Below are 142704 nucleotides of genomic sequence, written 5' to 3' on the forward strand. Positions count from 1 at the left end.
CATCTGCCTGGAGGTGACAGCATCCCCTCCCACATATGCCCCCTAGGCACAACTATGACAACATAACCAACAAAAACGGGTCACAACTCCTGCAGCTCTGTCGCACGCTGGGTATGTACATAGTCAACGGTAGGCTTCTAGGGGATGGTAGGTACACCTATAGCTCATCTCTTGGCAGTAGTACTGAGACTACTTTATCACTGACCTCAACCCAGAATCTCTCAGAGCGTTCACAGTCAGTCCACTAACACCCCTATCAGACCACAGCAAAATCACAGTCTACTTAAACAGAGCAATACTCAACCACGAGGCATCAAAGCCAAAGGAACTGAGTAACATTAAGAAATGCTATAGGTGGAAGGAATGCAGTTTGGAAACCTACCAAAAACAAGAGGCAACAAACAAATTCAATCCCTTTTAGACAATTTCCTGGGAGTAAAACGTTCCACTGTAATAGTGAAGGTGTAAACTTGGCAGAGAAAATCTTAACAGATATTTGACCTCTCAGCTTCCCTATCAAATCTAAAAATCTCGAAGAAAATTAACAATAATGACAAAGATGAGGAAGAAAGAGAAACCTGTCCAACCAAAAACATAGAGACCCGGAAAACCTGATGGTGAATCACTAAAACAATACAGATACGGAAAAGAGGATGTCAGAAATCAGCTCAATGCAATTGAAGAAATAGACTCTAACCACTTCTGGGAGAAAACACTAAACAAACAACAACACGAAGAATTATCTATCCAAAATGGAGATGTCTGGGTAAAACCACTTCTCCAATCTTTTGGTTCTATAACAAAGAGAGCAAAAACATATACATGATCAACTACAGATCTTAGAATCAACTATTAAAGAGATTCTCCAATTACAGAGGGTGAGAGGGAGATAGAGAGGGAGAGGGAAAACCACAATACAGCAGCACAATTAAACAGAAACAAATTATGAGAAAGCTCAAATATAATTATTTGACACACTGAAAATAATTAACAAAACAACGGAGCAAATTTGAACCCTATCTGTCCCCAAACAGAGAATACACAGTGGCAGAATACCTGACCACTATGACTGACCCAAAATCCTTGACTATGTACAGAGCATAGCTCTGCTATTAAGGGAGGCTGCCAATGGCAGACCTGGCTAACGAGAGAAGACAGGCTATGTGCACACTGCCCACAAAATTATGGGGAAACTGAGCTGCACTTCCTAACCTCCTGACAAATGTATGACCACATTAAAGACACATATTTCCCACAGACCCACAAATAATTTGAAAACAAATCAAACATGGATAAACCCATATCTCCCATATCTGTTAGGCAAAATAGTGCAGTGTGCCATCACAGCTGCAAGATTTGTGGCCCGTTGCCATGACAATAGGACAACCTGTGGAGCACAAACAACATTGGAAATACAACCTATATTTTGTCTGTTTATTTATCTTCCCCTACTATTCATAACACAACACTATGTCTTTATCTTTTTGAAACCTCCCTAATCCAATAAAACCCTGACAAATTTAATTGAGAAAGAGCAAGAGAGAGAGAGAGAGAGAGAGAGAGAGGAGTGCTATAAGTGAATCACAATATAAAGACTGATGGCATGACACCACATGAAAAAATGTCCCATCCCATGTGGGATTTTTCGGCTGCATACAAAGCAATATTTGTGGACGTGTCATGAGTTAGATAAATAAAGCAGGAGGAAGAGGCAGCATTGGTTCAAAACATTCCAGATGTCCATTCAGGAGCCCTGACCAGGTTATCAGTGGAGTGAGGGAAAAGTGTGACCCCTTGAACCTTCCATGAACTTCCATAACCCAGATTCCCCCTGGCTGCAGGTTGGATCTGAGAAGAGCCCTGCCACCGGTGAATGAAGAGAGGGAAGAGCGGGAAGAGAGGGAGGATAGGGTGTTGTCTAAATTCACTAATTAAAGCCAGAGTTGAGTCCCTAACCCCCATCCTCCCACAAGAAGAAGCAATGATACCCCCCCCCACACACACACAGCGGACCCTCGGTAGCATTTGCACCGGGGAATTCTAATAAAGGAATATAATATTTAGACCAGAGAATCAATGATTGTGGTACGACACAGGCGGAAAGTGAATTATCAGTCAAAGAGCAATGGAATTTGTGTGCAAATCAAGGTCAAATGTTCTCCTGTACGCCTCAGTGTGATAACAATCTAACCTACTGTACCATGAAGACCATCAAATTGAATAGGAAGGGACTGTTTCCCAGATCTATTTCAGTGGGTCAGAGTCAGACACATAGCTGTCTTATGTATAAGACATTAGGGAGTCATCCTCCTGCTGAACAACTCCAAGCTCCAAGCTGCTCCTTCAGTTGAACCCTTGGTGACCCAACTCCATGCAGTACTCTGTATGCGGTTCAGATACATCTATCAGGACCACTGGACACGAGTCAGTGTCTTATACCGTACATACCCGCCCCACTGAAGCTTTGATCTCAGGAGATATGCTATGCTAAACCTATTTGAACAATTACTGCCAATTTTGACTTCAGCGCCACTCAAGGGCAGAGAGAAAACCGAGAGGCAAGAAAATGTAACTGGTAGAGAGAAAGAGAGACAAAAAGAAAGAGAGAGATGAGAGGGGAGGAAGCCCCAGGACAGCAACACAATTAGACCCAAATTATGAGAAAGCAAAAAGATAACACTGAAAAGAATCAACCAAAAAAACGGAGCAAAATGGAATGACTTCAAATGGCCATTCCCTGTTTGACCCTCTAGGCTCTGTATGATTGATGTTGGGAGCTCAGCGTGGAGTATACTCACCGCTCTCCGTCTCCAAATGTACATGGAGAACGCCAGCGTGCTGCTGCTATACTCTAACTGTGATCTATTTTTTAAAACACACTCCAGAGGTGGCCGGGAAAGGTTTTTAATTCATGGAATACTGTAAATTAATCAATAACCGAACAGCATCAGTCATTGATGATGAGGTCTAAGACATGATTAATTGATTGATGGGTTAGATTTGCGCAGATATCTTGCTGTGATGGAACCCTGCATGGTTTGAAGTGCAGATAGTGTTGCATACTTCCTTAACGAAGTCTCATCTCTATGAAACTTCCATTCGTGTCATCAGTTCTTCAGGTCAGCTAAACTTAATCTCTCCATTTCATCAGATTTCTTTTTCAGTTGACTTTTTTCATAACTAGACTACTGGTCAAAAGTTTTAGTACACCTACTCATTCAAGGGTTTTCATTTATATTTTATATTTTCTACATTGTAGAATAATAGTGAAGACGTCAAAACTATGAAATAACCAAGAAAAAGTGTTAAATGAATCCAAATATATTTTATATTTGAGATTCTTCAAATAGCCACCATTTGCCTCTATGACAGCTTTGCACACTCTTGACATTCTCTCAACCAGCTTCACCTGGAATGCTTTTTCCAACAGTCTTGAAGGAGTTCCCACATATGCTGAGCACTTGTTGGCTGCTTTTCCTTCACTCTGCGGTCCGACTCATTCCAAACTATCTCAATTTGGTTGAGGTCGGAGGATTGTGGAGGCCAGGTCCTCTGATGCAGTACTCCATCACTCTCCTTCTTGGTAAAATATCCCTTACACAGCCTAGAGGTGTGTTGGCTCATTGTCCTGTTGAAAAACAAATTATAGTCCCACTAAGCACAAACCAGATTGGATGGCGTATTGCTGTGGTTACCATGGTAGGTAAGTGTGCCTTGAATTCTAAATAAATCACAGACAGTGTCAACAGAAAGCACCCCCACAACATCACACCTCCTCCTCCAAGCTTTACAGTGGGAAATACACATGCAGAGATCATCTGTTCACCCACACGCGTCTCACAAAGACACGGTGGTAGAAACCAAAAATCTCCAATTTGGACTCCAGACCAAAGGACAAATTTCCACCGGTCTAATGCTTGTGTTTCTTGGCCCAAGCAAGTCTCTTCTTATTATTGGTGTCTTTTAGTAGTGGTTTCTTTGCAGCAATTCGACCATGAAAAGATCAAAGCCTGATTCACGCAGTCTCCTCTGAACAGTTGATGTTGAGATGTGTCTGTTACTTGAACTATGTGAAGCATTTATTTGGGCTGCAATTTCTGAGGCTGGTAACTAATGAACTTATCCCCTGCAGCAGAGGTAACTCTAGGTCTTCAATTGCTGTGTCGCGGTCCTCATGAGAGCCAGTTTCATCATAGCGCTTGATGGTTTTTGCGACTGCATTTGAAGAAACGTTCAAAGTTCTTGAAATGTTCCGTTTTGACTGAACTCCATGTCTTAAAGTAATGGACTGTTATTTCTCTTTGCTTATTTGAACTGTTCTTGCCATAATAAGGACTTGGTCTTTTACCAAATAGGGCTGTATACCACCCCTACCTTGCCACAACACAACTGATTGGCTCAAACGTATTAAGAAGCAAAGAAATTCCACAAATTCGATTTTAAGAAGGCACACCTGTTATTTGAAATGCATTCCAGGTGACTACCTCATGAAGCTTGTTGAGAGAATGCCAAGAGTGTGCAAAGCTGTCGTCAAGGCAAAGTGTGGCTATTTGAAGAATCTCAAATATAAAATATATTTTGATTTGTTTAACAATTTTTTGGTTACTACATGATTCCATATGTGTTATTTCATAGTTTTGATGTCTTCACTATTATTCTACTATGTAGAAAATAGTCAAAAAAAATAAAAAAAACCCTTGAATGAGAAGGTGTTCTAAAACGTTTGACCAGTAGTGTACGTATTGTTGTGGTTGAATGAGCCGGTTGGAATTAAAATATACTGCTTGAACAGTGCACAAGAGAAACTATTGGCAAGCTCTGACATACTGTACATTGTTCAATAGATGGAGAATAAGAGCACCTCTTCCTAGCTGCCCACTGTACTGAGGCTAGGAAACACTGTCACCACCGATAAATCTACGATATTCGAGAATTTCAATAAGCATTTTTCTACGGCTGGCCATGCTTTCAACCTGGCTACCCCTACCCCGGTCAACAGCTCTGCACCCCCCACAGCAACTTGCCCAAGCCTCCCCCGTTTCTCCTTCACCCAAATCCAGATAGCTGATGTTCTGAAAGAGCTGAAAAATCTGGACCCCTACAAATTAGCTGGGCTAGACAATCTGGACCCTCTCTTTCTAAAAAGTATCCACTGCAATTGTTGCAACCCCTATTTCTAGCCTGTTCAACCTCTCTTTCGTATCATCTGAGATCCCTAAAGATTGGAAAGCTGCTGCGGTCATCCTCCTCTTCAAAGGGGGAGACACTCTAGACCCAAACTGTTACAGACTTATATATATCCTACCCTGCCTTTCTAAAGTCTTCGAAAGCCAAGTTAACAAACAGATCACCGACCATTTCGAATCCCACCGTATCTTCTCCGCTATGCAATCTGGTTTCCGAACGGGTCATGGGTGCACCTCAGCTACGCTCAAGGTCCTAAACAATATCATAACCGCCATCGATAAAAGACAATACTGTGCCACTGTCTTCGTCGACCTGGCCAAGGCTTTCGACTCTGTCAATCACTGCATTCTAATCGGCAGACTCAACAGCCTTGGTTTCTGAAATGACTGCCTCACCTAGTTTGCCAACTACTTCTCAGATAGAGTTCAGTGTGTCAAATCGGAGGGCCTGATGTCCGGACCTCTGGCAGTCTCTATAGGGGTGCCACAGGGTTCAATTCAAGGGCCGACTCTTTTCTTTGTATACATCAATGATGTCGCTCTTGCTGCTGGTGATTCTCTTGTCCACCTCTACGCAGACGACACCATTCTGTATACTTCTGTCCCTTCTTTGGACACTGTGTTAAAAGCCCTCCAGACGAGCTTCAATGCCATTCAACACTCCTTCCGTGGCCTCCAACTGATCTTAAATGCAAGTCAAACTAAATGCATGCTCTTCAACCGATCGCTGCCGGCACCCGCCCACCCGACTAGCATCACTACTCTGGACGGTTCTGACTTAGAATATGTGGACAACTACAAATACCTAGATGTCTGGTTAGACTGTAACCTCTCCTTCCAGACTCACATTAAGCATTTCTAATCCAAAATTAAATCTAGAATCTGCTTCCTATTTCGCAACAAAGCATCCTTCACTCATGCTGCCAAACATACCCTCGTAAAACTGACTATCCTACTGATCCTCGACTTCGGCGATGTCATTTACAAAATAGCCTTCAACACTCTACTCAGCAAATTGGATGTAGTCTATCACAGTGCCATCCGTTTTGTCACCAAAGCCCCATATACTACCCACCACTGTGACCTGTATGCTCTCGTTGGCTGGCCCTTGTTTCATATTAATCGCCAAACCCACTGGCTCCAGGTCATCTATAAGTCTTTGCTAGATAAAGCTCCGCCTTATCTCAGCTCACTGGTCACCATAGCAGCACCCACCCGTAGCACGCGCTCCAGCAGGTATATTTCACTGGTCATTCCCAAAGCCAATTCCTCCTTTGGCCGTCTTTCCTTCCAGGTCGCAGTTGAAAATGAGAACTTGTTCTCAACTGGCCTACCTGGTTAAATAAAGGTGAAATATATATATACTTTTAAAAATGTATCTTTATGTAACTAGGCAAGTCAGTTAAGAACAAATTCTTATTTTCAATGATGGCCTAGGAACAGTGGATTAACTGACAGATTTTTACCTTGTCAGCTCGGGATTTGATCTTGCAACCTTTCAGTTACTAGTCCAACGCTCTAACCTTTAGGCTACCTGCCGCCCCAGTGTAGAGACAAAGGCACTCTCACCAACATTTCCCATCAATGTTTCAAGATTTAGCAGCAAGATATTCATTCTCACTCCCTGGTAATAATCAACAGACACAGGATGGCAAAACGGAGAGGCCACCTACTTAGGTTCTGTAGCAGCCACAGCGTAGTGTTAAGTATAACACACGGTTGCCAGTAAAGCAGAGCAAAAACAGAGCTTCCTGAAGACACCCATCACACAGAACTGGAGTCTGCATCACAAATGGGGCCTGGTAAAAAGTAGTGCACTATATAGGGAATAGTGGTGTAGCAGTTAGATATCATTATAAGAACACACAGCATTAGATTTTCTGGTGAATAAAACCCAATTAGATTGACCGTCCACAGCGTGAATCAGCATGCGTGTGTCCCTAGATACGGTGTTTTATGCAGGTCCCAATGACTGTATCTGTATAGTCATTCACAACAGATTACAAAGACTGTATCTGTATAGTCATTCATAACAGATGGAGATTGGGGTTAAGGTCTATAATGTGTTCATATAGGAGAGAGAACAGTGGTAGTCTTTAGGCTAGTAGGGCTCATTGAGAAACTGCAGTGACAGTTGAGGTATAAACACACACATGTCCGCCCGCACGCACGCCCGCACGCTCTCTCTCCCACACACACACACCACACACACACACACACACACACACACACACACACACACACACACACACACACACACACACACACACACACACACACACACACACACACACACACACACACACACACACACACACACACACACACACACACACACACACACACACAGAGCTCTCTCTTTTTCAACGCAGCTTGCTTTCAGCCCTGAGTCAAAAACATTCCCATATGGTTTGCTGCATAGATTCAGAGGGATGGTATAAATACATAGCTGTACTTGCGGACCCCGGGGGTTATGTTCTGCTGGTCTCTCTGAGGGGAATGGAGGGAGGAGGGGAAGGGTAGTACGGTATGGCTTTCTCTGCTCTGGAAGCCTTGATTGAAAAACAGAATGTAGGAGAAAGAGAGAGAGAGAGAGCAACAGCGAATCCATATGCTGGATGGAAAACATCAAGGCATTTCCTCCCTATAAGCTCTCCCAACTCAGTGGACCACCATCTCTACAGAAAACAAACAGTCATTATATTACACACACATTACAAAACAGCAAGAGTCATGAAAACCATGTAGGAAAAATCAATACCCACACAAAAGAAAATACTATCTACAACTTAAACTGGTTCTTTGGATGTCCCTTTCCACAGAGGGTTCTACATGGAACCCGAAATAGTTCGACCTGGAACCAAAAAGGGTTCTCCTATGGGGACAGCTGAAGAACCCCTTTGAAACCCTTTTTCTTCTAAGAATGTAGGACTACTACTATGTAGCTACATAAGTGAAACATCATATGGTTACATCATATAGGCTATGTGCTGCTATCTCATGATAATCACTGTTGTGGGTGGGAAGATATCCAATCAATAGGAAAATATGAAAAATGATTAGGAATAAGGAGAGGCTAATGTTTTTATTAACATGAATACATTACCATACAATAGGGTACAATTGTCACGCCTGCTCCCGCTCCCCCTCCCTGGTGCTTAAAAGCCCCAGGCTCCCCAGTATTACGCACTCCTGCCACCATCATTACGCACACCTGCCCCCCGTCATGCTCATCAGCGTTCATTGGACTCACCTGGACTCAATCACCTCTGTCATTACCTCCCCCTTTTCTGTCTGGTTCCCCGCTCTGTTCCCGATTGTCATTTGTCGTTGTTTACCCACGTGCTGACGCTGTTCCTGTTTTGTTACCTGTCTGTTCCTGAATAATGTTGAATCCCCGTACCTGCTCCTCATCTCCAGCGTCGGTCATTACAACAATAGCAGCCCATTAGCTTGACTCTATCAGTGGCATGCAAGGCCATCTCTAACACCATCCCAAAAAACTACCTGACATCCACCAAGAATTACATTATAAGGACATGTTTGTTTTGAAAAACTCAACAACTTAAAATTATATTTGATGAATGAGCCATGGGCAAAATTCTAAAACATACTTAATCGAGATACAAGTCATAAGTAAAATGTTCTTGGCTGCCCAACAGTTTTCGCAGTCCACATACCAAGATGATTTACCAGAAAATTTGGGCTCCACTCTGAAATAAACAATACCATAAATATTACAATTATTGCTCTACTTTGTCAGAGGCCTGGCTTACGAGTTTAACCCTGGACACTATCCTGACAAACAGAATGAGATATAGGGCATGCAAAAGTACATCAACTACTTCATGTAGGTCTAAGAAGCTTTAAAGAGTAGGATAGGTGGTCTAATGTTCTTTTTCAACTTCTAATGTTTTGAATGTCTCCTAAATTATCTATAGCCCGCTCCCAACATAGAATTAAAAAAAATGTATATTCTAAACCATTTTTATATTTTAATTGACTATCAAAAAAGGTATACAACAAAAAAAAAGATAATCCACTGTATCGCTGAAGATAGCATAAAACTCCACCCTTTTCACTTCACTCCAATCAATGGCGAGATGGGAGAGAAAACAAATCATTCAATTGGTGGAGAAAGTGTGGTTTCAAGGCGCCCCTGAAAATACGCATGTGTGGGCACCAAGAAACCGATCAAACTCTGTAGTGTGTGGGGGAATCAATCTTGCAAGTTTCTCTAGAAAGAAGATCACGGTTTTAGCGTTGTGGGAAGAAATAGTTTGACGAGTAGTATACTTTTGGAAGAGATTTGCCTTTTTACTACAGACTTTGAGCCTGGTTAATCGTAGTGCATAGCCTACCAATGCGCTTCGAGCTGAACATTGGCTGAGTTGTAAACGCGAGATGGAAAACCATGAGGTTTTGCAGACTTCAATTTTGCTTCAACCTATAATGTGATGTAAGGAAGATTTGTGGATATCTGGAAGAAATTAGTCAACGCATTCCATTTTCAAGTCATACGTTTGTTTCCAATACGAAGAACCAGGTCAGTAAAGAAACGAACTGCAAAAAAAAAATACTCTATTGGAATTTCACAGGTTTTCAGTGGTTTGATTGGAATAAATAAATCCCTCACCAGCAATCCTCCATTTTCTTGGAGAGTTCTGTGAACACTGGATTAAGGAATGTGGGGAGAGCGACCAAGGGCATTTTCAAGCATTTAACTTTGTTTTAACTTTAGGCTCCTCTCCCTTTTTATATAGACGGGAGAAGAGAGGACATTTCAACCTTTTGTGGACTGAAATTGATTTGGGCTTTTTGCAGCTCCGGGGTAATATTCTAAGACACTTTTTTTGTTCTGAACACAGGGGCTGCTATCATGGCGGTAAGGAGAACCTGTGAGTGGATTTGGATAACGGGGTGCGCGCTGGTGACTGTTTGTCTAATGCTGGAGCCGTGTACCGGTCAGTATCATGGCGAGAAAGGAATTTCTATACCAGAACACGGTTTTTGTCAGCCAATTTCCATCCCCCTCTGCACGGACATTGCCTATAATCAAACCATCATGCCGAATCTTTTGGGACACGCAAACCAGGAGGATGCGGGGCTGGAGGTCCATCAGTTTTACCCGCTCGTAAAAGTCCAGTGTTCCATGGACCTGAAGTTTTTCTTGTGTTCCATGTACGCACCGGTGTGCACAGTTCTAGAACAGGCCATCCCCCCATGCCGATCACTGTGCGAGCGCGCACGCCAGGGCTGCGAGGCGCTCATGAACAAGTTCGGGTTTCAATGGCCAGAGAGACTCCGTTGTGAGAACTTCCCCGTCCACGGCGCTGGGGAGATCTGTGTGGGTCAAAACACTTCAGACACGGACATCCCTACCACGGACCCCACTCCAAACCTGCCTGAGCTCATGACCCTACCCCCAAACATCGGTCGCCCTGCTGCCCAGCCCTTCTCCTGTCCCCTACAACTTCAGGTCCCAACCTACCTCAACTACAAATTCCTGGGGGTGAAAGACTGTGGTGCCCCATGCGAGTCCACCAAGCCCAACGGACTCATGTATTTCCGCGAGGAGGAACTGAAATTCGGCAAACTCTGGGTGGGTATCTGGTCTATCTTGTGTTGTGTGAGTACACTGTTCACTGTGCTCACATACTTGGTAGACATGCGGAGGTTTCGCTACCCGGAGAGGCCCATCATCTTCCTCTCAGGCTGCTACTTTATGGTGGCGGTGGCCTACACAGCAGGCTTCTTCCTGGAGGATAAAGTGGTCTGCATAGACAAGTTTAAAGAGGACGGTTACAAGACGGTGGCCCAGGGCACCAAGAAAGAGGGCTGCACCATCCTCTTCATGATTCTCTACTTTTTTGGCATGGCTAGCTCCATATGGTGGGTCATCCTGTCCCTCACCTGGTTCCTGTCTGCTGGTATGAAGTGGGGTCACGAGGCCATCGAGGCCAACTCTCAATACTTCCACCTAGCGGCTTGGGCGGTGCCGGCTGTCAAAACCATCACTATCCTGGCCATGGGGCAGGTGGATGGGGACCTTCTCACAGGGGTGTGCTACGTCGGCATCTACAGCGTGGATTCATTACGAGGGTTTGTCCTGGCCCCCCTGTTCGTCTACCTCTTCATCGGAACCTCGTTCCTCCTGGCCGGGTTCGTGTCTCTGTTCCGCATCAGAACCATCATGAAGCACGACGGCACCAAGACGGAGAAACTAGAGAAGCTGATGGTGAGAATCGGCGTGTTCAGCGTCCTGTACACCGTCCCCGCCACCATCGTCATCGCCTGTTACTTCTACGAGCAGGCCTTCCGCGACCAATGGGAGAAGACCTGGCACATGCAGACGTGTAAGCGCTTCGCGGTGCCGTGTCCGGCCAACAACTTTGCCCCGATGACCCCGGACTTCACGGTGTTCATGATCAAGTACCTGATGACTATGATCGTGGGCATCACGTCCGGGTTCTGGATCTGGTCAGGGAAAACATTACAGAGTTGGTGCAGGTTTTACAAACGGCTCAGTAACCGCAACCAAGGAGAGACGACCGTATGAACTTTGTGGAAGTTTAATGTGGAGGAGTTGTGTGTTTAAAAAAAATATATATTTTTGATGAAACCGACTGAGCATATCCCTTCCCATCTCCTATTGGACGTAGGACATTTGAACTCTGAAAAAAGTACTTTTACTTTGAGAATGTCCCTCCTGACGACCCTATGAGCCATTGACTGAACATTTGTTCATTATTTGAAGGGTTTTAAATCTTCAGTAACCCCCCCCCCCATGACATTTTAAAACATTCTATAATCTCATTTAAACGTGACAGTTAAACCACAATGTGCCACCCAGTGATGTAACGGCAGCAACAAAGAAAGTCTGTTTTGCCATGACTTTTCAATGTTTTCAACTATTTTGTATTATGTCGTGAGTTTCTCATCCAAGGAGAAACGAGGGATACAGGGCTAATGTCTGACGAGACCAATGTATGTTAAGTATTGCAAGGAATTGCAAAGGTTTTTGGAATATGTGCATTTCATTCCTTGCTTCTGTACTTTTTAAATTGATGTTTTTGTTAACGTGTGGCTGATGTTACTTTTACGCTAACTTGCAGACATCTGAGAACATTCATCTTGGCACAGAGAGAAATGTCTAACACACACCTTTAAAAAAAAAAGTTGTATTCTGCTTGTGTATAGTGTTTATGTCCCAAATGGCACCCTATTCCCTATATAGTGCACTGCTTTTGACCAGAGCCCTAGGGGACCTGGTCAAAAGTAGTGAACTACATAGGGAATAGGGTGCCATTTGAGATGTTTAGCTGTAAGATGTCGCTATTAAATTGCCACATTTTGTAAATATTCACCCTTTTTCAAAAGAACATATGTATTTATAAGAATTATAATCTTGCTGTTTCTACTTGATGTTTCTTAATGCAATATGGCTTGTATCTTGTACAGTTTCACAGAATAAAACGATGACGTTTTTAACCTGCGGTCACTTGAACGTCATTGGTGTTCCTTTTTGGATGTTTTTAAGCATACGTTTTTGAAAGTCTAAAAGAAATCCTTGAACGAGGCAATGTAAAACCAGCGTGATTGTGATGCCTTCCTAAAATGTATCCAATGGGTAGGATGAAGGGGTACACTTTAAACGAAGGCCTAGATATAGAGATTCTGTTTCTAACGTGGTTTGGAATATCAACAATTCCACACCTGACGTCCTCAATTACTTTTAACATCTGCTTGTACAATACTCCCTATAAAGGCTGTAGTGTGGACACATTACCCTGTTATACAGCATGTTGCTATTTAGTTTCTCTGGTCGTCTCCTGTTCTAACCTCCAGGTCTAACTTCTACTCACTCTGCTTGGCTGTGGAATAGTATCTCTCCAATGGTGTCAGGTCAATATATCAGAGCCATTGATTCAAGATGGTATTTCTGTAGGAAAAATAACTAGCATGATGAGTTCAGGGGGGATTTGCCCCGAAAGCTTACGAACAGGAAATCGACACACTGCCTTGAGCAGTTCTCCTTTTTGGCTTCTCTTGTCTTGAGTTCACCTCTCCTTCCCTTTTGTTTTGGTTGTGTGTCCTAAGTAGGGTGGAGTGTAACAGAATGTTATTTTAGACATTGAGCGTTATCTGTTCTATATCTATTACGTGTTGTGTTCAACTGGAGTGTCAGTAGGCCTAAAATAATGACCCGAACGTGCATTTGTATCGTATTACTGTTGCATTTGTGCAACGGAAACGAGAGTACCTAATCCAACAAGCAGACATGATTTTGTTGAACAATATAAATATTTGGGGAAAAATCTTATTTGCTTAAACTGTTGCAAAGACCAGCATGATATTGCCATCCAATCAAGGACAGATGCCTGCAGTCAACGTAATCTGATTGAAAGAGTATGGAATTTTTGCACGTTAACCTGGCAAACCAACAAGCTAATTATAGGTCATTATCTCTTGCTGTGTTTCACATTTCTATAAGGTGATGTAACTGGTCAGGGTTGGGTGGGTCAGGATCCACAAATTTGAGCAACTTTCAGTGTTCTGCAAGCACAATAGTAAAAGCAAAAGGCTGCATGTGTAACTGAGTTGATATATAGCGTTGAGACATGTTCACTCTTCATATTGTGAGTTCACACACACCATCCCCTCCCCGTCTCCTGGCTGGCCCACATCTGGTAGTGTTTTGCCACTGTGAGGTATCCCAGGCTTAGAAACCAGATCTCCTCCAGGCAGTCTTAACCCAGGGCCTGATATATACACACACACACACACAGTTTACTGACCTGACCCTAAGTCGCTCTCTCTTTCTGCACTCTCTGCTGTTTCTCTTACCCTGTCACTGGTCAATGACTCCCCCCTCCCTCAACCTCTACTCTTCCTTTCCCCCCTTCAAACTCCACGCCATCCTCCCTTCCCTGGGCCTCCATGAAATCGGACGCTTTACAAATAAATATTCGCTCCGTCTGCAGCGCGGTGATGTACTCATGAGGTACCTCCCTCTCTACAGTTCCACACTTGCCTTTTCCAGGTAAGATAATTGTGAGTAAACATATTAAAAATCACATTGAGAAGCATCACTGCTACATAATGGAGTAAAAGTGACATTTCCAACCAACATACATTTATCTCAACCAACCCCACACTGGACAGTTATTTTAAGACTCATTTTGCTTTTACATTGTCAAAGGCCTTGAATGGAGGATAGGCAGCACGGTAAATACCCTCTGCATGTGACTATGTACATGGCCAAAGTTGTTTTCATAATGTATCATGGAATGTGAGACGTCAAATAAATACCCAGTCACTCTGTCATAAACATGACGAGAGCTCCCTCTGGTGGACAGGAATCCAACCTGCAGTCCTAATTCAGGACATTCTTGTTTTGTCTGCAATGGTATACAAGTGTCAAAATTGGAAAATATCAGTCCTGTTTTTGTTAAACATTTTATTCAAAAAAAGAAAAACGATCTGCTTCAAACCATCCGGATCAAAGCCTCCATAAAGGAGTCATTTGTTGCATTGACATTTCTGTGTGGCTACTGTTATGGTTCAATACAGCAAGATTATCTTGATTTTAAAAAAAGGAGACAAACATTTAAATCCAAGAAGAAGCCAGAGATTAAACAGAAACTTTAACCCCTTGAAATTATCTGAACTTAAACATAATTCAAATAGAAATAAAAAAGAACACCTAGGAAAGGCATCAACTAGATTCAGCCACGGGCTGATTTTTTTCTTGAACGGGTGGTCAGGGGGCCAGAAAATAATTACGAATAATTTAGAGACTGCAAATTGACCCCAAGAAGCCCAAACAGATATATATTTGACTGAAACATAATTTCAAGCCTTGTTAACATGTGTATATGATCACAGCTCTCTTTTTGAAACAAATATCCAAAATTAAAATCACTTGTAGCAGGTTTGCTGGTGTTTTTACAGTCTTATGTCCAACAATTAAAAATATTGTTTTTGGCCCGTGGGCAAATAATCACCCGCGGGCCAAATTCAGCCTGCCAGTTGGGGAACCCTGACCACGGACAGACTAATTATTACACACAAATACTGGATGCAAAAATATACATCCTGATCATAAAAACATTTCATATTTTAAATATCATTAGACCATATCCATCAGTGGTAGGAAATGTGGGATAGTTAAAGATCCAAAACAATGCTTTAGCATTCAGAGGTGGTATATTCAAACTTTAGGTGCGAAAGAGGCGTGTGTAGCAGAGTCTAGAGAAAAACAGTCATTGTATGCGTGTTCTCTCTTTCAATAGGGGGACATTCAGCTATGACGCTGTCTGCACTACAATGTTACCTGCATTGTAAAGGAAGGGAGAAGAAATGACTGTGCGAGGTGTTTAAAAGGAGAAAGAACAGATCGTCTATCCATTCTAACACAGTCGTTCTTTGTGCCCTCGCACATGGAAGCCCCAATAGAGTGTGTGATCCAGATGGTGCAAAGCACAAAAGCAAAATACATACAAAATTCTAAATGAGAAAAAAAAATACAGCAAGTCTAATCATTCCAAAGTCCACCGGTCTGTTCCTGATACACTTCAATGACATCCTCATCTTCCATTCCAAGCTGGGGAGGGAGAGAAAGTCAGAAAGACGCAGGGGAAAGTTTATCTGCAAGCATGTTCAAGGTTCACAGGAAAACAAATTGAAATGTCACCTACATTTTTTTATAATAAATAAGAACATTTTGACTTTAGGAGACAGTGGTGGTTGTATAACCTGAGTGCCAGTCTGTTCATGTTTGGAATTGCCATTCCATAAGGGTTTGGCCAGAGAAACAGCCTGGCACTCAGGCTAGTGGTTGTATGGATGATACAAGGGAAGAGGGATGGGTGGGGTACCTCTTTGGGGGTTTGGTTGTCTGAGATTCTCTGTCCTTCAAAAAGAAACCTTAGGGTGTTCATTGGTACACCCTGCAGGAAGGAATCACACACATGGTTGCATCAGATACTGGGAACATGATGACATTCATTCTGAAGTTCTGTCCCACATTGTTAAAATGAGATGGGACAATCGTTGGGCTTCATAACTCTACCTGTCTTTGACTGTAAGATTCCTTTAGCTTCTTTAGATGTGTTGTCATCTTCACTTTGAAGTGAATTTCGCTGTTGTCCTGAAAGTAAAGATAGAATTAGGCTTTTTTGTTGTTGTTGCCTTTTCTCAATTGGTTTTACTCGACTGCTGCATCCTCTCTCTCCTCTGTCCTCTTTTTTGTAAAAGGTCAAAGGTAACCGATGGAGATGGAAGGTGGACGGAAATGCACTAGTATGAAATGAGACTCCTCCAATGGTGTGTCATCAGGCAAATTACGTTTACAGGGTGGAATCCCAAGATAAATGTATAAAGTGAATAAAACGAATTTAGCTAGATGTGAAATACATTTAATAGATTAAAGGAGGAGCAGCATATGGTTTAAATGTTTGCATGCTTTTCTCCTTCGAGAAAACATTAGCTGATTTAATTGTGGCAAATTTCTAAACTTGTCCTAAGGACTCAGGTAGGATACACTTGTGCCACAGAAAGAACAATGAGCTAGTTACAAAAATATTTGCTTGTGCTTACTTACCAAAAGGAGGTTATCAAGGAAGGGAGGACCCTCTTCTATTTGCCGACTAACGAATTGACACTCTCCTCGACCACTTATCGGTTTCCGAGAGAGGGCGGAGGAGAGCGGGAGGACAGACTTTTACCCAAATGAGAAAAGGCCTATGGCTCCCCCAGTATCCTTTCATATTAGCACGTATAGGAAAGGATATAAGGCAAGGAAGCGAACTCTCCTGTCTGAGATGCATCCACACTTCTCCATATTATCTTACCTGACCAATCACCTTCAGTTTAATGTACTCTCCATCCTTCTTCTCACTTCCATCTCCACTTGAGGGTTTTGTCTCCTGGAATAAAAGTGTCCCATTGACATGTACATACAACATTACATCAGCAAAGTCAGCCAGCCTACTGCACTGTCAACATGTCACGAATCCCTCCATGGTTGCCAAACAGAATAAGTTGAATCCGTACGTAGTAGACCAAAATGGAGAGTCAGGTGACATATAGCTAACTACAATCTTGTAAAAGTAAAACCTAATGTTATACCGTTCGTGCACAGTCAGTGGCACTATTTTCGATCTAGCTAACGTTACCTACAGTAGATAGCCTGTGTTAGCAAACACTACTCTTCTCGGCCCACACAGCGGCTAACGTAGCTTGCTAGCTAGCATTGCTCAACCATTATTCTGCCTCTTCAACCAATTCAGACAAGTAAGATGTTTATTAAACCGTACCCCTACCGTGTCTGACATGGTATTTTTCTTGTGATGTTTATTTTATTTCACAAAACGTTTTGTTCAAATTGTATACACTGCCTCGGGATTCTTGCTGTTTTGAGAAGCAGGTACCATTAATAAACTGACCCGGAAAGTGAATAGTTCTGGTTCTTCTTCGTCTGTGGTTTTTATATGGCGGCTGGGAACCAAACTCTAAGGTGAATTACCGCCCCCAACAGGACTGGATTACTGGAGCAGAGATAGGGAAGGGCTCAATCTTACCCATTATTCATCGTCTCCTTAAAGGAAACTAAGTACATAATTAAACACTACATAAGATTTTCTCAACAGTTCATTTAAGCTTGGCTCTACAACACCATTACTCCTTAAATCTAAATACTCCCCTTTCCCTCCCATGTTGCTGGCACTGAAGTAGAATGTGTTCCACTGTCGCCATGTTTTCCCAACTGTGTTTACATCTCCCAGTCGAATGTTTTCCTACCAATTTCAATGTACTGTTGAGCCTTGTGTGTCCCAGTCTCAGCTTTGTGATTACACATCCCTGGCCCCACCATTTTCCTGGATCTTATACAGGTTTCTTTTCTTTCCCTCCCTGTTCCACATTGCTTGCCATTCGTTTTTAACCACTGTTCTTATTAACACGTAGCTTCTGCTTTACTGATTGACATGTCCATATCAACATTAGGATGTTTGAGAGCCTGCTTGGTGAGAGCATCCACCTCCTCATTCCCCTCTATTCCCACATGAGCTGGTACCCAGACGAACATCACAAATACCCACATCTGTCTCACCCGACACAGGCACTGCAAAATCTCATACAATACATCTTGTCTGCTTTGTGACAGAAATTAAGCTCATCAGTGCTGCACGAGTCAGAGCAGTTGACTATCCTGTCTGGCCTCACCTCCTTCACCCACTCTGCAGCCAAGAGCATAACCAGCAACTCCACTGCGTATAAATGGCCTGTTGCTCTTTTTGTCACTGCCACCTGAAACTCAGAAACACTAAAAGCTGCACCTGTCCTCCCTGTTTTAGGGTCCTTAGATCCATCAGTGAATACAAAATATTCAAGACAGCATACAAACAGTCCCACCTCTCTCACCATGCCCTTACCTAACCCCCAAAAACTTGCATTCGGATCTCATTTATGCTCCCAGGACCACCTTTTTTTCCCAGGATGTGTGACTTTATGTCCTTGAAGATTTACCCAATATTTCATGGGTAGTTATGGGTAGTTCTCAACTTTAACGGCATCTCTCAAATCAAATCCAATTGTATTGGTCACATACACATATTTAGCAGGCGTTATTGCATGTGTAGCGAAATGCTTGTGTTCCTAGTTCCAACAGTGCAGTAATATCTAACAAGTCACAACAATGCACACAAATCTAAAGTAAAAGAATGGAGTTAAGAAATATATCAATATTAGGACAAGCAATGTGGCTGCCACTGGGGGAGGTCCTGACTGCTCCACAACATATTCTTAGAGCTTGAGCCTGGATTACGTCTAGCTTTTTTAAAGATGTCAGAGCTGCTGATCCATATGCTACACTACCATAGTCTAGTGATAACCTTGATAGGGCTGTATATATCGTTTTTAATGCCATTCTACCCGACCCCCCCACTCCATTCCTGACAGGCAATGCATCACATTCAGTATTTTATTTCCTTTGCTAACTACTGTGTTAATATGTTCCGCCCATGTCATTCGAGTGTCAAATCAGACCTTCAGGAACCTAAACATTTCCACCGTCTCCATCTTCCTCTCGTAGAGCTTCAGCTACACTTCCGCCCGAACATTCCTTCTAGTAGGAAACCCAGTCTGTGTTTTCTCAACGGAGAACTTGAAGCCCCACCCGAGGGACCACTGCTCAACTTCTCTGATTGCTTCTTGAACTCTCTCAGTTGTATGTGGAATTTTTCTTCCTCTCTTCCACAGCGCCTGGTCATCCTCAAACAATCACCTCCCAATATCTGATCTCACCTGGAGAATAATTCACCAATCATAACGGAGAACAACAAAATACTAATCACACTTCCCTGGGGGGGTACCATTATCTACCTCATAGCTTTCTGACATACAGCTACCCACTCTCACTTGTACTGATCATCCAAAAAGGAAGTCCTTTATCCAGTCAAAAACCCTTCCTCCAACCCCCATGCTATCCAGTTTGATAAGCAGGCCCCCCTTCCCCATCATATCATAGGCCTTCTCTGAATCAAAGAAAATGGCTACCACCACCGCCTTATTTGCCTGTGCCTTCCGTATGACTGACTAGACCCAATACAGGATGCATCGTTCCGCTGCCTTTCCTGAATCTGATAACATTGGCCTCTGCTCTCCAGGAAGTACGTCAGCCTTTCTGTTATCCTCCTTTCCGTAAATTTACAGACATGAGCTGTCAACGCTATCAGTCTATAACATGCTGGATTAATAGGGTCTTTCCCTGGTTTCCGTATTCCGTCCTGCCACACCTTATTGTAAAGGTCCAATTCTTTTCCCATGATGTAACACATCTCCTCTGACCCTCTCTTTCCAACGCTGTCCCTCTTCCGTTAGATTATTTGAGCTGTGCACCTTCACAAATGTCTGAGCTAACATCTCTCTCTGCCTTCTCCATGTCTCTCATTGCAACAGTCTACCCACTATTCAGCACAGTGAGATCCCGATCTCGTATGACCCCACTCATCCTCGTAATCATACCTCTCCCACAGAAGTAGTCCTGCCTATGTTTCCACAGAAAGGGAATAGTTTGTTTTTCTAAATAAGAGTCCTTTTAATTTTGTGCTTTGGCCATTGCATCACTAACTGTTCGCCAGCAGGAGACTTAGTGGCACTGACGAAGCAACCTGGAGTTTGAAATGTTGGAGTAAAAACAATTACATACATTTCACATGATTTAAGTACTGTAGCTAAATTGTATTGCCCAAGTGTGAATGACGGGGTTAAATTGCAAAAACGTTGGAAGATTGAGATTGGAAGTGCATAGCAATGCACATAGTGAGATTGGAAGTGCATAGCAATGCACATAGTGAGATTGGAGGTGCATAGCAATGCATTCTGACCTATTTTGAATCAAAACGGAATAATGTGAGATTTCTACAATTATTGTATGAATATTTTAACTATAAAGTGCAGGACTCGGAGTGTAAGTTATTAACAAATATATTTATAACTATTTTTCTTTTTCGAGGTTACCTCTTCTGTCTGTGTTATTAATCTGACAGCCAAATCGAACGACCACATATTCTGATGACGAAACCAGAAGCACACACATTTCTCTGACATCAACAAACTTGTGTTGTGGTTGGACTCTTCCAACTAGGCTTGCTGTTATTATTGGGGGAAGATTGCAGCTGAGCTGTGTCGGTAGAACCGTTTTCATGTAGCTAGGTTTACAAATCAAACAGAAGTGTGGATTAAGTTCTCGTCAACGGATAGATAATCAAATGCTTGTTTTAATTTGTGCACGTCGCCATTGTCAGTTTTCACGGCGAAGAACGTCTTGCACAATACAAGCGTTAGTGATATCTTGGCCTGAAACTCTGGGCCTTGGACTCAAGTAAAGTTCGAAGCGGACTCTAAACTTCTGCTTTCTCAAAGACCGCTATCCGCGGGGCCGGGGCTCTTGTCGCTGGCCCTGTGGATGAGGAAGTGAAGATACAGAATCCACCCAGGTGAATTAGAAACATTTTAGTTAACCGTTACAATTTACAGAAGGATAGTACTTGACGAATTGATTTGCACGATGTGTGTGGCCCACGTCACGTAGCTAACTAGCTACGTACCGGTAGCAAGCAAGTTAATCGTGGAAAACATTTAGCTAGTTAACGTTAACCAGCTAACTCGACAACTTCCCTGTCAGGCGATGTAATCTAACGTTAGCTGTCTTTTGCAAATTGTTGATTGTAAATCAGATAATATCAGTTTGCTAGCACAGATGCATGTCACCGTCGATAACCAACTAACACGTTAGCTAGCTGTCAACTTCTGTCATGAACCGACTGGTTAGCTGTGCAGCTAGCAAATGAGGGTGTCTCATGTTGATTTGGATCGAAGTTTTTAGAGAGATAATGACCATAGTCATAGATCCGAGTGTTTGCTCAATTAGCTAGATAAGCGTGCATTGCTAACTTGCTTGAACGACAGCCTCATATGGGTTCGTTCCATTTGATTTCAATCACTTTTTGACCGCACCCCATTTTGTTTGAATGACACTTTAAATATTTGCCAATGGCAGAGGTGGTCAGAAAGCTAAAACATTTTAGTAGGTAGAGGGGTGTTCAAATTGAACAAATTTTTCACACGGGCAACTACACGGTAACAGTGACGCTGAGACTCAGATTTGTCAGACTCAGAAACAATTTCCACTTAACATTTTATAAAAACACATTCACTTAAGAACAGTGCAGATGCAAAGTAACAAAATGATGGCACAAACCTTCACTCTGTTACCAAAGTTTACACCTGCACTGTTCTTCAAGTAAATGTGTTTTTTTTGTAAAATGTGAAGTGGAAATTGAAAGTAGTCATTGTGCATTAAGTTCTATGGTTAGTTTAGCTTTGCAAATATTGTTTTTTGTTTGACATTTGAATGTGAAAAAGTCTGTCACACTGTTATTGTGAAATTGCACACCCCACCCTACATTGCCTAATAAATCAGACTTTGATACAAATGATTGGTATACAGTCTGAAACAAAGTACAGCAAAATTGTGGACATTTTCCTTACAAGCCAGAATGTTGAATAAAATTATATTTGAACTTACTCTACCGGTTGTCTGTGCGGTTGGTCGTTCAGCTGCTTAACATGTTTGTTAAAATATCAACAGGAAAGTATTGTTTACCTAACTTACTGAAGTAGACATTTCTATAACCTGCCACATGTAAAGACCTGTTGGTATGAGTGCGTGCATGTACTTCTGTCTTGTGCACATGCCTTCGGTCATAAGCAAACACATTTTGATTGCCCCACACACAGACCCACGTTTTGATGTCTGTTTAATAATACTTTCGTGTAGATATTTTGACCAGCTGAAGGGTCAAATATAATTTTATTCAACATTTGTTGGCAGAGAATGTAATGTTAATTTCTCTACCATAAGCTGCCTCCAACATTGATTTAGAGAATTTGGCAGTATGTCCAACCGGCCTCACAACCTCAGACCATGTGTATGGTGTCGTGTGGGTGAGTGATTTGCTGATGTCAATATGGTGGGGTTATGGTATGGGGCAGGTATAAGCTATGGACAACGAACACAATTGCATTTGATCGATTGGCAATTTGAATGCACAAAAATACCTCTACGAGATCCTGAGGCCCACTTCATTTTTTAAAGATGGGTCCACCCACTTGTTAGCCAGGCCCACCCACTGTGGAGACAGGCCCAGCCAATCAGAATTAGACAGATACTCCCCAGTTTCATCAGCAAGTCCTGATGGCCGGTCTCAGACGATCCCGCAGTTGAAGAAGCTGGATGTGGAGGTCCTGGGCTGGTGTGATTACACGTGGTGTGCAGTTGTGAGGCTGGTTGGACGTACTGCCAAATTCTCTAAAATGACATTTGAAGGGGCTTATGGTAGAGAAATCAAATCAAATTTATTTATATAGCCCTTCGTACATCAGCTGATATCTCAAAGTGCTGTACAGAAACCCAGCCTAAAACCCCAAACTGCAAGCAATGCAGGTGTAGAAGCACGGTGTCTAGGAAAAACTCCCTAGAAAGGCCAAAACCTAGGAAGAAACCTAGAGAGGAACCAGGCTATGTGGGGTGGCCAGTCCTCTTCTGGCTGTGCCGGGTGGAGATTATAACAGAACATGGCCAAGATGTTAAAATGTTCATAAATTACCAGCATGGTCGAATAATAATAAGGCAGAACAGTTGAAATTGGAGCAGCAGCACAGTCAGGTGGACTGGGGACAGCAAGGAGTCATCATGTCAGGTAGTCCTGGGGCATGGTCCTAGGGCTCAGGTCCTCAGAAAGAGAGAATTAGAGAGAGCATATGTGGGGTGGCCAGTTATCTTCTGGCTGTGCCGGGTGGAGATTATAACAGAACATGGCCAAGATGTTCAAATGTTCATGAATCAAATCAAATCAAATCGAATTTATTTATATAGCCCTTCGTACATCAGCTGATATCTCAAAGTGCTGTACAGAAACCCAGCCTAAAACCCCAAACAGCAAACAATGCAGGTGTAAAAGCACGAATAATAGTAAGGCAGAACAGTTGAAACTGGAGCAGCAGCATGGCCAGGTGGACTGGGGACAGCAAGGAGTCATCATGTCAGGTAGTCCTGGGACATGGTCCTAGGGCTCAGGTCCTCCGAGAGAGAGAAAGAAAGAGTAAAGGAGGGAATTAGAGAACACACACTTAGATTCACACAGGACACCGAATAGGACAGGAGAGGTACTCCAGATATAACAAACTGACCCTAGCCCCCTGATACATAAACTACTGCAGCATAAATACTGGAGGCTGAGACAGGAGGGGTCAGGAGACACTGTGGCCCCATCCGAGGACAGGTAGGATATAACCCCACCCACTTTGCCAAAGCACAGCCCCCACACCACCCAGACAGGATGACCACAACAGTGAATCAACCCACTCCGGTGACGCACCCCCTCCAGGGACGGCATGAGAGAGCCCCAGTAAGCCAGTGACTCAGCCCCCGTAATAGGGTTAGAGGCAGAGAATCCCAGTGGAAAGAGGGGAACCGGCCAGGCAGAGACAGCAAGGGCGGTTCGTTGCTCCAGAGCCTTTCCGTTCACCTTTTCACTCCTGGGCCAGACTACACTCAATCATATGACCCACTGAAATGAACATTCAATGATCTGGCAACAGCTCTGGAGGACATTCCTGCAGTCAGCATGCCAATTGCACGCTCCTTCAAAACTTGAGAAATCTGTGGCATTGTGTTGTGGCAGAACTGCATGATATGCCACACTTGTCAGGTGGATGGATTATCTTGGCAAAGGAGAAATGCTCACTAACAAGGATGTAAACAGATTTGAGAGAAATGTTTTTTGTGCGTATGGAGCAGTTCTGGGATATTTTATTTCAGTTCATGAAACATGTAACCAACTCTTTACATGTTGTGTTTATATTTTTGGTCAGTATATTAAATTGTTGCATGTTACACAGCATACTCTTGAATACAGGTTTAGTGTCATGTCAATCATAGATATATATTTCAGACCCCTTCAGACCACTGCAATTTAACTGGTGCATCATTGGCATTTTAAATTGAAATAACATTTTTACTTCCATTTACTACCACAACGATGGCAGCTGGTCCACTCACTGTCGAATGTCAACTTAAATGGGAATGTTGGTTCTATTATCTATATTTCTGTGATTTCAATAGGTTTCCTATGGAGGACTGATAGTATAATTTACAACAAATTATATTTCCATTAAAGTAAACATTTTTTGATGTGTGGACAATCCAATCATCTTTGTGCTACCAGTTTTGAACGTTGAAATGTTATTCCCATTTTAGTACATTTATCATACTCACCCTGTATTCAAGAGCCTCAATGTCTGTGTCTCAACCGATGGCCGGCACAACACAAGCATCACAGAAGATGTAAAATAGGGTGTCAAATAAGAGGTTTTAGATAATTGACGTTAAAATATTATTAAAGTAGTTTGACAACCCTGTTTGTAAGCTTTAAAATGTATATCAAACTGAACTGTTTATCATTTCCGGTGATGAAGACATGGATGTCTCATGGTAGGGTGGGGGTGTGCAAAATGGGTCATCTTTAAGCACCTCTATCTCCTAAATGTTTTGGCATTCGGGTCCAAAAGGTTACTTTCTGACCACTTCTACCATGGGCAAATATACACTGCTCAAAAAAAATAAAGGGAACACTAAAATAACTGGCTCCTGGATGAGCCAGTTCCTATGCTTCCTGGCTGATGTTTTGGTCACTTTTGAATGCTGGTTGTCTTTCACTCTAGTGGTAGCATGAGACGGAGTCTACAACCCACACAAGTGGCTCAGGTAGTGCAGCTCATCCAGGATGGCACATCAATGCGAGCTGTGGCAAGAAGGTTTGCTGTGTCTGTCAGCGTAGTGTCCAGAGCATGGAGGCGCTACTAGGAGACAGGCCAGTACATCAGGTGACGTGGAGGAGGCCGTAGGAGGGCAACAACCCAGCAGCAGGATCGCTACTTCCGCCTTTGTGCAAGGAGGAGCAGGAGGCGCACTGCCAGAGCCCTGCAAAATGACCTCCAGCAGGCCACAAATGTGCATGTGTCTGCTCAAACGGTCAGAAACAGACTCCATGAGGGTGGTAGAGGGCCCGACGTCCACAGGTGGGGGTTGTGCTTACAGGCCAACACCGTGCAGGTATTTGCCAGAGAACACCAAGATTGGCAAATTCGCCACTGGCGCCGTGTGCTCTTCACAGATGCAAGCAAGTTCACACTGAGCACATGTGACAGAAGTGACAGTCTGGAGACCCCGTGGAGAACGTTCTGCTACCTGTAACATCCTACAGCATGACCGGTTTGGTGGTGGGTCAGTCATGGTGTGGAGTGGCATTTCTTTGGGGGGCTGCACAACCTTCCATGTGCTCGTCAGAGGTAGCCTGACTGCCATTAGGTACCGAGATGAGATCCTCAGACCCCTTGTGAGACCATATGCTGGTGCGGTTGGCCCTGGGTTCCTCCTAATGCAAGACAATGCTAGACCTCATGTGGCTGGAGTGTGTCAGCAGTTCCTGCAAGAGGAAGGCATTGATGCTATGGACTGGCCTGCCCGTTCCCCAGACCTGAATCCAATTGAGCACATCTGGGACATCATGTCTCGCTCCATCTACCAACGCCACGTTGCACCACAGACTGTCCAGGAGTTGGCGGATGCTTTAGTCCAGGTCTGGGAGGAGATCACTCAGGAGACCATCCGCCACCTCATCAGGAGCATGCCCAGGCTTTGTAGGGAGGTCATACAGGCACGTGGAGGCCACACACACTACTGAGCCTCATTTTGACTTGTTTAAGGACATTACATCAAAGTTGGATCAGCCTGTAGTGTGTTTTTACACTTTAATTTTGAGTGTGACTCCAAATCCAAACCTCCATGGGTTGATACATTTGATTAACATTGATAATTGTTGTCTGATTTTGTTGTCAGCACATTCAACTATGTAAAGAAAAAAGTATTTAATAAGAATATTTCATTCATTCAGATCTAGGATGTGTTATTTTAGTGTTTCCTTAATTTTTTTGAGCAGTGTATATATATTTAATTCAAATGAAAAAGGTGACGCGGTCAAAAAGTGAATGAAATCAAATGGCACGACCCAATGTAAACTATATTTAGCTAGCAATGCAATCTGATTCTTGGTTGAATCGGCTTGCTAGTGAGTGACTAATTCTGTTGGTGTGCAATACTCAGATTTTACAGGAGAAAGGAACCCCTTTGATGGGAGAATCCTCTATCCTGGACTCCTGGGTGAATCAACGTGTCAAGATGAGTATGTACACTTCCTCCCAACACATAGACGCAGTTGTAATACATCTGAACTGTCATGCCATTAGGCCATATCTGATCATCTAAGGTGCCCTGGGAATGCTTTGCAATACTCTCTGTTCTATGGCTTCTATTCTGTGTTTTCTGTTCTGAGCTTTCGATCTGCCCCAAACAGACGAACAGGAGGCGCTGAACTCTATAATGCAGGACCTGGCCGAACTGCACCGCTCTAGCCGCCCTGCCATGACCCTATCTGACCTGGGAAAACCCAAGGCCTCTTCACCCAAAAATCAGGTCTGTCCACTTCTCAACTTGTCACTGATCAGAGAATACTCTCAATACAATAAATGGCATTTCTCTTCCTCATCCCCTTTCCTCTCATGAATGCTGATCTCTGTGTGTGTGTGTGTGTGTGTGTGTGTGTGTGTGTGTGTGTGTGTGTGTGTGTGTGTGTGTGTGTGTGTGTGTGTGTGTGTGTGTGTGTGTGTGTGTGTGTGTGTGTGTGTGTTTATACAGAACGATGTGCGAGTGAAGTTTGAGTACAAAGGGGAGAAGAGGATCCTGCAGTTCTTTCGCCCAGTCAGGCTGGATGACCTGGGGAACAAAGCCAAAGTAGCCTTCGGTCAGGCCATGGACCTGCATTACACCAACAATGAGGTACATAATCACGATAACATCATCACCAAGTCACAGTGGGGCTGGGCGGTATACCGTATTTTTACAAAAGACCGGTATTGATGTACAGACTAGTTTGGGTTTCAACTTGGCCTTCTATAACGGTATTTGAATATTTGGTTTGTGATACGCCGTGTGTAACGTCCATTGTTATTGTTTACGTTGCTACTTGAGTCATCTCTCACCATGGCACTTTCCACTCAGACCTAGCCCCTGCCTCTGCCCCTGAAGGAGCGCTGTTGTTGTTCCTCTATCCACAAGCATGTGTACTTTGTTTGTTTCATAGTAATAATAAAATACAATAATACAGTAAACCTTGAGACACTTGCGTTCTGTCTGCATGGTCAGTGCAGCAGATGCTACAATGATGTTGATGACAGCTATGATGTTTTCACTTGGCTTCTTAATATAAATCCTCTAGTGTTCTATAATGACACTATTAGTATGTGTTTCTTACATCTGCAAACAGCTCGTTTGTCTTTCCTTAGGAAGTTGGGCCTAAATCTTGTTTGCCGCTAATGGCTAGTTAGCTGGCTAGCTAGCTAATAAATGTACTGAGTAAGCGCAAACGTAACTAGTTGAACAGCCTGATAATACCAGTGATGGTGTAGACCTAAATCAAATCAAATCAAATTTATTTATATAGCCCTTCGTACATCAAGGAGTCATCATGTCAGGTAGTCCTGGGGCATGGTCCTAGGGCTCAGGTCCTCCGAGAGAGAGAAAGAAAGAGAGAAGGAGAGAATTAGAGAACGCACACTTAGATTCACACAGGACACCGAATAGGACAGGAGAAGTACTCCAGATATAACAAACTTACCCTAGCCCCCCGACACATAAACTACTGCAACATAAATACTGGAGGCTGAGACAGGAGGGGTCAGGAGACACTGTGGCCCCATCCGAGGACACCCCCGGACAGGGCCAAACAGGCAGGATATAACCCCACCCGCTTTTCCAAAGCACAGCCCCCACACCACTAGAGGAATGTCTTCAACCACCAACTTACCATCATGAGACAAAGCCGAGTACAGCCCACGAAGATCTCCCCACGGCACAACCCAGGGGGGAGGGAGGGGGGCAACCGAACAGGAAGATCACATCAATGACGCACCCCTCCTAGGGACGGCATGGAAGAGTACCAGTAAGCCAGTGACTCAACCCCTGTAATAGGGTTAGAGGCAGAGAATCCCAGTGGAAAGAGGGGAACCGGCCAGGCAGAGACATCAAGGGCGGTTCGTTGCTCCAGTGCCTTTCCGTTCACCTTCACACTCCTGGACCAGACTACACTCAATCATATGACCTACTGAAGAGATGAGTCTTCAATAAAGAGTTAAAGGTTGAGACCGAGTCTGCGTCTCTCACATGGGTAGGCAGACCGTTCCATAAAAATGGAGCTCTATAGGAGAAAGCCCTGCCTCCAGCTGTTTGCTTAGAAATTCTAGGGACAGTAAGGAGGCCTGCGTCTTGTGACCGTAGCGTACGTGTAGGTATGTACGGCAGGACCAAATCAGAAAGATAGGTAGGCGCAAGCCCATGTAATGCTTTGTAGGTTAGCAGTGAAACCTGGAAACCTGGCCCAGCCTTAACAGGAAGCCAGTGTAGAGAGGCTATCACTGGAGTAATATGATAACAATTTTTGGTTCTAGTCAAGATTCTAGCAGCCGTGTTTAGCACTAACTGAAGTTTATTTAGTGCTTTATCCGGGTAGCCGGAAAGTAGAGAATTGCAGTAGTCTAATCTAGAAGTGACAAAAGCATTGATACATTTTTGGACAGAAAGTTTCAGATTTTTGCAATGTTACATAGAGGGAAAAAAGCTGTCCTTGAAACAGTCTTGATATGTTCGTCAAAAGAGAGATCAGGGTCCAGAGTAACACAGAGGTCCTTCACAGTTGGGACCTAGAACTAGAATCTCTGTTTTGTCCGGGTTTAAAAGTAGAACATTTGCCGCCATCCACTTCCTTATGTCTGAAACACAGGCTTCCAGGGCGTGTGATTTTGGGGCTTCACCATGTTTCATTGAAATGTACAGCTGTGTGTCGTCCGCATAGCAGTGAAAATGTACAATTATGTTTCTGAATGACATCACCAAGAGGTAAAATGTATAGTGAAAACAATAGAGGACAAACCATCCACAGAGACCAGGCCAGAACTTGTCCGTGTAGACCTATTTGGATTTCTAATCTCTTCAAACGAATGTGGTGATCGATGGTATCAAAAGCAGCACTAAGGTATAGGAGCACGATGACAGATGCAGAGCCTCGGTCTGACGCCATTAAAAGGTAATTTACTACCATCACAAGTGCAGTCTCAGTGCTATGATGGGGTCTAAAACCAGACTGAAGCATTTTGTATACATTGTTTGTCTTCAAGAAGGCAGTGAGTTGCTGCGCAACAGCTTTTTCTTAAAATGTTGAGAGGAATGGGAGATTCGATATAGGCTGATAGTTCTTTAAATATTTTCTGGGTCAAGATTTGACTTTTTCAAGAGAGGCTTTATTACTGCCACTTTTAGTGAGTTTGGTACACATCCAGTGGATAGAGAGCCGTTTATTATGTTCAACATAGGAGGCTAAGCACAGGAAGCAGCTCTTTCAGTAGTTTAGTTTGAATAGGGTCCAGTATGCAGCTTGACGGTTTAGAGGCCATGAATATTTTCATCAATGTGTCAGGTGCTAGAGTATTAAAAAACCTGGGTGTCTCCCTTGATCGTAGGTCCAGAGTAGGGCAGAGTTGTGCAGACTCAGGACAACTGAGCTTTGGAGGAATACGCAGATTTAAAGAGGAGTCCGTAATTTGCTTTCTAATGATCATGATCTTTTCCTCTAAGAAGTTCAGGAATTTATCACTGCTGAACTGAAAGCCATCCTCACTTGGGGAATGCTGCTTTTTAGTTAGCTTTGCGACAGTATCAAAAATACATTTAGGATTTTCCTCAATTAAGTTGGCAAAATAGGATGATCGAGCAGCAGTGAGGGCTCTTTGATACTGCACGGTACTGTCTTTCCAAGCTAGTTGGAAGACTTCCAGTTTGGTGTGGCGCCATTTCCATTCCAATTTTCTGGAAGGTGCTTCAGAGCTTGGGTATTTTCTGTATACCAGGGAACTAGTTTCTTATGAGAAATGTTTTTTGTTTTGCAACATTTGGTTTAAAATAAAGCCTAGATTGTTTGCCCATATTGTGCAGCCCTACGTGACAGTGTGGAGATCTCAAATGAGTGCAAGAAATGCAGAAATGGATTAAAATGCAGGAAATTATATTTGGTTGAATTGAACACTATAAAAAGATTGGAGAAAGACACATTGAAGTCACTTAGGATGTATGTGTTGCCACTATAGGGTCATAAAGCAAATTTAGAACTTATTATTCATAACATAAAATACTGTCATGCCGTCCAATATTTTGTAAATACCGTGATATGATATTTGGGCCATATAGCCCAGCCCCAAGTCACAGTGTTGGTTTCTGGCAGTCAAATAAGCACCAAAAGCCAAAATCCTCAACATGTCTGAGCGAGATAATTTATTGTTCTGAGAGAAACGACCAATATACCTTCCACTTCTCTTTCACTTCCTTCTCTTCCTGCCGTTTTGCTCTTGTTTCTTCCTCTTCTTCCAAGCTGATCTGTCTGTTTCCCTTTCTGTGGTTCTCTCCCCTCCTCCCTCCCAGCTGGTGATTCCTCTGACCACTCAGGATGACCTGGACAAGGCTGTGGAGCTGCTGGATCGCAGCGTCCACATGAAGAGCCTGAAGATCCTCCTGGTGCTCCAGGCCTCCTCTCAGGTTAGGACCACAGAGTTGGGAGTGCTGATCTAGGATCAGTTGAGCCTTTTGGATAATAATGAATAAGATTACGCGGACAGGTCCTAGATCATTACTTCTACTCTGAGAGGCTTGGTGGATATGGGCCTAGACCAGATCACAGCACAGTGACTGTAGGGAATCGCACACAATCCATAGCATACTGCTGTACTGGCTGATTGACCCATCAACAGCTCACTATGTTCAGCACACTTTCTTGAGTATTTACATGAATGAATCATCTTAAGACCTTTGTTTAAGCTGACATAAAGGCATTGTTTTATTCTGTAAAAGAAAGGGTTGTATAGTAAAACTGTTTTGATATGGATGGATGGTGTTTAATTTCTCCTCTCAGACCTCCACGTCCAGCATGGACCTGCTGCCCCCACACGAAGACCTGGACAACACCCGCTTCAGGGCCACAGACAATAAAAGCATGCTGGCTTTGATAGGTGTGTCATCAACTCTGTGGTGTTTTCAATGACGTGTGTGTGTGTGTGTGTGTGTGTGTGTGTGTGTGTGTGTGTGTGTGTGTGTGTGTGTGTGTGTGTGTGTGTGTGTGTGTGTGTGTGTGTGTGTGTGTGTGTGTGTGTGTGTGTGTGTGTGTAATTAATGAATTCATCTGCGAAATTGTCCTAGTAAATACTTTCCATTTCTTTCTCCAAATCCATTTGCTTCATGACATTAGACGCATCCAAAACACATCGTCTTTCACCACCAGTCAGTCTAGTAGTAAGTCTTCAGCTAGAAATGTGTGTAATTGTCTTTCATCCAGGGTCCCACTCCGGGGACCGCAGCTCTCCCCCTCCAGGCTACATTCCCGATGCCCTCCAGCAGGTGGCCAGAAACGGCTCCTTCACCAGCATTAACAGCGAGGGAGAGTTCATTCCAGAAAGCATGGACCAGGTAACCTCACCTATAGAGATGGATAGAGGACTCTTTATCCATCTAACCTGTTTTAGCATTGACATTGCCTTTTAGGACTTCCACCATTTTTTAAAGTAGTCAACTGTTTGGGGTATTCCTATGGGTTGGGCGATCAGCCAATCAGAGCGTTGTCTTCTTCAAATTGGGTTGCCTATGGTTTGTAAATGGCTTTTAAGCTACATCACCGCCATCTAGGGGCTGTAATAAATGAGTGACACGATTTTGTCCAGGACTCCAGCACTGCAGTTGGTGGTAAATCACAAATATCAGCTTCACTCTTCTTTTTTTTTATACACAAAAGACGGAAATGGACTACTTTAAAATGGAGATGGCCTCAATGGCGATGCCCATGCTCTCACAGATGCCATAATGGCACAGATACAAAGATGAATCATCTATCTCTATGACCTCACCTCTGAGACTGGGGAAAGATGGAGACAGGGGCCCAGATTAGGAACAGTCATACTAAGGCCTGGTCCTAACACTCTCGCCTACTCGTAACTGGCCTTCATTACCACTGTTATGAACATTTTTATTAACATGTTCAGAGTATGACAAATAACAGCAGTCACAAACTCAATCTCTCCTTTCTAGATGCTGGACCCTCTGTCAATGAGCAGTCCAGAGAACTCTGCATCAGGGAGTTGTCCCTCACTGGACAGCCCACTGGACAGGTGAGTCGTGAACATCCAACTGAAAACCACATAGCCAGCATGCATTGTGGTAACCTTCAACACTTCATCTTCTGAATCAAACTGTTTTTAAAGCATGTATTCCTCCTGTATTTCCTTGCAGTGATAACTATCCTAAGTCACGTATGCCCCGGGCACAGAGCTACCCAGACAACCACCAAGTTTACCCAGAGTATGATATTCCAGTGTTTGAGAAGTCGGGGAAAGGGGGCACTTACCCAAGGCGATACCACATTTCCTTTGGCCTTCAGGACTACAGTGATGGTGAGGGACCAACAAAAAAAAACAGACCCTCTCTAAAACAAAATTCCTATTCAATTCAACCTTAAATCCGGCTGTCCCGAGTCCGAATCTTTATTTTTAGAGTATGACAGAAAACTATTGTTGTTTACCTTCATTCTCCCTCTCCCATCCTCCCCTGCAGGGCGAAAGACGTTCCCACGAGCGCGGCGGACCCAGGTCCACGGTTTCCATTCCCCGGTCAGTTTCAGCCCCACAGAGCAGTCTCCCAGCACCAGCAGTGGCAGCAGCATATTCACCCCAGACCTGGAGGAGCCCGGGGGTCGCAGACGCAGGGGCAGTGACATTGAACCCAACCCCACCCTCTCCGTTATGGACATCAGCCCACCCAGCCGTTGTGAGTAGAGCTGGCTGGGGGAGAGAATAGGGAGGGTGGGAGAAAAAGGACGGATTGAGAATTGAGAGAAGAATGCTTATGTGGGGGTGGAAGAATGGAAGAAAGTTAATGTGGAAGGATAGCTGGTCTGGCCAGGTAGCTGCTCAGCACTTTGCAACAAACGTATTTCTTGGAAGCGCACACAAATGACTTGATTGATTTCCCCCATGTGTCCCCAGCTCCACGTGCCCCTACGAACTGGCGGCTAGGTAAGCTGCTGGGTCAGGGTGCGTTTGGCCGGGTCTTCCTGTGCTACGATGCAGACACGGGCAGAGAGCTGGCTGTTAAACAGGTCCAGTTTGACCCAGAGAGTCCCGAGACCAGCAAGGTGAGTGGAACAGAGATTGTGTTTGTCGAGAGTTGTGTACACTGTGCACTCAACATATCTTGTCTATCTGCAGGAGGTAAGTGCCCTGGAGTGTGAGATCCAGTTACTGAAGAACCTGTGCCATGAACGGATCGTCCAGTACTATGGCTGTCTACGAGACTCCAACGAGAGAACTCTGTCCATCTTTATGGAGTACATGCCCGGGGTAAGTGTGTGTGTATACGGTTGAATAACTGAACTTAGACCAACTCAATCCTGTCTCCGTCCACCAGTGTGGCGATGTCGGCTGTGTTCCAGGTTGTATTTGTTTCAGTGAAGTTTCACAGATGACCGGCACGGCGCTGCTGCAGTAACGATGACCTGGAACGGACCCGCCGGTTGCTTTAACTCCCATATGGTCACCCTCTGTCCCCAGGGCTCCATCAAAGACCAGCTGAAGTCGTACGGGGCCTTGACGGAAAACGTGACGCGTAGGTACACCCATCAGATCCTGGAGGGAGTGTCCTACCTCCACAGCAACATGATCGTCCACAGAGACATCAAAGGTACAGAAGGAGAAGGGGATAAATGGATGGAATATTAGAGTAAAATGTTGCTGATTACGATAGGAAGGACCATTATCATGAATGAGAGTGCTGGGCCCCATATTCTGGTTCACGTAGTGCTTATAACAGAATGTTGATGGGTATTGAGGGGAGCATTGCTGTAACTCAAGCAGTGCCTTCTGGGTAATGTTTCTTATGAGAGAATGTACCTACACCACCTCCTTACCTCTTCCTGTCCCTCCCTCTTGTTCCAGGGGCCAACATTCTGCGGGACTCTGTGGGAAACGTGAAGCTGGGGGACTTTGGGGCGAGCAGGCGGCTACAGACCATCTGTCTGTCAGGAACAGGGATCAAGTCAGTGACTGGTACTCCCTACTGGATGAGCCCAGAGGTGATCAGTGGAGAGGGCTATGGCAGGAAGGCTGATATCTGGTAAGACTGATTATTACTGAGGCAGACTTACCAGCAAAGTAGTTTCCACCTCCTTGTCTCCTCTTTCAAACCATGGGCTGAGACTTAAAGCCCACATGCAGTCTTTGTATTTAAAAAAAAATTGCTGTATGGCTAAAATGTAATGAAAATAACTCATACATTTTATTTTATCATGTATTTCCCCGAGCGTCCCTTCGCCTTGCTCCGTCTGATCGTGTGGGCGTTAGGGAACACACATTTTGAAGATATTTGGATACACACCTGTGATTAGCTAATAGGATGGTCTAGAGCCCACCCACCCCCTTACCCAAATGACCAGTCATTGGTCTATTATAATCAGATCCCATTGTCATGTGGGCCAAAAGTTCCATCCCACCTGAACAGGCTGAAATTCCAGGCATTTTTTTCAAACCCCTCTTACACCAAAAGCTCATTATAATTTGTACAATTTCAGACTGTTATTTTCACCTCATAGTGTGGAAATATCATAACAGAACATGAAAATCTAGTTTAATTGCACTGTACCTTTAAGAGGTTTCATATGATTTTCAATAAAGTCTCTTTAAATTAGTGGTCAGAAAGGAGAGGGGATCTGGAAAGGAGATTATGGTAGATGAGTGTAACAGCCACTGTCATGTAAATCTTGGTGAGATGAGAACCAATAACGATCTTGATGTGTTGAGTGGGAGGCTGGTGGGAGGAGCTATAGGAGGACGAGCTCATTTTAATGTCTGGAATGGAATTAATGGAGCAGAGTATCAAAAGGTTTGGTACCATTCCATTGATTCCATTCCAGCCATTACAATGAGCCTGTCCTCCTATAGCTCCTCCCACCAGCTGCCTCTGGTGGGATGTCATGTCAACTGTTGATGAGGAGAATGATGATGATGTTGGCTAATGTCAGTGGTGTCCTCTCCAGGAGTGTGGGTTGCACGGTGGTGGAGATGCTTACCCAGCGGCCCCCCTGGGCTGAGTTCGAGGCCATGGCGGCCATCTTTAAGATCGCCACCCAGCCCACCAACCCCTCGCTGCCCGCCCACGTCTCTGACCATGGCCGTGACTTTCTCAAGCGCATCTTCGTGGAGTCCAAGCTGAGGCCCTCGGCCGACGACCTTCTGAGGCACATCTTTGTTCACTAGCCCCTTCCCCCTGACCCCTGAACTGCCAGAGATGTCCTTAGATGATTCGCTGCCTCTGACTCCCCCTGACTCCACCCTCCCAGCTCCAGACAGAAAGCCCCCATTGGACCAGAGAGGACTTGGTGGGAGGTATCCATCTGGTGATTGGATGAGGTGGGTAGCGGTGGGGACTACAACTCCTGCGTCTCTGTTTTTAGGAGACTGGCAAGGAGGAATTAATGAAAGAACTCATTTACAGAAAAAGTTGCACCTTAATTTCAGAAATATGGTAAGTTGCTCAACCAAGATGACAAAATAACCTGTTTTGAAAATGTTTTTATGATTAATATCTCCTGCTTTTGATTGTGGAGTGGGACTCAGTCACTCTGCACTTAGCTCACTGAGCCCACGTCTGTGTTTCTGATCTGGACCTTAGTGGAGATTTGAGGTGATGATCATGATAATCTGGGCCACGTTTAGTAGGCAAACGTTGTGGAACACATTGCAGATAGAGGTGGCATGACTAGAGCCGAAACGATTCCTTATTCTACATATCTTAGGGGAAGGTTTGTTTTACATGCTATATCGATCTGAGCGTTGCATAACGTTGTGTCCTGCTGAACGCACCCCTAGTGTGGTCCTGACTCGACCCAGAATGTACAGCTGAAAACCCATAGCACGCTGCTATCGAATCCACAACCAGAACACCGGGTGAGGAGAACACTCCCCCCCCCACGCTTCCTGTAACACTGCTGCCTACGTTGCTCCCCCCTCACTTGCACATTCACAGTCCATGTAGAGCACCCAGAACTCAACGATTCTTCTTACTTATACTGTAGACATTCTCTCGATGCTGAAAAAATGCTTTTGTTGCTAGGATCCCTCGCTTTACTTCAGTCTGTCCCGCGACAGTTGTGAGTGTCCGTCTGTTCCTCTGCTGTGTCAGTCAGGTCGCCTGTCTGTCAGGGTCTGTTGTCAAATCCTCTCCCAGCCTTTTGTTCTTTGCCTTGTGCCTTTTTTAGCAGTGTAGGAACATGTCTAGTTGAAACGTTTTCGGTATGCATCAGACGAGTACCAGCCTATTTACGGTGCGGATCATATCCAAGTGTTGTGGCACTGTTCTCTGTCTTCTCCTCACCAGGGGTTATAGGTCTCTTACTGACCTCAGATCAGATACAATCGAGACACACCAAAGCAGAAACCTAGAGTGCTCATCATAATGGGTTTGGTGCTTCAGTTCTTAACAGAAATGCATCTGAACTCTGTGATTGGCCGTGTGGTACTACGAGGCCAGTTGATTGCCTAAAGTTTAGGCAGGCCTTAGTTGATTGGTCAAAGGTACATTATGGCATTTTAAAACCGGAAGAGTGGAGAACCGCTAGCCAATTAGGATGCTTGTTACTCAGTTGTAGGCATACTGTATGTTCATATCAGGTACTACTTTGTGCTGAAGCACTATGTTAGCCAGTTTACATCTTGACTAAGATACTACTGCACTGAACAGTACTCAGCAAAAAGCTCTGCAATTATGCCAATATCAATACTCGACAGTACTGGTGAATACTCAGTTATACTCCACAGTGTTGGACACCATCTGGTACTATTGTGCCCTCTTGCCCTACAATGCCTTGCGAAATAAAGTACTGGTATGTTGTAGTAGTATGTGCTGTGTCATGTCTCACATGCTGCTCCTCTCAAACACTCCTTTAGCATGCGCACACACACCAGAGCAGTTTTCAGTATGTTTCAGTTGGGGATGGGCTCGACTACTCGATTCTCGATTTGTATTGGAAATTTGCAAATGCAACTATTTAGCAGGTTCAAATGTCAACATTTCAAACTCTAATATGTGTTTTATTGTTTGGAGTGTGTCAAGTGCACTGCAAATATCTCATTTAAAAAAAAACATCAATTGAAGCAATGATAGCATACTGCAAGATGGTTTTGCCAGCAGCCCTGTTTTGTACTTGCATGTGAGTACTCGAGTACCTGAAATGGTTTGCATGAGAATACTCAGACATTTTTTTTCCAGATGTCAATCCCTGGTTTCAGTGCTGTACTCAGCCATACCTCAACATTACTAACAAGTAGACTTATTTAAAATCACAGCAGTGCTACCTGTTTTGTGCTGCTTTGCACAGTGAATGTCAGATATATTTGACCCTTATTTTCTAGATGCAGAAGGATAGGTATTGGATGACGACCTCGTCCTTTTTTAAATTAGTGATGGAAGTGGCTGTCTATTTGACTCCAGGGGGTGTTGTTGTCATTGTCTGTAAGCTAACCCATAGGTACTCACGGTATGGAAACACAAGCTCTTTTGTGTGAGGAGTTCAGGAAACCTACTGATCAACTAGCCTGAAATATGATCGAGCATTTCTCCCATCACCTAGGCATTAACTCCCCCTCAACTCCCCCTAAGTCCGGTCTCTCTCGCCCGCTGAAGGGGTGCTGGTTAAGAAAAATAATTGTCATTATTTTAGTCTGAGAAGCAAAATAGCGACCGTGCGTGTTATCGGCTAAGCTGGTCCCCAAGAAGCTAGACCCCTTCCTTACCCTCCTGCATTGCCTGTAAAAATGAAACTGAACATTTCCATTGGCACTGGACTCGCTGAGATCAACTGTCAACAGAAATAGTGACGCCATATGCACTATTTAAAACTGGTACATAAATGCGTTCTCTACCGCTCGCTTCTTCAAGGTTACTCATTGGACGACGGACTTCTACTCTGTTGAGCATAGACTGTCTTGTGTTGTTTCTGTTAGCGATGACCTTTTTTGCACATTTTTTAAAGACTTCAGATTTTTTACACTGATTGTAATACTTTTGCTTCTGTGTATGTGGGTGTGAGTGGATGTGTGTGAATGTTGTATGTGAATGTCTGTGGGTGTGTTGCACAAGGATCTTAGTCAGGAATGTAATGTTTCATTCTCACCACCAGGTGGCCTCATTTACCATTGTGGATTAACACTCCCTTGTTGAAATGAGAAGTCTACTCTGAACACAGACTTACTTGGTGGCTGTCCTTCATTTGGTTTTTAATTTCACACCCCCACTCAGAGGGACTGTTAGTTAGTGATAGTAGTGTATGGTAGACGAGGCCTGAATCCCAAAACCCCTGCTCCTTACTTGTGTAGATCTGAGAGGATTGGACAGATGGGTTTGGGATTTGGGAAAGACTTAAAGTAAAAGGCAGTGAACTGAGATACATATGATAAGGAACCACATGGTATTCCCCTGCTTCTTCTAGAAAACCAACAAGGTACAGACAAACTATACCAATATGGTCCAATATGTGCTTTTATAAGCAACTGCTGACACTCCAGGGTGCTGTAAGCACTTCTCTCGTGTGTGTGTGTGTGTGCTTGACTGTGTACTGCAATTTGTGCTCAAATGACACTTGGGGGTGCCCAAAATGCCTTGCGCATTCGGACTGTAAAAAAATATATAGTTGAAGAAAAATAATGTGCCCCTTTTTAAAAAGAAAGATTACACTTATATCCCACACATTTGTTTTCTGTGTATTGTAAAAGAAGCCATGTTTATAATTCCATTTGGTTTGTGACCAATACGCCTGTTTTTATCAGAACTGTATATCAGTGGTATGCATCATTTTTTAAATATATATTTTTATTTTTAAATGGGAGATTTTATGCATGGTTGGATCCTGAGGAGAGGTTCAATGGTGGCGGGAGGCCCATTGGTTTTAGCCTGAGTGCCAGTCTGTCTGTGCCACCATACTAATTCCATGTCACTCATTGTTTGGCTTGTCAAATGATAGCAATGGAGCAAACAAGAACAGATCTGGGACCAGGCTAAGGCCTATTGGCTCCTCTAAATGAATGCTGAAGAGAGGAGACATCTTGATGGAAAAGGGTTGGGAGAGACTGTCAGTCTGTTGGCACTTTGATGTGTTAATAATTATGATGACAATGAAAATAATAAAATATATTTATTTCACCTGTTTTTGTACTTTTTTTTTTTGTTGCAAAAAAATGTATTTAACCTGTTTTTGAGATTTATGAGCACAATATATTATTTTGTAAAGGCAGTGACAGGCCTACTACAGGTTTGATTGTATCATGTGAGCCTTTTAGGACATGCATGTTGTTGACAGGCAAGTATAAGCAGTTTTTCCGCTAATGGACAACCGTGAAACTTGATAATTTGCACTGAAATTTATCCAAACTATTGTTGTCTTTTGATTTCTTGGCTCCATGTGAAGTGTATGAGCTATTAGCAGTGTTTCCCAAACTCTCCTGGGGACCTCAGGTGGTGCACATTTGTGTTTTTGCCCTAACACTACAAGGCTGATTCAAATAATGAACTAATTTAAGCTTTGATTATTTGAATCTGCTGTGTAGTGCTAGGGCAAAAAACAAAACGTGGGACAGAGTTTGTGAAACACAATTAGTGACAGGTCTGAGTCTCACACCCACACTGCCCTGAGCCACCTAGATAAGACAAATACCTATGTTCATTGACTGCAGCTCAGCGTTCAGCACCATTGTCCCTTTAAGCTCGTCACCAAGCTTAGGACCCTGAGGGCTGATGGGCTGACCCCAGGTGGGGTCACCTCTGCCTTGCTGTCCCTCAACACGGGGGGCCCCACAGGGGTGTGTGCTTAGTCCCTTCCTGTACTCCCTGTTCACCCACAACTAACACCAAGTTTGAGACACGAAGGGGGTAAGCCTGATCACTGGTGACAATGAGACGGCCTACAAGGAGGAGTTCAGAAACCTGGCAGTGAGGGGCCGGAGCAACTTCTCCCTCAATGTCAGTGAGACCAAGAAGCTGATCGCGGACTGCGGGACACGGAGGGGGGACGAGCACACTCCCATCCACATTGACGGAATTGCAGTGGAGTGGGTCGAAAGCTTCAAGTTCCTCAGTGCTTAAAATTGTCCGCGCAGACTTGTGAAGAAGGCACGTCAGCGCCTCTTGCCCCTCAGAAGGTTTGTCATGGACACTCAAATCCTCAAAGTTCTATAGCTGTAACATTGAGAGCATCTTGACTGGCTGCATCACTGCTTGGTATGCCAATAGCACCGGCCTAGGTTGCATGGTGCGACAGAGAGTGGTACGGACAGCCTAGTACATAACACGGGCCATACTCCCTGCCATCCAGGAACTCTATATCAGGTGGTGTGAAAGGAAGGCCCGGAAAATCATTAAAGACTCCAACCATAGACTATTTGTTTTCTCTGCTTCCGCACGGCCAGCAGTACCCGTGCATAATGTCTGACACCAACAGGCTCCTGAACAGCTTCTATTCCCATGCCATAAGACCGCTAACTAAATTCCTACACAGACTGAATTTAGTTGTCTCTGCACACTTACAGGGCCCTACACACTACTGCACACAAACACTCACTCCATCATTTGCTCACAAACACATATGCACATACATTTATACTGATTCTAAACACACCCACACACACAATCATATAACATGCTGCTACTCTGTCTATCATATCCTGATTGCTTGTCACCTTATACATATCTACCTCTATAGATCCAATATCCCTGCACATTTGTAAATATGGTATTGGAACAGATCCTGTATATATTATAGTATGCTTTCTTTATCCTGTTCTTGTGTTTTGATTTAACGTTATTTTTATTATTACATAGTTATTGATAACTGCATTGTTGGGTTTTGAGTTAGCAAGAAAGGCATTTCACTGTACTTGTGCACGTGACGTTGAAATGTGAAACGTATGGGCGAGTCCCAATGTGCTGCAGGGCAAACTGTACTAAAAAGTCACAGATGGTAGAATGAATTTGTATGCGCTCCACTCAACATGTGTAGCCCTGCGGCGGTGACCAGGCCGCTCCGACTCACAGTTCACCACGGCCAGAAACTGTCAGTGGTGCTGGACGGCTTTGTTTCTGGTGGTCGGAGGTTCAAGTCCGGTGCCAGCAGACACGTGGGACAAAAATTGCAGACAACGATAGAAACAACTCCGGAGAAGTGCAAAACAATAGACGATCTACACGGACCTAGTTTGGCCACGACGGTGTATTGGCTGTTCGTGAAGGGATATGCAGATAAGAGCCATGCGATGCAGGTAAAATGAATTCCACAATCTCTCATTTCTGCTACTCTTTCATCCAAGTATGTCTAGTTTCATACGTGTCGTGAGTGCACGTTATCGAGCGAATTAAAGAGAGGTAAATCGCTCTTATTCAACTATCCAGATCATTTTCCATCAAATGATGTCGATGTAACTTGATTTGACGACTGCTATGATTAAACAATAAGACCAGAGGTGTGGTCCCACAAATCCCTGAGGTGCCTTATTTATATAAACTGGTGACCAATGTAATTAGAACATAATTACATTTTGGTAATTCAGGTGGTACATGGTCTGCTGTTATTTTGTGGCAGATGTTAAGACTACAAACCGTTATAAATGACCTATTTGCGAGATTTACTTATTTCAATTAGGTATACGCTACTGACTAAAATCTGGGTTTATAATCGCAATTCAATTTTGACATGGTTTGCTGAGCTAGATGCAGGTAGGCCAACATCTAATTTCAGTGAAAAGTCCACAATGAAGCAGGCGTTAAATGTGTAGAATGATACGTTTTCAATAGAGCTGTGACCATGATCACGATTGATAACTGCAGCACTCTCAACCAGTGCTCTCTCTTTCAGTCTCACCTCCGCCAATTGAATGAATTTATACTATTGTTGCACAAAAATATGGCATAAGAATACCTTTTACTCGATCAAGAAACAGTACGCAAACACCAGTAGCTGGTTTCCCTTACCTATTGAAATCAAGAAGAAGAAAATAACAATGGTGAAATAGACCAGTTTACTGCTGTGCAATGTCACATGTACAGTTGAGGTTGGAAGTTTACATACACCTTAACCAAATACATTTAAACTCAGTTTTTCACAATTCCTGACATTTAATCCTAGTAAAAATTCCCTGTCTTCGGTCAGTTAGGATCAACACTTTTATTTTAAGAATGTGAAATGTAAATAATAGTAGAGAAAATTATTTATTTCAGCTTTTGTTCCTTTTAGCACATTCCAAGTAGGTCATACGTTTACATACACTCAGTAGTATTTGCTAGCATTGCCTTTAAATTGTTTAATTTGGGTCAAACGTTTTGAGTAACCTTCCACAAGCTTCCCACAATAAATTGGGTGAATTTTGTCCCATCCCTTGACTGAGTGTAACTGAGTCAGGTTTGTCGGACTTCTTGCTCGTGTAACGGATGTGAAACGGCTAGCTTAGTTAGCGGTGGAATAGTGCGTGCTCAATAGCGTTCCAATCGGGGACGTCACTTGCTCTGAGACCTTGCTCTGCAAGGGCCGCGGCTTTTGTGGACTGATGGGTAACGATGCTTCGAGGGTGACTGTTGTTGATGTGTGCAGAGGGTCCCTGGTTCGCGCCCGGGTATGGGCGAGGGGACGGTCTAAAGTTATACTGTTACACGTGCACAAAGTAGATGTCCTCACTGACTTGCCAAAACTATAGTTTATTAACAATACATTTGTGGAGGGGTTGAAAAACGAGTTTTAATGACTCCAACCTAAGTGTATGTAAACTTCAGACTTCAACTGTATGTATATTAATAAAGACTAGGGTAGGCCAATTTATTTGGTAGATTTTCTTAATTGAAATAAAAGATGAAGGTGGTTCTGGAAGTATTCTCAGGGCGATTATTAGGTTGTATAAACATGAGTGCTTTCCTCCCACAATGCCACAAATTATCAGTCATTTTGATAAATAGGACTCACATGCGAGATGTCACTTCGCAATAGAAACTTGCTCTATTTAAAAAAATCATTTTCTATAATTCTTATTTGTACTTATGAGTTTACCAGGGGTGATCCAGTCATAACATTTGGAATTTAGTAGTACTGTGTAGAAAGCCAGTACCTAAGGTGGTTAAATCATTTCACATCCATCAAATTTATCATAGCATTTTATTTAGGAGGTCAAATTCGCTCTGATATTGGTGGGATCATGACCCCAGAAGTTATGCACCTGGATTCATGGTTTATTAAACTAGAGGTTGATTTGACTAATTATGATAATAAGTAGTTTATAACCTGTTATTTTTAGTAAATATACACTGTGTACAAAACATTAAGAGCACCTTCCTAATATTGAGTCCACCCCCTTTTCCCCTCAGAACAGCCTCCATTTGTCAGGGCATGGACTACAAGGTGTCAGAAGCATTCCATGGGGATGCTGGCCCACGTTGACTCCAATGATTCCCATAGTTAGATCAAGTTGGCTGGATGTTCTTTGGGTGGTGGACCATTCTTGATACACACAGGAAACTGTTGAGAGTGGAAAAAAACCCAGCAGCGGTGCAGTTCTTGACACAAACCTGTGCAATTGGCACCTACCACAATACCCTGTTCAAAGGCATTTCAGTCTTTTGTCTTGCCCATTCACCCTCTGAATGGCACACATACACAATCCATGTCTCAAGGCTTAAAAATCCATCTTCAACTTGCCATGTTCCCTTCATCTACACTGATTGAAGTGGATTTAACAGGTAACATCAATAAGGGATCATAGTTTTCACCTGGACTTATCTGGTCAGTCTGTCATGGAAAGAGCAGGTGTTCCTAATGTTTCGTATACTTGGTGTATATTTTGTGAATCATTAATTCATATTAAATATCATTATATAGGACTGTCTCACTGTGCATTTCCAACATCTTTGTGTACATTTCCAGAATCTAATATCTTCTACTCTGCCCCCAACCCAGGTTGAACACAAGAAACTGTACGGGCCCATCTGGCGCTCGCGGTTCGGCCCGTTTGATGTGGTGAACGTGGCGTCCCCAGAGCTCATATCCCAGGTGATCCGTCAGGAGGGCCGCTACCCGGTCCGGACAGAGCTGCCACACTGGAAGGAGTACCGCGATATGAGGGGACAGGCCTATGGACTCCATGTGGAGTGAGTGGCCGATGAACCACATCAAGGACTATTCCTTAGATTGGGTGTAGGAAAGGGTTAATACTTACACACACTGTTTCCTCATTTTTTTGGCGCACTGAGGAAATATTTGCTCTCGTGAGCGGAAACTGTTGTGAGGATTTTGTGCAACTTCCGGCACATGTTTACAGTAAACCCTGCGGCTGTACCATTACAGTTTTAGACAGTAGCCAATAGGCTATTGTGGCTATTTGAGCGTAATGTCGGCCTACCAACAAAACCAATGGCGCAAATCCCATAACATTTTCACATGGAAATAGCTTTAGATTTCCGTGATATAGCCTACAGTTTAGTTTTTTTAGTTTATTTTATTTTATTTTTACAGGGACAGTGCACATTAATCAACGTTTCAGTAAAAGTGCCGGTTTTAGCCAGCCAGCTAATTTTCAACCGCAGTCCCTGGGCAGGTTATTAAAAACAATTACAATATAGACAATAGCACCATAGACATAGCAACATAGGACAAGCAAGACATAGCATACAGACAGAGCAACATAGAACAAAAAGCAGCAAGACAAAATTCATAAAAGCAACAAAGTGTTTCCACACCTCACAAGCTACAGACAACAGACAACATGGAAAGCGGCAACACACAGCTAGGGACCATGTTCACAAATCTGATTGACCTTTAGCCATGTCTTCAAGCATTTTGTGAAAGTGTGATATGTGGTGCAGTTATGTGTGTCTGATGGCAGTGTATTCCAGACATGGGAAGCTCTCACAGAGAATGCAGATTTACTAAAGGTGCTTTTCCTTAGGGGAACTATACAGTCACCTCTCATGGCAGACCTTGTGGATCTGCTGCCATATGTCTGGGTTTTCTGTTTAACAAAAATATTGAGTGGAGGGGGAGCCAGGCCAGTAGCCTATATGTGATGTTCACTGCATTCGATTTTTAATCATGTTTTTAACATTATGCAACGCTTGATATGAATCATGTTTTACTTGGCCTGTGACATTATAGGGTGACAGTACATTGTGTTGTATGATGCAAGAAACCACTTTACAAAATACAATTTATTATTGCCATACAGAGACTTAGACAATGTAGGATAAGCAAGCGTGTTTCAAAATACAACACTGCCTCTTTAATTACGATGTAAGCTTTTAAGCTGATTAGCATTTCAAAGAGAGCTTGAAATGTGGCCTACACGTTTTGTGCTCTTGTAGGGAGGGGTAACTCCCCATTGCTGACCTATATTTAAGCAATAAAGCACCTCGGGGGTTGTGGTGTATGGCCAGTATACCACGGCTAAGGGATGTTGTTGTGTCGTGAGTGCCTGGACACAGCCTTTAGCCGTGGCAAATTGGCCATATACCACAACCTCTGAGGTGCCTTATTGCTATTATAAACTGGTTACCAACGTAATTAGAGCAGTAAAAATACATGTTTTATCATACTCATGGTATACGGTCTGATGTACCGCGCCTGTCAGCCAATCAGCATTCAGGGCTCGAACTACCCAGTTTATAATTATCAATAACTGGGCAAATAACTCGCTAACTAGCAAAGAATATCAACAAATGTGCACATGCGTGCTCTGAACTGATCTGAAAAGCGCTTTCACTTGCGGGCGATTGAAAGACCGCTCATGGGCTACCCCTACCCAAATAATTATACTCTGTTGCACACTGGCTCTGCTTACAACGAGTGCCTGGATATACAGCCCTTCACCATGGTATATTGGCCATATACCATCAACCCCCGAGGTGCCTTATTGCTATTATAAACCGGCGACCGACGTGATTATATACGGTCTGATATACCACGGCTGTCAGCCAATCGGCATTCAGGGCTCGAACCACCCAGTTTATCCTTTTGATTCAATCACAGAGAAAACTGTAATCTATATAGTGCAAACTAATGCGGCGAACTCAGTGAAGTTCAATCTCTTACATCTCTGCATGGCATTTCCTCTGCGCGGCATCCTGGGGGAGGTGCGCAGCTTCGAGGGAACATTGCTTACACCCTATGCTTCAAAGATACACTATGACAGTTATTGGTAATAAATCATTGCCTTGGGTAAAAGCAATGTTGGTCTGGTTTGAGGAAACCCTAACTCTACAGGTAAACTTGTTTCAGTAGTAACCCTCCACCTCCAACATGATCAATCTAACCTACAGGTAACTGCCAAAATAAAGGAAACGCCAACATAATGGGGCATTGGGGCAACATAATGGGGCATTGGGGCAACATAATGGGGCATTGGACCAACATAATGGGGCATTGGGCCAACATAATGGGGCATTGGGCCAACATAATGGGGCATTGGGGCACCACTAGTCGCCAGAAAAGCTTGAATGTGCCTTGGTATAGATTCTACAAGTGTCTGGAACTCTATTGGAGGGATTTGACACCATTATTCCATGAGAAATTCCATCATTTGGTGTTTTGTTGATGGTGGTGGAAAACGCCGTCTCAGGCGCTGCTCTATAATCTTCCATAAGTGTTCAATTGGGTTGCGATCTGGGATGTTCATTGCTTACTGTGTGGAAGCAGCTGCGTTTAATATACTTTGTATCCTTCATTTAAGTTTTTCCTTTATTTTGGCCACGACCTGTAGATAAACCTCCACCCCTTTATTCTCAATATCAACTGTAGATTCAGTGTCTGTCCTCTCCTCTCCTCTCCTACAGTAAAGGCCCACAGTGGTACCGTATGCGTAGTGTCCTGAATCCAAAGATGCTGAAGCTAGCAGAGGTGTCTGCGTACGCGCCTGTCATCCACCAGGTGGTAGGGGACCTGCTACAGCGTATTGAGAGCCTCCGTCTCCGCAGTCAGGACCACACCACCGTACCAGACCTCACCGCAGAGCTCTACAAGTTTGGCTTTGAAGGTGTGATACCATTGGTTCATTCAGTATTATTTATGCTTTTAACCCCTTCAGAAACACACACACACACCCAGTGGGGTTGGAAGCCAGAGTCTGCCACAGTCAGCAGCTTAGGTAAAGTGCCTTGCTCGGGGGCACAACGGCAGGAGATATGCATCTAGGATACCGAGAATCCCACCAGCTCTGTGTCGTCCTCATTGTTCAACTGTGTTCTCTCCGGCCCTGCAGGGATCTCTTCCATCCTGTTTGAGACGCGGCTGGGTTGTCTGCAGGAGGAGATCCCTAAGGACACGCTGAAGTTCATCGCTGCAGCCAACGACATGCTAACCCTGTCTGAGACCGTCCTCTTCCTCCCGCTCTGGACACGCAACGTCCTGCCCTTCTGGAAACGATTTGTCCAAGCCTGGGACGACCTGGTGGCTGTAGGTATGTTTGCAAATAATGTCCGGGGCTCCTTCTATTGAGCGACAAGTGGACTTAAAGGTTGGAAAGTAGACATGGTAGGTTCGACCTCCACAATGCAAGCGTACGGTTATTTCTATTGCACAAGGGCTTTCCCTGTCACATCAGCCACTGTCAGCCACTAAGCACCGTTGAGACGGGTCGGAAATCGCAGACCTATGTGGGAACTTTGTTAGTGTGGGAGGCAACCCGTCTGTCTGCCAAAGGAAACTCACTGTTGAGCTATGTTCAGTGTGTGTTTGTGTGCGTCCCCTACATGAATGTGTGTGTTCAATGTATTTCTTCATAAACCCTCAGCTCAGCGTCTCATTGACCATAAGTTGGCGCAGATGGACGCCCAGGTGCTGGCTGGGAAGCAGGTGGAGGGGATGTATCTCACCTACCTGCTGTCCTGTGATAAACTGACCCTGGGAGAGGTGTACATCAGCATCACAGAGCTGTTGCTGGGCGGAGTGGACACGGTGAGAGGAGAGGGTCATGGGAGGTCATACAGTGAGGAGGGGGGTGCCATACATAACAGCAGGGTCACGTTCTGTAGGGTACACCGTAAACAAACCTTTTGAAATGGAAAGCGAACATGTGAATTTCTCAATGGCAAAATTATATTATTTCCTCTTCATTTCAAAATGTTTTCTTCTGTTTTGTGCCTACTGGACATGTCCTAGGGAATGGGGGAAGTGATTGGAGTCAGAGGCTTTTGTAGGTGGAGGTGTATTTTGGCTTTAAGATTACACGATTCTCCCCAGGCCATAAATACTCAAAACATTTGCTTTAGTTTGTAGACATATATATTTGCGGTGTAACGTTGTATTAATTTTAGAGGGTACAAAATGCACTCACAGAACCACAGACAGATACACAGTAACCATACAAACACTACATGACCTGCCTGGCTGCATTCCCTGGTGCAGTCGGGTCTTGTTTTTGTCAGGCGTCACTTGCTGCTTTCTGGGATCTATTGCTGAGTAAAGCACAAGTCTCGAGCTCCATTTATTCCACCTTTTATGTTACGTCATAGAGATAAATGTGTTTTGCTCACTGGAAATCAGTGTTCACACTTGAGATGGTCTTTTTCAATGACTAGATGTCACTTGAAATGATCTACTGTTCCAAAGTCATTTCCTCTGCTGATTTTATGATGAATTGATGTCAATAAATGTTGATGATCACTTGATAACTCGTCTCTGATACAGCCTCCACCACTCCCTCAACTTTGAATATATTTTTTCGTTGAAACATCAGCACTTTAATTGTCCAAGTCAAATTTCCCCTCAGGGACGATAAAGTACGCTGAACAAAAATCTAAAACGTAACAATTTCAAAGGTTTTATAGTTACAGTTCATATAAGGAAATCGGTCATTTGAAATGAATTAATTAGGCCTTAATCTATGGATTTAACATGACTGGGAATACAGATATACATCTGTTGGTCACAGATACCTTAAAAGAAAAAGTACGGCCTCCCGAGTGGCGCAGCGGTCTAAGGCACTGCAGTGCTTGAGGCGTCACTACAGATCCGGGTTCGATCCCGGACTGTGTCGCAGCCGACCTCGACCGGGAGACCCATGAGGCGACGCATAATTGTCCCAGCGTCGTCCGGGTTAGGGGAGGGTTTGGCCAGCCAGGATGTCCTTGTCCCATCGCGCTCTAGCAAATCCTGTGGTTGGCCGGGCTCACGTACGCCGACATGGTCGCCAGATGTACTGTGTTTCCTCTGTCACATTGGTGGGGCTTAAGCGAGTAGTGTGTCCAGAAGCAGTGCAGCTTGGTAGAGTCGTGTTTTGGAGGATATATGGCTCTCGACCTTCGCCTCTTCCGAGCTCGTACGGGAGTTCCAGCGATGGGACAAGACTGTAACTACCAATTGGGGAGAAAAAGGGGTAAAAATAATAAGAATATGAGAGAAAAGTAGGGGCGTATCTGGCGTGACCACCATTTGCCTCATGCAGCGCGACACATCTCTTTCACATAGAGTTGATCAGGCTGTGGATTGTGGAATGTTATCTGACTCCTCTTCAATGGCTGTGCTAAGTTGCTGGTTATGGACGGGAACTGGAACACGCTGTCGTACACGTCGATTTAGATTAGCCCAAACATGCTCAATGGGTGAAATGCCTGGTGAGTAAGCAAGCCATGGAAGTACTGGGACATTTTCAGCTTCCAGGAATTGTGTTCAGATCCTTGCAACATGGGGCCGTGCATTATCATGCTGAAACATGAGGTGATGGCGGCGGATGAATGGCACGACAATGGGCCTCAGGATCTCATCACGGCATCTTTGTGCATTCAAATTGCCATCGATAAAATGTAGTTGTGTTCGTTGTCCGTAGTTTATGCCATCTTATACCATAACCCCACCGCCACCATGGGGCACTCTGTTTACAACGTTGACATCCTCAAACTGCTTATGGTAGAGTAATGAATATTCAATTCTCTGGCAACAACTCTGGTGGACATTCCTGCAGTCAGCATACCAATTTCACGCTCCTTCAAAACTTGAGACATCTGTGGCAGTGTAGTGTGACAAAACTGCACATTTTATAACAGACTTTTATTGTCCCCAGCACAAGGTGCACCTATGTAATGAGCGTGCTGTTCAGTCAGCTTGCTTTCATATTTTTGTTTAGTATATATCATATCACTTCACTCTAAGTAAACCCCTCTTTCTTTCTATCGTCCTTCTCCTTTCGCCTCAGACGTCCAACACCTTGTCGTGGGCGTTGTACCAGTTGGCTCGCGACGCCGCGTCTCAGGACAGGCTGTACCGTGAGATCATGTCCGTGTGTCCGGGAAGACAGCAGCCCAGATCAGAGGACCTGAGCAGGATGCCCTACCTGAAGGCTGTCATCAAGGAGACTCTGAGGTGAATACACGCACGTAGGCACGGATGCATGTACACGTACACACACACACAGGTTCTGAGGTGAACACACGCACGCCAAGAACGGTGACCTGCAACTGGCCTCTTGTTTTGAGCATGCCTGGTCAAAGAGTTTTTCTGCCTGTGTGCTTGCATTTTCCTTTCTCTAATTATACTGATGAGGACTGATAAGTGAGATAACATGTTGGCATTTAATCCGGAGTACAGAGGGTCAAGGTGGAGGCATGGGGCATGCTTTTTGGACAGTTTATGTAAGGAGGGAGGGGAGTAATGTCCTTATATAACCTGAATGGTGTGTTCAAATTTTAATTGTCACATTCTTCGTAAAGAACAGGTGTAAACTAACTCTGAAATGCTCACGGCCTTTCCCAACAATGCAGAATACAATATATATGTTTTAATAATACATAAATAAAAACATTGTAACACGAGGAATACATACACAATGAGTAATATTTACTTGGCTATGTACATGGGGTACCAATACGGAGTCAATGTGCAGGGGTATGAGGTAATTGAGGTAGAGATGTACATATCGGTAGGGGTAAAGTGACCAGGCAACAGGATAGGTAAGACGGAAGCAACAGCGTAATGTGATGTGTGTGCGGCAAGTGTGTGCCTGTGTGTACATGTTATCCGTGGGTGAGTGTGTGTATGTGTTTAGAGTAAGTATGTGTCAAAGAGGGTCGATGCAGATAGTCCAGGTAGCTATATGGTGAACTATTTAGCAGTCTTATGGTTTGGGGCTTAAGCTGTTCAGGAGCCTTTTGCTCCCAGACTTAGCTCTCCGGTATCGTTTGCCGTGCGGTAGCAGAGAGAACAGTTGATGACTTGGGTGGCTGGAGTCTTTTGACAATTTTTAGGGCCTTCCTTTGACACCGCCTGGTATAGAGGTCCTGGATGACAGGCTTAGAGAAGGAAATTGGCCCCCTCCAACTCTTCCTATATGGTCATAGCCATTTATCCTGTGTGTCCTTGATTTTCGAATTATTCAAATGCTCAATAACACCATCTAGGTCAGAATCACAACCTTCCATTGCCAACTCTCCGGTATCAAAACTTTACCAAATACCAATGTGACCAGACCTGTCAACATGCACAAAATATGGGGTACCAACTACGCAATTCTCTGTCCATGTACGCAGGTAATGAATAGGGCCTGATTTTTAAAAAACAAAAATTTTAATAAAAATAAATCCACTAACATCCCAATTCTCGAGCTGCAACACACAGACATGTACAGAGTTTGTGTCAACAGACATGGAGATGAATACATCATTATTGGACGTAGATACCTGGTGTCTGCCTCTCCTGTTTGTTGTGATGCTGAGTTTGAAGACTGTCAGCTGTACGTAAACACATGGACAAATCCCTTTTCGACTCTGTGTGTTGTGGGAAGGTGAACACTAATTGTTTCAAGCTAACGTTAGTGAACATAAGATGGATGTTCAGTGGGCTGTGAAGTGTCAGCAGTTCATTTGCTAGTGAAAGAAATTAAATGCAAATACGACAAATAACTGGTCACATTTGTGCGAGCGTGATGTACATTTAATACTGCGTCCCATTAGTTGTATTTTCCACGTAACATGACGAGGATCACGCAACCTGATAGACTGTAATTATGATCCACGTCACAAAGAGCATGACAAAAGTATTATCAAAAATAAATGTCTTGGCATTAAATGGAGTCGGGAGTTTAGAAGATTGTACGATGAAGAATGAGTGAGTGTCCGGTATTACAGAGGCAATGCTTCTAAAATGCCTTTGCACTAAATTTGCGAGTTGAATCTCCAAATTGCTGCGCGCGTCTGGTACTATAAAAAAGTTGGACAGGGTTGGCAGGTCTGGCATAGTGAACATTCCTAGCCACACACAGGTTTATATAAGGCAGTCCTACAGAGGCTCCCCATGTTGCTGAAGCTGTTCTCTCTCTCTCTCTCTCTCTCTCTCAGAATGTACCCTGTAGTTCCAGGGAATGGCCGTCTAACCGTAGACAATGAAGTTGTTGTGGACAACTACTGGTTCCCAAAGAAGGTCGGGGCAGGCGAAGAAAGATATCAACATCTCTCTCTTTCACCTTTGTCAATACTTAAGAAATCTCCATTTCTTTCCCCAAAGGATGAGATGTAATTTCCATTAAATTCTGTCAGTCCTACTTCCTATTCCCCTCTCTCAGACCCAGTTCCATCTCTGTCACTATGCTGCCAGTCATGACGAGGGGGAGTTTGTGGATGCAGAGTGTTTCAGGCCTGACCGTTGGCTGCGAGGGGACCCAGAGTCGTACCAACACCATCCCTACAGCTCTATACCCTTCGGGGTGGGCGTGAGAGCCTGTGTGGGCAAGAGAGTGGCAGAGCTAGAGATGTACTTTGCCCTCTCCAGGGTGAGTAAGAGAAGTATTTCATTGAGATTGTCAAGGAAGTGTTGAGTAATAAAAAGCCGTCAGTGCCAACATTATGTTACCACAGACTGTTGGAGGTAATTGTTGATGGATTTCGTCCATCATCTGTGGTGATTTGCTAATGGTAAATCCCCAGAAGCAATCTAAGAGTGTGTGGGAACAGGTGTGACGAACCCCATTTTTATGAGTGGGGCAATATTCTGCTTTTACTATCCCAGTTGGCATGGGACGTTATAGGGACATAATTTTATGGTTGTAAACTGATTCTCTGGCTAGAAAGAACTCAGACAACCAGGTGGCTCATTAACACTAAACCCTTGAACTTGAACTCTTGTCCCCCCCTCTACAGCTGATGCAGCATTATGAGATCCAGCCAGAGGATGGGGCCCCGACCACAGAGCCCAAGACTAGAACACTGCTCATCCCATCCAAACCCATCAACCTGCGCTTCCTACCCCGAGCCTGAGGAGGGTGCCAGGGAGTTATAGAAAGGGATTGACAGGAGGGTCTGGTGTTGTGCTGTGCTGTGGTAACCTCCAGTCCCCTAGATCCCCTTAAACATAGCCGATTGAAGTAGTTTGGGTGGGGGTGGGGGGAGTGGATGCTGAAAAATAAAGTTTGTTCATGCTACAGACAGCTATATCGGTCTGCTAATACAGGACTAGTAAAGGCTCAGTGCACAACTTTTGTGAAGAAATTATATCCCCCCCAAATGCCCTCAAACCAAATCTGATTCATAATCAGGTTATTCTGACACGGAACCCAAACCGGCTGCGCGCGTGCGCTATCGTGCATACATTTATTTGTCCCCCTACACCAAATGCGATCACGACACGCAGGTTAAAATATCAAAACAAACTCTGAACCAATTACATTCATTTGGGGACAGGTCGGAAATCATTAAACATGTATGGCAATTTAGCTAGTTAGCTTGCACTTGCTAGCTAATTTGTCCTATTTAGCTAGCTTGCTGTTGCTAGCTAATTTGTCCTGGGATATAAACATTGAGTTGTTATTTTACCTGAAATGCACAAGGTCCTCTACGCCGACAATGAATCCACACATAAAACGGCCAACCGAATCGTTTCTAGTCATCTCTCCTTCCAGGCTTTTTCCTCTTTGAACGCATCTAAACTTTCATAGTATTACCACGACAACCGGCAAAACATTTAATCTTTCAATCACCCACGTGGGTATAGCCAATGAGGAGATGAAACTTGGGTACCTGCTTCTATAAACCAATGAGGAGATGGGAGAGGCAGGACTTTCAGCGCAATCTGTGTCAGAAATAGAAAAGTATAATCAAAATGTTTCTATTTTAGCCCTTGGCATCGCAGACGTTCGTTGGCGCGCGCACGAGCAGTGTGGGTGCAATAATTGAATATCATGGATTTCTACATTTCTTTTCCGATGCGCACGCGACGTGTGCAGTCTGGTCAGCATGTGAGGTGTATAACTGGGGCCTTTGCTCTGTTGACCTTTACTATGAAGCTAATACATATATAATCTGCCCTGTAATAAATGCACATTGGTGTCGAGGAGAAATGTATCACTGTGTGTGTGTGTGTGTGTGTGTGTGTGTGTGTGTGTGTGTGTGTGTGTGTGTGTGTGTGTGTGTGTGTGTGTGTGTGTGTGTGTGTGTGTGTGTGTGTGTGTGTGTGTGTGTGTGTGTGTGTGTGTGTGTGTGTGTGTGCTTGTGAATGGCATAATATAATATCATCAGTTGCTAATACACCTTGTATATTTGTCTAGGGTATTGGCCATCAACTTTTACTTCATTAAAAGTCTTTATGAAATGTGAATTTATGTGCCCACATTAGTGTTTAACAAGTGCTGGAAACTCTGTGGTCCATACAAAGATTAAAAGATGGGTTTTATTTACGTTAAATATTAGTTTGTATTTGTGTTAGTTATTAGGTTTAACCAAAGGGGATAAGTAAGTTGAGTGTTAAAATAAATACAGTAGGTTGCAACTTGAAATATAGGTTTGTTAATAATCAAATATAACAGTTGGCGTTGAATCATATGTTTGGTTTCAACAAATGCAAAAGAAATGTTTCAATTGAGAACCTAACTCGTTTACTTGTAACTAGTTGAAGCAATTTTATACAGTACATGTAGCCACCAATCCTATCGGCAGATTTATGGATGATTAGGCTCACATTTTACATCTCACATGTGGGCTATATTATAGGCCAATAGCCAGCCTAGACATATTTATCAAGTAGCCTATCGGGCCACAGACACTTAGGGCAACTCAGAACACTGGATGTATTTAGTTAAATGTATTTTATGTTGAGAATAGTTTTAAAAAATTATATGCAGAACATCTCACATGGGTCGGGACCACTGTCCTCCATATTTTGTCCTTATCATCCATCCAGCCCTGCACTTTTCCTTAGAATGGTATGCCCCGGCATGAGCCTATAGAGCTTGCTGATACATCTCCTCTACACCCTGCACGCTCATATATTATTTTCCTCGGCATTCTGCAAAGCCTCGAATGTGGATTGGATGAAGCTGTAGGATACATCTCTAAATTGATGCTATACATAGAATAGTGTATGTTCTATAATGTAGACTAGTCACGGTATATTGTCACGGTATATTTTTGAATTAGGCTACAGTTGTCTTGTGTCTGGCTACATTGGATTACCTGGAGCAGCTAGAATCATCCGTCGCCCTAATGGGCTTTGACTGTATCCTATTCATAGTATCAAAATGAGGGATGCTGGACGATTCGGATGAGTCGTTCTGGGGCAAGATGCGGACAGAATGGCTGGGGCAGTGCTTCGTAGGATGCTGAGGCTTTGTGATGGTGAGTTGCCGCCGACGGTTTGCCTCTTTGTTCATTTATAGGAACCATTCGAATGGACATTCCATGCCTCGGGCATCCCAGGCAGAACCATTTTCCACTGGCCTAGCTGCGATGACCATTGGTTCGATAGGGTTCGGGCGCTATTGTCAAATGACCGTTGCCGTTGCATTATTTGATCCTACGGAATGGTTGTTTACATCTAATTAATTAGGTCAGACCTCTTACAAGTCCGACGGCACTATAGCATCAATGACATCATCATTTAATTTCTGCCATGTAAAGCTATGTCCATGACGTCCACAAAGCGCAATGTGTGCAAAGATTCCATTCCAGTCAATGATGCTTCTATCACGGGGTCAATGTCCGTTACATTACAATACAAAATGTGGTGTAGACGCTTTGGGTAGGCAACATAGCATCATCTATTATAAAGCGCAAACCAGGAGAATGCCACCATAAAACAGCCAGTCAAAATAAATGTGTAAGCTAAGCCTATGGAGGTGTGAGTGAGTGAGTGACTGGGTTTCTGCCCACCTCGATGCTGTGGAATAGCCCACTGAGCTAAAGCCTAGGCTATTACCTCAGGGAACTAAGTCTAGGTCTCACTGGTGTGTTGTGGAAAGGAAAGCGTTCAGTTGTCATTGAGTCACAGGGTAAACACATTGAAGATAATACTACCTGCTCTCTCGCCTAACAGACAGGATATGACTGATTATTATTCTAGTGAGGCAGTCAATCTGTCAACCCCACAGCCTTCATGCCGTGAGGGTTTCCTTAGCCTGTTGGTGGCGCACACTGGTTTGAATGATCCTAGAGGGAAAAACAAACAGACAACATCTTGAGCCTTGTCGACAACAATCTGGTGTCTGTGTCTCTCTCTTTTCATATTTCTCTCTCTTTCATCCGATCTCGCTCTCTCTTTCATTGTCTCTCCATATTTCTCATGTTTAGTGTAGATTCTGTCTCCTAGTGTAAACATCTGCCTTCCAGAGGAATCGCAGGCTTTGATAACACAGACATGTTTCCTTTCTCACGCACACTGAAAGGTGTGTGTGTGTGTGTGTGTGTGTGTGTGTGTGTGTGTGTGTGTGTGTGTGTGTGTGTGTGTGTGTGTGTGTGTGTGTGTGTGTGTGTGTGTGTGTGTGTGTGTGTGTGTGTGTGTGTGTGTGTGTGTGCGTACGTGGTGGAGATAAAGAAGCATGTTGCCCATTGATTTCCATGGCTGCAGTGGAACAACCATGCCCTGACACTGATCCAATTGGAAAGCTGAACCACCCAGGTTCCACTTCATTGTCCTGACCTCTGACCTGTTCCAACCCCTTCTCAGAACAGGCCAGGCAGCGTCAGTCAATGTAGACCTACATAGGAACAAGACACTGTGGCTGAGTGACCATCTACTTAGCTCTGTCTATCTGTCCTCATCATGACCCTTTATTGGCATCCTAACTGTCATGTGTTGTCATAACGACCAATGGAAGCATTGTTGTTTTAACAGCAAAAACATGTCATTGAATTATCCCATGAATTCATCACTGTGTTGATTGAATTGCATGATAGATCCATTGATGAGGGAGTTCATGAAGACAATTGATTGACTCTTGACTTGTTGCTGTGTTGTTATTTGACAGTGCTAGTTTAGAGGTCAGGGGTCATGAACGTGGTCATACGAGCATGCAGCCTGAATTAAGGAACTGAAAAGCAAAAGTCCTTCCTCAACATGCACACACACACACACACACACACACACACACACACACACACACACACACACAAACACAGGAATGTCGTATTGCTTATCAGACATGTGTTTTGTTGTACATTCTGAAATCCTTTGCTTACTTATGTGAGTGACCTTTTTTTTTATTGTACACAGATTATGTAGATTATGGAATTCATTTTAATTATGCAGATGAGCATAACGATGATGCTTTAATCCCTTCAATTATGATGGTTAAATAGTTATGTGTCTAATCCCATGTCCTGATGAGCTGCTGAGATATTTTCTATATTACGTTGCGTTTAAATGAAATAACTTACTTCAGAGAGGGGGAGAGAGATCTTGATTGCCTGCTATGTGTGGTTGAGTGATGGCTAAGTGTCAGGCTGCCAGTAGTTTAAGTGCACGACTTCCTCTCATTCCCTTCCCATCATCGCCTCCGAATTCGAGGAACAAATCATTCATTTCGACCATTGCGAAGAAACAAAAAAAGAGAAAGGGAAAGGAAACACACATCTGAGAGTATAGAGGGACGAGGAGGTGGTGAGAAGAGATGAGGTGAATCGTTATGCAGCAAGATACACTTCCTGAATGAGCAAGAGCGGGATGTTTTGGGATATTATTGAACTCCTTCCTCGGGGTGTACAGGGAGAGAGTGTGTAGGGGTTTCAGCGAGGAGGGGGAGTGTTGTGAACACTGAGGGGGACTTATACTGCAGGAGCATTTTAAAGACGGTGTGGAGACCGAGCCTTTGTTGGTCCCAGTTACGTAACAATGACAGCGCTAAGTAACGACTAATAACAGCGTTTACACTCAGAAGGAGCGAGGGACATGGGGGAAGAAGAGCAGAGAGGACGTGGAGACGTGGTAGAGGAGAGAGATGGGGATGCACATGTATGGAGGAGTGATGGCAGAAGACGCAATATAAAAGTCGTGGGATACAGAGAGAGTTGGAGAGAGTACGGGAGGTGAATTGAGGAGAGGTGAAGCGTGTATGCACGAGGGGTGTGAATGAGATGGATTGTAAATGGCATTAATCCAGTCCTCTGCTGTCCTTCCCCCTGGCTACAGATACAGATAGCAGGTCCCAATCTCATTATCTGTCTACGTGCAGAACACACACACACACACACACCAAGATTAACACCAGATCAGACTGACACAGACTGGGACTAACTGAATCGTCAGTATGAAGAGCATAAACCGTAACACGCTGAATTGACTTTTACAACTGCTTAAGGTCTAGCCTTTGTTTCTGGATCTCAATCATTTGTCCTAGTGACTAAATTCATTAATAAATACAGGTGAATCGATTTCAATTAGATTAGAAGAGTCAGTAGAGAGAGACTCTTTGTATGTGTAATAAACCACTGCAAGTCAGCTCTAGGTCCACACACAGAAGGAATTCGACTCCCTTAGATTCCCACTAGACTGCCTGGGACTCTTTGAGAGATGCGTAAAAGGGTCTGTTCAGTTCATTAACGACTCCAAAGGAACTCCATCCCAGAGAGTGTGTAGGAGCTGCAGCCTCTGCAGTCTGCTGGGGGAAACAATTGGTAGCATTCATGGCCATGTCTGCTGACACACAAAGCTCTCATAGATAAACCCATCGCTCTCTCTATCTGCCCCCGGATCCACCCCACCACCACCCCCTTTTATGGGCAGAATGAAGAGATTTCTAGTCCATCCAGTCTGATGGGCTAGCTGATCCATTGATGAGTGCCAATTGGGTTTATGTGACAGTTGCTGTCACTAGGCCATTCTCTGCTATACCAGGCAGGATTTAGTGAAGTAAGATCATTTTTATTTGCCCATTATGTGCCACTGACTGTCTAACCAGGTGATCCCCAGGCCAGACAACACATCCTCCTCTACCCAGGTCTCCATGGAGAAGCTCTGCCTGGGCCTCCATGGAGAAGCTCTGCCTGGGTCTCCATGGAGAAGCTCTGCCTGGGTCTCCATGGAGAAGCTCTGCCTGGGTCTCCACGGAGAAGCTCTGCCTGGGTCTCCATGGAGAAGCTCTGCCTGGGTCTCCATGGAGAAGCTCTGCCTGGGTCTCCATGGAGAAGCTCTGCCTGGGTCTCCATGGAGAAGCTCTGCCTGGGTCTCCATGGAGAAGCTCTGCCTGGGCCTCCATGGAGAAGCTCTGCCTGGGTCTCCATGGAGAAGCTCTGCCTGGGTCTCCATGGAGAAGCTCTGCCTGGGTCTCCATGGAGAAGCTCTGCCTGGGTCTCCACGGAGAAGCTCTGCCTGGGTCTCCACGGAGAAGCTCTGCCTGGGCCTCCACGGAGAAGCTCTGCCTGGGCCCTTGTATCAGAACCAGAGGGGGTAGAGGACAAATAATAGTCCAACACCATGTCTCCTCTCTCTGGTCGGGTTTGACAAAGCCCCCTCAAGGGTTTCTCATTGTCCCTATGGTGCCCCAACACAGCAGCCTGGCTCTCAACGGGACCGTGTGGGGCAAACACGTGAGACTGTTGACATACACACCGATGATCTGCCTGCCACCACAGCTGTCCTAGTTACCACGGTGACACAGCCTGTCATGTTTCCACTGCGACCACAGCCAGTCAGACATCAGTGATGGATATTGATCGACATGCGAGGCAGCTTTAGAGGTTCAGGGTTGAAATGAACAGCTATATTGATTGATAACTGCCACTGTTATCACACTAAACCCTTGTGTCCATTCCACGAGTTCTAGTTCTTCATTGGAAAGTGGCTCTGATAGGACTGTGTGATCTAAGTCTGTGACCGGGTGAGCTCAGGTCTGTCACACACCTCACGGAATTCTCACAGTAGTTCATTGGCCTTCCTTCAGTTACGTGGGCATCATACTTTCATCCTAGCCTGGCTGGTCGCTGATCTGTTTGTGCTCTTGCCAACTCCTTTTGCTGTCATTGTCAAGCCAAACATGTTTGGCATAACACTTCCATAAAGAGTTGGCAAGAGAGCAGAAACAGATCTGGGACAACCCAGGCTACATTGATTTCAAATCGTTCTACATAACCTTGTGTTTCTGCACTCGGTGTTTATTTGGGTTTTGGGGAGAGAACGATAGATAAGACTGGCGAACCCAAAGATATCTGCAACAACCGATAGGGGAAGGAAGACTGGAGGAATTGAGGAAACGAGAGAGAGAGAGAATGGAATGGTGCAATCTTGCTTGATCAGACTACTGATTATGAAGTTGATGGAGGAGATAAGAAGCAAAAAAAGAAAGGGACAGGCAACAAAGCCACCATTTTGTATCTGTGGGATTGGACATGAAAATATAATTACTCCCAATAGAATAAATACAACTTCAAAATGTATATTTCCTGAAAAAATGGGTGCGCTTGCTTCATTGTATTTTTTTAAGAAGCACACTAATTGTCCTCCTAGCTCCAAAACAGTGAGAGAACATCTGGGGAACCCTTTGAAGACATTTAGTAGCAGCGACAGACCAGATCCCACAGCAGCAGTAACACAGTGAGAAAACATCTTTTGAAGTCTATGAAGACATTTAGTAGCAGCGACAGACCAGATCCCACAGCAGCAGTAACACAGTGAGAAAACATCTGATGAAGTCTATGAAGACATTTCGTAGCAGCAACAGACCAGATCCCACAGCAGCAGTAACACAGTGAGAAAACATCTGATGAAGTCTATGAAGACATTTAGTAGCAGCAACAGACCAGATCCCACAGCAGCAGTAACACAGTGAGAAAACATCTGTTGAAGTCTATGAAGACATTTAGTAGCAGCAACAGACCAGATCCCACAGCAGCAGTAACACAGTGAGAAAACATCTGATGAAGTCTATGAAGACATTTAGTAGCAGCGACAGACCAGATCCCACAGCAGCAGTAACACAGTGAGAAAACATCTTTTGAAGTCTATGAAGACATTTAGTAGCAGCGACAGACCAGATCCCACAGCAGCAGTAACACAGTGAGAAAACATCTGATGAAGTCTATGAAGACATTTCGTAGCAGCAACAGACCAGATCCCACAGCAGCAGTAACACAGTGAGTAATGCATTATGAAGTGGTTATGTCAGCAAACACTGCGGAATGGGGAGCCCATTGGCAGATCTGTCCTATCTTTCGTCTTGCTTTCTCTCTTTTTCTTGTTCTCCTTTTTCACTCTTATTCAACCCTTTCTTCTGTGTAGTCTCAGGTCTCCTTCATGTAATTCACTTCCTGCTCTCACCCCATGTTCCTTTTCAACATATCCCTTTGAGATTGGGAAATGCGACAAAGGTGTTGGATTCGGGGTCAACTTTGAACATTGAGATACTAAAGACATGATAGATCAGAAGCATAGTATCTAAAGGAGTGAAATAGACTGGCTTTTAATGTCAAAAGTGAATTAGGTCAGGAGGTCAGGTCAGAAATTATGGTTCACTATCCTATTACCCTCTTCATGTGGAACCATAAGATGTAAGGATTGGAAAGGAGGAGTGCCTAAATTGGAGTATATTAGAGGTAGACCGATTATGATTTTTCAACGCCGATACCGATTATTGGAGGACCAAAAAAAGCAGATTTTTATTTTCTATGTATATATAAAATATATATATTTATTATATAAATATTTATATATTTATTTTATATATATATATATATATATATATATATATATATATATGCAGGTTTACAAATATTTACTTCAATTGACTTTAAGAAAGGCAAAAGATGTTTATGGTTAGGTATATTCATACAACAATTGTGCTTTTTTTGCGAATGCCCCTTTGTTAAATCGTCACCCGTTTGGTGAAGTAGGCTGTGATTCGATAAATTAATAGGCACCGCATTGATTATATGCAATGCAGAACAAGCTAGTTAACCTAGTAATATCATCAACTATGTGTAGTTAACTGGTGATTATGTGAAGATTGATTGTTTTTTATAAGATAATTTTAATGCTAGCTCGCAACGTACCTTGGCTTCTTGCTGCACTCACGTAACAGGTGGTCAGCTTGCCACGCAATGTAAGCGGCCATAAAATGCTGATTACCGATTGTTATGAAAACTTGAAATCGGCCCTAATTAATCGGCCATGCCGATTTAATCGGTCGACCACTAGAGAATATACTGTATACTGGTAGTGGTGGGAACATGGCTTTGTCTGAATACAGCTGTTCCGACCCTTTGGGAAGAATTCAACTTGGTTCAGCTTCTCTAGTGTTTGTGAGTTATTTACTCTAAGGCACTGCATCTCAGTGCAAGAGGCGTCACTACACTCCCTGGTTCAAATCCAGGCTGTATCACATCCGGGTGTGATTGGGAGTCCCATGGGGCGGTGCACAATTGGCCCAGTGCCTCCTGGGTTTGGTCGTTATTATAAATTTGAATTTGTTCTTAAACTGACTTGCCTCGTTAAATAAAGGTTACTTATGGTTGGCATTGGAAGCCAAGCCTGTGCTGGGTATCACACGTGTTACAGCTATTGCTGATGCCCACTCACTACAGTGGGATGATCATACAAGGTGACATCCCTGCACTTGTCCACTGGTGTTCTTCTCACGACACTGTCACTGTGACACAGAGGAGGGTAAAACCAAGAGGTAATGAGAGAGAGCGAGAGGGGAGCTGAGAAACAGACTGTCATCTGTAGTGACACATTTGTTTGTATTGAGAAGAACATTGCGATGACTAAATAGGTTAGTGCAATCTGCTAATGGAGTAATGGAGGCAGCCACACACACAACCCCCCCTCACACACATTCTCACACACCAAGGTACATACTGTCCTTAAACATATATCAAAGGTCTCTGTGGAGCCGTAGGAGGATGAGTATTATATTATGTGAGCGTACCAAATGGCACTCTATTCCCTATTTAGTGCACTGTGCTCAGGTCAAAAGTAGTGCAGTATATAGGGAATAGAGTGCCATTTGGGATGCAACCGATGTCTTGCTGATCGTGTGTGTGTGGAGACTGGAGCGGGTCCAGTTCCTGTATGGTGGGTTGTGGGTAGTCACCAGTCAGCATGGTTACATCACCTCCAGACTGCACTGCAAGGCTGTAGCACGACAACAGCTTGCAGGAAGAGGCTTGAGTGGGCTGTGTGTGTGTGGGGGGGTTGTACACGCTTTGGCTAGGCGTCAGTCACGACGACTGGCGCAGACGCAGAAATACATACACTATTCAGTGCTGATCATTGTGTCTAATGAGACTGACGTAAGACCTTGTTAGAATTCTCAGCCACATTGTTAGTCAGCCCTCTCTTCTTGAAGGCTTTGATGACATTTCTACAGAAGCACTGACATTTCCATCCTTAAACATACAGTCAGTCACTACACTGTGGTGCCACACATAACTATTATATGTCAGCTAAGAGCAACTCTCTCAGAGAGTTTATATATAGATTGGTCCTGTTAATGAATGAGGCGTATGAGTGTTGCAGACACACACACATGCACACACACGCATATTAATCTCCATGTTGCTAAGAGCTGAGGCGCTCAGCAAGATGATCTGGGGCTGACTAAACCCTTGGCTACCTGTCCCTCCGAGCCCCTCTCTCTCCTCTTTCCCCTCTCTTCCCCACCCCACTAGAGTCAATCAGAAAGGGCAGGGCTATTGTACTGAGAGATATCACACCTTTCACGGTCATCCTTCTGTACACACACACATATTTATATACACTGCTCAAAAAAATAAAGGGAACACTAAAATAACACATTCTAGATCTGAATGAATGAAATATTCTTATTAAATACTTTTTTCTTTACATAGTTGAATGTGCTGACAACAAAATCACACAAAAATTATCAATGGAAATCAAATTTATCAACCCATGGAGGTCTGGATTTGGAGTCACACTCAAAATTAAAGTGGAAAACCACACGACAGGCTGATCCGACTTTGATGTAATGTTTTAAGGACATTACATCAAAGTCGGATCAGCCTGTAGTGTGGTTTTCCACTTGAGGCTCAGTAGTGTGTGTGGCCTCCACGTGCCTGTATGACCTCCCTACAACGCCTGGGCATGCTCCTGATGAGGTGGCGGATGGTCTCCTGAGGGATCTCCTCCCAGACCTGGACTAAAGCATCCGCCAACTCCTGGACAGTCTGTGGTGCAACGTGGCGTTGGTGGATGGAGCGAGACATGATGTCCCAGATGTGCTCAATTGGATTCAGGTCTGGGGAACGGGCGGTCCATAGCATCAATGCCTTCCTCTTGCAGGAACTGCTGACACACTCCAGCCACATGAGGTCTAGCATTGTCTTGCATTAGGAGGAACCCAGGGCCAACCGCACCAGCATATGGTCTCACAAGGGGTCTGAGGATCTCATCTCGGTACCTAATGGCAGTCAGGCTACCTCTGGCGAGCACATGGAGGGCTGTGCGGCCCCCCAAAGAAATGCCACCCCACACCATGACTGACCCACCGCCAAACCGGTCATGCTGTAGGATGTTGCAGGCAGCAGAACGTTCTCCACGGCATCTCCAGACTCTGTCACATCTGTCACATGTGCTCAGTGTGAACCTGCTTTCATCTGTGAAGAGCACAGGGCGCCAGTGGCGAATTTGCCAATCTTGGTGTTCTCTGGCAAATGCCAAACGTCCTGCACGGTGTTGGGCTTTAAGCACAACCCCCACCTGTGGACGTCAGGCCCTCATACCACCCTCATGGAGTCTGTTTGAGCAGACACATGCACATTTGTGGCCTGCTGGAGATCATTTTGCAGGGCTCTGGCAGTGCTCCTCCTTGCACAAAGGCGGAGGTAGCGGTCCTGCTGCTGGGGTGTTGCCCTCCTACGGCCTCCTCCACGTCACCTGATGTACTGGCCTGTCTCCTAGTAGCGCCTCCATGCTCTGGACACTACGCTGACAGACACAGCAAGCCTTCTTGTCACAGCTCGCATTGACGTGCCATCCTGGATGAGCTGCACTACCTGAGCCACTTGTGTGGGTTGTAGACTCCGTCTCATGCTACCACTAGAGTGAAAGCACCGCCAGCATTCAAAAGTGACCAAAACATCAGCCAGGAAGCATAGGAACTGAGAAGTCGTCTGTGGTCACCACCTGCAGAACCACTCCTTTATTGGGGGTGTCTTGCTAATTGCCTATAATTTCCACCTGTTGTCTATTCCATTTGCACAACAGCATGTGACATTTATTGTCAATCAGTGTTGCTTCCTAAGTGGACAGTTTGATTTCACAGAAGTGTGATTGACTTGGAGTTACATTGTGTTGTTTAAGTGCTCCCTTTATTTTTTTGAGCAGTGTATTTATAGTACCAGTCAAAAGTTTGGACACCTACTCATTCCAGAGTAATTCTTTATTTTCTACTATTTTCTACATTGTAGAATAATAGTGACGACATCAAAAACTATGAAACAACACATATGGAATCATGTAGTAACCAAAAAAGTGTTAAACAATTGGCATTCTCTCAACCAGCTTCACCTGGAATGCTTTTCCAACCATCTTGAAGGGGTTCCCACATATGCTGAGCACTTGTTGGCTGCTTTTCCTTCACTCTGTGGTCCAACTCATCCCAAACCATCTCAATTGGGTTGAGGTCGGGGGATTGTGGAGGCCAGGTCATCTGATGCACCACTCCATCACTATCCTTCTTGGTAAAATAGCCCTAACACAGCCTGGAGGTGTGTTGGGTCATTGTCCTGTTGAAAAACAAATGATAGTCCCACTAAGCGCAAACCAGATGGGATGGCGTATCGCTGCAGAATGCTGTGTCTATGCTGTGTCTAAGTGTGCCTTGAATTCTAAATAAATCACAGACAGTGTCACCAGTAAAGCACACCATCACACCTCCTCCTCCATGCTTCACGAGGGGAACTACACATGCGGAGATCATCCGTTCACCGACTCTGCGTCTCACAAAAACACGGCGGTAGGAACCAAATATCTACATTTGGACTCCAGACCAAAGGACAGATTTCCACCGGTCTAATGTCTATTGCTCGTGTTTCTTGGCCCAAACAAGTCTCTTCTTATTATTGGTGTCCTTTAGTAGTGGTTTCTTTGCAGCAATTCGACCATGAAGGCCTGATTCACTCAGTCTTCTCTGAACAGTTGATGTTGAGATGTGTCTGTTACTTTAACTCTGTGAAGCATTTATTTGGGCTGCAATTTCTGAGGCTGGTAAATCTAATGAATTTATCCTCTGCAGCAGAGGTAACTCTGGGTCTTCCTTCCCTGTGGCGGTCCTCATAAGAGCCAGTTTCATCATAGAGCTTGATAGTTTTTGTGACTGTATTTTTTTGCGTCGGAATACCTATCTTCTGTACACCACCCCTACTTTGTCACAACACAAATGATTGGCTCAAACACATTAAGAAGGAAAGAAATTCCACAAATTAACTTTCAAAAAAGGCACACATGTTAATTGAAATTCATTCCAGGTGACTACCTCATGAAGCTGGTTGAGAGAATGCCACGAGTGTGCAAAGCTGTCATCAAGGTAAAGGTTGGCTACTTTGAAGAATCTCAAATCTAAAAATGCATTTTGATTTGTTTAACACTTTTTTTTTGTTACTACATGTGTGTTATTTCAGAGTTTTCATGTCTTCACTATTATTCTACAATGTAGAAAATAGTAAACACTAAAGTAAAACCCTGGAATGAGTAGAGAGAGAGAGAGCACAAACCCTCAGTCTGGAGGTGATTCTAGCCTGAGCACAAACCCTCATACTGGCTTTTCATGCCAATAAAGCCCATTGAACTGGAGAGAGAGAGAGAGAGAGAGAGAGAGAGAGAGAGAGAGAGAGAGAGAGAGAGAGAGAGAGAGAGAGAGAGAGAGAGAGAGAGAGAGAGAGAGAGAGAGAGAGAGAGAGAGAGAGAGAGAGAGAGAGAGAGAGAGAGAGAGAGAGAGAGAGAGAGAGAGAGAGAGAGAGAGAGAGAGAGAGAGAGAGAGAGAGAGAGAGAGAGAGAGAGAGAGAGAGAGAGAGAGAGAGAGAGAGAGAGAGAGAGAGAGAGAGAGAGAGAGAGAGAGAGAGAGAGAGAGAGAGAGAGAGAGAGAGAGAGAGAGAGAGAGAGAGAGAGAGAGAGAGAGAGAGAGAGAGAGAGAGAGAGAGAGAGAGAGAGAGAGAGAGAGAGAGAGAGAGAGAGAGAGAGAGAGAGAGAGAGAGAGAGAGAGAGAGAGAGAGAGAGAGAGAGAGAGAGAGAGAGAGAGAGAGAGAGAGAGAGAGAGAGAGAGAGAGAGAGAGAGAGAGAGAGAGAATGTTTGACCAGAAGGAGAGGTCCAGCTGGGTGTGTTTGTATATGTACACTTCCATTCAAATGTTTGGCGTCACTTAGAAATGTCCTTGTTTTTTAAAGAACAGCACAAAAAAAGTCCATTCAAATAACATCAAATTGATCAGCGTCTGTGTTATTTTGCCCATCTTAATCTTTTCTTTTTATTGACCAGCCTGAGATATGGCTTTTTCTTTGCAACTCTGCCTAAAAGACCAGCATCCCAGAGTCGCTGCGTCACTGTTGACGTTGTGACTGGTGTTTTGCGGGTACTATTTAATGAAGCTGCCAGTTGAGGACTTGTGAGGCGTCTTTCTCAAACTAGACACTAATGTACTTGTCCTCTTGCTCAGTTGTGCACCGGGGCCTCCCACTCTTTCTATTCTGGTTAGACACAGTTTGCGCTGTTCTGTGAAGGGAGTAGTACACAGCATTGTATGAGATCTTCAGTTCCTTGGCAATTTCTCGCATGGAAAAGCCTTCATTTCTCAGAACAAGAATAGACTGATGCGTTTCAGAAGAAAGTTCTTTGTTTCTGGCCATTTTGAGCCTGTAATCGAACCCACAAATGCTGATGCTCCAGATACTCAACTAGTCTAAAGGCCAGTTTTATTGCTTCTTCAATCAGAAAAACAGTATTCAGCTGTACCAACATAATTGAAAAAAGGTTTTCTAACTATCAATTAGCCTTTTGAAATTATAAACTTGGATTAGCGAACACAACGTGCCATTGGAACATAGGAGTGGATGGTTGTGGATAATGGGCCTCTGTACACCTATGTAGATATTCCATTTAAAAAATCTGCAGTTTCCAGCTACAATAGTCATTTACAATGTTTACACTGTATTTCTGATCAATTTGATGTTATTTTAATGGACAAAAAATGTGCTTTTCTTTCAAAAACAAGGACATTTCTAAGTGACCTCAAACTTTTGAACGGTAGTGTATATATGTACACATACACACCCAGCTGCACCTCTCCCTCTGGTTAAACCTGCTCTCTCTCAATTCAGTTCAGTACAATTTATGAAAACTAAAATGAGCTTTTTGGTCTTAATTTAAGATTAGGGTTAGCAGTGTGAATAGGGTTAAGTTTAACATGGCTTTGCCCGCTAGTGACCACTCTGCAGAGCTGCCTCTGCATTATGAAAAACGCTGCAGAAAATAGTGGAATAGGAGTAACAAATGCATCAAAATGTATTTATATAGTGCCTTTTGAACATTCAATTGAGAGTAGAAGTGGGAGGCAGGTACAGTATAATGTTGTAAACATGTCTTTTTTCACATCTGCTTATGTCGTTTTCCTATGACAAGGTTGACCTGTAAAGCCCACAGTCCATTCAGTGAAGTCTCTCATTTGTCCACACCAGTAGACACCATATAAAGGGGCGTCATAGCAGCTATATTAATGCTGTCTGTTAACATATGGCTGAGTAGATTTTGAGCATCTGTCAGATGAGATGATGTCAGCAAGTACAGCTGTCTGCTATGGTTGCCCCACTGGCCAAGGGGAAGTCATAGACCGTACGAACACACACAGGCCCGTTGTGGATTAACACAGCTGGATGTCTGCTAGACTAGAACATGATGCCGCTGGGCAGCGGACAGACTCCACCCATCTCACAGGATAGGCTGCTCCACTTCACAGCACCTACAGTGTATATATACTGTAATGACCTGACTAGATCATAAATGAACAATTGTCCAGACAGAGGTTTGAGTTTGCGAATTGACGGTTTATTAAACCAACTTTACACAGGCTACTGTTTGGGCCGTAGCACACGCCAAATAGATGACAGATAACCCACAAGCCAATCGTGACCTTCTCTTGTGAAGCCCAGACGTAAGAGAGAGAGAACAAAGGCTGAACCTGGTCTTAACTTCCAATGCTCCACCCCCCTGCCCAACCCCCCTCCACGCCACTCCGCCAACCACCAGGATGCCCGGCATCAGAACATTCCAGGCATTCCCGTGATTGGCAGATAGCAGGTTGATTGACATGTCGGACCCCGCGAACACCGGGTACTGGTCAGTACAACACAACCACCTCCTAGCCTAACACATAACACACAGCTGTCTGTGCGGGTCGCTACACAGCCCCCCCACCACAAAGTCCCTCGTCCCCGAGGGAACAAACAAAGTCTCTGAAGCGACCCGGAGGTCTCCTTTGCCTGCGTGGCCGTGATGGTCGCAGAGTGCCCCTCTGGGACCCAGGGGATGAAGGCAGGGATATGGGGGACAAGGAAGCGGGAACGGGTAATACAGTCCGTGGCTCTCGGGAACCACGTGGTGACACAGGGGGGGAGACAGGGGGAGTGGGCTGTCTGGAGCCTTGTCTGCGGCACCTGAGGGTGGGTGCCTGGAGAATGTCATTGCCAGAGAGGGGAATTGTGGGGGTTCCTGGGGTTTGGGGAGAAGAGGCCCCTCTGTATGGGGCTAACCTGTCCCGGTGCAGTGCCACCTTTCTCCCCCTGGGAGAAAGCTGCACCCGGTACACAACCTCCCCTACCCTCTCCAGGACACTGCAGGGTCCCACCCAGTGACTGTCCAACTTGGGGCATCTGCCTTTTTTCCTTAGGGGGCTGTAGACCCAGACCAGCTCCCCAGCCACAAAGTGCCTTCCCCGGGTGTGCACGTCATAGTTCCTTTTCTGCCTCACACCTGCATTCACCAGCTGCTCTCTGGCGAAGGTGTGGGCTGTCTCCAGGCGGTCCTGGAGTCTCCGGGCATACTCCGGCCCCGGAGGAACATGAGGGCTATCCAGGGGCCGACCAAACGCCATCTCCGCAGGGGTGCGGATCTCTCTCCCCAGCATGAGGAGGGCAGGCGTGCAGGAAGTGGAGTCTTGGACAGCGGAGCGGCATGCCATGAGGACCATAGGCAGGTGCTTGTCCCAGTCACGCTGGTGTTTGGAAGAGACGATGGCCAGCTGCTGTCCAAGCGTTTTGTTGAAGCGCTCCACAAGGCCATCACTTTGAGGATGGAGAGGAGTAGTGCGGGTCTTGTGCATACCCAGCCTCTCACACATGGTGGCGAACACACGGGACTCAAAGTTTCTGCCTTGGTCGCTGTGGATGGACTCTGCAGCTCCAAACCTGCTGAACATCCCCGCTGTCAGGGCGTCGACGATGGTCTCTGCCTCCTGGTCAGGCAGAGCATAGGCCTCGGGCCATTTTGTGAAATAGTCCATGGCCGTGAGCACCCAGCGGTTTCCACTGTCTGTGGTGGGGAACGGCCCAACTACATCCACTCCCACCCTCTCCATGGGAGCCCCCACTGGGAACTGTTGGAGCTGAGCATGAGAGCGGCCTGGGGGCCCTTTCTCGCTGTGCAGTTGTCACAGCGGCGACAAAAGTCCTCCACATCCCTCTTGTGCTGCCCCCAGTAGAAGCCCTGACGGAGACGGCGCAGTGTTTTGTGACCCCAAAGTGTCCAGTCCCCACCCCCCTGAGTACTCTGGAGCCTAGCCTCCCGCAATGCTTTTGGGACCACCACCTGCCACTTCTCCTCTCCCGTAGCTGACTCCTTCCATGCCCGCTGTAGCACGCCATCAGCCAGCCGCAGTCTCTCAAACTTCGACCACAACCCTTTGGTCTCGAGTGAGAGCGCTGTCACCTCTTCCCATGGTGGCCTCACCTGCGCCTCTACCCACTGTAGCACTGGCTGTAGGTCTGTGTCCCGTCCCTGCTGCTGCCGCCATTCAGCCACGTCGACAGTCTGCAGCTCACAGCAGACAGGCCCGCCCGCTCGCCCGACACACTGTGGCACAGTGCCCGCAGCTCTCTGCCCGCAGCTCTCTCTCCCGTCCCTCTCTCCGTTCACAGTGGCGGCAGCCGTCTGCAGTACAGGGCCGACGGGACATGGCGTCGGCGTTGGAGTGGCGTGCCCCTGCCCTGTGCACCACCGTGAAGTCTTACGGCTGAAGCTCCTCCAACCAGCGTGCCACCTGCCCCTCTGGCTCTCTGAAAGACATGAGCCACTGGAGAGCAGAGTGGTCAGTCCTTACAGTAAAGGGCAGACCACCCAGGTAGTACTTGAAGTGTTTGACGGAAGCCACAACAGCCAAGAGCTCCCGCCGGGTGACACAGTAGCGGCGCTCATGTTTGTCAAATGTTTTGCTGAAGTACGCCACGACTCTCTCCCCTCTGGCCCCACCTGGGCCAGCACCCCACCCATGCCCACATTGCTCGCGTCTGTGTCCAGGATAAAGGGCAAGGTGAGGTCAGGGGGCGAGCACGGGGCCTCGATCAGTGCACGTTTGAGGGTGTTGAACGCCTCCTCACACTCCACTGTCCAAGTGAAAGCCTTGTCCTTCGGCAGCAGGCGGTTCAGTGGAGCAGCAACGCTTGAGAAGCCCCGTACAAACCTCCTTTAGTACGAGGCCAGGCCCAGGAAGCTCTTCAGCTGACGCTGGTCGGTGGGGGTGGGCCAGTCTCTGACAGCCCCTACCTTGTCCTCCATGGTGCTGATCCCCTCCTTCCCCACTCGGTGGCCCAAGAAGGACACCTCTCTCCTCATGAAGTGGCACTTCTCGGGGTGGAGCTTCAGACCTGCGGCAGCCACCCTCTCCAGCACACGCCGTAGCACCCCAGGGCTGACTGGAAGGAGCTGCCATGGGCCAGGATGTCATCGAGGTATACCAGACACTGCTGTCGGGGGATGCCATCCAGCACACTGTCCATCAAACGCTCAAAAGTAGCTGGAGCGTTGCACAGGCCAAAGCACAGGACCTTGAACTGCCAGTGTCCTCTGTTAGTGGAGAACGCAGTTTTGGCTCTGGCCTCTGGCGAGAGGGGCACCTGCCAGTAGCCACTGCGGAGGTCTAGTGAGGAGAACCAGGAGGACCCCTAACCAGGTCCAGCGACTCATCGATACGTGGTATGGGGTATGAGTCCTTCCTGGTTACCTCATTCAGCCGCCTGTAGTCCGCACAGAACCTCAGCTTGCCCCCTTCTTCGGAACCATGACGACTGGCGCCGCCCAGGGGCTGTCTGAGGGCTCAATGAAGTCTGCCCGCTGCATCTCCAACACAGCCTTGTCTGGCGTGCCAGCGGGATACGGCGGGGACGCATCTTGATGGGTCGAGCATCACCTGTGTCGATCTCATGCTGCACCAGATGAGTCTGACCCACCTCTTCCTCACTCAACGCAAAGCTGTCTCTGAATTCAAACAGCAACTGCCACAACCGTTCCTGCTGCTCAGGGTCAAGACCAACACAGTTCCTCCCCCATATCTCCCTCACTGCAGACAGTGTCCTCTCCTCTCCCATCTGGGGTAGCTGGGCTGGGGGTGCGGCCCGGGCTCACAGAGGGCTGTGTCATGGAGGTAGCTGGGGGAATGTAACACACCGCCGTAGGTGACAGGGGACAGGGGAAAAGTCACACACAGCTGTGGGGAGGGGGCGCAGCCATGAGTCTCTGCTGCTTTAACTGTTGGAGTAAAGGGTTTGTTGGGTTGAGTGAATGTGACATTAGGGGGGCCATGGTGACTTCCATCCCTCCCTGGAAGCTCAGTGTGCCCCTATTTAGGTCTAACTGGCAGCCTGTGCTCCTAAGAAAGTCCAACCCCAGGATACAAGGGTCCTGCACAGCCGCCACCCACACAGGATGACGCACAGTCCTGCCCCCTACTGTCAGAGTCATTATTCCCTTCCCTTTCATGGGTGCCAGCTCACCTGTGACTGTGCGGAGCTGCACAGTTGTAGGCTCACACTGAGTCCAACCTGGCACAATATCTGGCCTCACCACGGTTACTGTGGACCCAGTGTCCACCAGGGCGGAGCAGGGCACCCCCTCCACAGTGACAGGGACATGACAAAAGTCCCCAACACAGGTCCGGCCCACCACAACAACAGGCTCCATCCGCTTGCCCTCGTCTGCTTCTGGGGGAAGTGGAGCCTTGCTTCCCCGTCTGTGCCGGTGGGCTCCTCCTGAAGATGATGGTGGTTGGGATAGAAAGCCAGGGGTCCGCACTACCCGGTCTATGCGGACCCCGAGCCGTTTCCCTGAGCTCTGGGGGACATGGGGCAATCTCGGCGCAGATGGCTTGGCTGGCCACAACCCCAGCAGACCCTGGGACCAGGGCGTGTGTTTCGTTCCGCCTGTAGCGACACAGCACGAATGAGTTTTGTCATTTCGGCCACCCAAGCAGGCTTTTCCGGCTCCGGGCTGCTCTGCCCCCAGCTCGCACAGAGGGTGTGTCTCCCTGCACCCCCACCAAAGCCCCAGCTGAAGCCCCAGCCCACACCAGCTCCCTCTCCAAAGCCATCTCCAAGGCTGTCTGCAATGACTCAGGATGAGCCAGCTGGGTCTGTATGCGCAGCTCCGTAGGAGAGAGCGCCTGTATGATCTGGTCCCGTGCTAGCTCGCTCTGCACGGAGGGGGCATGTGAGCATATGCCCGCCGAGAGAGGCTCTCAATGTCATTAGCTAGCACCCGTAGAGGCTCTCCAGGCTGCCTGCGTCTATTACTCAGTTCGGAGCGCAGTAGCCCGGGCTGTTCACACTGTCCATAGCGCCTCCTCAGTGCTCCCACTAAAGCACCATAATCAAGCCTGTCCTCTGGGCTAATCAATATCAAACAGGCCAGAGCTTCATCCGTGAGGCATAAAGCCAACTGCAGTGCCCTTTCTTCATCCGACCACCCCTAAAATGAGCTAACAGTTCAAACTGAGCATGAAAAGCTTCCCAATCCGCCTTACCGGAATACTTCGGGGTCTTAACAGATACGGACGCAGCCGGGAACTGGGCGCCGCCATGTTTGTTTACATCCTGAGCCCCAGATTCCTCGTCACGCCGCGTCGACGTCACCACCGGTCCGCCCACCAGAATCCGCGCGAAATACAGTCGACGAAGCACTCATGCCCGCTTCAGCCGCCATCGCTCTATCGTCCTCCCTCAAGCGGCCTCTGCGCTCCGACGCCCTGGCGATCTCCTCAGACAGAGCCCCGACGTCCATTCACACGCACCTCCTTGGCCATAATCGTCCCCTACCTCCACCTTCACTTTCGGATTCCCTCGAAGCATTTTCAATCCCGTTCTCACTTACGGTAGCTAGCCACATAAGTCAGCTAGCTAGCTGGCTAACTTGTATCAACGTTTTAACTTCTGACACCAATGTAATGACCTGACTAGATCATAAATGAACAATTGTCCAGACAGAGGCTTGAGTTTGCGAATTGACGGTTTATTAAACCAACTTTACACAGGCTACTGTTTGGGCCGTAGCACACGCCAAATAGATGACAGATAACCCACAAGCCAATCGTGACCTTCTCTTGTGAAGCCCAGACGTAAGAGAGAGAGAACAAAGGCTGAACCTGGTCTTAACTTCCAATGCTCCACCCCCTGCCCAACCCCCCTCCACGCCACTCCGCCAACCACCAGAATGCCCGGCATCAGAACATTCCAGGCATTCCCGTGATTGGCAGATAGCAGGTTGATTGACATGTCGGACCCCGCGAACACCGGGTACTGGTCAGTACAACACAACCACCTCCTAGCCTAACACATAACACACAGCTAGCTGTCTGTGCGGGTCGCTACAATACCATGGTTTTATCCACACCACATTGCCCTCTATCATATGATATTCTTAGATTCTGAGTTTGTCCTGAACCTGTGACCTGACCAGGAAAAACGCCAGTTACTAGATTGATTGATTCTGTTCTAAAAAGATATGACGTGGAAAGCCATTCAATGAGTGTGTTTGCAAGTTTCCGCCCTGTCCAGACTATCACCAGTGTATAGACACTCCATATGGATCTTAAAATGTCTGGGACTAAATTTAGGATCTAGCGCTATTCTACTTGTCCACACTTTCACACCGGCCTCTAGTGTTGCCATTTTATTGCTCACACCACTTGTCCCTTCCCACCCAGTCTTTTTCTGTTCTGTGCTTTCCTCCCTCTGTCCTTGGATCTGCCTGCTCAAACACTGTAAAGACCAAATCACACGAGAAGTTATTTTTTTTTATGCGCATGCTCACGCTGGAATGAGAATTCATGCGAGGGAATGAGAGAGCAGACGAGCCGCGGGCGTCAACTGCGTCACATTAGAATGATATATATCACGTTGTAAATGTCATTTCTTGGCAGTACCGTTGTAGCTTACAGCCGATTTGATTAATAAAGTTCAAAGTATATGGTTAGTAAGTGCCTTGTTTCAAATTAATCCAAAGTTGGTCTAAGGATGGAGTGGGTCGTTTGTAGAAAAATAATTACGAGGAATTGTCATGATCTTCCCTATGCTAAGTAGACAAAATATGTAGTTTTAAAAGGTATTGGGCTGAAAGCTAAGGTTTATCAATATCAGTGAAACAATTGCAGTCTACCTGTGTTGATTTCGACCATAGCTAGGAATATAGCCTAGGCAGGCTACGGCTGGATAACTTGAGGACCTCGTATTTCAAAAGAGAATACTGCTATGTAGAAAGAACGAGACTTAGCTAGTTCTTTATAAACGGCTCGGGTTTACAAGCTACAACTCTCCTCACGTTCGTGAGCTCGCATAACAACTGTTTAGCCCAGGTGCGGTGGCTCCGTAGGACATATACATTGATTCACAACAATAACTCCCAGGGGCTAGCCTACACAGAGAACATAACAAAAATAACTATTTACAATGAGTTGTCATGACAATTACGTTAGCATACGCTACGCAGTGTTTGTGAATTGACGCTCCCTTTTCTCGCACACCAATTTCACGCCGTTGACGGACATCTCCCCGTGTGATTTGGGCTCACACTGTCACACGCACTCTAGTCTTGTCACAACTAGCTGAATGTGGGGCAAAGGAAACCAGCAAGGCCACTATGTGTGTGTTCTGTATCTTGAGTCATTGTTTTACATCTGACATGAGGGTGACTTGCCAATGGGAGAGAGCTTAAAGGCTGTGAACCAGGAGAGGAGGGAGATACCAACCGAGAGGAACAGCCAGACTGGCACTGATTGGCTCTCTGACTGTTGCTATGGTGGTTTAGGCAGCTCTCCCATTGGTCAGACAAGCAACTTGGACCAGGACATGCTCGGAATCCAAACATCCTCTTTTTCGTCATGACAACAGACAGGAAGTGGGAAGTTGTTATTGTGGAAGATTGCCAAGCTTGTTCTCAACTGAACTGTGTTTTTCAACAGATGATCTCTTGTGAACATAGAAACTCTCTATTCTAACTCTGGATCTGCTTCAAGAACAGCTTAGTGGCGCTCCATTCCGCTCTCGGGTGTTCAGCAGAGATGGAGTAATCCGCAAGGAAAGATTATTATTATAACATGTTTGGATGAGAGAGCAGCTAGGGGCTAGATGTGATTTTATGGGTTTGGAAGGATTTAGTCAGTGTCAGAAGAAGACCGAAATATCCTATTGTCCCTTGTCCACTTCCATCTAAAATAGCAATCCTACTGGACATGTTTCTTAATGTAATAATGTATTAGCTAATCATGTAGGTATACACCTACCCCATACATAGAGTCCTGTCCAATCCTGTTTTAGCACAGTACATGTTGGCGTAGTGCAAAAGACAAGGCCTCCAACCCAATTCTATTTTTAATCCATACCTCAGGGAGGATTTCATGAATCCCAGTTGATACCGTAGAGTCTGCCAGGGATCATGTTTTCACTAGGTTCTCCTCTGAGCTCTCCATTACCCTCCTATTCCATCCTTAGAGGATGGTATAAAGACTGTATCCTACAGAGACCTATTGCAGCTTCAGTTCTTTCATATCAATGTGTTTACTCTGCCTTCAGGTGGATGATGCATCACTCCAGACACACAGTTTCATGCTGGGCCATTGATCAGGCCTGACACGGGCACTGAGCCACACAGAGAAACACACACACAACACACACACACACACACACCTGGCTTTCTGGTTGATGCATATGCAGAGGCCTTGGTAAATGCTGACATGCTAATACTTTCTACCCATGCAGCACCTTCACTTCTATGATGTTAAATGGTGTGAAACCTGTTTGCAAGTAAACCCATAGCTGTCAGAGCCACACCTTCTGGGAGAGAAATAATGAAACCTGCCATGGGAAAGGAAGAGAAAAGGAGACAAAAGGGGAGGGGAGAGGAAAGAAAGGAAGGAGAGAGAGGAAAGGAAGGAGGGAGAGGAAAGGAAGGAAGGAGAGAGAAAGGGGAGGAGAAAGAGAGGAGAAAGGGGAGGAGAGAGGAAGGAAGGAAGGAGAGAGGAAAAGAAGGAAGGACAGAGAAAGGGTAGGAGAGAGAGAGAGGAAAGGAAGGAAGGAAGGATAGAAGGGGGAGAGAGAGAGGAAAGGAAGGAAGGAGAGAGCAAGAGAGAGAGAGCGACGCAAGAAGGGGTGGGGTGATGTTCAGGTGAGGTGAGGATAAGCGAAAGCGAGGCATCGGGGAGGTAAAGTGATGCATGCTGGGAACAATATGGAGCTCATGAATATCTCAACAGCAACAGCTCCAGTAAGAGTCAGACGAGCTCACTAACACACACTGGGCTCCTTATGTAACCCAACATCTGACCCAGAAACCTCCTTGCACGGAAGGCTAGAGAGACGGGGAGAGAGAGAACAAAGGAGGAGGAGTGGGAAAGAGGGGAACGAGGTCGTTGGGTGAGAGCTTTAGCAAAGCATATGTCAGTGTCTTTGTGTGGGAGAGAGTCCGTCATTGTTCAAATAGAAGAACACGTGTAGAACAATCAGACTGTGTTTCTGAGGTTTGTTCCAACATGTTGAGAGATGGTATTCACTCTGAAATGCCTGATCCAAACACAACGGAGTCTGTCCTCTGGAACTCTTGATCACTGCTCTACTTACACACTGTGTGTGTGGAGGTTTTTGAAACAGCTATAGTAAATGCAAACATGTCTAACGTTGACCGCTCTCTCTCTCTCTAACTCTCTCTTTCGCTCTCTTTCTTTCTTTCTTTCTTTCTTTCTTTCACTCTCTCTCTCACTCTCTTTATCACTCTCTCTCTCTTTCTCTCTCTCTCTGTCTCTCTCTTTCTCACTCTCTCTCACTCTCTCTGTCTCTCTCTCTCTTTCTCTCTCTCTCTCTCTTTCTCACTCTCTCTCTTTCTCACTCTCTCTCTCTTTCTCTCTCTCTGTCTCTCTCTCTCTCTCTCTCTCTCTTTCTCACTACAGGTGGATTCTTGTGGATGGGAAAAGCTCCCTGATCTTCCCTGCCCTCCTCCTCCCTCTCCTGAACACCCCAATCCTTCCATCTCTCGTTCTCACTTTCTCCATCACTCCATCACTCTCTGGTCGCCATGACGTCCACGCTGCAAACGCTGGCGCTCAAGCTGGCCCCGCCCCCTCAGGACCTAAACCCTGAGCGGTTGGACGGCTGCGAGGAGACGGGCCGGCGCTACAAAGTGGTTCCCTCCGTCGTGTGCTCCATGTGTTGCCTCTTCGGCATCATCTACTGCTTCTTCGGTGAGCAAAAGAGATTCTTTGTAGCAGTTGTAAGGTCATAGCTCCTTCCTCCTTGGAAGCACTGAGGGGTAATTCACTAGTCTCAGTGGTAATGTTCATCTGTCACAGCAGCAGAACCTCTCTGACACTATGATTTAACAGTTACTACAGGTGATGCACGGTGATGAGATTATGTGAGCAACGCTGAGCTGATATTCTGGAGAATTTAGCCGCTCCGGGGTTATTCATAGGATAATCATCTCTCTGTCTCTCTCTGTCTCTATCTCTCCTGTCTGTCTCTCTCTCTCTCCCTCTCTCTCTCTCTCTCTCTTCCCCATCTAAAAATGTGACTCGCGTTCTGAATCCAATTTAATTGAATAAACTATTGACTTGGTACATTTATGTACATTGCCAACAGAGATGGTCAAACAAGTCAATCTCAAGACCGCAGAACTATATAGAACACCAATATAGTGGACCTCTATGTTCAAGACCAACTCCCTGTCTTTCTCTCTCCTCAGGGTACCGTTGTTTCAAGGCGGTGATGTTCCTGACGGGCCTGATGTTCGGCTCCATCGTCATCTTCATGTTGTGTTATAAGGAGCGCGTCCTGGACACCCAGCTCAGTGTTGAGGCCTCTGTGGGCATCGGCCTGGGCATCGGCACCCTCTGCGGCCTGGTCACCATGCTGGTTCGCTCCGTGGGTCTCTTCATGGTGGGTCTCCTCCTGGGCCTCTTGGTGGCTGTGGCTACCCTGGTGGGCATGGAGGAGCTGTCCAACAGCCCCCCGAGGTCGGTCTGGGTCCCCCTGGGGGTGCTGCTCGGCCTGGGCATGCTGTTCGCCGTTCTCACCCTCCAATGGCAGCGCTTCTTCACCACCGTGTCCACGGCCGTGTTCGGGGCGGCGGTGATCACCGTGGCGCTGGACTACTTTGTGGAGCTGTTTGCCCTGGTGCTGTACCTGTACGAGAGGGTGAAAGCGGCGCCCAGAGGGAGACCCGTCTGCTGGATCACCTGGGTGGTGCTGGGGGTGTGGCCTGTTCTGACGCTCCTGGGGGTGCTAATACAGTGGAAGGTGACAGCAGAGGGATACTCCCACACCAAGGGTGAGTGTGAGATTCTGACGTCAATGGACTTTTTATTTTGAGAGTGACAGAGCTATTTATATGTGAGAGAGGTGCTTGAAAGGGTTGCTTGTCCAACTGAATGTATTCAACTGAAATGTGTCTTCCGCATTTAACCCAAGCCCTCTGAATCAAAGAGGTGCGAGGGGCTGCCTTAATCGATATCCACGTATTCGGCGCCCGGGCAACAGTGGGTTAACTGCCTTGCTCATGAGAAGACGTTGTCAGCTCGGGGTTTCGATCCAGCAACCTTCCGGTTACTGGCCCAACACTCTAACCACTAGGCTACCTGCCGCCCGAATGTAAACAAAGATTAAGAGTGAGAAACAAAGAGAAAAAGAGAGGGAGGGGTAGAGACAAAGAGCAGGTAGCTTTAGGTGAAGAGAGAGAGTGAAGCAGATTATTGCTGGGTGAACTCCCTGGCTGCCAGATGGTGCCTGGCTCTGCTTGTCTAGTCTAAATAAAAAGATGAACACAATCAGAACACAATCATGTGGAGCAGGGCAACTGTCAAAGGGCGCGTTGGGTCGTTCTTGTGTGCGTGTTTTAAAACATCTGTTGCTAGCTGCGCAATGTCGTTATGTGTGTTCTTTGAGTGTGTGTGTGTGTGTGTGTGTGTGTGTGTGTGTGTGTGTGTGTGTGTGTGTGTGTGTGTGTGTGTGTGTGTGTGTGTGTGTGTGTGTGTGTGTGTGTGTGTGTGTGTGTGTGTGTGTGTGTATATCTGAACCCAGTCTTCCATCTCTCTCAGTGATAATCAGTCGTCAGCAGCGACGGGTCCAGCTGATGCGTATCCGTCAGAAGGAGGAGCGGAGGGACCGCAGCAGGAAGAGGAAGAATAAGCAACAGAGAGACTCCACCCACAGCTCTCACCCTCCCAAACCCCTGCACCCCGAGCCCGCCTATCGCAGAAAACCCAACCCTATACGACGCTTTGACGGGGACGTCCTATCGCCTGTGAGTGTGCAAGTGTGCTCTCTCTCTCTCTCTCTCTCTCTCTCTCTCTCTCTCTCTCTCTCTCTCTCTCCCTCTCTCTCTCTCTCTCTCTCTCTCTCTCTCTCTCTCTCTCTCTCTCTCTCCCCCTCTCTCTCTCTCTCTCTCTCTCTCGTTGCCTTTCGCTTCCACTGTCCATTCTCCTCATCTCTTCTTACTCAGTGTCTTCATCAGCATTCATCAAAAAACACGGTCTCTCATTTTCCTCTCTCTTGCTGTCTCTCTCTCACTTTATCTCTCACTCTTTCTCTCCCTCTCTCTACAGAGTTACATCCAGAGTTTCCGGGACAGGCAGGTTGAGGCCAGGCCGTATCCTGGAGGGGGCAGACTGATGGGGGGAGGAGGGGCTCACACCAATGTGGATGTGGACTATGACTGTGGCTCCACCACGCCCCTCACTGCGGCTGCAGGCCCCTTACTACGAGTCTGAACATTCCCCTAACCACTGGTCCAACACCCCCAATGATCTGGCAGCCACATCACACCCCCAAAAGGTGTGACCACACCCACAACCCACCTGTGCTGCAGTATGGATCTGACCACACCCCTAAATGGTGCGACCACACCCCCAAAGGCCTGTATTGCAGTATAGGTCTGACTGACCACTCCCCCACCACAATGCTGGAGCCAATCAGAGTATGTGAATAGTAAAGGCCTGAACTCCTTTTTCTGTTTCACACACACACACACCAGCCACATGCATGAAAATACTGTACACACATCCACAAACACATCAGTGGAACTGGACCTGGTGAACAGAGAGAGAAATACAGGGCCTCCAACTGGATGGATAGATGTTACCTGAGGCTTCTCTCTCTCCATCCAGCCTCCAGCCAGTCTCCATCGGGACACAGTTTAAAGAAGCATGGCTCAGGTTTCAAACGAGGCATCGTTTTACCACGGACACCGGAATACAATCCTCTCTCTTCAGCATTTTGAAAGATTCAACTTAAAGTCTTGTCTACTGCTCGGCAGTCTTAATTCCTCAAATCATTCTCTGTCGTCAACAGGCAGTTCCTTTGTACTGCATTTCTACGGTTCCATCCTTCTATGGAGTTGGGAACTTCTGATGAGAACTGACTAGTTATAAACACCCCTGCTCTGTGCCATGCCAGCCCAACAACAGATCACCTCCTGGGAAGGAGAAGAATATCTGTCTTTTAAGAGGAAGCATTATGCATTCTTGGTGCTGGACGATATCCTTCTTTGGAAAGCAGTTTGAAATCCCCCTTCTTTAAATGAAGTTGGGAGATCCGGTTGATTTACGGGTGCCTTGTGACTGCCCTTACTTGTACTGTACCACTCAGCAGTGAGATAGTGGTTATTGGCAGTGGTCACTGACTGAGAGATGTGAGAGACTATATGATAACGTGTTATATTATTATAGTGACAGACAACAAAGTTGTTGCGATAGGAATGAGGGTAGGCCTATGTCTAGCAGAGGAGCAACAATGACCCAATCAGGGAGCAAGCAAGGAAACAGTGGATGGTGATTGGTCTAAACTGCCCTGGGTTCTACCAAAAGGAACCCTACATGAAGTCAGCACAGGGTCAACAAGAGGTCAATAAAGAGTTCAAAACAGAAAGGGGTCCGAATAAACGATCGACCAATACAACGAGAGTATTGACCACTCCCCCTCCACTCTACAGAGAGGAGCATTCAGGTCACAGAGGATCGCCTACATATAGATAGACCCCTACATAATGTGCATTGGCTTTTCAATATGGGTCATAGCATTCTGTCTATCGTGTATCAGTAAATGACATCTATGGTTTATTATTGTCTTTGACTCAGACTGTGAAAAGGGACTGTGAGTGTGAAACACATGATAAAATAATACAGGCGTGATGTTATTATTAATATTATTATGATTGTCCCATTGGGCTGTGGGTCGGGACAGGGTATGAGAATCAAAGTTATTTTCCCAGAATCTTCCAGGGGAAATCGACCTGGCTGCATGACTCAGTGTTTCCTTCCTGTTCCTGTCCCCCTCGCTTATCTGTCTCCCGTGGCTTTGTCCTCCTCACCTCACCAGACAGTGGTTCCTATCCCCTCTAGCCTGGTCAGCCCACATCTAACAACCACGTGCATAGTTTGTTAAACACTTCTCATGAATACCTTCTTAATAATGCATTATAAGCACATGTATAATGCCTTATGAGCTATGTATAGTGCACTATAATGCATAGAGATTAAATTGATATTCATGAGCACTTATTATGCGCTTATTTTACATTATGAAGAGCATATTCATAGGAAGTGTTAGAAAATTAGCCTGAGTGCCAGTCTTGTTAAAGCCATCGTTTCAACTCCTTGCCGTGACAATGAGTTGGCATGGTTGCACAAACAGATCTGGGACCAGGCTATTACAGACTTGTCCATACAGCACAAACAGATGTGTAATTCCCCACTAGTGCTCATTGTTCTGATCTTCTGTTTTGTACATAAACAACACTGTATTTTGACCATTTATCTGTATTTCTTGCTTTATTTGATTGTTTATTTGTTCTTATAGATTTATTTTAGGATATTTCATTTTATTTATATGAAATGAACCTTTTCTTTAACTAGGCAAGTCAGTTAAGAACAAATTCTTATTTACAATGACGGCCTACCGTGGAACAGTGGGTTAAACGCCTTGTTCAGGGGCAGAACAACAGATTTTTACCTTGTCAGCTCGGGGATTCGATCCAGCAACCTTTCGGTTACTAGTCTAACGCTCTAACCACTAGACTACCTGCCGCCCAAATAACATGTCCTTTCTGAAGTACTGTATGTAGATTTATTTATCAGGTAATTTATTGACATTATGTTATTGACATCTTTTGACTTCAAGAGTGCAGCCTCATAAATGTAGGCCGGTGATATTCCATGCTTCTTATTACAAATATTATTATTAATACTATTATTATTATTATTATTAAAGCATGTGTTTTTATGGGCCTGTATATGATAAACAAAGTGATTCTTCAATGTCTTTGGTTGTTAATTCAAAACGCACACACACACCCACACCCACACTGAGAACATGATAGACTGGTACAGAGACTGGCAGGCTGGTGACTGTGTGTCACTGTTTGTTGTGTTTGTTAACCAGCCTATAGGCCCACCATTCAGAACAGCATAAGCGATTGTCAGCCTCACTCTCATTCCATGTTCCCCCTTTTCCATCTTTCATTTTGTCTCCCCTTCTCACCTGTTTCACCCCCCCCGTCTCCTTTTCCCTAGACACATCTCTCCCTTCTCTCCTCTGTCTCTGTCCATTGAGAACCCTCCTCATACTAACGTCAGCCTTGTGATAGAACGTACAGTATCATATATAGTCATAAGTAAAGGCAAACGGTGCACATAGCTGTAGTAGGAAATTACAAACAGGTCGGCTCGTACTTGAAGTCACCCAGCCTTTTGACTATTTCATTGGAGCGAGTGACCTTTGTGTCTTTGAAATAAGAACAACTAAAGGGTCACCAGGGTGAGTTGATAGAGTCATTTTCGTTTTTATTTAGTCTTTTTGTCTTCCCTCAGTCTTCATCTTCTCTTCTGTTTGTCTGTTACATGATATCCTGCTGGTGCTGTGTTGACTCAGAGACCACCTATAGGGGGAGACAAAGAAGACATTTACTGTAACGAGAGGAGGAGAAAGCAGGGGTGGTGTGTATTAGAAGTGAAATAACAAGCCTATTACACTATTGGGAACGATACAGGTGTGAAGTAAAGTTGCAATCTGTGTTGGTAGGTAAGTATGGCTTGTGAGAACTTGACTCAGGTGGAAGGAAAACATTTGGTGGATTGTATTGTTGTCAGCGAGGGGAGAGGAATTTGAGATATTCTCTCAAATACAAGTCTGGGTGTGTTTGTAAGCTATCTCTGGTTCACTCTACAAACAGAGGGGTATCTCTATGTCAGGGGGTGCTTGCGTGCGTGTGTGTTACCTCTCCATCACGGGTCTCGATGGTCTTGATAAGGACACTTTTCTTTGAGTGTGACTCAGCAACGCGGTGATGATGCTCTGGACTCGTTTCTATCCAGACAGACAACCTTGGAATTAATACCTCATCATCTTTTACATCTCATCTCTCACCTTTTTTGAACATCTCTGTTCAACCTCTTAATATTGTGCCACCCCTTAAAATCTATTAATGAATGGTTCTATTTATGCGTCAGCAGTGAGGGGATCATTTGAAGTTCAAGCCTGTCACTTTTGATTTACGGTGAGGTAAACAGCACTGCTAAAGATTTAGCTACTTGTATCAATTGTGCCCTCTTGTGGTTCGATGCTGTAACTCATCTTATTTTGCAGCAGCGTTTGACAAAATAGAGCGGTGTGTGTGCATGTGCGTGTGCGTTTGTGTGTGTGTTATTCTTACCACGGAAAGTCATGGTGGAATAGTTCTGTATGGGCAGGGAAATCCTACAGACGGAGAGAAAATGGAGATGTCAATTTTTAGCAGTGATACCAAATACCATCCTCATACAAGATTATTCATCACCTCTCTGTCCTCAACCCTCTCCTCCTGTCTCCTCACTCTATTCCTTCAGCCCCCTGCCATTGTCTTCTCTTTCTTCCCTCTCTCTCCTGCCCTCCTCTATCTCTCCTGCCCTCCTCTATCTCTCCATCTCTCCTGCCCTCCTCTATCTCTCCTGCCCTCCTCTATCTCTCCTACCCTCCTCTATCTCTCCATCTCTCCATTTCTCCTGCCCTCCTCTCTCCATCTCTCCTGCCCTCCTCTATCCCTTCCTCTCTCTTTCCCCTGCTTCTCTCTCTCCTGCCTCCCTCCTCCTGCTTCTCTGTCACCTACCCCCACTCCTCCTCCCCCATTTAACTTGCTCTCCTCCTCCTTCCTTCCTCTCTCTCATCTCCTCTTCTCCCTCCTCATACCTGCTCTCCTCTCCCTCCAGCAGTTTCCTGTAGGTTGCTATCTCTACGTCCAGGGCCATCTTGACATTGAGCAGGTCCTGGTACTCTCTCAGGTGCCTGGCCATCTCATCCTTCATGTTGGCGATCTCAGCCTCCAGACGGGAGATGGTGTCCTGGAACCCGCCGGCCTCCCGCCCGTGGCGCTCCTCCATCTCTCTCATCTGCCTCATCAGAGACTCGTTCTGCAGGGAGGGGGGAGAGAAATTAGAGAACGAGATTGACATGTTTCTTGGACGTGAACTTGCAGACCAGGGAAGGAACAAATGAAGAGAATGAGAAGGAGAGGAATGAAAGCGTGGTGGCATGAGTTATGAAAGTACAGAAGGATATGGGGAGGAATAAATGGTGTCGTGAGAAGAGGAGAGAAGTATTCAGACTGAGAGACTTACGGTGCCTTTAAGTGAGTCAATCTCACAGGTGTAGGACTGGAGCTGGTGTCTGAACTCCATGGTCTCCATCTTGGCCTCCTTCAGAGCCTCATTGTTCTTGTTCACTGCCTGGTTCAGGTCTGTCACCTATAGGTCAGCAGGGGTCAGAGGTCAACAGGAAGTACAGGAATCACTTTGTCTGACATCACAATAACGGCACCCCCCAGAGTGCCAGAGACATTTTCTAGTAAATCGAAGAATTTGACTGATCTGATCTCTCTCTCTTTCTCTCTCGTTCTATCTCTCCCTCTCTCTCTCACTCTCTCTCGCTTTCTCTCCTGTTCTCTCTCGTTCTATATCTCTCCCTCTCTCTCTCTCACTCTCTCTCGCTTTCTCTCTTGTTCTCTCTCGTTCTCTATCTCTCCCTCTCTCTGTCTCTCTTTCTCTCACTCTTGTTCTCTATCTCTCTCTTCCATCTCCCCTCTCTCTGTCTCTCTCTCTCTTGTTCTCTATCTATCTCTCTCCCCCTTCCCCCTCTCTCTCTGTCTCTTTCCTCAACCCCCCCCCATCACCTTAGACTTGTACCACTCCTCAGCCTCTGAGATGTTCTTGGCGGCGATGCCCTCGTACTGGGCCCTGATGTCCCTGAGGGCAGCTGTCAGGTCCGGCTTGGACATGTCCATCTGGATCTGCACCTGGGTCTCCTGCATCTGGGACTGCATCTCACAGATCTCCTGCAAGTGAGGTGGGAAGGGAGGGGGAGGTCAATAGGTTTAAAGTGGAAGAAAGTAAAGGAGGAGAAGAAGGAGGAGGAGAGAGAGTTGGAGAAGGAGAGAGAGAGTGGGAGAAGTCAATAGATTTAAGGTTTCTACAGCTTTCTCTTCTCCATTGTCTGTTATGAAGCATACACACACAAATAGTGTTTGTGTGTGGTGTGTCTGTTTGTGTGTGTGTGTGTGTCTTTGTTCATTCCTACCACAGAGAGACAGACAGATGGAATGACCAGTGACTGGATACATTGACAGATAGACAGACAGACCAACTGTAATAACACATAGCACATTAAAATACACAGACTGAGTAACGTACCTCCTCGTGAATCTTCTTGAGGAAGGCGATCTCCTCCTGTAGCGTCTCGATGCGTCTCTCCAAGTCTAGACGGGCCAGAGTGGCAGCATCAACATCCTAGAACAGACAGACGTTAGATTAGATTCATTCAACAGACATCTCACTGGGCAAAAACGGATTGAACCAACATTGTTTCCACGTCATTTCAACCCCCAAAATAAGTGTGATGACGTTGAATCAACCTGGAAAACTAAGGGTATTTTGTCTTTTTTTTCATCCAACTTTTAACCTAAATCCAATGGTATGGTGATTTTTGTTGTTGATTTAACGTTAAATTCACATTAGCTGACAGCTCAACAAAAAAAAACCTGACGTTGAACTGACTGACGTCGGTGCCCAGCTGTGTGGCAGTTCAAACGACTATCCAGTCTACATTCAGATTAAAAGCAGGGAAAATACTAGTAGTGAGACATGAACATGTCCTCATATAACCTGTGTTGATTTAATAGTGTTGGACTCACAGCTCTGAAAGCAGCCAGGTTGTTCTCTGCGTCCTCCCTCTGAAGGATCTCTTCCTGCAGTCTGGATACACAGTCGAACAAAGAGATGGGAGCGAGACCCGATCACAATTGTGTCTTAAACATGTCCACCCGGAAAACATTTTTTGTTGAACCGTTATTTAACTAGGCAAGTCACCCATCTAATAACAAGTGTTTGATAGGGACTTTACGACTGCTGTGTGGATCTAATGTGCAAATGTGGTCTTAATCCAATCCCAGGTCCCATTTTGAATACCAGCTCTAGATGTCACAGGGGGCCGTACAGACAGCTAGAGAGATCTGGATTATATCTGTCTGAATACAGATGTTTTCATTCCTGGCCTTTTATAGAGTGGGACCGCGGCGCCAGTAAGCGACGGTAAGGACATGCCTCTGTAAGGGCTAGAGGCTTAGGCCATACCCTAATGCGAGAAGGAGGCTGGCTTTTAGTCTTTCAGAAGGAGGCTGGGTCTAGTCCTTCAGGGGTTAGGTGGAGGACGGATCTTGTTGACTTAATTAAAGGTCCACTGGAGTTGGAACAAGACTCTCCCTCTCTGCACTTGTGTGCCTCTATCATTCTTCTCCAGTCTTTATTCATCACTAGTGCTCCTCTCCTATTTCACGGGTTGAATGAGAACGACATGCACTGCGTATTTAATGTCATCTAGGCCTACACTTCAACAGCAGAGGAGGCATGCCGAACTCGCAGCTATGCACTTGAAGAACCTGAAGCAGAAGCACTTCCTATTTTACCTACAGTAAGAATCCAAATACACGTCTCCAACAGCACCTCACAGTCAGTCCACTTGTAGTGAGTGATATGACCAAGTTTAAAAATACTTGCCGTGACCACAACAAACAAACCAGATAAACCACAACAGCTAATCGAGAGGCGCTGCCTGAAATCCCAGGGGACTGTATGCATGAACCAGCCGTGACATCAGTGCTGCTTTTGGTGGCTGAAATGTCACGCTTACATTATACTAGGATCTTCACTTCTAGAGTTCTCCTCTCTCTAATCTTACCCAGGTTCGTCTCCTTCCTCCACTTATCCACCAATCAGAAACTACACCCCTGCAGTCTTACTGAGCAATTCATCAATCAATCAAATGTATTTATAAAGTCCTATTTACATCAGCAGTTTTACAGTAACTTCTAGTTACTGTATTTCTACCCTACTCTTCCTCCTTCTCCTCCTACCTCCTCCTTCTCTTCCTCTCCCCCTCATCCTGCTCCTCTTGCTCCCCTCTTTCCTACCTGAGTTTGAGTTTGTCCAAGTCTTCGCCCAGGTTGTCCCTCTCCACCTCGACGCGGCTCCTCTGATTGGTCAAGGCCTCCACCTGGCGACGCAGGTCCCTCATCTCCTCTTCGTACAGGTCGGCGATGCGTGTGGGTTCACGCCCCCGCAGCCTCTCAATCTCCACCACCAATGTAGCATTCTGCTGCTCCAGGAAGCGAACTTTCTCGATGTAGCTGGCGAAGCGGTCGTTCAGGTGCTGCAGCTCGACCTTCTCGTTGGTGCGCGTGTGGAGGAACTCCTGGTTCAGCGCGTCGGCCAGGCTGAAGTCCAGCGTCTCCCCCATCCCCGCGTAGGACCGCGAACCGTGGGCGGTCGATGACATCACAGGTCCGCCAAAGTGAGACGAGGTGCGGTAGCCGGAGTAAGAGGGCGAGGCGGAGGTCTTGGTGACTTCGTAGACCCGGGAGGAGATGTGGCCGGAGCCACCATGTCCGAGCCCCCCACCCGAGCCCCGGCTGCTGTAGAGGGAATGGGACATGGCAGGGCTGTATCCTGCGCCAAAGGTGCGGCGGTAGGAGGAGGAGCCAGACTGGGCTGACTGAGCAGAAGAGCGGTAGGAGCTCATGGTGGAGTGCAGAATCTTCTGGGCTGGAGCAGGAGAATGTTCTGGGCTGGTGCAGGAGAAGGGTCTTGGCTGGAGCAGGAGAATGTTCTGAGCTGGAGCAGGAGAAGGGTCTGGGCTGGAGCAGGATAATGTTCTGGGCTGGAGCAAGAAAAGGGTCTGGGCTGGAACAGGAGAAGGGTCTGGGCTGGCAGCTGGAGTGGACTGGAGCAGGGAGGCTGACTGAGGGACACACAGGACTCACTCTGGCTATTTGTAGTACCTACCCCCTCATATCCCCTCCCTCAATACCCTCCCCTATTTCCATCTCTACCCCTCTCTTCCCCTCTCTGTCTGTGTCTCTATCTCTCAGTCTCTCATCCCCCCTCTCTCCCTCTCCAGAATGGACTGTCATAGGTCCTGGTGTGGGGTATGGTATTTGGTTCAGATTGTGTTCCAGAGGGAGAGGAGAGGGTTCTGGGAGGCTGTGTCCACCTGAACGTCACAGCAGCATGACTGAACTCACAATGGCCAGCTAGACCTCATCTCAGCAATTGGACAGCTTCATGTCCACACCCCAGCTCAGCCCTAACCTTAGCCTCAACCATAACCCTAACCCTAGCTTCATGTCCACACCCCGGTTCAACCCTTACCCTTGGTTTAGGAAGGGGTCTATACTACATTACTCAAAGCAAGGCTAGGATGATATCAATGTTACTATTTTGCTCTTTCATTCCTAAATGGGTTTGTAGAATATAATTTGTTGTATTGTTACTCTGTCTGTTGTAGTTTGATGGAGCTAATTGGTTGATTCAGACATGCTCCAATGACTCATGTTCTTCATAACATTAGGATTACTGGATAGCTAAATACGAAAGCATAGTCATTCATTGACAGCATGTAGTACACAATACACCATATTAGTTCACCCTACATCATTTGAAGTGCTTCCGCAGGGAAGACCTGGCTTCACTGAGTTCATGACAGAACAGTTTAAAGATGGGTTTAAATGCTGCATCCTCCACACATGGTTAGGCAGAGTGCTCTTCTCAGTGGGGGAGGTTAGGCCAACCTGCCTTAAAAAGGAAACGCATCCCAAAGAGGAGAGAGGTATGTGCCTGGCCTGCTCTCTCTCCTCCAAGAAACGAGCAAGAGAGCCATCATCGTTCCTAAGCAAAGCGTGGCCTAAACAAAGGGGTGCCATTAATGATGATGTCATCATAAACATCTGTCACAGCTCTCACTGGCTGACGGAAGGGGGCTTTAACTTTCTAAGGACCTCGTATGGACTACGGATGCCATGATGGGACGAGAGGAAAAAAGACATTTCTCAGGAGACCTCATCCTCTCAGATTAACCCCAGACTCTAATGACTTTTATGGAGAATTGTATGTATTGGTGAAGTCAGAAGACATACAATGTATGCAAGACGCTTTGGGTTTAGCCCTTGAGGCTCACATTGCTCCAAGGGGCTGAGTGTGATAAGCCACTATCTACCTTGAGAGCGGAGTGGTACTATACCACTATAGAATTATCACTGAACCATCACAGTGGATTATTGTAATGTTTGTTTATTTGTCAATTAATCCCATAAGGGATGGGTTGCCAATTGGCGATTTGACATGAAAATTAAATATAATTAATTCATTTTTTCATTCATTCATTCACCCACCAGTAGTATCACATAGACACAAAAACCTACCCCAGAGGCCATCACTGTGGGGCCCAATGAGTGAGTGAGGTGTGCAGTGATGGCTCCTCCCCTACCCAGGCCTGGTGGTGTCAGAGCTACAGCTACAGCCGAAGTCGGAAGTTTACAAACACTTAGGTTGGAGTCATTAAAACTCGTTTTTCAACCACTCCACACATTTCTTGTTAACAAACTATAGTTTTGGCAAGTCGGTTAGGACATCTACTTTGTGCATGACACAAGTCATTTTTCCAGCAATTGTTTAGAGACAGATTATTTCACTTATAATTCACTGTATCACAATTCCAGTGGGTCAGAAGTTTACATACACTAAGTTGTCTGTGCCTTTAAACAACTAGGAAAATTCCGGAAAATTATGTCATGGCTTTAGAAGCTTCTGATAGGCTAATTGACATAATTTGAGTCAATTGGAGGTGTGGCTGTGGATGTATTTCAAGGCCTACTTTCAAACTCAGTGTCTCTTTGCTTGACATCATGGGAAAATCAAAATAAATCAGTCAAGACCTCAGAAACAAACATTGCAAACCTCCACAAGTCTGGTTCATCCTTGGGAGCATTTTCCAAATGCCTGAAGGTACCACGTTCATCTGTACAAACAATAGTACGCAAGTATTAACACCATGGAACCACGCAGCCGTCATACCGCTCAGGGAGGAGACGCGTTCTGTCTCCTAGAGATGAACGTACTTTGGTGCAAAAAGTGCAAATCAATCCAAGAACAACAGAAAAGGACCGTGTGAAGATTCTGGAGGAAACGGGTACAAAAGTAAAACTAATCCTATATCGAAATAACCTGAAAGGCCGCTCAGCAAGGAAGAAGCCACTGCTCCAAAACCGCCATAAAAAAAGCCAGAATACGGTTTGCAACTGCAAATGGGGACAAAGATGGTACTTTTTGGAGAAATGTTCTCTGGTCTGATGAAACAAAAATAGAACTGTTTGGCCATAATGACCATCGTTATGTTTGGAGGATAAAGGGGGAGGCTTACAAGCCAAATAACACCTTCCCAGCCGTGAAGAACGGGGGTGGCAGCATCATGTTGTGGGGGTGCATTGCTGCAGGAGGGTCTGGTGCACTTCACAAAATAGATGGCTTCATGAGGTAGGAAAATTCTGTGGATATATTGAAGCAACATCTCAAGATATCAGTCAGGAAGTTAAAGTTTGGTCGCAAATGGGTCTTCCAAATGGACAATGACCCCAAGCATACTTCCAAAGTTGTGGCAAAATGGCTTGAGTACAACAAAGTCAAGGTATTGGAGTGGCCATCACAAAGTCCTGACCTCAATCCTATAGAAAATGTGTGGGCAGAACTGAAAAAGTCAGCGCAAAGAGGCCTACAAACCTGACTCCATTACATCAGGAGGAATGGGCCAGAATTCACCCAATTTGTTGTGGGAAGCTTGTGGAAGGCTACCAGAAATGTTTGACCCAAGTTAAACAATTTAAAGGTAAGGCTACCAAATACTAATTGAGTGTATGTAAACTTCTGACCCGCTGGGAATGTAATGAAAGTAATAAAAGCTGAAATAAATAATTCTCTCTACTATTATTCTGACATTTCACATTCTTAAAGTAAAGTGGTGATCCTAACTGACTGAAGACAAGGAATATTTACTAGGATTATATGTCAGGAATTGTGAAAAACTGAGTTTAAATGTATTCGGCTAAGGTGTATGTAAACTTCCAACATCCACTGTAGATCTACCAGACTGAACACTGTGTTCACAGTGGAACAGACCCAAGCAGAGACTCAAGCAGAGACCCAAGCAGAGACCCAAGCAGAGCAGTCAACACTCAGCAGAGAGACAGTCAAGGCATGTAAACAAAGAGCAAAGTGCTACCTCCAAGTCCTCTTCCTTGCTTTCAACTCTCCTCCTCGTCTTCCATCCATCCCCCCCCCCCTCTCTCTCTCTCTCTCTCTCTCTCTCTGTCTCTCTCTCTCTCTGTCTCTCTCTCTCTCTCTCTCTCTCTCTCTCTCCCCCCCTATCACTCTCTCTCTGTCAAGGCATATAAACAAAGACCTGTGCTTCGGCCTTCCTCCTTTTCTTTCTATTCTCCTCCTCTTCCATTCCTGTCTCTCTATCGTCCTCCACTCTGTGCGTCCCAGCACTATATAAGGCCGGGTGCTGCTGGGTCTGATGGTGGTGGTGTTAAATGACCAGCATGAAGACCAGCAGATGGAGACTAATATGAATGAGAAGCAGAGCAGGGCAAGACCATGTTTATGATCTATGTGTGTTTTGTTATGGACTGAGCCAAAGAAAGCCTGGACTGAGCCAGAGAAAGCCTGGACTGAGCCAGAGAAAGCCTGGACTGAGCCAGAGAAAGCCTGGACTGAGCCAGAGAAAGCCTGGACTGAGCCAGAGAAAGCCTGGACTAGAGCCAGAGAAAGCCTGGACTAGAGCCAGAGAAAGCCTGGACTGAGCCAGAGAAAGCCTGGACTGAGCCAGAGAAAGCCTGGACTGAGCCAGAGAAAGCCTGGACTGAGCCAGAGAAAGCCTGGACTGCGCCAGAGAAAGCCTGGACTGCGCCAGAGAAAGCCTGGACTGCGCCAGAGAAAGCCTGGAGAAAGCCTGGACTGAGCCAGAGAAAGCCTGGACTGAGCCAGAGAAAGCCTGGACTGAGCCAGAGAAAGCCTGGACTAGAGCCAGAGAAAGCCTGGACTGAGCCAGAGAAAGCCTGGACTGAGCCAGAGAAAGCCTGGACTGAGCCAGAGAAAGCCTGGACTGCGCCAGAGAAAGCCTGGACTGCGCCAGAGAAAGCCTGGACTGCGCCAGAGAAAGCCTGGACTGAGCCAGAGAAAGCCTGGACTGGAGCCAGAGAAAGCCTGGACTGGAGCCAGAGAAAGCCTGGACTGGAGCCAGAGAAAGCCTGGACTGAGCCAGAGAAAGCCTGGACTGAGCCAGAGAAAGCCTGGACTGAGCCAGAGAAAGCCTGGACTGAGCCAGAGAAAGCCTGGACTGGAGCCAGAGAAAGCCTGGACTGGAGCCAGAGAAAGTGCATGGACTGAGCCAGAGAAAGTGCATGGACTGAGCCAGAGAAAGTGCATGGACTGAGCCAGAGAAAGTGCATGGACTGAGCCAGAGAAAGTGCATGGACTGAGCCAGAGAAAGTGCATGGACTGAGCCAGAGAAAGTGCATGGACTGAGCCAGAGAAAGTGCATGGACTGAGCCAGAGAAAGTGCATGGACTGAGCCAGAGAAAGTGCATGGACTGCTGGATCAAGACGATCTGATCGTCCTTCCAGTTATTATCCTGGTTATGGTTGCAAGGCCAAAGGGCAAGGACATAAGCACAGTTGGCCGTCACCAAGTAGGTTTATCTCCATTTTAAAGGCCTTTGGACTGATACTACGTGAAACATCCTACTTTTATTGAGATGGTTGAATCGATTTTTGCTATTCCAAACGTTACAGAGAGTAGCGTGATTTTTTTTTTTTGAACCACTGTTAGATGTTCATTAACCATACTATTTCTATTTGTATTTATTGAGGATCCCCGTTAGCTGTTGCCATGGCAGCAGCTATTCTTCCTGGGTCCAGCAACATTAAGGCAGTTGTATACAATAACAAAGTATTACATGACATTACATTTCATAACACTTTCCACAACACATTGAGAGTGCGCCCTCAGTCCACTACTCTACTACCACATATCTACAATACAAAAATCCCTGTGTACCTGGGTGTCGAGTGTGTGTCTTATCATGTGTATGTGTGTCTGTGCCTGTGTCTCTTCACAGTCCCTGCTGTTCCATAAGGTGTAAATACTGAGGAGTATTTCTGTCTGTAATAAAGCCCTTTTGTGGGGAAAGACTCATTCTGATTGGCCGGGCCTGGCTACCCAGTGGGTGGGCCTTTTTCCCACGGTGGTGGGCCCCTGCCCAGTCATGTGAAATCTATAGATCAGGGCCTAGTTCATTGATGAACTGTAACTCGGTAAAATTGTGTAAATTGTTGCATGTTGCGTTTGTAATTTGTGTTCAGTATACTTCTCTTCCCTGTTTAAGTGTTCTATGTGTTCAGTATACTTCTCTTCTCTGTTTAAGTGTTCTATGTGTTCAGTATACTTCTCTTCTCTGTTTAAGTGTTCTATGTGTTCAGTATACTTCTCTTCCCTGTTTAAGTGTTCTATGTGTTCAGTATACTTCTCTTCCCTGTTTATGTGTTCAGTATACTTCTCTTCCCTGTTTATGTGTTCAGTATACTTCTCTTCCCTGTTTAAGTGTTCTATGTGTTCAGTATACTTCTCTTCCCTGTTTAAGTGTTCTATGTGTTCAGTATATTTCTCTTCCCTGTTTAAGTGTTCTATGTGTTCAGTATACTTCTCTTCCCTGTTTATGTGTTCAGTATACTTCTCTTCCCTGTTTAAGTGTTCTATGTGTTCAGTGTACTTCTCTTCCCTGTTTAAGTGTTCTATGTGTTCAGTATACTTCTCTTCCCTGTAAGTGTTCTATGTGTTCAGTATACTTCTCTTCCCTGTTTAAGTGTTCTATGTGTTCAGTATACTTCTCTTCCCTGTTTAAGTGTTCTATGTGTTCAGTATACTTCTCTTCCCTGTAAGTGTTCTATGTGTTCAGTATACTTCTCTTCCCTGTTTAAGTGTTCTATGTGTTCAGTATACTTCTCTTCCCTGTTTAAGTGTTCTATGTGTTCAGTATACTTCTCTTACCTGTTTATGTGTTCAGTATACTTCTCTTACCTGTTTGTGTTCAGTATACTTCTCTTACCTGTTTATGTGTTCAGTATACTTCTCTTCCCTGTTTAAGTGTTCTATGTGTTCAGTATACTTCTCTTCCCTGTTTAAGTGTTCTATGTGTTCAGTATACTTCTCTTCCCTGTTTAAGTGTTCTATGTGTTCAGTATACTTCTCTTACCTGTTTATGTGTTCAGTATACTTCTCTTACCTGTTTATGTGTTCAGTATACTTCTCTTACCTGTTTATGTGTTCAGTATACTTCTCTTCCCTGTTTAAGTGTTTTATGTGTTCAGTATACTTCTCTTCCCTGTTTAAGTGTTCTATGTGTTCAGTATACTTCTCTTCCCTGTTTGTGTTCAGTATACTTCTCTTCCCTGTTTATGTGTTCAGTATACTTCTCTTCCCTGTTTATGTGTTCAGTATACTTCTCTTACCTGTTTATGTGTTCAGTATACTTCTCTTACCTGTTTATGTGTTCAGTATACTTCTCTTCCCTGTTTAAGTGTTCTATGTGTTCAGTATACTTCTCTTCCCTGTTTAAGTGTTCTATGTGTTCAGTATACTTCTCTTCCCTGTTTAAGTGTTCTATGTGTTCAGTATACTTCTCTTCCCTGTTTAAGTGTTCTATGTGTTCAGTATACTTCTCTTCCCTGTTTAAGTGTTCTATGTGTTCAGTATACTTCTCTTCCCTGTTTAAGTGTTCTATGTGTTCAGTATACTTCTCTTCCCTGTTTAAGTGTTCTATGTGTTCAGTATACTTCTCTTCCCTGTTTAAGTGTTCTATGTGTTCAGTATACTTCTCTTCCCTGTTTAAGTGTTCTATGTGTTCAGTATACTTCTCTTCCCTGTTTGTGTTCAGTATACTTCTCTTCCCTGTTTAAGTGTTCTATGTGTTCAGTATATTTCTCTTCCCTGTTTATGTGTTCAGTATACTTCTCTTCCCTGTTTAAGTGTTCTATGTGTTCAGTATATTTCTCTTCCCTGTTTAAGTGTTCTATGTGTTCAGTATATTTCTCTTCCCTGTTTATGTGTTCAGTATACTTCTCTTCCCTGTTTAAGTGTTCTATGTGTTCAGTATACTTCTCTTCCCTGTTTATGTGTTCAGTATACTTCTCTTCCCTGTTTAAGTGTTCTATGTGTTCAGTATACTTCTCTTCCCTGTTTAAGTGTTCTATGTGTTCAGTATACTTCTCTTCCATGTTTAAGTGTTCTATGTGTTCAGTATACTTCTCTTACCTGTTTATGTGTTCAGTATACTTCTCTTCCCTGTTTAAGTGTTCTATGTGTTCAGTGTACTTCTCTTCCCTGTTTAAGTGTTCTATGTGTTCAGTATACTTCTCTTCCCTGTAAGTGTTCTATGTGTTCAGTATACTTCTCTTCCCTGTAAGTGTTCTATGTGTTCAGTATACTTCTCTTCCCTGTAAGTGTTCTATGTGTTCAGTGTACTTCTCTTCCCTGTAAGTGTTCTATGTGTTCAGTGTACTTCTCTTCCCTGTTTAAGTGTTCTATGTGTTCAGTATACTTCTCTTCCCTGTTTAAGTGTTCTATGTGTTCAGTATACTTCTCTTACCTGTTTAAGTGTTCAGTATACTTCTCTTCCCTGTTTAAGTGTTCAGTATACTTCTCTTCCCTGTTTAAGTGTTCTATGTGTTCAGTATACTTCTCTTCCCTGTTTAAGTGTTCTATGTGTTCAGTATACTTCTCTTCCCTGTTTAAGTGTTCTATGTGTTCAGTATACTTCTCTTACCTGTTTATGTGTTCAGTATACTTCTCTTACCTGTTTATGTGTTCAGTATACTTCTCTTCCCTGTTTAAGTGTTCTATGTGTTCAGTATACTTCTCTTCCCTGTTTAAGTGTTCTATGTGTTCAGTATACTTCTCTTCCCTGTTTAAGTGTTCTATGTGTTCAGTATACTTCTCTTCCCTGTTTAAGTGTTCTCTGTGTTCAGTATACTTCTCTTCCCTGTTTAAGTGTTCTATGTGTTCAGTATACTTCTCTTCCCTGTTTAAGTGTTCTATGTGTTCAGTATACTTCTCTTCCCTGTTTAAGTGTTCTATGTGTTCAGTATACTTCTCTTCCCTGTTTAAGTGTTCTATGTGTTCAGTATACTTCTCTTCCCTGTTTAAGTGTTCTATGTCTCCATTTAGTCCCTTTAATCCGTGTGCACCTTTGTTATATCTCCCGCTCCCTCTTCAGGTGACACCATTGTGCTCTACGTTGCCGGACGAGCCCTGTTCTCTCACACTCTAAAATGAACACATGGCAGAATGGGAACAAAAGCCCTCAAACCCTTCCAGGCAGCAGGCATTCCAGTCAGGCTGTGTCAGGGGGGAGCAAGTCCCTGGTAGGTCTACTGTACACTGAGTGAACAAAACATTAGCAACACCTTGCTGATATTGAGTTGCACCCCCCTTTTCCCCTCAGAACATCCTCAATTCATCGGGGCAGGGACTCCACATGGTGTCGAAGGTGTTCCACAGGGATGCTGGCCCGTGTTGACTCCAATACTTCTTACAGTTGTGTGAAGTTGGCTGGATGTCCTTTTGGGGGGGGTGGACCATTCTTGATACACACAGGAAACTGCTGAACTCTAAAAACCCAGCAGCGATGCAGTTCTTGATACACTCAAACTGGTGCGCCTGACACCTACCCTGTTCAAAGTAACTTAAATATGTTGTCTTGCCCAGTCACCCTCTGAATGGCACACATACACAATCCATGTCTCAATTATCTCAAGGCTTAAAAATCCTTATTTACCCCCCCCCCCCATTCACACTGATTTAACAAGTGACATCAATAAGGGATCATAGCTTTCACCTGGATTCACCTGGTCAGTCTATGTCATGGAAAGAGCATAATATTCATAACGTTTTGTACATTCAGTGAATCCAGGTGAAAGCTATGATCCCTCATTGATGTCTCTTGTTAAATCCACTTCAGTCAGTGTAGATGAAGGGGAGGAGACGGGTTAAAGAAGGGTTTCTAAGCCTTGAAACGATTGAGATGTGGATTGTGTTTGTGTGCCATTCAGAGGGTGAATGGATAAGACAATACATTGCTAGTAGGTGCCAGGCCGGACCGGTTTGTATCAAGAACCGCAACACTTTCTACGCTCAACACTTTCCCGTGTGTATCAAGAATGGTCCACCACCCAAAGGACATCCAGCCAACTTCACACGACTGTGGGAACATGGGCCAACATCCCTGTGGAACGCTTTCGATACTTTGTAGAGTCCATGACCTGACAAATTGAGGCTGTTCTGAGGGCAAAAGGGGGTGCAACTCAATATTAGGAAGGTGTTCTTATTGTTTTGGACACTCAGTGTACGTCTCCCTCTAATGTTGTAACTGTGCAACAGGGTTGGGGAAGCTACTCTGAAAATATAATTTGCCAAGCTGAAGCTATCCCTAAGAAAAATATAGTTTACTTAAAACCTTCTACTGAAGTGAGCTAAACCAGGGTCACACCGAGTGATTCTTGGTAGTCTTAAACAAATCTACTTTGAAACAAAATTATAAAACTCACACACATTGTTATGGGCTTAAAACCCTGTACCATGTCAGATATAGAGTTGAAATGTATTACATTTTGAGTTTACATCACAGAAGACTGAAATATAACAAAACTGTTTGACATGGAAACACCAGATTTTCACCATTAAAAAAAAGTTGAAGAATTATGAAATTATGAAAAATATGGATAACATTCCACCCATGAGGCCACTGGGTCATTTGCCTGCAGGAAAGGTCTACCTGTAAAAAAATATATATATTTCACTTTTATTTAACCAGGTAGGCTAGTTGAGAACAAGTTCTCATTTGCAACTGCGACCTGGCCAAGTTAAAGCATAGCAGTGTGAACAGACAACAACACAGTTACACATAGAATAAACACATACAGTCAATAATACAGTAGAAAAGGAAAACAAAAAGTCTATATACAGTAAGTGCAAATGAGGTAAGATAAGGGAGTTAAGGCAATAAATAGGCCGTGGTGGCAAAGTAATTACAATATAGCAATTAAACACTGGAATGGTAGACGTGCAGAAGATGAGTGTGCAAGTAGAGATACTGGGGTGCAAAGGAGCAAGATAAACAAATAAATACAGTATGAGGTAGATTGGATAGGCTAATTACAGATGAGCTATGTACAGCTGCTCTGAGCTGCTCTGACAGCTGGTGCTTTAAGCTAGTGAGGGTGGTAGGTGTCTCCTGCTTCAGTGATTTTTGCAGTTCGTTCCAGTCATTGGCAGCAGAGAACAGGAAGGAAAGGCGACCAAAGAAGGAATTGGCTTTGGGGTTGACCAGTGAGATATACCTGCTGGAGCGTGTGCTACGAGTGGGTGCTGCTATAGTGACCAGTGAGCTGAGATAAGACAGGGCTTTATCTAGCAGAGACTTGTAGATAACCTGTAGCCAGTGGGTTTGGTGACGAGTATGAAGCGAGGGCCAACCAACGAGAGTGTACAGCTCGCAGTGGTGGGTAGTGTATTGGGCTTTGGTGACAAAACGGATGGCACTGTGATAGTTAAAAGTTACTTTGAAAAAGAGGTTCCCTACATCCAAACTACTTTGTGATAAGTTATCAGAAGTAAATCTGAAGTGTCGTTGACCGCAAATTGCAAGGTTACTTTGAGGGTCATACCGACGTAGGATCTCAGTCTGAGCCAGTTTGCTACAGCAGGAAAATAATCATGCAGCAACAGGAAATGTGAATTACTATGTCAAATTAACAGAATGTATAATTTTGCATATTAAACTTGAAAACAATGTTTCAAGTGAGAATTAGATAGGTCTGTTGCAATATATGATTTTCTTGCAAAAAGTAGTGTGTAGTTCCAGTACTTAGCTACACCTCTATCTACACTAGTTCACTACTTCCCAACACTGTTGAGCACTACACTATAATGTTGATTACGTGCTCTAAGTAAATGTACTACAAGTCCATCTCAACCAGTAGATGTCAGTCATGTAACACGTGTGAATGTGGGCTTCATTCATGTTTCTTCCATCAATCAACGGCCCCATTGCATTGACCAAAAATGAACAAAAGAGATTTCAGGAACATTTCAGGAACAAAATGCATGTCTGGTCTTAGATATCTAAAGACCACGTGATTTATATATGACAGTCCACCAGAGAAGTGCTACAGGGACTCCTATATAGGATATAGGAGCCACAGTACCGACCACCACAGATCTCCTCCAACCCCTGTTGAACCCCAGAGAGGTTCAGTTTCCATGTTTTCCCCCAATCTGTCATAGTACATTTCATTAACCCCCGAGGAGCACCGGGCCCTTTCAGGGGGGTCATCTAACACCCGCAGCTCAAACAGAGGCACTCTGACCTTCAACCTACTTCCCCAGCCTGCAACAAAATGAAACAGGCTCCCTGTCATGCTGAAACGCTCACCCTCCATTTGGGGTCTCTAAACTCTCTGTCTGAGGGACGGGAGAGGAAGTGTGTGTGTGTGTGTGTGTGTGTGTGTGTGTGTGTGTGTGTGTGTGTGTGTGTGTGTGTGTGTGTGTGTGTGTGTGTGTGTGTGTGTGTGTGTGTGTGTGTGTGTGTGTGTGTCCGCCCGCCCGCCCGCCCGCCCGTGCTTGTGGGCATGCGTATGTGAACGTGTTTAACTACACTTGTGAGGACAAGAAGTCTCCACGAGAATAGTTAAACAAAGAAAAAGTTGACATTTTGTAAGTCCCCACCTAGAAAAAATGCTATTTCTAGGAGGTTTAGGGTTAAGGTTAGAATTCGAGGGACAGAGCTGGTCAAGAGAGAGCTGGTCCTTGACCAAGGTACGGTTGCTGTCTCCCTGGGTACATGTGCATCCAACACAGTCCTTAAACGCTGATTTCTCACATAGATGCACACATTCATTCAGGTTATAGACCATGTAACTAGGCCTAGGACCGTGTAGGCTACAGTAGTTATGGGTTTCGTGTGTGTGACAATTGTTCCAAATCCTCCCTGACTCTCTTGGCTTCGTTTCACAGTGAGCATAATGGGAGTTTTCCAGCAATTGTAAAGGGAGTTTTGCAGGAACATGTACCAATAACATCCACATGTGACGTAAAGCTGTAATTTCTATATTTATATTCCATAGTAAACAATAGCTATTGTGATTTTTCAGCCGTAATGAGACGCTGCTTCCCCCCTCAGAGTTGCAGATGAGTCTGTACCCTGAGATTGTATTACTCATACACCATGACTCACTTATTGTGAAAACACTTTTGTACCAAATAGTATGGCGAAAACATAAGAATTCCTAGTATTAGGCATACATTTCCTTGTTTGTGTCTTTGACTGCCAAGATCTTTGTTTCCATGGTATTATGTTAAATACATTTCTAAGAACAGCAGCCTCGGCTCTAGAAAGGGGAAGAAGGATGAAAGGTATTTTCCTGGTCAAATTTGAACCTTGAACTCAATGCACTCTATGGCAGGAAGTGGCATCCATATAAGGAGCATAAGATGCTTTCCTTTTCCAGTTTTGTTCAATCATGGCTAATGTTTCAAAAGTCTTAAGCACATTTGAAATTGACTGAGTAAAACAAACAAATTCACAGTCACTTGTTCATTGCACCAAATGACTCTTTCTATTTGATACGTATTGAATCTATGCTTTTCAAAATGCAATATGCACTTTACTTGATATGATTTTCTTGTCATTTTGTAATGATACCATTTTTTTATCACTTTGGTGCAATTTTCACAAGTTTGTGGTACATTTCCACAACTCTTAGTAAAAACAGCAACACAGATCATCAAAAAGGCAGTTTGTTTCAAAACCTCTAGGCACATTTTCAATTGACTAAGTGCAACACACAAGATCATACAGTCACTTTTTCACCAGACTTAATCAGTGTTTCATATTGCAGTACATTTTCATTTAAAGTCATTGCATTTTACAATGCAACGCTCACAATACTTTTGATATGATTCTCTTCTATTTTGTTAGAATACTTAATCTGACTGCTCTCAATTGATGACCACTTAAACGTTTGGTGAACCTAGAGATTTTACATGTCAACTGGTTTGTCTACTGCAGATTATGAGAACTACATAATGAAAATGTCTGGGAAGTAGAAACATTAAAAGTATGATATATATATATATATATATATATATATATACTATTATGATGATCACTATTCTTATTTGACTATTCTTATTTGAGTAAATAAATAAGAAATCTGATAGTGACAAGATCAGATATATGAAACAAATCAAAGTTTATTGGTTGCGTAAACAGATGAGCAGATGTTACAGCAGGTGGCGAAATGCTTGTGTTATGTGTTTCTAGTTCCTACAGTGCAGTAATACAATTGCAATACAATGCAATACCAATATACAAATAATCCAGAAAGTCCACAAGAATGAATACATCCCCATACAAAATGAAGTTGCTGGGGTCTGACAGGCTTGATGCAAACCAGTGCCTGCTAAACACGGTTTCTTTCCATTATTTCATTTGATTAAGTTGTAAAAGATGTCTTCAATGATCACATGATGTCTTTAATCACAAAATGATGGAATTATGTGTTACGTTCCCCAGTTTTTGTGTTGTTGGTTCGTATGTGTGTGAATTTCAGGAAATGTCTTCCTGGAATCCTAAAGCAGCTGATTGGTCCGCCCTATCGCTGATTGGAGCTCCGACCACTCCCTCTCGTCAGGGAAACAGCTGTCTCTTCAATTACCAACTCCTTCTCCAGCTTGATATAAAACAATGTTCCTTCTTCAGGGGGGGAGCTTCTTTATGTCCTATGTTGGTCAGTGAATGTTTTGTTGGTATTATTTTGCAGCTGCTCCTTCAGAGGTATGTGTATACCAATAGGACTTGGTGTTTTCTGGTTATTGAAATTGTTCACTTAAAGTATTGTTAAATTATTCTGTTTCAGTTGTTCCCAGGGGAGGAAGGGGGCACATTGGGAGTGTTTTTGCGGGGCAAGAGGCCTGCATTGGGAGTGTTTTGGTAGGCCTGCCCCAGATCTAATCCGTAGTATTGAATCTGTCTATGCACACTAGGTTAAACCTGGGCTGATCACCACCCTGTATTTTGGTTAGTGCTCCAGTTGGTGCTTAAGGTAAGGTAGGAGAGGGGACTCTTTAATTTGTACTTTCTTTGGTTCCGTCCAGCCCCTTTTCTCCACATTACCATGTTAAGGAATAATAAATTCCCTGTAAATTGTATTTTTCTCTGCCTCCATCCTTCCCCGCACCTACGATCCCCTACTTTTTCACTCCATGGGGAGTTGAGATGTAGCGGGGTATTGCCTTCCCTCATCCAAGAGGTGTACGTAACATGGAATTCAATACTACGTTTCGACTACTTCAATAAACATATAAGTTAATATGTCCCAATATTTTTGGTCCCCTAAAAAAATGGGGTAATTTCTAAACCGTCACCCGGAAATACCCTCAAATTAAACTGAGAGACTAGCAATTACATTTACAAAAAGTGGTGTAATTTCTAAACCGTTCACCCGATATGGATGGAAATACCCTCAAATTAAACTGACAGTCTGCACTTCAACATCATAGCTCATTGTGTATATAGTTTTATAACTGCTGAACACTGTACATTTCTATATTTTTACATCAAATGTATCAATTTGACATCAGTTTTTGTTGGAAGGTGAAACCAAATCATGTGTGGACGTAGCTGTAAATACTACATTGTCCTCCATCAGCCAGTCTGCTTCAATTGGACAAAGTGGAACGAGTCGTTCTCATGTGCTGCCTTTTTGGAATTCTAGTGTAGTATCCAAATGCACTGCTGAAATGCCACTCATTATCTGCATTTCCTTGATACACTGTTAGCTGATGAATTTTGTCAAGCAGAGAGGCAGGCGATACTGTATCAGTTGACGAGTCACGTCGAAAAGGTGATCTTGTACATTGTTACATGGGGCACAACACCGAGCTACGTTTGTTTTCAGTAGCTAACCACTTTACAGTAACTCTGATTTGTCCTACGTATTGTATAATGAAAACGTAAGACTGGATAGAAACGTGTATATCAAGTTTTACTCAAGTACTGTAGGGGAAATGATATTTACCATCTACTATCCTTTCTATTCAGCACTTCAAAAAGAACAGTTTTCAAGTCTGTATCTTGTATTTTTTTGCTATTGGATTAGTTAAAATGACCAAATGGTGAGCCCATCTGTCTTGGTGACTAAACAAAATATGCTGATGGTATTTCACAGAACATGTTGCATGGATGACTCTGGGGGGTGAAAGATGTGTGAAACCACAATGAATGCTCAGGTTCTGAATGTAAAATAAGGTTCCTTTACAAGTGTTATCAGTTTTGACTCACGAAACACATGCTTTGTTTTGTAAATGATGTCTGGGTGTTGGAGTGTGCCTCTGGCTATCTTTACAAAAAAAGAAAACAATGTGGTGCCATCTGGTTTGCTTGAAATGAGGGATTTGAAATTATTTCTACTTTTACTTTTGATACTTATTGTACACTGCTCAAAATAAAGGGAACACTTAAACAACAATGTCAATCACACTTCTGTGAAATCAAACTGTCCCACTTAGGAAGCAACACTGACAAATGTCACATGCTGTTGTGCAAATGGAGTAGACAACAGGTGGAAATTATAGGCAATTAGCAAGACCCCCCCCCAATAAAGGAGTGGTTCTGCAGGTGGTGACCACAGACCACTTCTCAGTTCCTATGCTTTCTGGCTGATGTTTTGGTCACTTTTCAATGCTGGCGGTGCTTTCACGCTAGTGGTAGCATGAGATGGAGTCTACAACCCACACACGTGGCTCAGGTAGTGCAGCTCATCCAGGATGGCACATCAATGCGAGCTGTGGCAAGAAGGTTTGCTGTGTCTGTCAGCGTAGTGTCCAGAGCATGGAGGCGCTACCAGGAGACAGGCCAGTACATCAGGAGATGTGGAGGGAGGCCGTGGAGGAGGGAGGGCAACAACCCAGCAGCAGGACCGCTACCTCCGCCTTTGTGCAAGGAGGAGCACTGCCAGAGCCCTGCAAAATGACCTCCATCAGGCCACAAATGTGCATGTGTCTGCTCAAACGGTCAGAAACAGACTCCATGAGGGTGGTATGAGGGCCCGACGTCCACAGGTGGGGGTTGTGCTTACAGCCCAACACCGTGCAGGACGTTTGGCATTTGCCAGAGAACACCAAGATTGGCAGATTCGCCACTGGCGCCCTGTGCTCTTCACAGATGAAAGCAGGTTCGCACTGAGCACGTGACAGAGTCTGAAGACGCCGTGGAGAACGTTCTGCTGCCTGCAACATCCTCCAGCATGACCGGTTTGGCGGTGGGTCAGTCATGGTATGGGGTGGCATTTCTTTGGGGGGGCCGCACAGCCCTCCATGTGCTCGCCAGAGGTAGCCTGACTGCCATTAGGTACCGAGATGAGATCCTCAGACCCCGTGTGAGACCATATGCTGGTGCGGTTGGCCCTGGGTTCCTCCTAATGCAAGACAATGCTAGACCTCATGTGGCTGGAGTGTGTCAGCAGTTCCTACAAGAGGAAGGCATTGATGCTATGGACCAACCGTTCCCCAGACCTGAATCCAATTGAGCACATCTGGGACATCATGACTCGCTCCATCCACCAACGCCACGTTGCACCACAGACTGTCCAGGAGTTGGTGGATGCTTTAGTCCAGGTCTGGGAGGAGATCCCTCAGGAGACCATCCGCCACCTCATCAGGAGCATGCCCAGGCGTTGTAGGGAGATCATACAGGCATGTGGAGGCCACACACACTACTGAGCCTCATTTTGACTTGTTTTAAAGACATTACATCAAAGTTGGATCAGCCTGTAGTGTGGTTTTCCACTTTAATTTTGAGTTTGACTCCAAATCCAGACCTCCATGGGTTGATAAATTTGATTTCCATTGATCATTTCTGTGTGATTTTGTTGTCAGCACATTCAACTATGTAAAGAAAAAAGTATTTAATAAGAATATTTCATTCATTCAGATCTAGGATGTTATTTTAGTGTTCCCTTTATTTTTTTGAGTAGTGTATATTTTAGCAATTACATTTACTTTTGATACTTAAGTATATTTAAAACCAAATACTTTTACTCAAGTAGTATTTTACTGGGTGACTTTCACTTTTTACTTGAGTCATTTTCTATTAACGTATCTTTTACGTTTACTCAAGTATGACAATTGGGTACTTTTTACACCACTATATACAACTTACTGTACATCATAAAAATGTATCAGTGATTGAAAGAAACAGAAACTGGATGGCTTACAACACAGTATTCTGCACCACAGTGTGGGTATGTGGTTGAGTTAAGTTTAATTTATTAGGATCCCCATTTGCTACTGCACATGCAGCAGCTACACTTCCTGGGGTCCACATAAAACCTACAAATACATGGCAAAGTACAAAAATAAGAGTTATACACTGAGTATACAAAATAATTAGGACCGTCTGCTCTTTCCATGACAAACTGACCAGGTGAAAGCTATGATCCCTTATTGATGTCACTTGTTAAATCCACTTAAATCACTATAGATAAAGGGGAGAAGAAGGATTTTTAAGCCTTGAGACGATTGAGACATGGATTGTGTATATATGCTATTCAGAGGGTGAATGGATAAGACATGGTAAGTGCCTTTGAACCGCGTATGGTAGTAGGTGCCAGGCTCACCGTTTTGTGTCAAGAACTACAACACTGGGTTTTTCCTCGCTCAACAGTTTCCCGTGTATACGTGGTCCAGCACCCAAAGCACATCCAGCCAACTTAACACAACTGAGAAGCATTGGAGTCAACCATGGGCCAGCATCCCTGTGGAAAGCTTTCGATAAATGAAATCAAATTTTATTTGTCACATACACATGGTTAGCAGATGTTAATGCGAGTGTAGCGAAATGCTTGTGCTTCTAGTTCTGACCATGGAGTAATATCTAACAAGTAATCTAACAATTTCACAACTACCTTATACACACAAGTGTAAAGGAATGAATAAGAATATGTATATAAAAATATATATGGATGAGAGATGGCCGAACGGCATAGGCAAGATGCAGTAGATGGTATAGAGTACAGTATATACATATGAGATGAGTAGTGTATGTAAACATTAAACAAGTGGCATAGTTTAAAGTAACTGGTTTTATTACATCCCATTTTTTATTATTAAAGTGGCTAGAGATTGAGTCAGTATGTTGGCAGCAGTCACTCAATGTTAGTGATGGCTGTTTAACAGTCTGATGGTCTTGAGATTGAAAAACAGCTTCTGTCTCTCGATCCCTGCTTTGATGCACCTGTACTGACCTCGCCTTCTGGATGATAGCGGGGTGAACAGGCAGTGGCTCGGGTGGTTGTTGTCCTTGATGATCTTTATGGCCTTCCTGTGACATCGGGTGGTGTGGGTGTCCTGGAGAAGAGGTAGTTTTCCCCCGGTGATGCGTTGTGCAGACCTCCCTTCCCTCTGCAGAGCCTTACGGTTGTGGGCAGAGCAGTTGCCATACCAGGCGGTGATACAGCCCGACAGGATGCTCTCGATTGTGGTTTGAGTTTGAGTGTTTTTGGTGACAAGCCAAATTTCTTCAGCCTCCTGAGGTTGAAGAGCCGCTGCTGCGACTTCTTCACCATGCTGTCTGTGTGGGTGGACCATTTCAGTTTGTCCGTGATGTGTACGCAGAGGAACTTAAAACTTTCCACCTTCTCCACTACTGTCCCGTCGACGTAGATAGGGGGATGCTCCCTCTGCTGTTTCCTGAAGTCCACCATCATCTCCTTTGTTTTGTTGACGTTGAGTGTGAGGTTATTTTCTTGACACCACACTCCGAGGGCCCTCACCTCCTGCCTGTAGGCCGTCTCGTCGTTGTTGGTAATCAAGCCCACCACTGTAGTGTCGTCTGCAAACTTGATGATTGAGTTGGAGGCGTGCATGGCCACGCAGTCATGGGTGAACAGGGAGTACAGGAGAGGGCTGATAATGCACCCTTGTGGGGCCCCAGTGTTGAGAATCAGCGGGGTGGAGATGTTGTTTCCTACCCTCACCACCTGGGGGCGGACCGTCAGGAGGTCCAGGACCCAGTTGCACAGGGCGAGGTCAAGACCCAGGGTCTCGAGCTTAATGACGAGTTTGGAGGGTACTGTGGTGTTAAATGCTGAGCTGTATTCGATGAACAGCATTCTTACATAGGTAGTCCTCTTGTCCAGATGAGTTAGGGCAGTGTGCATTGTGATTGCGATTGCTTCATCTGTGGACCTATTGGGGCGGTAAGCAAATTGGAGTGGGTCTAGGGTGTCAGGTAGGGTGGAGGTGATATGATCCTTGACAAGTCTCTCAAAGCACTTCATGATGACGGAGGTGAGTGCTACGGGGCGATAGTCATTTATCTCAGTTACCTTAGCTTTCTTGGGAACTGGAACAATGGTGGCCCTCTTGAAGCATGTGGGAACAGCAGACTGGGATAAGGGTTGATTGAATATGTCCGTAAACACACCAGCCAGCTGGTCTGTGCATGCTCTGAGGACGCGGCTAGGGATGCCGTCTGGGCCAGCAGCCGTGCGAGGGTTAACACGTTTAAATGCTTTACTCATGTTGGCTACAGTAAAGGAGAGGCCACATGTTTTGGTATTGTCCTCGAAGCGAGCAAAATTCTCCTCTAAGCGAGCAAAGAAGTTGTTTAGTTTGTCTGGGAGCAGGACATCGTGGTCCGCGACGGGGCTGGTTTTTCTTTTGTAGTCCGTGATTGACTGTAGACCCTGCCACATACCTCTCGTGTCTGAGACATTGAATTGCGACTCTACTTTGTCTCTATACTGACGCTTAGCTTGTTTGATTGCCTTGCGGAGGGAATAGCTAAACTGTTTGTATTCGGTCATGTTTCTGGTCGCCTTGCCCTGATTAAAAGCAGTGGTTCGCACTTTCAGTTTTGCACGAATGCTGCCATCAATCCACAGTTGCTGGTTGGGGAAGGTTTTAATAGTTGCTGTGGGTACAACATCACCGATGCACTTGCTAATAAACTCGCTCACCGAGTCAGCGTATTCATCAATGTTATTGTCCGACGCAATGCGGAACATATCCCAGTCCACGTGATCGAAGCAATCTTGAAGCGTGGAATCAGATTGGTCGGACCAGCGTTGAACAGACCTGAGCACGGGCATTTCCTGTTTTAGTTTCTGTCTATAGGCTGGGAGCAGCAAAATTGAGTCGTGGTCAGTGCTTTGTATGCATCGTGGAAGTTAGAGTAACAATGGCCCAGGATTTTTTTCCATCCGGGTAGTGCATTCGTAATGCTGATAAAATTTAGGGAGCCTTGTTTTCAGATTAGCCTTGTTAAAATCCCCAGCTACAATGAATATATGTGGTTTCCAGTTTACATAGAGTCCAATGAAGTTCATTCAGGGACATTGATGTGTCTGCTTGGGGGGGATATATACGGCTGTGATTATAATCGAAGAGAATTCTCTTGGTAGGTAATGCGGTCGACATTTCTTTATTAAGGAATTCTAGGTCAGGTGAACAAAAGGACTTGTGTTCCTGTATGTTGTTGTGACCACACCATGACTCGTAAATCATAAGGCATATTCCCCCTGCCCCTCTTCTTACCAGAAAGATGCTTGTTTCAGTCGGCGCAATGCGTGAAGAAACCAGGTGGCTGTACCGACTCCGATAGCGTGTAGAGTCCATGCCCTGACAAATTGAGGCTGTTCTGAGGGCAAAAGGGGGTGCAACTCAATATTAAGAAGGTGTTCTTAATATTTTGAATACTCAGTGTATATAGGAAAGACACCAGGAGACAACAAAATACTAATTACACACTATTCATATATACATATTAATATTCTTATATACAGTAAAGTTATGTTTCATCTCTAGAAAGAGGTGAGGAGCTGTGATGCTTTTGCCTGAGTAACCTCTGGTGACAGAGCATTCCACCATGACATGGCTCTATACATAACTGAGTAACCTCTGGTGACAGAGCATTCCACCATGACATGGCTCTATACATAACTGAGTAACCTCTGGTGACAGAGCATTCCACCATGACATGACTCTATACATAACTGAGTAACCTCTGGCAAAGCATTCCACCATGACATGGCTCTATACATAACTGAGTAACCTCTGGTGGCAGAGCATTCCACCATGACATGACTCTATACATAACTGAGTAACCTCTGGTGGCAGAGCATTCCACCATGACATGGCTCTATACATAACTGAGTAACCTCTGGTGGACAGAGCATTCCACCATGACATGGCTCTATACATAACTGAGTAACCTCTGGTGGCAGAGCATTCCACCATGACATGTCTCTATACATAACTGAGTAACCTCTGGTGACAGAGCATTCCACCATGACATGGCTCTATACATAACTGAGTAACCTCTGGTGACAGAGCATTCCACCATGACATGGCTCTATACATAACTGAGTAACCTCTGGTGACAGAGCATTCCACCATGACATGGCTCTATACATAACTGAGTAACCTCTGGTGACAGAGCATTCCACCATGACATGGCTCTATACATAACTGAGTAACCTCTGGTGACAGAGCATTCCACCATGACATGGCTCTATACATAACTGAGTAACCTCTGGTGACAGAGCATTCCACCATGACATGCCTCTATACATAACTGAGTAACCTCTGGTGACAGAGCATTCCACCATGACATGACTCTATACATAACTGAGTAACCTCTGGTGACAGAGCATTCCACCATGACATGGCTCTATACATAACTGAGTAACCTCTGGTGACAGAGCATTCCACCATGACATGGCTCTATACATAACTGAGTAACCTCTAGTGACAGAGCATTCCACCGTGACATGACTCTATTCATAACTGAGTAACCTCTGGTGACAGAGCATTCCACCATGACATGGCTCTATACATAACTGAGTAACCTCTGGTGACAGAGCATTCCACCATGACATGGCTCTATACATAACTGAGTAACCTCTGGTGACAGAGCATTCCACCATGACATGCCTCTATTCATAACTGAGTAACCTCTGGTGACAGAGCATTCCACCATGACATGGCTCTATTCATAACTGAGTAACCTCTGGTGACAGAGCATTCCACCATGACATGGCTCTATACATAACTGAGTAACCTCTGGTGACAGAGCATTCCACCATGACATGGCTCTATACATAACTGAGTAACCTCTGGTGACAGAGCATTCCACCATGACATGGCTCTATACATAACTGAGTAACCTCTGGTGACAGAGCATTCCACCATGACATGACTCTATTCATAACTGAGTAACCTCTGGCAAAGCATTCCACCATGACATGGCTCTATACATAACTGAGTAACCTCTGGTGACAGAGCATTCCACCATGACATGGCTCTATACATAACTGAGTAACCTCTAGTGACAGAGCATTCCACCATGACATGACTCTATTCATAACTGAGTAACCTCTGGTGACAGAGCATTCCACCATGACATGGCTCTATACATAACTGAGTAACCTCTGGTGACAGAGCATTCCACCATGACATGGCTCTATACATAACTGAGTAACCTCTGGTGACAGAGCATTCCACCATGACATGACATGACTCTATTCATAACTGAGTAACCTCTGGTGACAGAGCATTCCACCATGACATGACTCTATACATAACTGAGTAACCTCTGGTGACAGAGCATTCCACCATGACATGGCTCTATACATAACTGAGTAACCTCTGGTGACAGAGCATTCCACCATGACATGGCTCTATACATAACTGAGTAACCTCTGGTGACAGAGCATTCCACCATGACATGGCTCTATACATAACTGAGTAACCTCTGGTGACAGAGCATTCCACCATGACATGGCTCTATACATAACTGAGTAACCTCTGGTGGCAGAGCATTCCACCATGACATGGCTCTATACATAACTGAGTAACCTCTGGTGACAGAGCATTCCACCATGACATGGCTCTATACATAACTGAGTAACCTCTGGTGACAGAGCATTCCACCATGACATGGCTCTATACATAACTGGCTCTATACATAACTGAGTAACCTCTGGCAAAGCATTCCACCATGACATGGCTCTATACATAACTGAGTAACCTCTGGTGACAGATCATTCCACCATGACATGGCTCTATACATAACTGAGTAACCTCTGGTGGCAGAGCATTCCACCATGACATGGCTCTATACATAACTGAGTAACCTCTGGTGACAGAGCATTCCACCATGACATGCCTCTATACATAACTGAGTAACCTCTGGTGACAGAGCATTCCACCATGACATGACTCTATTCATAACTGAGTAACCTCTGGTGACAGAGCATTCCACCATGACATGCCTCTATACATAACTGAGTAACCTCTGGTGACAGAGCATTCCACCATGACATGACTCTATTCATAACTGAGTAACCTCCGGCAAAGCATTCCACCATGACATGGCTCTATACATAACTGAGTAACCTCTGGTGGCAGAGCATTCCACCGTGACATGGCTCTATACATAACTGAGTAACCTCTGGTGACAGAGCATTCCACCATGACATGACTCTATACATAACTGAGTAACCTCTGGTGGCAGAGCATTCCACCATGACATGGCTCTATACATAACTGAGTAACCTCTGGTGGCAGAGCATTCCACCATGACATGGCTCTATACATAACTGAGTAACCTCTGGTGACAGAGCATTCCACCATGACATGGCTCTATACATAACTGAGTAACCTCTGGTGACAGAGCATTCCACCATGACATGGCTCTATACATAACTGAGTAACCTCTGGTGACAGAGCATTCCACCATGACATGGCTCTATACATAACTGAGTAACCTCTGGTGACAGAGCATTCCACCATGACATGGCTCTATACATAACTGAGTAACCTCTGGTGACAGAGCATTCCACCATGACATGGCTCTATACATAACTGAGTAACCTCTGGTGACAGAGCATTCCACCATGACATGGCTCTATACATAACTGAGTAACCTCTGGTGACAGAGCATTCCACCATGACATGGCTCTATACATAACTGAGTAACCTCTGGTGACAGATCATTCCACCATGACATGGCTCTATACATAACTGAGTAACCTCTGGTGACAGAGCATTCCACCATGACATGGCTCTATACATAACTGAGTAACCTCTGGTGACAGAGCATTCCACCATGACATGGCTCTATACATAACTGAGTAACCTCTGGTGACAGAGCATTCCACCATGACATGGCTCTATACATAACTGAGTAACCTCTGGTGGCAGAGCATTCCACCGTGACATGGCTCTATACATAACTGAGTAACCTCTGGTGACAGAGCATTCCACCATGACATGGCTCTATACATAACTGAGTAACCTCTGGTGACAGAGCATTCCACCATGACATGGCTCTATACATAACTGAGTAACCTCTGGTGACAGAGCATTCCACCATGACATGGCTCTATACATAACTGAGTAACCTCTGGTGACAGAGCATTCCACCATGACATGGCTCTATACATAACTGAGTAACCTCTGGTGACAGAGCATTCCACCATGACATGCCTCTATTCATAACTAAGTAACCTCTGGTGACAGAGCATTCCACCATGACATGCCTCTATACATAACTGAGTAACCTCTGGTGACAGAGCATTCCACCGTGACATGGCTCTATACATAACTGAGTAACCTCTGGTGACAGAGCATTCCACCGTGACATGACTCTATACATAACTGAGTAACCTCTGGTGGCAGAGCATTCCACCGTGACATGACTCTATACATAACTGAGTAACCTCTGGTGACAGAGCATTCCACCATGACATGGCTCTATACATAACTGAGTAACCTCTGGTGACAGAGCATTCCACCGTGACATGGCTCTATACATAACTGAGTAACCTCTGGTGACAGAGCATTCCACCATGACATGACTCTATACATAACTGAGTAACCTCTGGTGACAGAGCATTCCACCATGACATGGCTCTATACATAACTGAGTAACCTCTGGTGACAGAGCATTCCACCATGACATGGCTCTATACATAACTGAGTAACCTCTGGTGACAGAGCATTCCACCATGACATGGCTCTATACATAACTGAGTAACCTCTGGTGACAGAGCATTCCACCATGACATGGCTCTATACATAACTGAGTAACCTCTGGTGACAGAGCATTCCACCATGACATGGCTCTATACATAACTGAGTAACCTCTGGTGACAGAGCATTCCACCATGACATGGCTCTATACATAACTGAGTAACCTCTGGTGACAGAGCATTCCACCATGACATGGCTCTATACATAACTGAGTAACCTCTGGTGACAGAGCATTCCACCATGACATGGCTCTATTCATAACTGAGTAACCTCTGGTGGCAGATCATTCGACCATGACATGGCTCTATACATAACTGAGTAACCTCTGGTGACAGAGCATTCCACCATGACATGGCTCTATACATAACTGAGTAACCTCTGGTGACAGAGCATTCCACCATGACATGGCTCTATACATAACTGAGTAACCTCTGGTGACAGAGCATTCCACCATGACATGGCTCTATACATAACTGAGTAACCTCTGGTGACAGAGCATTCCACCATGACATGGCTCTATACATAACTGAGTAACCTCTGGTGACAGAGCATTCCACCATGACATGGCTCTATACATAACTGAGTAACCTCTGGTGACAGAGCATTCCACCATGACATGACTCTATACATAACTGAGTAACCTCTGGTGACAGAGCATTCCACCATGACATGGCTCTATACATAACTGAGTAACCTCTGGTGACAGAGCATTCCACCATGACATGGCTCTATACATAACTGAGTAACCTCTGGTGGCAGAGCATTCCACCATGACATGCCTCTATACATAACTGAGTAACCTCTGGTGACAGAGCATTCCACCATGACATGGCTCTATACATAACTGAGTAACCTCTGGTGACAGAGCATTCCACCATGACATGGCTCTATACATAACTGAGTAACCTCTGGTGACAGAGCATTCCACCATGACATGACTCTATACATAACTGAGTAACCTCTGGTGACAGAGCATTCCACCATGACATGGCTCTATACATAACTGAGTAACCTCTGGTGACAGAGCATTCCACCATGACATGGCTCTATACATAACTGAGTAACCTCTGGTGACAGAGCATTCCACCATGACATGGCTCTATACATAACTGAGTAACCTCTGGTGGCAGAGCATTCCACCATGACATGGCTCTATACATAACTGAGTAACCTCTGGTGACAGAGCATTCCACCATGACATGGCTCTATACATAACTGAGTAACCTCTGGTGGCAGATCATTCCACCATGACATGGCTCTATACATAACTGAGTAACCTCTGGTGACAGAGCATTCCACCATGACATGGCTCTATACATAACTGAGTAACCTCTGGTGACAGAGCATTCCACCATGACATGCCTCTATACATAACTGAGTAACCTCTGGTGACAGAGCATTCCACCATGACATGGCTCTATACATAACTGAGTAACCTCTGGTGACAGAGCATTCCACCATGACATGGCTCTATACATAACTGAGTAACCTCTGGTGACAGAGCATTCCACCATGACATGGCTCTATACATAACTGAGTAACCTCTGGTGACAGAGCATTCCACCATGACATGGCTCTATACATAACTGAGTAACCTCTGGTGGCAGATCATTCCACCATGACATGGCTCTATACATAACTGAGTAACCTCTGGTGACAGAGCATTCCACCATGACATGGCTCTATACATAACTGAGTAACCTCTGGTGACAGAGCATTCCACCATGACATGGCTCTATACATAACTGAGTAACCTCTGGTGACAGAGCATTCCACCATGACATGGCTCTATACATAACTGAGTAACCTCTGGTGACAGAGCATTCCACCATGACATGGCTCTATACATAACTGAGTAACCTCTGGTGGCAGATCATTCGACCATGACATGGCTCTATACATAACTGAGTAACCTCTGGTGACAGAGCATTCCACCATGACATGGCTCTATACATAACTGAGTAACCTCTGGTGACAGAGCATTCCACCATGACATGGCTCTATACATAACTGAGTAACCTGTGGCAGAGCATTCCACCATGACATGGCTCTATACATAACTGAGTAACCTCTGGTGACAGAGCATTCCACCATGACATGGCTCTATACATAACTGAGTAACCTCTGGTGACAGCATTCCACCATGACAGCATTCCACCTGAGTAATGACATGACATGGCTCTATACATAACTGAGTAACCTCTGGTGACAGAGCATTCCACCATGACATGGCTCTATACATAACTGAGTAACCTCTGGTGACAGAGCATTCCACCATGACATGGCTCTATACATAACTGAGTAACCTCTGGTGACAGAGCATTCCACCATGACATGGCTCTATACATAACTGAGTAACCTCTGGTGACAGAGCATTCCACCATGACATGGCTCTATACATAACTGAGTAACCTCTGGTGACAGAGCATTCCACCATGACATGGCTCTATACATAACTGAGTAACCTCTGGTGACAGAGCATTCCACCATGACATGGCTCTATACATAACTGAGTAACCTCTGGTGACAGAGCATTCCACCATGACATGGCTCTATACATAACTGAGTAACCTCTGGTGACAGAGCATTCCACCATGACATGGCTCTATACATAACTGAGTAACCTCTGGTGACAGAGCATTCCACCATGACATGGCTCTATACATAACTGAGTAACCTCTGGTGACAGAGCATTCCACCATGACGTGACTCTGTTCATAACTGAGTGACGTATTAAATCTGTTTTTGGTTTAAGTACAGTGAAGAGACCCATAGTGGCGTGTCTGGTGGGGTATGTCTGTTTGAAGTGTGTGCAAATAGGCTATACAATAGACTATACATTTTCTTGAGCAGGATAAAAGAGAAGTAGACAATTTCTCCTCAACCCTCTACCCTCAAACACGAAAGACGATCAGGCATGTTGTTGATGTGTGGGGGTGCCTGTGCGTGTGTGCGTACGTGGATATCTGTGTGGGATTTTCCAAGCATGTCTCAGCATTCCATTTGAAGGGCTCACAACCACAGAACTGAGTCAGTGCAGTCCCATATCCTAACCGGTAGACTGTGAAGCCTAAAAAGCCCAAAATCCCTACGTACTCTAGAACATCAATGCCATGGCACTACTTCTTCATACGTGGGTCAGTGAATTAATGAGATTGATAGATGAATAGTTGGCAAACGATCAATATGTGCACTTAAATGGCCTGTAGATTTTTCAATATCTCTTGCTATACCTGAGAGCAAAGTAACATTCAACCTCAAAAGAGCTGTTGACGGATAGCCATTTTTGTTAAATACCAATAAATAAGCATGATTTAACTACTAACTATAAAAACAGACTTATTTTTCATTGTGGCAGCCGTAGATTACACTTTAACCAGATGAGATTGAACCTTTCACTTGCTTGGAAACATTAGTAGAGACTGCTTTGTAACCTGATCTGACCGTGAAACCCTAACACAGCCTGCAGAGGAAATGAGGAGGAAATCTGATGCCGTAAGAGCCTCTGAGTAGCTCTGTCCTAAATGGATTTGAGCCGGGCTGGCTGCTATAGTCCTCCTAAAGGAGAAACACACAGACCACCACAATCTGTAGTCTATATGGATGGTAATAAAGACACGGTGAAGAATAACAGACATTTGTATATACCAGTGATGCATTTCAAACTTTGTTACATGGGCTATGTCTGTTCAGTGTTCAATTGCATAGTTCAGTGCTACAACAATGACACATTCTTCTGTTATTCATTTTCATATTCATTTTTAATGGTTTAGAGACGGCTGACCCTCGTGCTGAGGTAAATTGAGTTAAATCTATTTATTTCCTCCTACTGACGTTTGTTCCCTGACCACACTATCATATTTTAGTTTCTCTTAAGAGGTCCTCGAGTTTGTTGCATGGACTGGTCTGTTCCCTTTGTCCTGTGACAAACGTCTCGGTAAAAAGCTCTGATACTATGAATAAAATGCTCCGTTGTCTCTGGTAGGTCTACAACCCGGATGTAGCGTTTCCTTAGCTGTGTTCTCTGTGGGGAGTGTTGTGTAATAGCCCGGTCCTCTATGGTATGTGAGTAATGCAAACTCCCCTCTTTCCTGCAGCTGGAATGCTGGCTATGCCAGACGCCAGACCCACCACCGTCTCCACACCCCACCAGGCCCCCAGCCCACCCAGACCTGCCTACACACCATGATCATACACACCAGATGTAGCAGTGGGTAAACCCCGAGTGTTGTGGGTAAATAGGTAGGTAAATCCTTGTGCAAAAACACTTCTCTGACTTAATGTGGGTTACCATAATTCACCAAATTAAAAGGTGGTTGTTTACTTCCGTTGACTTGAGTGTAGCCCCCCTCCTCTAAATCACTGATTCACAGCCCCAGATCAATGGCCAAAAAGCCAGCAAAGCCCTTCTCAAACAGAAAATGGGGTAAGTGAATGTGCGTTCTCGTGTTGCTTTGAAGTAACCTCCTCCTTTTGTATGTTCCTAATACTGTAATAAAATTGTAAGAACACACATGCATGGACTTAGTTGCAGTATCGTTAGGTAAGTCTAGTGGGAACTGGGAAGTCAGAACATAGGGAAGAGAGTTTGCTTTGCTTTGCTGAATGAGGAATGGACAGACCAAATATACAGATCACATTTCAGAGATCCTGGGCCAACTATCTCAGGAATTATAATTGGCAACAAAAACAAGATTGGAAGGAAGTTCTTTCTCGATACATCCAAACTAATTCTGACTAGGAATATGGATCGGAGATGGTTTGATTTAAAAAATATTAAGAGTTATGGAACACAGTTGAACTCCTTCTCCCCTCTCCCTGATGTACAATGACTAACTGCTTGCCCTACAGTACAGAAACATAATTTACTTTAAATTAACTAAATTGAAGTGACTCAAGTTAACTTAGTGAATTGAATTTAGCTGCTGAGACCTAGAAGAGAGAACATAATGTGCCAATCAGAATTATATTCACACCAAAAAGGCAGAGGTTTAAAGAACTACTACTGTTGTGTAGTGGGGATTTACATTGGATACTACATACGTTCTAAATTGTATGTTCTATCAGAATCTTTCACTTTGCCAGCTCTATTGTGGATCCAGTATTCTGGTACAAGGAGCGTTGCTACCAACACAAAGTAGGAAACACAGACTGAGTGAGTGGCTGGTTCCTATCAGAAGACAGCTGCTAATGAAATCCAAGAGGCACATGATACTGTTGTTGTTATGTTTGAGGGGGTGGACTAGGAAAGGAGGGGGGTTTCCACTGGTAGGGCCTTACAAGGTCAACTGTACATGTACAGCCCATGAATAACACACACACATATATACAGTATATATATTTACCCAAAAATATATGGGGGATTGAAAATGATGCAGACAATTACATTGATAGAAGCCACAATCTGCAAGAGTGAAGCTGATCTACCCCCCAAAAAGTGTTTTATATATATATATATATGCCTCACCTGTCAGGTGGATGGATTATCTGAGGTTATTGTCCTATTGAAATGTGAATTCACCGCCCAGTGTCTGGTGGAAAACAGACTGAACCAGGTTTTCCTCTAGGATTTTGCCTGTGTTTTGCGGCATTCCGTGTATTTTTATCCTGAAAAACTCCCCAGTCCTTAACGATTACAAGCATACCCATAGCATGATGCAGCCAACACGATGCTTGAAAATATGGAGTGGTACTCAGTAATGTGTTGTATTGGATTTGCCCCAAACATAACACATTGCATTCAGGACAAAAAGCTAATCGCTTTGCCACATTTTTTGCAGAATGACTTTAGTGCCTTGTTGCAAACAGGATGCATGTTTTGGAATATTTATATTCTGTACCGGATTCCTTCTTTTCACTCTGTCAATTAGGTTAGTATTGTGGGGTATCTACAATGTTGTTGATCCATCCTAAGTTTCCTCCTATCACAGCCATTAATTAAACTCTGTAACTGTTTTAAAGTCCCCATTGGCCTCATGGTGAAATCTCTGAGCGATTTCCTTTCTCTCCGGCAACTGAGTTAGGAGGGACACATGTATCTTTGTAGTGACTGGGTGTATTGATACACCATCCAAAGTGTAATTAATAACTTCATCATGCTCAAAGGGATATTCATTGTCTGCTATTCTTTTTTTTTTACCCATCTCCTTGGTCTTTGTGGTTAAATCTGTTTGAAATGCACTGCTCGACTGAGTGACCTTACAGATGATCGTATTTGTGGGGTACACAGACAAGGTAGTCATTCGCAAATCATGTTAAACTCTATTACTGAACACAGAGTGAGTCCATGAACTGAACTACAATTGATTATGTTACTTGTTAAGCAAATGTTTAGTCCTGAACTTATTTAGGCTTGCCATAACAAAGGGGTTGAATAGTTATTGCAGAATTTCCCAAACTCAGTCCTCGGGACCCCAATGACTGCACGTTTAGTTTTTGACCCTAACACTACACAGCTGATTCAAATGATCAAAGCTTGATGATTAGTTGATTATTTGCATCATCTGTGTAGTGCTAGGGGAAAAACTAAACGTGCAGTCATTGGGGTCCCGAGGACTGAGTTTGGGAAACCCTAACATATTGACTGAAGACATTTCAGCTTTTCGTTTTTAATTAATTTGTCATAATTTCAAAAAATATAATTCCACTTTGCCATTATGGGGTATTGTGTGTAGGACAGTGACACAAAACTCTCTATTTAATCCATTTTAAATTAATAAATATACACATTTGAACATACATGAATAGGACTGTCCACAACAAAAAAAACACTGAATGGTACAGATATTTTTGTTTATTCAAAGATGCAGTGGTGTAAAGTAACTGTAGTAGCGTTGAAGTACTATTTACATAGTGTTTGAGTGTTATCTGTACTTTCCTATATTTTTTTATATTTTGGACAACTTTTACATTTACTGCACTTCATTCCTAAGGATCATGTGTACTTTTTCCTCACTTACATTTTCCCTGAGTCATTACATTTCAGATGCTTAAGAAGGACAAGGAAAATTGTCCAATTCAAGCACTCATCAAGAGAACACATGGTCATCCATACTGTCTCTAATCTGGTGGACTCACTAAACAAATACTTTTGTAAATTATAGCCCCTGGCTATCTGTAAATAAATAAAAAATACAAGAAAATCGTGCTTTCTGATTTATAGCGTTTACTTTTAGTTTGATACTGAAGTATATTTAAAACCAGATACTTTTAACATTTACTCAAGTAGTATTTTACTGGCTGACTTGAGTCTATTAAGGTACTGTAACTGTACTTTTACTCAAGTATGACAATTGGGTATTTTTTCCTCCACTGCAAAGACGCTTATTCTTGATAAATATCAGATGCATTCGTAATGGTTTCCTCTAGCCTAGTAAATCATTCAAGGTGGTCTGAGTGCAGTGAGATCTGAGGTGAATATACCCTCCCATTACAGATTGGACTTTTAGAGTGCACTTTTTAATTGATCATAGATCAGTCTATATTTAGTTTCTACTCCCACCGTCCTTAGGTCTACATCGTCACAGGAGCTGGAGGAAACAGCCTACAATAGATCACTATATCTAACCAATATCCTTCCGATCTTTGTCCCTGTCCCTGTTTAAAAACAACATAGACACGGCCTTGTCTTACCTATTCATGTTGTTGAGGCACAACATGATACAGTATTTAGCTTATCTAACAGAACCGCCTATCCTTTACATCCTGACCTGTCAATTCTCATTTCTCGCTTTAACCATTGGGCTCCGGGAGGGGGAGTGAGGGTTTGGGGGAGGGGGTAAAGAATGTATGGTATGTGTGGGCGTCAACAAGACGCAGTGTATGGGGAACGACAAATTGAAACAATGTATTAATTTGCGTATTACATGCATCTTTCATTGTAGTGACTGGTTATCTGTTGATTGTCAAACAGTGAAACGTGTTCTGTATTCAGAATAGTAATACTAACCGTACTCAATAGCAAGGTCATTTGATTATATCTTGAAACATACCTCTATTTTATGCGCAATGGTTTGGTCTGTGGAAGGCGGGACTCGGGAGCGGTCGGCAGGACGTCGTAGATCAATGAACTGAACTGAGTTTTCTGCCTGGGTTGGACGACACTTTGGTGGGATTAAACCCTACAACCTACGCAGTGTAGCCTATGTCAGGTAGCCTACAGATGTGACAACGCGACAAGGACATTTGAATCAGGATCGAAAACGGAAATACCGGAGTTTATTTCTAACCCCGGTCGATATGCGGATTTTGTGCAAATAAACCCACTGGATCCTAATAAACGGGTCTGCATGTAGCTTCATTTTTTGGGAGTAAACAAGCTTCTTTTTTTTTATCTCGGAATAACTGGAATAGGCTATCCAGGATGATCTTTGCAAACACTGCCAACCCGTTGAAGAGCACATATCGGAAGCAGGTAGGCCAAAAAAACCCTGGCTGGGATGGTCCAAAACGGTTCCATAAGTCCCTTGAACGCATCCAATTCGAGTGCGCGTACGGCCCACTGTTTTATCACCTCAGTTAACACGGTCACTAGAAGCGACAGTCGTTATTATAATGTTATAACACCGCTCACCGACAGTCAGGTTGCAAAGTCATGTAGTGTGACTGTCAGTAGCGCGCTACACTACATTTTGGTCAAGTCTGTTCCGTGCATTAGTGTCCATTTTATATTATCGGCTTTGTCCTTGAATTAGCATTACAGGATAGCCTATCTAGCAGCTTTTATTGTATTAGGCCCTAATGGCTTATAACAACCATCATCCAAATAGATATAGGATTTTTTTTTAAAATTACCTTCAGATACGCATTGAATTGCTCATTCAGAAGGTAACTGATGAAGGGGTAGGCCTGTATGATTTATGATAGAATTACGCACTCTTTTACTGGAGGACAGAGGGAGAGAGAGATCCTCCATATGGTCCATGTAAACCCAGGTTTAGATGCTGAACATTTGTTATGCCTACTGCTATAATAACATTGCTATAATGTTCACAAGAAGAATCACCTATACACTGAACATACACCGTTTTATGCCCCCGGCTATTCAAATGTATCTCTACATCCCCAAGTCTTTGGAGGAGAAATACATTATTTCTTCAGCATGTTTTTAATGAAAATAGGCCACACAAATGTATGGCATTTGAATTGTCGTTCATATGTCCCATTTGTTAGAGTCCTTGTAGGATTGAATAGAATAGGACTGGAATAAAACAGAATAATATACAATAGTTGTGATGATGCAGACAGAAGCCATGTAGTCCTAGTACATCTTCTATTCCTTGTCGGTATTGTTAGAATAGAACAGGTTCTGTATAGGCCGACTAGTGATACAGTAGGACACCCTGCTCCACCACCTGAGTTAGTTCGGCCCAGTAGGCCTTCTAGTGAGTGGCATGCTCAGCTTCTGCCTAATGTGGGTCAGTGTGCTGGAGTGAACATGGGTGTTCATGCATCTATAATGAGCTGTTTCAGGTGTTGCTACACATTTTGTATTTATTTGATGTATCCAACCTTTATTTAACTAGGCAAATCAGCAATGCAGTGATTCTATAGCACTACTCTGTTGTAGTTCACCACGGATTCAGCCATCTAGTCCACAAGATGGAGGTGATTGCGATTTGTAGCTATATCCGCCCTGAATGATTCCAATAGGCCTAATAATCAGGTAGTCATCTAAATGAGTTGGTACTTCAGTCCTTCTTTACCACTCCACACTGTAGTTCACCACTGATTCCAACCTGGACTCAGGGGTAGAGGTAACATAGTACATGTACATCCGGGACACTCCAATTAGTACGATATGTTACACATTTCAATTCGTATGATATGTTCCGAATATCCAAAACTTATGCAATGTTACGAATCCCAACTTGTTGTGGCTAAAGTTAGCTACTTGGCTAATGTTAGCTAGGCCAGGAGTTAAGGTTAGGGGTTAGGTTAAAGGGTTAAGGGAAGGGTTAGCTAACATCCTAAGTAGTTGCAAAGTAGCTAAAAATTAGTACGTTTTTTCTAATTAGCTAAAATGCTAAAGTTGTCCGTGATGAAATTCGAACACGCAACCTTTGGGCTGCTAGACGTTTGCATTATTCGCCTGATGCAGAAACCGTTGTGCCATTTCCTTGTTGCTTCAACTCTAATTGGGGCGGCAGGTAGTCTAGTGGTTAGAGCGTTGGACTAGTAACCGAAAGGTTGCAAGATCGAATCCCTGAGCTGACGAGGTAAATATCTGTCGTTCTGCCTTTGAACAAGGCAATTAACCCACTGTTCCTAGGCCGTCATTGAAAATAAGAATTTGTTCTTAACTGACTTGCCTAGTTAAATAAAGGTAGAATAAAAAATAGTCCGGGTGAACAATTTGATTAATTGTTCAGCAGTCTTATGGCTTGGTAGAAGCTGTTAAGGAGCCTTTTGGACCTAGACTTGGCGCTCCGGTACCGCTTGCTTGCTGTGCGGTAGCAGACCGTCACTTAAAGTCTATGACTTGGGTGACTGGAATCTTTGACACCATCTAGTACATAGGTCCTGGATGGCAGGAAGCTTGGACCCAGTGATGTACTATGTTACGTCTAGTCTATGAGACTGGGCTGCTGATTCAACCATCTAGTCCACAAGGCTTAGTATATCTCCACCCGTAACGATATCCATAGACATAATCATCTTGTGGTTATCTGAATTAGTTATGCAATGGTTCTTCATTCTTTGCTTCGTCAGTGATTCTAGTCCACAAAGATGGAGGTGATTATGTGTGCATTCTGTGGGTAGGTTTGGATATCTCCATCCTAAACAATATCAGTATTCCTAGCCCTAATTCAATTTGGTGGCCATCTTAATGTAATTTAGCTCAATCACCATTTTGTTTTAGTAAATATGCATTCAAATGGTGGAAGGCAGAACATGTTTTTTCTTAATTCACAGTTGAATCGGACTGCTGCATGCCATTCTAGATTTTTCTAGAGTGGCTTCTGCGGGGTTGGAGCTATTTTAATGAGTAAGAGGAAGGAAATGCCTTGCAGAGGAGGGCTCTGGTTTGCCTCAGAGAATGTGTGGTAGTTTCCCACTGACACACCAGACTGTAGTACTAGGAAGGAACCATGATAGACAGCACCCCACGCAAGAATGTCACCAGGGAAATAGCCTAGTGGCAGGACGCCTAGCGGGTAGAGCATTGGGCCAGTAACAGAGGTTGCTAGTTTGAATCCCTGACCAGAAAATGTGACAAGTCTGTTATTGTTTCCTTGAGCAAGGCACTTAACCTTGATTTCTGTGAGTAATGGGGGAGTTGGGATATGCAAAAAACGTATTTCCAATTCACACATATAAGGACAAATATAAGCACCTATTATTATTATTATTATTATTATAGCCTATAGTGCATTCTGCAATGCATAGAACCAGGGTGAGGAGTTGTTCCTGACCATGTGACGAGGAAAAACTCCTACCCCTATTCATCTCATTATATTTCACTGCCGACATTCTGGAGCTTGGTGAAATGGAACGATTCCATGCTAGAAAACTCTAGAAAGAACGGTAAGTGCTGAATGTCTTTTCACCAGGCATCATGGGACCCATGTCGTCCAAAAAAAGCTAGACTTTTAACTCATCTGTCCGTAGGACATTCTTCCAGAGCGTCTTGATGGTCATTCAGGTGCTTTTTGGCAAACTTGAATCAACTTTTTGCACGAGATGGGTCCCATTTATGTCTGGTGAAAACCAAACACTGCATTCCACAGTAAGAACCGTATACCAATGGTCAAGCATGGTGGTTGTCGTGTGATGCTTTGAGGATGCTTTGCTGCCTCAGGACCTGGACGACTTGCCTTAATAGAAGGAACCATGAATTCTTCTCTGTATCAGAGAATTCTACAGGAGAATGTCAGGCCATCTGTCTGTGAGCTGAAGCTGAAGTGCAGCTGGGTCACGCAGCAAGACAATGATACAAAACACACAATCAAGTCTACATGAAAATGGTTAAAAAGCAACACATTTGATGTTTTGGAATGGCCTAGTCAAAGTCCAGACCTAATCCCAATTGAGATGTTGTGGCAGGACTTGAAACGAGCAGTTCAGGCTTGAAAACCCACAAATATCCTTGACTTAAAGCAGTTCTGCATGCAAGAGTGGGACAAAATTCCTCCACAGTGACGTGAGAGACTGATCAACAACTACAGGAAGCATTTGGTTGTAGTCATTGCAGCTAAAGGTGGCACAATTCAGTGTAAGGGGCAGGGACTTTTTCACACAGGGGAATTGGGAGTTGCATACTGTAACTTTGTTAATTAAATAAATAAAATGAATATATATGTTTTTGTTATTTGTAAACACAGGTTCCCTTTATCTAATATTTCGTTTTTTGACGATCTGATAACATTCAGTATCAAAAATATACAAAAATAGAGAAAATCAGAAAGGGGGCACATACTTTTTCACTGCATTGTGTGTGTGTGTGTGTATATATATATATATATAACACTGAACAAAAAATATAGACGCAACATGTAAAGTTTTGGTTCCATGTAACAGGAGCTGGGGAAAAAAGATCCCAGAAATGTACGCACAAAAATCAAATTTCTCAAAAATGTGCACAAATTTGTTTACATCCCTGTTAGTGAGCATTTCTCCTTTGCAAAATAATCCATCGATCTGACAGGTGTGGCATATCAAGAATCAAATTAAACAGCATGATCATTACACAGGTGCACCTTGTGCTGGGAACTATAAAAGGCCACTCTAAAATGTGAAATTTCATCACACAACAACATGCTAAAAATGGCAAAAGTTCTGAGGGAGCATGCAATTGGCATGCTGACTGCAGGAATGTCCACCAGAGCTATTGCCAAAGAATTGAATGTAATTTCTCTACCATATGTCACCTCCAACGTCGTTTTTGAGAATTTGGCAGTATGTCCGACCGCCTCACAACCGCAGACCACGTGTAACCACGCCAGCCCAGGACCTCCACATCCGGCTTCTCCACCTGCGAGATCGACTTGAGACCAGCCATCCAGACAGCTGACAAAACTGGGGGTTTGCATAAACGAAGAATTTCTGCACAAACTGTAAGAAACCGTCACAGGGAAGCTCATCTGCATGCTCATCGTCCTCACCATGGTCTTGACCTGAATGCAGTTTAGCGTAGTAACCGACTTCAGTGGGCAAATGCTCACCTTCGATGGCGCTAGAGAAGTGTGCTCTTCACAGATGAATAGCTGATGCACGAGCTCAACAGATTACACAAACTCACCACTACTAGATGTTCTAGTAGGGCCGTGTAGCGTGTGTAGTGCTGACAACTACTATATGGCCTTCAGTGGTGAAAGTACTTAAGTAAAAATACTTTAAAGTGCTACTTAAGTCGTTTTTTGGGGTATCTGTACTTTACTATTTATATTTTGACTACTTTTACCTCACTACAGTCCTAAGGGAAATTATGTACTTTTTACACAATACATTTTCCCTGACATCCAAAAGTACTCGTTACATTTTGAATGCTTAGCAGGATAGTGAAATGGTCCATTCACACACTTATGAAGAGAACATCCTTGGTCATCTCTACTGCCTCTGTTCTGGCGGATTCACTAAACACAAATGCTTCGTTTGTAAATTATGTCTAAATGTTGGAGTGTGCCCCTGGCTTATCTGTATATTTTAAAACAAGAAAATTGTTCTGTCTGGTTTGCTTAATATAAGGAATTTGAAATGATTTACTTTTGACACTTAAGTATATTTTAGCAATTACATTTACTTTTGATACTTAAGTATATTGTAAACCAAATACGTTTAGACTTTTTCCTCAAGTATAATTTTACCGGGTGACTTTCACTTTTACTTGAGTCATTTTCTATGAAGGTATCTTTTTACTTTTACTCACGTATGACAACTGGGTACTTTTCCCCACCACTGATGCCCTCAAGGTTGTGTTGGAGCTCCAATTATATGCATTGACCCAATATGTGACTGTGTGTAACTCACGGTGGTTTGTCAGTTGATTAGGGCATGAGTCAAATGCCCACACATACAACCTTGTTATCTCCCTGCTGCACTCACACATTATATCACAATACACAATTAGAACGTCATCATGGGCGGGGTGTCCAAAACCAGATTGGAAATGACTTGATAAAATGGCATACACTGTACTAGTCGGTGTGAAATATAATCTCAATCTCACGTCACCAGCTAAGAATGGCATGCGAGCCTGTCATGTCATAAATTTAGGTTGATTCAGTTATAGTATAGACTAGCTTGTGGGTGGGGTGGGGGGGGTGCACTGTTTTGCCTTGCGTGTCAGGAAGGGGAAGCTAGGTATATAGCTGAGCCGTGTTGACAGTCTGTGCTCAGTGTGCCGTGGGTCTTATCAGCTACCTGCGTCTCACCTCGGGTAAAAGCATGAAGAACATCATGGTACTGTGTACGTTTCCTGGCAGGAATTGACATGACTGTAGACTGTTGTGTGTCCAGGAATCCGCTGAGGTTGTTGTGTGCTGTTGGGGGTCCTAGATTCCCAGATTTATTTTCTGGGTGTGGCACAAAGGTCACACAGGAGGCCATGTTTCATATTTCCATAGGCAAGGGACACCAGTTTGTCTCTGTTTGTGTGTCTGTGCATGTGAGGGTGTGTGTGTCTGTGTATGGTTGTGTTTTTGTCTGCATACTGGTGTGTGTTTAGGCAGTGACCTGATGTCCTCTTCTCTCCTGTGTAAATAATATACAGAGCCCTCCACTTATATTGGCACCCTTGGTAAATACGAGCAAAATGGGCTGCAAAAAAACTTAGTCTTTCATTCAAAATATTCACAAACATTGAAGTAAAATGATTGAAAAAGTAAATTAAATATTTTTCTCCAAACATGTTTGCCACCCCTAGAAATTCTGAGTAAAATCTACCTGCAGTATATTCCCATGCATATTTTACGTTTTTTAAGTTCACCTGAGTGATTAGGAACACTTAAGTGGTCAGCCATGCTGTTTCACTGGGGGTATAAATATGAGGTGACACCCAGGCCAAGTTCCCATAGTCATCCATCACAATGGGAAAAAAAACAGTAATGATGTGCCAAAAGGAGCTGCACACATCAGGAAATCATGAGAAAATAAAGTCTCATTTTCACCATCACTACGAGCTTAAAGCAACAGGAGATGTTAACAACGGCCTGGAAGAGGACGTGTGTCTATATCCACCCCACACACAGTGAGGAGGATGGTTAGAGTGGCCAAAAAAAAACTCCAAGGAGGGGTCAGAAAGTCTCCAAAACTAGATCAGACGCCACCTACGTAACCACAAGTTGTTTGGGAGGGTTGCCATAAAAAAAAAGCCTTTGCTGTCATCAAACAACAAACTCAAGCTTCTACAGTTTGCCAAATGTTACTGGGACTTTCAATGGGACTGGGTTCTATGGTCAGATGAGACCAAAATAGAGCTTTTTTGGAAACAAACACCAGAGGTGGCTTTGGCGTAGACAGAAAGATATCCATGCAGAGAAGGTACCTTGTCCCCACTGTGAAGTATGGTGGTGGATCTTGGATGTTGTGGGGCTGTTTTTCTTCCAAAGGCCCTGGACAACTTGTTAGGATACATGGTATCATGAAGTCGTGGCCATCCCAGGCCCCTGGCCTAAACCCCATAGAAAACCTGTGTGATGAGCTGAAGAGGAGAGTCCACAAGTGAGAACCTGGGAATCTGAAGGATCTGGAGAGATTCTGTATGGAGGAATGGTCTCAGATCCCTTGTCATGTGTTCTTCAACCTCATTACGCATTATAGGAGAAGACTCATAGAGCTGTTATCTTGGCAAAGGGAGGTTGCACACAGTATTGAATGAAGGGGTGCCAATAATTGTGGCACGCATATATTTTCGAAAAATATGTGTTTTATGTTAAGAATTTATTTTTTCTTTCAATTATTTTACTCAAATTAATAGTTAGATTTTCGTGAATATTTTCAATGAAAGACCAAGAGGATAAACAATAAAGACTTTTTTGCAGCCTGTTTTTCCTCATATTTACCAAGGGTGGGCACTGAGTTGAAACTCGTCTCTAGTCTGTCCAGGATTTCCCATTTCTTTCCTGGTTGAGGCACAAACACCGCTGTTGACGGAGGGCAACAGAGTGACCGTGTGTTTACTGTGTACCTGACCGTGTCTCTTCCTGCAGTCGTACCCCATGGCTCCAGCCAGCCCCAGCACGGTGAGCACCAGCAGCAACAGCAGCACCACAGGATGGGACCAGCTCAGCAAAACGAACCTGTACATCCGCGGCCTGCCTCCAGCAACCACTGACCTGGACCTAGTCAAGCTCTGCCAGCCGTGAGTACTGCTCAGCACACACCCACACATGTATAAACATGAAAGCACACATACGCAGACACACACACACACACACACAAGTCTACACAAGCACTGATTGACTGACACACATTATTATGATGAATTAGAACAGCTTGTTCCAACTATATATGCCAATACCATATTCATGTGGATCATGCATGAACCAAGCATAAAGGCCACTAGCTAGCACCCCTCCAACCAACTAAACCATGGCAACCAAGGATGAACCAACTGTGTTTACATGATACTGTATCTGTAGAGGCGAGAGATTAGGGAACGTGACTGTGTTCTACAGTATTGGGATTGGTGAATGCAGCAATTGTCATGTTTGGTTGGGTTTGTCTCTGTGCGCCTCTGGCCTCTGGACCACAAGCATACGGAGCGAAGCTTTCAACCATGTTACCAGGGGCAACAGCCGCCGTTGCTGTTGTTTGCTCCCAACGGTGTTCAACCTGCTCCCCAGGCACAAAGCAGAAACGAAAGAGCCTTTCATTGCAACCAGGCCTAATGTTGGCCAAGCGTTTGTGTTCAACCAAAGCATGATGCACGTCCTTAAAATACCAGTTCCGCAAAAAGGGCTTGGCATCATTTCAACTCGGGCATTTCTGTCTTGAGTTTGAGCGCAGTTTATGACACGGGCTGTTTTTCCAGGTACTGTAACACGGAGTGTTGGCATGAACAACTAGTTAGACTCTGCTAGGCATCTAATCGTTTTCTCTTTGGTCTAGCGTTAGGCTGCTCTTTGACATAATGTCGGCTGTTGTAGCAACGTTTGTTTTGTCTTTATATATCTACATCCCACCACACATATTTGACATATTCTGACAACTGGATGTATGTAGCAAGGTCCCTATGTGGGGAGTCAATCTGTTGTTTTTTTTACAGTGCCCAAAGCTTTCAGAGTTTTATATATACATTTGTATGCTACTGTGTAAATACTGCAATGCGTGTTCGCATGGATTGCTTTAATCTTCTTGTCTTTAGTCTGTTGTAATTATTACTCAGTGACTCGGCAGAGGTGCCAGTTAGTTAATATGAGGGTTAATTTGGTTAAAGATACAATGTGGTTGGAGATGCAATAATGAACGGATTCTCTTAAATGAGTCTACTGAAATAACATGGTGTGCTGTGTGGGCATCCGGCTCAATGTGTTCCCTCCAAGCCTCACAACCCGGTTGCCTCACCCGGCTCAATGTGTTCCCTCCAAGCCTCACAACCCGGTTGCCTCACCCGGCTCAATGTGTTCCCTCCAAGCCTCACAACCCGGTTGCCTCACCCGGCTCAATGTGTTCCCTCCAAGCCTCACAACCCGGTTGCCCCACCCGGCTCAATGTGTTCCCTCCAAGCCTCACAACCCGGTTGCCCCACCCGGCTCAATGTGTTCCCTCCAAGCCTCACAACCCGGTTGCCTCACCCGGCTCAATGTGTTCCCTCCAAGCCTCACAACCCGGTTGCCTCACCAGGCTCAATGTGTTCCCTCCAAGCCTCACAACCCGGTTGCCTCCCAGGCTCAATGTGTTCCCTCCAAGCCTCACCCGGTTGCCTCCCAGGCTCAATGTGTTCCCTCCAAGCCTCACAACCCAGTTGCCTCACCAGGCTCAATGTGTTCCCTCCAAGCCTCACAACCCGGTTGCCTCACCCGGCTCAATGTGTTCCCTCCAAGCCTCACAACCCGGTTGCCTCACCAGGCTCAATGTGTTCCCTCCAAGCCTCACAACCCAGTTGCCTCACCAGGCTCAATGTGTTCCCTCCAAGCCTCACAACCCGGTTGCCTCACCAGGCTCAATGTGTTCCCTCCAAGCCTCACAACCCGGTTGCCTCACCCGGCTCAATGTGTTCCCTCCAAGCCTCACAACCCGGTTGCCTCACCCGGCTCAATGTGTTCCCTCCAAGCCTCACAACCCGGTTGCCTCACCAGGCTCAATGTGTTCCCTCCAAGCCTCACAACCCGGTTGCCTCACCAGGCTCAATGTGTTCCCTCCAAGCCTCACAACCCGGTTGCCTCACCCGGCTCAATGTGTTCCCTCCAAGCCTCACAACCCGGTTGCCTCACCCGGCTCAATGTGTTCCCTCCAAGCCTCACAACCCGGTTGCCTCACCAGGCTCAATGTGTTCCCTCCAAGCCTCACAACCCGGTTGCCTCACCCGGCTCAATGTGTTCCCTCCAAGCCTCACAACCCGTTGCCCTCACCAGGCTCAATGTGTTCCCTCCAAGCCTCACCCAGGCTCAATGTGTTCCCTCCAAGCCTCACAACCCGGTTGCCTCACCAGGCTCAATGTGTTCCCTCCAAGCCTCACAACCCGGTTGCCTCACCCGGCTCAATGTGTTCCCTCCAAGCCTCACAACCCGGTTGCCTCACCCGGCTCAATGTGTTCCCTCCAAGCCTCACAACCCAGTTGCCTCACCAGGCTCAATGTGTTCCCTCCAAGCCTCACAACCCGGTTGCCTCACCAGGCTCAATGTGTTCCCTCCAAGCCTCACAACCCGGTTGCCTCACCCGGCTCAATGTGTTCCCTCCAAGCCTCACAACCCAGTTGCCTCTCACCAGGCTTACATGGCTGCCTTTTTCTTCAGCGATGATGTCATGCATTCTTGTGCAAGCTGAGCGTTCTGGCTCCCAGCCCTTGTTATATAAGTTTAGCAGTAGATCGACACTGTCTGTGATATAGGGCACGCAGTATTTATTTTCATTAATTCATATATTTGAAGGCAAACTGAACTGCGAAAGTGGTAGAAATGACATAACCACAACTATATTTGGGTTGTAAAACTGATTGTAATTGACATAATTTCAACCAGCTTTACCCTTTGAGCCTTCATAACACATACTGTACCAAATAAAGAGGATCGGTAGATTGAATTATGGTTTGACCTTTAAAACAATAATGTATGCATAATGTAGTGATAATCAATACAGTCAAAGGACAAGAGAGCAACGTCCTGTTCTTAACATTTGATTCTTCTTGTGCTCATAGATACGGCAAGATCGTATCGGCAAAGGCCATCCTCGATAAAACAACTAACAAATGTAAAGGTCAGTATCATTTATCTCCATATCTCCAATGTATCGAAATAAATGAAGTATTTTTACTGTTGTCAGATAGTATCACACACTGGTATGCCACTAAGAACATGCATTTGTAATGTAAAGCAAACTAATATCAAGTTGTAGAACTGTATTATGACGGTTGTTTCGGTGCTCCTCCCCCTACTCCAGGGTATGGGTTTGTGGACTTTGACAGCCCTGCAGCAGCCCAGAAGGCGGTCCATGCCCTAAAGACCAGTGGGATACAAGCCCAGATGGCTAAGGTGAGAGGAACCCTGTGTTCTTCTGGTAGTAGAACAACATTGGCCCCCAGGTCTGTCTCTGTTTTGTAAATTATAATGACAGATTATATGGAGCAGTAGAGTGTGAGTGTGAGTGTGAGTGTGAGTGTGGTGTGTGTGTGTGTGTGTGTGTGTGTGTGTGTGTGTGTGTGTGTGTGTGTGTGTGTGTGTGTGTGTGTGTGTGTGTGTGTGTAAAGCAGAACAGCAGAATCAGTCACATGACCCCAGCTGACTGGCTGGCTGTTCAGGCAGTGACCCCATTCACGTTCTCTACTTAAGACAGATGTCCTCCCTTCCCTCTCCCGCTCGGTCCACACGCACGCACAGAACAGGATTGACAGCTTTCTGCTGCTATGCAAATATTATGACTGTCTGTCTCGTAGCACAGCAACTACTAATTCATGTGCTCTGGGCTAGGATACTCCCAGTTAGCGTTTTATGCTGTGTTATGAGTTAGCATGTTATGTTAACATTCCATGTCCAATTACTGATGTTATGCTTACTATGATTTGAACAACTCTTCTTCAGTGGTGGAAAAAGTACTGAATTGTCATACTTGAGTAAAAGTAAAGATACCTTAATAGAAAATGACTCGATTAAAAGTAAAAGTCACCCGGTAAAAGTCACCAGTCTAAATGTATTTGGTTTAAAATATACTTAAGTATCAAAAGTAAATGTAATTTCTAAAATATACTTAAGTGTCAAAAGTAAATCATTTCAAATTCCTTATATTAAGCAAACCAGACAGAACAATTTTCTCTCTCTCTCTCCTCTCGCTCTCCACTCTCCTCTCTCTGTTCTCTCTCTCTCTCTGTCCTCTCTCTGTCCCCTCTCTCTCTGTCCCCTCTCTCTCTCTCTGTCCCCTCTCTCTCTCTGTCCCCTCTCTCTCTGTCCCCCTCTCTCTCTGTCCCCTCTCTCTCTGTCCCTCTCTCTCTCTCTCTCTCCCTCTCTCTCTCTCTCTCCTCTCTCCTCTCTCCTCTCTCTCTCTCCTCTCTCTCTCTCTCCTCTCTCTTCTCTCTCCTCTCTTCTCTCTCCTCTCTCTCTCTCCTGTCTCCTCTCTCTCTCCTGTCTCATCTCGCTCTCTCTCCTCTCTCTCTGTCCTCTCTCCTCTCTCCTCTCTCCTCTCTTCTCTCTCCTCTCTTCTCTCTCCTCTCTTCTCTCTCCTCTCTCCTCTCTTCTCTGTCCTCTCTCCTCTCTCTCTGTCCTCTCTCTCTCCTGTCTCCTCTCTCTGTCCTTTCTCTCCTCTCTCGCTCTCTCTCTGGGGACCTGTGTCTAGCTTGCTCCTGTATTTCTGCCGAGGCCAGCAGAACAGTGTGCCTGTATGGTAGCTGCATAACTGTACTGCTTAGCTGTTGAGCTCGTAATGGTAAAGATGGGAGAACTGAACCAGTCGTTAAGTCTATGGAGAGGATGCATAGAAAAAGAGACCAGTCGCCATTATGAGCAAATCAAGGGCCAAAGAAACTTAAGTCCTTGATAACACATTTACAGAGTTGTTGACTGAAGACCCCGCATGACCCGGACGTGACCGTTACTAAGGCAACACACAACCCTAGCTAACTCATGTTCAGTTGTGTTTTGTTGTTATGGCTTCGATATCCTGGCTTGGATATCATCACAGACTCAAATCGTGTCAACGCATAATTTTAATCAGAGTGAAATATTAATGTAATTGCCTTCGAGTTGGTGTTGCTGCCCAAATTACCATAAATTCTTTGGAGGAAAATGATCCTAATACCTCTCTATCCATTTCTCTGTCCCTCTCTCTAAGCAGCAACAGGAGCAGGACCCCACCAACCTGTACATCTCCAACCTGCCTGTGTCTGTAGACGAGCAGGAGCTGGAGGGCCTGCTGAGGCCTTTTGGACAGGTCATCTCCACCCGCGTCCTCAGAGACTACAGCGGGGCCAGCAGAGGGGTCGGCTTCGCCAGGTGGGAACATCTCAATGCTCCGTAACAGTTTGACGGAGGGCCATGTTGGTAACTCGAAGGGCTGTGGGTTAAAAAAAATTCTAATTTAGATCCCATTGATTCATGTGACTTATGTCTACTATTCTCAGGATGGAGTCCAAGGAGATGTGTAACTCAGTCATAGCCCACTTCAATGGGAAGTTTATCAAGACGGCGCCTGGAACTACGGGTAAAGGCCTATTTTCTCTTATTCTCTCTCATGCGTTGGGCTGCGATGCTCACTCTTTTGTTTCGCTAACGGTGATGGTAATGGTGAGGATGGTGCTTTTTTCCCCCCTCTCCAGCTCCCTCTGAGCCTCTGCTGTGTAAGTTTGCTGATGGTCAGAGGAAGAGGCACAGCCACAGTCCCTACATCCCCAGCGGTCGCACATGGCCCCGAGAGGGAGAGCTCAGACTAGTAAGTGCCTCTCTGTCCGTCTCGTCTCTGTGGGTGGACCCACAACTGCAAGTTTTCGCTCCCTGCCAGACTAATAAAGGGCATTTTAAGAATAAATGCATTACCTCATGTCTAGTGTTGACTGACTTGCCCAGGGCCCAGTGTTAATCCTATCCTGAGAGACCAGTTCATTAGAGCAGGGGTTCATTAACTTTTTCACTCGGGGCCCCCCTCCCAGCATTCGGGACCCCCCACCGGCGGATGTCTATTTCTATGGGCACAATAACTGTTCATGACCAGTGGTGTAAAGTACTTAAGTAAAAATAGTTTAAAGTACTACTTAAGTTGTTGTTTGTGGTATCTGTAGTTTACTATTATTATTTTTGACAACTTTTACTCCATACATTTTCCCTGACACCCAAAAGTACTCATTACATTTTTAAAGCTTAGTATGACAGTAAAATGGTCAAATTCACTCACTTCTCAAGAGAACATCCCTGGTCATCCCTACTGCCTCTGATCTGGAGGACTCACTAAACAGAGAACATCCCTGGTCATCCCTACTGCCTCTGATCTGGAGGACTCACTAAACAGAGAACATCCCTGGTCATCCCTACTGCCTCTGATCTGGCGGACTCACTAAACAGAGAACATCCCTGGTCATCCCTACTGCCTCTGATCTGGCGGACTCACTAAACAGAGAACATCCCTGGTCATCCCTACTGCCTCTGATCTGGCGGACTCACTAAACAGAGAACATCCCTGGTCATCCCTACTGCCTCTGATCTGGCGGACTCACTAAACAGAGAACATCCCTGGTCATCCCTACTGCCTCTGATCTGGTGGACTCACTAAACAGAGAACATCCCTGGTCATCCCTACTGCCTCTGATCTGGCGGACTCACTAAACAGAGAACATCCCTGGTCATCCCTACTGCCTCTGATCTGGCGGACTCACTAAACAGAGAACATCCCTGGTCATCCCTACTGCCTCTGATCTGGCGGACTCACTAAACAGAGAACATCCCTGGTCATCCCTACTGCCTCTGATCTGGCGGACTCACTAAACAGAGAACATCCCTGGTCATCCCTACTGCCTCTGATCTGGCGGACTCACTAAACAGAGAACATCCCTGGTCATCCCTACTGCCTCTGATCTGGAGGACTCACTAAACAGAGAACATCCCTGGTCATCCCTACTGCCTCTGATCTGGCGGACTCACTAAACAGAGAACATCCCTGGTCACCCCTACTGCCTCTGATCTGGCGGACTCACTAAACAGAGAACATCCCTGGCCATCCCTACTGCCTCTGATCTGGCGGACTCACTAAACAGAGAACATCCCTGGTCACCCCTACTGCCTCTGATCTGGCGGACTCACTAAACAGAGAACATCCCTGGTCATCCCTACTGCCTCTGATCTGGCGGACTCACTAAACAGAGAACATCCCTGGTCACCCCTACTGCCTCTGATCTGGAGGACTCACTAAACAGAGAACATCCCTGGTCATCCCTACTGCCTCTGATCTGGCGGACTCACTAAACAGAGAACATCCCTGGTCACCCCTACTGCCTCTGATCTGGAGGACTCACTAAACAGAGAACACCCCTGGCCATCCCTACTGCCTCTGATCTGGCGGACTCACTAGACAGAGAACATCCCTGGTCACCCCTACTGCCTCTTATCTGGCAGACTCACTAAACAGAGAACATCCCTGGCCCTCCCTACTGCCTCTGATCTGGCGGACTCACTAAACAGAGAACATCCCTGGTCACCCCTACTGTCTCTGATCTGGAGGACTCACTAAACAGAGAACATCCCTGGTCACCCCTACTGCCTCTGATCTGGCGGACTCACTAAACAGAGAACATCCCTGGTCACCCCTACTGCCTCTGATCTGGCAGACTCACTAAACAGAGAACATCCCTGGTCATCCCTACTGCCTCTGATCTGGCGGACTCACTAAACAGAGAACATCCCTGGTCATCCCTACTGCCTCTGATCTGGTGGACTCACTAAACAGAGAACATCCCTGGTCATCCCTACTGCCTCTGATCTGGCGGACTCACTAAACAGAGAACATCCCTGGTCATCCCTACTGCCTCTGATCTGGCGGACTCACTAAACAGAGAACATCCCTGGTCATCCCTACTGCCTCTGATCTGGCGGACTCACTAAACAGAGAACATCCCTGGTCATCCCTACTGCCTCTGATCTGGCGGACTCACTAAACAGAGAACATCCCTGGTCATCCCTACTGCCTCTGATCTGGCGGACTCACTAAACAGAGAACATCCCTGGTCATCCCTACTGCCTCTGATCTGGCGGACTCACTAAACAGAGAACATCCCTGGTCATCCCTACTGCCTCTGATCTGGAGGACTCACTAAACAGAGAACATCCCTGGTCATCCCTACTGCCTCTGATCTGGCAGACTCACTAAACAGAGAACATCCCTGGTCATCCCTACTGCCTCTGATCTGGCAGACTCACTAAACAGAGAACATCCCTGGTCATCCCTACTGCCTCTGATCTGGCGGACTCACTAAACAGAGAACATCCCTGGTCATCCCTACTGCCTCTGATCTGGCGGACTCACTAAACAGAGAACATCCCTGGTCATCCCTACTGCCTCTGATCTGGAGGACTCACTAAACAGAGAACATCCCTGGTCATCCCTACTGCCTCTGATCTGGTGGACTCACTAAACAGAGAACATCCCTGGTCATCCCTACTGCCTCTGATCTGGCGGACTCACTAAACAGAGAACATCCCTGGTCATCCCTACTGCCTCTGATCTGGCGGACTCACTAAACAGAGAACATCCCTGGTCATCCCTACTGCCTCTGATCTGGTGGACTCACTAAACAGAGAACATCCCTGGTCATCCCTACTGCCTCTGATCTGGCGGACTCACTAAACAGAGAACATCCCTGGCCATCCCTACTGCCTCTGATCTGGCGGACTCACTAAACAGAGAACATCCCTGGTCACCCCTACTGCCTCTGATCTGGCGGACTCACTAAACAGAGAACATCCCTGGTCACCCCTACTGCCTCTGATCTGGCGGACTCACTAAACAGAGAACATCCCTGGTCACCCCTACTGCCTCTGATCTGGCGGACTCACTAAACAGAGAACATCCCTGGTCACCCCTACTGCCTCTGATCTGGCAGACTCACTAAACAGAGAACATCCCTGGTCCTCCCTACTGCCTCTGATCTAGCGGACTCACTAAACAGAGAACATCCCTGGTCATCCCTACTGCCTCTGATCTGGCGGACTCACTAAACAGAGAACATCCCTGGTCATCCCTACTGCCTCTGATCTGGCGGACTCACTAAACAGAGAACATCCCTGGTCATCCCTACTGCCTCTGATCTGGCGGACTCACTAAACAGAGAACATCCCTGGTCATCCCTACTGCCTCTGATCTGGCGGACTCACTAAACAGAGAACATCCCTGGTCATCCCTACTGCCTCTGATCTGGCGGACTCACTAAACAGAGAACATCCCTGGTCATCCCTACTGCCTCTGATCTGGCGGACTCACTAAACAGAGAACATCCCTGGTCATCCCTACTGCCTCTGATCTGGCGGACTCACTAAACAGAGAACATCCCTGGTCATCCCTACTGCCTCTGATCTGGCGGACTCACTAAACAGAGAACATCCCTGGTCATCCCTACTGCCTCTGATCTGGAGGACTCACTAAACAGAGAACATCCCTGGTCATCCCTACTGCCTCTGATCTGGCAGACTCACTAAACAGAGAACATCCCTGGTCATCCCTACTGCCTCTGATCTGGCAGACTCACTAAACAGAGAACATCCCTGGTCATCCCTACTGCCTCTGATCTGGCGGACTCACTAAACAGAGAACATCCCTGGTCATCCCTACTGCCTCTGATCTGGCGGACTCACTAAACAGAGAACATCCCTGGTCATCCCTACTGCCTCTGATCTGGCAGACTCACTAAACAGAGAACATCCCTGGTCATCCCTACTGCCTCTGATCTGGCAGACTCACTAAACAGAGAACATCCCTGGTCATCCCTACTGCCTCTGATCTGGCGGACTCACTAAACAGAGAACATCCCTGGTCATCCCTACTGCCTCTGATCTGGCGGACTCACTAAACAGAGAACATCCCTGGTCATCCCTACTGCCTCTGATCTGGCAGACTCACTAAACAGAGAACATCCCTGGTCATCCCTACTGCCTCTGATCTGGCAGACTCACTAAACAGAGAACATCCCTGGTCATCCCTACTGCCTCTGATCTGGTGGACTCACTAAACAGAGAACATCCCTGGTCATCCCTACTGCCTCTGATCTAGCAGACTCACTAAACAGAGAACATCCCTGGTCATCCCTACTGCCTCTGATCTGGTGGACTCACTAAACAGAGAACATCCCTGGTCATCCCTACTGCCTCTGATCTGGAGGACACACTAAACAGAGAACATCCCTGGTCATCCCTACTGCCTCTGATCTGGTGGACTCACTG

General features: G+C 45.0%; 7 protein-coding genes across 21 annotated transcripts in view; 5 read left to right on the forward strand and 2 right to left on the reverse strand.

Moving 5' to 3' along the window:
* The first annotated feature begins 9296 nt into the window (after positions 1–9296).
* Positions 9297–12683, forward strand: LOC118370217 (frizzled-7-A-like). Its single transcript, XM_035755127.1, has 2 exons — positions 9297–9732; positions 10055–12683. Exon 2 carries the CDS (start codon positions 10066–10068, stop codon positions 11743–11745), a length of 1680 nt encoding a protein of 559 aa, XP_035611020.1. The 5' UTR covers positions 9297–9732; positions 10055–10065; the 3' UTR covers positions 11746–12683.
* A 1943-nt stretch (positions 12684–14626) lies between these two features.
* Positions 14627–17681, reverse strand: LOC118370218 (small ubiquitin-related modifier 1). The gene is made up of 5 exons (XM_035755128.2): positions 17513–17681; positions 17042–17116; positions 16261–16338; positions 16067–16138; positions 14627–15792 (listed from the first exon to the last, which is right to left on the reverse strand). Exons 1-5 carry the CDS (start codon positions 17522–17524, stop codon positions 15724–15726), a joined length of 306 nt encoding a protein of 101 aa, XP_035611021.1. The 5' UTR covers positions 17525–17681; the 3' UTR covers positions 14627–15723.
* Positions 17682–20792: 3111 nt separating this feature from the next.
* On the forward strand, positions 20793–40149 carry LOC118370219 (mitogen-activated protein kinase kinase kinase 2-like). Its single transcript, XM_052499173.1, has 15 exons — positions 20793–21187; positions 26917–26995; positions 27167–27285; positions 27508–27648; positions 31339–31452; positions 31826–31922; positions 32246–32376; positions 32992–33071; positions 33193–33353; positions 33514–33726; positions 33945–34093; positions 34167–34298; positions 34509–34638; positions 34893–35070; positions 35990–40149. The coding sequence occupies exons 2-15, from the start codon at positions 26944–26946 to the stop codon at positions 36207–36209; spliced, it is 1917 nt and encodes a 638-aa protein (XP_052355133.1). The 5' UTR covers positions 20793–21187; positions 26917–26943; the 3' UTR covers positions 36210–40149.
* Positions 40150–41940: 1791 nt separating this feature from the next.
* Positions 41941–55549, forward strand: LOC118370220 (sterol 26-hydroxylase, mitochondrial-like). Its single transcript, XM_052499174.1, has 9 exons — positions 41941–42260; positions 44939–45129; positions 47806–48005; positions 48231–48428; positions 48762–48925; positions 51162–51328; positions 53299–53380; positions 53523–53729; positions 54097–55549. The coding sequence occupies exons 1-9, from the start codon at positions 41994–41996 to the stop codon at positions 54211–54213; spliced, it is 1593 nt and encodes a 530-aa protein (XP_052355134.1). The 5' UTR covers positions 41941–41993; the 3' UTR covers positions 54214–55549.
* Positions 55550–55686: 137 nt separating this feature from the next.
* On the forward strand, positions 55687–84948 carry LOC118370221 (transmembrane protein 198-B-like). Of its 3 annotated transcripts, none has more exons than XM_052499175.1 (5): positions 55687–56565; positions 79591–79881; positions 80382–80966; positions 81733–81938; positions 82240–84948. In XM_052499175.1, the coding sequence occupies exons 2-5, from the start codon at positions 79716–79718 to the stop codon at positions 82402–82404; spliced, it is 1122 nt and encodes a 373-aa protein (XP_052355135.1). In that variant the 5' UTR covers positions 55687–56565; positions 79591–79715; the 3' UTR covers positions 82405–84948. The 3 variants fall into 3 exon arrangements, with proteins under 3 accessions (XP_052355135.1, XP_052355138.1, XP_052355137.1); XM_052499178.1 differs by lacking the exon at positions 55687–56565 and adding an exon at positions 75868–79164; XM_052499177.1 differs by lacking the exon at positions 55687–56565 and adding an exon at positions 75868–79060.
* Positions 84949–85448: 500 nt separating this feature from the next.
* On the reverse strand, positions 85449–90969 carry LOC118369988 (desmin-like). Its single transcript, XM_052499179.1, has 9 exons — positions 90126–90969; positions 88851–88911; positions 88351–88446; positions 87834–87995; positions 87283–87408; positions 86855–87075; positions 86343–86386; positions 85908–85996; positions 85449–85568 (listed from the first exon to the last, which is right to left on the reverse strand). The coding sequence occupies exons 1-9, from the start codon at positions 90731–90733 to the stop codon at positions 85527–85529; spliced, it is 1449 nt and encodes a 482-aa protein (XP_052355139.1). The 5' UTR covers positions 90734–90969; the 3' UTR covers positions 85449–85526.
* Positions 90970–104891: 13922 nt separating this feature from the next.
* Positions 104892–142704, forward strand: part of LOC118369989 (RNA-binding motif, single-stranded-interacting protein 1-like) — a 45990-nt gene continuing 8177 nt past the window's right edge. For 5 of the 13 annotated variants that reach the window (XM_052499180.1, XM_052499185.1, XM_052499189.1 and 2 more), the window contains exons 1-7: positions 124249–124610; positions 132346–132497; positions 135495–135553; positions 135737–135828; positions 137618–137778; positions 137907–137986; positions 138102–138214. In XM_052499180.1, coding sequence (XP_052355140.1) covers positions 124560–124610; positions 132346–132497; positions 135495–135553; positions 135737–135828; positions 137618–137778; positions 137907–137986; positions 138102–138214 — 708 coding nt within the window. In that variant the 5' untranslated portion in view covers positions 124249–124559. Of the gene's footprint in view, positions 104937–120294; positions 120440–124247; positions 124611–132345; positions 132498–135494; positions 135554–135736; positions 135829–137617; positions 137779–137906; positions 137987–138101; positions 138215–142704 lie in introns of those variants that run through there. The other 8 variants (XM_052499182.1, XM_052499184.1, XM_052499190.1 and 5 more) reach the window with 4 other exon arrangements.

Source organism: Oncorhynchus keta, chromosome 37, assembly GCF_023373465.1.
Source record: "Oncorhynchus keta strain PuntledgeMale-10-30-2019 chromosome 37, Oket_V2, whole genome shotgun sequence".
NCBI lineage: Eukaryota > Metazoa > Chordata > Actinopteri > Salmoniformes > Salmonidae > Oncorhynchus > Oncorhynchus keta.

What these genes read in the sequence shown, in the direction of transcription:
- LOC118370220 (XM_052499174.1), top strand. Translation starts at nt 41,994, where the DNA reads ATGTGTAGCCCTGCGGCGGTGACCAGGCCGCTCCGACTCACAGTTCAC. An exon ending in CTACAAGTTTGGCTTTGAAG is followed by an intron (nt 48,006 to 48,230) that starts GTGTGATACCAT and finishes CCGGCCCTGCAG; the next exon opens with GGATCTCTTCCATCCTGTTT. An exon ending in ACTACTGGTTCCCAAAGAAG is followed by an intron (nt 53,381 to 53,522) that starts GTCGGGGCAGGC and finishes CCCCTCTCTCAG; the next exon opens with ACCCAGTTCCATCTCTGTCA.
- LOC118370218 (XM_035755128.2), bottom strand. An exon ending in AACTGAAGGTGATTGGTCAG is followed by an intron (nt 16,339 to 17,041) that starts GTAAGATAATAT and finishes CTTTACTTTCAG; the next exon opens with GACAACAGCGAAATTCACTT. An exon ending in ACAACCAAACCCCCAAAGAG is followed by an intron (nt 15,793 to 16,066) that starts GTACCCCACCCA and finishes CTCCCTCCCCAG; the next exon opens with CTTGGAATGGAAGATGAGGA.
- LOC118370221 (XM_052499175.1), top strand. Translation starts at nt 79,716, where the DNA reads ATGACGTCCACGCTGCAAACGCTGGCGCTCAAGCTGGCCCCGCCCCCT. An exon ending in CATCATCTACTGCTTCTTCG is followed by an intron (nt 79,882 to 80,381) that starts GTGAGCAAAAGA and finishes CTCTCTCCTCAG; the next exon opens with GGTACCGTTGTTTCAAGGCG. An exon ending in ACGGGGACGTCCTATCGCCT is followed by an intron (nt 81,939 to 82,239) that starts GTGAGTGTGCAA and finishes CTCTCTCTACAG; the next exon opens with AGTTACATCCAGAGTTTCCG.
- LOC118370219 (XM_052499173.1), top strand. Translation starts at nt 26,944, where the DNA reads ATGGGAGAATCCTCTATCCTGGACTCCTGGGTGAATCAACGTGTCAAG. An exon ending in TGCATTACACCAACAATGAG is followed by an intron (nt 27,649 to 31,338) that starts GTACATAATCAC and finishes CCTCCCTCCCAG; the next exon opens with CTGGTGATTCCTCTGACCAC. An exon ending in CCTTCAGGACTACAGTGATG is followed by an intron (nt 33,354 to 33,513) that starts GTGAGGGACCAA and finishes CCTCCCCTGCAG; the next exon opens with GGCGAAAGACGTTCCCACGA.
- LOC118370217 (XM_035755127.1), top strand. Translation starts at nt 10,066, where the DNA reads ATGGCGGTAAGGAGAACCTGTGAGTGGATTTGGATAACGGGGTGCGCG.
- LOC118369988 (XM_052499179.1), bottom strand. Translation starts at nt 90,733, where the DNA reads ATGAGCTCCTACCGCTCTTCTGCTCAGTCAGCCCAGTCTGGCTCCTCC. An exon ending in AGGAGTGGTACAAGTCTAAG is followed by an intron (nt 87,409 to 87,833) that starts GTGATGGGGGGG and finishes GCTGACCTATAG; the next exon opens with GTGACAGACCTGAACCAGGC. An exon ending in TCGAGACCCGTGATGGAGAG is followed by an intron (nt 85,569 to 85,907) that starts GTAACACACACG and finishes CTCCCCCTATAG; the next exon opens with GTGGTCTCTGAGTCAACACA.